The following is a 144,179-nucleotide window of genomic DNA, read 5'->3' as shown; positions in this document are numbered from 1 at the left end:
GACCGAGTTGTCTTTGTCGTTAGACTCGTTAAAATCATTAAATAGCGACAAACTTGTCTTTAGACGAGAACGAGTTTCACTATCGCTAGGCTCGTTAAAACATAGCGATGGGCTTGCCCGAAGGGCAGGTTATAGAACAAGCATATGTTATCCTCCTCAAGCTTGACAAAAATAAAGAGGTACTGGTCAGCAATGACTGGGGAAAAATTGGGAGAAAACTAAAGAAAACTTTGATGGTAGCAAGTCGCTCTTGAACATGACACTTTTCCTCCGTACTACAATCGGGTTGGGTTGTTTCATTCACCGGTCACATCACCATGGTCTCGCCATACCATCCATATTTGGGGTAATGCTACCGATCCATCGCATCAGTGTCGCCATATGTTCAAGAGAAGTCGTTCAGAAAGAGTCAACTGGGTCCCATCCACTGGCATACATTATCCTTCATCCATTCATGACCGCCACCCTGAATCATATGTCACAGATCGTTTTCACCTCCATCAAAATCATTAGCTCCGTTCCGTGTCACTGATGTGGGATTCATTAAGGCCCTCCTTTGACGGATTGCTTCTTGTCGACATCAGCTCATTATCCAAGAAGTTGATCTAGGAACAACCCCATCAGTACTTTGAAGCTTGCATGCCTCAATGGCAAGTTTCTCACTTTCGGCGACAGGTATACATCAATGACCTTCGACCGGAAGATTTTGCGTGGTGTTCGACGCCAAGTCCTTTATTCACACCACGTGAATTGTACTGCAGTACCTTGAGGGTCATTATCATTATCGGTGATTCCTCTCGCGCTTGTTAACGGTTTACATCATTGACCGGTAATCAAGCGATGTCTTTCCATGTTCGACTTCAGAAAAATTCTCACATGGATCGACTTGTACTTAGAGTGAAGATCGAACGAGTTTGAAGACCCCGGATCTAGTTTCATCCATCCGGGCTGCGATATATATTCAGGAAAGATAAAGACATTTGACATGTACATCATTGCAGCAGATGATCATCCTACTCAAAGGATGATAATTTCACCAAAATTATCAGTCTACCATCAGACGATTGTCTGTTCTATGTACAAAAATGAATTTATAAAGCTGAGCATGGGAATGCCCGCCTCAGCTAGATCATGAAAGCAGTATGAAAAATAATGTATTGTATTGTATCTTATTACAGGTCTCCTCCCAGCAAATGGATGAACTTCGGACCCTCCTCGATAAAGCATTTCACCCGATAAACAGCCTCATACTTTAGGGGGCAACTGTTATAGACATTTTTGTGCCTTACAGCATTGAGCATGAAATGTCCATAATCTAAGGGATCCAAAGTCCCTAAACATGTTGTTCCTACCCCTAGAGGAACAAGGCCAACAAACCACAACAATTCACAGAAGTTCTCCACCTGAAACTGCTCAAAAACAAGTCAATTCAGGATCATGTCAATTGCTCCACTGACCATCTGCGCTGAATGTCAATGGCTCACTGGCTACCTGCGCTGAATGTCAACTCCAACACTGGCTACCTGCGCTGAGCGAGTTTGGACATGTGGCAGACTCATTCCTCAAGGTGTCAGAACCCAGGAAGCTTCCAAAATGACACTTGCCTCAGGGAATTCGACTGGTGATGAGTAAGAGGTTCCAAACCTCCAAGTGGAAGCAAGAACCTCCAAGTGGAATCAAGAACTGACAGAGGGAGAGGACACTAGTCAGATCTCAAGCTGACTCATCCTCTCTCCAAAACATCTATATATGGATCTCTCCTCCATGAGATCTGGAAGGCTGGAATTTTGTTATTGCAAAGAATTGCTGTTGGTTTGAGACTGGAATCATTGGGTGCTTAATGCTTTGAAGGGAGGTGAAGATAGGAATTCCATTCTGCTAGGAAGGAGATGCTGGATTGGAGCCCTCTGGGTTGTATCTCTTCCTGAACCTTGTTATTTATCAATAAAGCTATCTTGGTTTTCTCCTATATACTGATGTATCTTTGATGTATGATTGCATTAGTGTATTTGATTTATTTCTAATCCTGAATCATTTATGAATATGAATATCTGCCTTTGTGTTGTGTTCTTCTCTTGTCTCAAGTAGCTGTTCTCTTGTCGCAAGTAGCTGTTCTCTTGTGATCTTGCAGGAAGGCAAGTAGTTGTTCTCTTGTGGTTTTGCGAGGAGGCAAGTAGCTGTGAACACCCAAAGAGAAGAGGATCTAGATCGAGGGACAAACGGAAGACACCGGTAAGTCCATTGATCTCTCTTCTTTCCCATTTCATAAAGGAAGAAACCAGAATAGCTGTCTCTATTTGTTGCTAAGGCATTGTCACACCTTAGGTGGATAGGATCGTCCTGCATAGGCATTTTTCCCCACAACAAATTCCATGGTCCACGGACCATGGGTAGGTCGACATGACATTCATCACATATGGCAGACAACCCTATGACTCTAACATACATTCCACACCCGCAATTCATGGGGCTTTACAATAATATTACTCAAAACTTGGGCTTTAAGCCCAAAAACATGCTGTGCGGGGATTCCATGCCCAACAAAGTGTTGAAAGAAGTAATGGTGGATAAGAAAAGTTTGAATCCTATGGGTAACTGCATGCCGATAGGTCTCTTATTACATACTCTCGTCATATTACTTTTCTCATATTAAAATTAAATTATGGGTTGCAAGATTTCTATGCGTAGTATAATCAAGGACATAGCTTAGTAGAATGAAGTTATACTTATAAGAGATCTTAAAGGAAGAAGCATTGAACTCTTTTGAGGTAAGAGGAAAGCAAAAATAGATAAAATAATAAGTGATCTTTCCATAGATCATGGTGAACACAAAAAAATATAGATGGAATCTATATACATGTCACGAAAGAAGTTCATGACATTCTATTAACAAAGCCAAAATTGATGGATAATTAATTTATTTCCATCCTAGAATAGATTCAGAAGGTTTTCTTTAATTGTATCTATTCATGAAGTTCCCATGAAATGTCATTAAGTTCATGAAATACAAGTCCCTGTCTGTTGTATGAAACTATGGATTTTATTTTAATTTTTGTTTGAATTTAATATTTTATTTTAATTGGTGCATCTACATGTAATGACGCAGTTCATTTTTTGATATGGTTTTGGCCACTAGCTGAACTGTTAACTCACCCTTATGGGGAAAATGCTTCAAATATATGCTACAGAAAGGAACTAAACCTTACCAGATTATTACTCAGATATTCAGTAGCAACATGCATATTTAATTGGACATGCATAGTTTGGAACGTACATGTTTCTTTGAGTAAAGAAATATCTCAATAATTATAACTAAGAGATATAAGAGGCATCTAAACTGAACTAAGGTCATAGTTGTGAAGTGTATGCACACATGTAATACAACTCACTATATACATGTTGAAGAAGAAATTAAACATTAATAATTGTATGATCTTCATAAGTAGGTCAATTGGAGTGGTAGACAAAAGTACATATGGTGTAAATACATAATAGGAACGTAAAAGATGCTCCTAGTGCTTCTTGATTAATAGTAGTAACACAATATTAAATACAAGCTCAAGAACAGATTCCCAAGTTCACTCAAATTTCAATGTGTAAATTTTTGCAACGCAATTATAAAACATCAAACTTTGCATTTTGAATGTTATAGTGGCATGTTGTACACTCCTTGTAGCTCGCACTCTCCATGAAAATCAATTCATTCTATTCATTCTCATGGCTCTTAATACAATATGTGATTTTCATTCTCCATGTGGAAACACTGAGCTCAAAGAAATTTCGATGTGGCTTGTCACACACACAACCACACTCAAACAAACAAATTTTATAATAACTCTTGCATGATGCATCAGTTGAAACCGAGCCTTCAGAGTGTTCATTGATCATATACACAACGTACGTTAAAAATGTGTATATATCAAGAATCAAAATAAATATGGCCAAATAAAAATATGTCTCTTTACTACAGGCACTGGCTGCTCTAATACCGAAGCATATATGGGTTGTGTTTGAAAACAATGAAATCATCCTAAATTCTCTGATTTATCGAGACCTTACTATTCAAGTGACTGATCCTTGCCTTTTTGCGGGGACGACATCTGAGAACAACTGCGTTGATACCACAAGAGAATGGATGCATTATAGTCCTTTAATACACCCTGATTTTTTCTAATGAAATATTTTAGTGCTAATATTTCAACTTGCCGCAAAAGTGTGTATGAATTGACCTGTTCCTTTGTAGTTCTTGAAACGGGGTCGTGTCAATCAACCCTATCTTGAATCATGGAGGTCACGACAAGCTAGAGAGAGACCTCCACAACATTGGTTAATTAATAGATACTTATGCCTTTTGTAGTTACTGCTTCTATATTTATTTTTTCAAAACCCCGCACCATGAAGCTCGGTGGAAACATGTGATTTAAAGCAAACAACACCTTTTCAATTTGATGGTCAAAAAAAATCTCCTTGTCAACCATTTTTTCCCTTTCAATATTGATTTCCCACTTGCTTTATCAACGGGTTTGGAGATGTATGAATTGCGCAATTGCAGAAGATATGAGATTATCCTTTGCTACGCAATCTTCTACTTTGAAAAATAATTCGGTGGATAATGGCTACCCTCATGGTCATGGTTATCCTTATTTTGGATAGTGTTTATCCTTCATCACACATAGACAAATAACACTAAATTTATCTTCTCGTTGTGATGGACACATACGTGTAAAGTTAAGACTAGATCAAAACTAAAATTAACACCACATCTTGGCCTCCTGTAGCTGTCACCATAGAGGCATGTGGGTGGAACATCATATGGAAACATCTACTGGAATTGTAGAGAGGAGCATAAAAAATTATGAACGTATGCAGCACAACCGCAATGACTTCCTTGTGTTGATGCCCAGTGGTGGTAGCAAGCGACGGTCATATGCATGGAATGCGATATCCCTCGCTTCATTGTAGTACTTTTGGATCGAGTGAGATTACGGTTATTTGTTGACAAAAAGGCAAATATATTCTGCGATGAAATTATGAGCTTCATCGCCAAGGAATATTTTCTAGTTTTTCATCACAAGATTAAGGGAATTCATGGTCAATTAATTGCTAATAGGAAGTAGCTAGCAGGAAGCGTTAGCGTGGCATTAGTTAAAGAATGGGCTGCCTAAAAGAGTGACAAAGTTGAGTAGTTAAATGGTGTGATGGTGGTTTGAATTCGCTAAGTGGTTTGACCATTGTCTAATTGGTGGCAATGCTGTGGTTAACTGTGTTCTATTTGTTAATGTTGTTATTAGTAATTGCATACCTTATGATAGGTATTTTAGCTTGAATCTATAGTTGGCGTGGCCTTAGAAAATGGAGGACAACAATTTGAATCTAAACATGACTTATTTGAGATATTTGAGTGTGACTTATATATACCCTCTTTGGTTTAAAAGTTTTGTAGAATTTTAGCACCAGAAGATTGGAAATGTTACCTGTTGATTGCAAGGACATGTTGACTTGGTTAAAAGTTGCAGACTATGCTCGCCAAGTGTTGACATTTTTCTAGTTGTTCAAAGATGTTTTCTTTGTCTCACAATCAGAAATTTGATGGCAGCTAGGATTGCAGGTCGGCTTCATGGTGAAGCACCTCCATGCAAGCCTTCACTTAATTATTGGAGGGAAATATTCTAGATGGAACCACTACCAAACAACTGGCTTATTTCTTTTAGCATCACGGTAATAATTTCCTTCCTTGATGTTGTAGGAAAAAGTTCGAGAGATATGACTGTGCATTGCTTGTTTTTTTATAAGCCACTTATGCTCACAATTTAAGAATTTTATTATTTATACACACTTCATGGTAACATTTTTACTTTATCTTTAATTTCTCAAGTCTATGTATTGTATTCATACACCATGGTGGATAGTTATAATAGCACTAAGGGAGAAGAAACCCTGTAAAGTTAGATTTGAACGAATAATTTTGCAATATTCTTATATAACATAGAACTGCACAATATTATGATGGAGTAGAGAGTAATGAAAAGAAGTGAAAACAATTACCATGTTGATTATGTTCAATAGGTAGAAGTGGTCAACTATAAAGTGGTTACAGTTTTGTTGTGCATACTTATTAAGTGTTGGGAATTATGTGCAGATTAATTTTTTATTTCATTTTATGTTGTGAAAGTTTTTTCCAAACCTAAGTTCTTGTCAAATGCTCTTGTGATGGCACAAAGTCGCTATACCATGATTTAAAATTGGTTTAAGATACTTACACATGATATATCTAGCTTTAGATGCTCATAGTCGAGCTTGATGAACGAACACATTTGAAATAATTGTAAGTTATGATTTTGGAGAGCCTTGATGATGAAACTTAGTGGTGTCATCATAATGGCTTATGAATATGAAAGCAAGTGTTGAAAGAATTAATGGTGGATAAGAAAATTTTGAATCTTATTGGTAACTAAATGCCGATAGGTCTCCTATTACATACTATCATCATATTAATTTTCTGATATTCAAATTAAATTACGGGTTGCAAGATTTCTATGAATAGTATAATCAAATACATAGCTTAATAGAATGAAGTTATACTTATAAGAGATCTTTAGCGAAGAAGCATTGAACTCTTATAAGGTAACAATCAAACAAAAATAGATAAAATAATAAGGGATATTTCCATAGATCATGGTGAACACGAAAAAAGATAGATGGAATCTATATACATCTCACGAAAGAAATTCATGACATTCTATCAATATAGCCGAAATTGATGGGTAATTAATTGATTTCCATCCTAGAACAAATTCTGAAGGTTTTCTTTAATTGTATCTATTCATCAAGTTCCCATGAAATATCGTTAAGTTCATGAAATACAAGTCCATGTGTGTGGTATTAAACTATGGATTTTTTTTAAATTGTATTTCAATTTAATATTTTGTGTTAATTGGTGCATCTACATGTAATGATGTAGTTCATTTTTTGATGTTATTTTGGCCATTGGTTGAACAGTTAACTCACCCTTATGGTGAAAATTCTTCATATATATGCCACTGAAAGGAACTAAACTTTACCAGGTCATTACTCAGATATTCAGTAGCAACATACATAGCTTGGAAACTACATGTTTCTTTGAGTAAGGAAATATCTCAATAATTATAACTAAGATACGTAAGGGGCTTCTAAACTGAACTAAGGTCAGAGTTGTGAAGTGTATGCACATATGTAATACAACTCATTGTATACATGTTGAAGAATACATTACACATCAATAATTTTATGACCTTGATAAGTAGTTCAATGGGAGTGGCACACAAAACTACATCTACTATAAATACATAATAGGAATGTAAATGAAACTCATAGAGTTTCAAGATTAATAGCAGTAACACAATAATAAATACAAGCTCAAGAGCACATTCCCAAGTTCACTCAAATTTCAATGTGTAAATTTTAATGCAACTCAAGTATGTAACCTCAAAATTCACAACCTCGATTTGTCTATCCATCCAGATAAATATGGGGGTTTGTCAATATCTTACAAATATGAACCTTTTAAATATGCAGCAAAAAGAAGATGCTTCAAGTAGAATTATTGTAGATCTTAAAAATGTACTTATTGTGGGAAGCAATAAGATAAAAGTGAACTGTGTGTTTCTACTATATATAAAAAAAGTATACATGCTTTATGAAATGAAAAAAAAATTATATATGGTGGTGTTGGATGCACTTGAAGTAGAAATAGATAAATTCAAAGCAGCCTAATGACTAACAATAATTATACACTAGATTCAGAGCATGACTGGTCTAAATTAATTATCAATTTTTTGGTAAACCTAAATGTTTTGCATTAATACAGTTTACGGTGATGTAAGGATGTTATGCCAGTAGTAAAATGATACATGCATCAAGTAAGGTGTGTCATATAAAATCAAAAACCATGCAAGATAACTCGTTGGTAAATCAATAAGATGCTTCAACCATATCGATGGAAAAGTGGTACTCGTAATAGAGATTGTTGTGCACAAATATAATTTGTTTCGATAAAATGATATCTAGCAATCTTTTCGAATAAACTGACAATCATACAATCAGAAATGCATATTTTGTACCACTATTTCCTATTACAAAATATGGGAGTAGTCTACTTGTTAGATTGCATTTATAGTGTTGTCTGGTTTTGAATATGACAACATAAAAATTATTGCACAAACAATTTATTTTAAGGAATTTAACAATTGATGAGTACACATAGTGCCATAAAAATTAGTGGGTGTGGAATTGAGAACCTTGTAACCTTAATTTATAACTCATGTATGGGAGGTGTATGTACTTTCATACTGATTGCTCAATTGGTTCTTGACATACACTACATTTATTCATGGCCAACAATGTGTTGGAAGTGTAAAAAGAGAAACAAGAAATCATATGACATAACTAGTCTATGTGTGGAGTACTTTTAAGTACTCACCAAAGATTTTCTTGGATGGAGACAAGGCTAATTTTTTTTAGTAAACTTCAAGTATAATACTTAATTCCATACTAGATTAGCTATGAAATGCTTGCTTTATGATTGGGGGAGATCATATTGCGCTATTTTTAAGACCCAGTCGAGAGAAAAAGTCAATCCCATAACTCAAAGTTAGTGTTATTATAAAATTGTATTATGCAAAGTTACCCTTATGTTATCATTTGCTCGAATTTTCCTGCAACCAAAAGATTGGATAAATAAAAGAAGTCAAATACTTGACATAACATTATTCAGTTAGGCTCTGGCTGAAAAAGTTGAACAGGTCCATGAATACCTTATTCTCCAATTGACAAATCAAGGATGATTTGATTAGACTTGACTAAAGACAGTGTGAACAAATAAAGGAAATTTTGGCATTGAGCTGATGTTATGATAATAATACTAACATGGGTTAAAAACAAATGGAACATGTATAGGTCATGCATAGGATGGTATGGACATTAAGTATTGTGTATACGTTGTACTGGTAGTACTGTGTACATGTGGTACAGATGGTACTAGTATGGATGCATGTATTGCATGATGTTGGATGATGTGTATAGCTGTATGTGTGTGATGTATACATGGTTGAGGAGAAGGAACTGGGTGATTGCCTTGTGTGGCAAGCGTGCCAGAGTGCGTACAAAAGAAAGAAAAAGGTGGAAGCTAAGGATTGATTAAAGGATAAGTACCCATATTCTATTTGAGTTTAGTATGCATGATATTTATGATTTTGGTCTATGATGATTACATGTGATCTATGATTGATCGTTACATATGATTTATGGTTTTAATGGTTATGTTTTGAGCTATCATGATGTCATATTATTATACAAGTTGACTAATATAGGGAGACTACAAGAAGCAAGTGTTCAGAAACAACACAAATGCAATGGAAGAGCATGCATTTATTCCTATTAGAATACAATGAAAATGAGGAATCATAGTTAAATTGTGGGAAACATTAACCCATATTCACTCAAATAGTAGTACGGTTATATCAAGTTATGACACTAACTGTGGTAAACAAAATCGAGTTTTTTTATGGCATCTAAATCCTGTCACAGAATTGATTGAAAAAATGTTACAGGTAGGAATTGAAGGAGAATTGTGGTAGAGCTCCTTTGTAACCTATATATCAGAAGATCTGCTTCAGATGGCAAGGCCATGGAAACCTGAAAATTCAAAAACAACTACTTGTGAACGAGGAAATAAATTGTAAGATGCAATAATACACCAAGGACGGTGTAAATTTAAGGGGGTGAGTATGTAGCACCCTCCATTGTATGTAACAGTTTGTTGACCAAATCTAACAAAATCTAGGTCTCATGTATAAAAATGAAAGTAAATACTTTATTATTAAATAAATAATAAAGATAATTTAATCACATTGAAAACGACACACAAAGAGATGAGATTCTTCCCAAATGAAATCTCAGCATTGAATGGGAATGGTAACTCTTTCATGATAACACTTCTAGATCCAATTCTAGATAATCTTAATGGATTGGGAGATAAACATCCATTAATTTACTTAGCTCGAGAAAGATGTTAATCTTAAGGAAAACATAAAACTCTTATGGGAAAGAAAGGCAATCTTTTATGAGGAAAATCCTCGTGGGAGAGAAAGGCGAGCTTTTGTGGGAAAAGCCTAGGAAAATAGATAAAAATATTCATAAAAGTTGGAAGTTGCTAAAGGAAACCATATCATGAAAGAGGGAATTAAATATCCATTGATGAGATCTGCAAGAGGAATTTGATCCATGGCAAGAACTCTCAACTCGAGGGTGAACTGGAGGAAGTCAGTTCTAGGTTAGGTGGTGGTGCTCAATTTTCCCAGTGACATTCATTCCACTACTATGATCTTATCCAATTTCATTATATGTTATGTATGTTGGCTCCTTACTCTTTATGTTATCGAACCTTTAATATTATGGGTATAATTGCATGTGTTATCTTTGTTTATGAGATAATTGAATAATTATGCATGTGACAACTACTGAAACTGAATTTAATTGAACTTAAATTTAGTAATGGGAGCATATAAGGTGATTGTTAGGTTGGGTCAAGGAGATATGTCATAGACGGACACACAATGATAGCTATTATTGAAGATATCTTACAATGGAAACATGGTTCTAATTGTATTTCTTGTTGTCACATCTAGAACGAAAGGAACACTATTATAGACACTCTCTCTAAAGTGGTGCTGAGCAGAATCTAGGCCCTTACAATATCATGAAGCAGTTATATGATACTTTATATGAGTGGTATCATAGGCCTTTCATAAGAGTCATGCAAATAGAGATCATACATGAATGAATATAACATATTCAAATTTGTTTATGTTTTTTTGTCTGAGATATAATTGTTAGATGATTGGTAGCTTATGGTATTTTGTGCTATGTATTTAGGTTTAGGATATATATTGATCGACTTGTTAGGACATGGGGAGGGATTTTAAACGGTTTGATATTTCCTCCATTTCATGGATGGTTGTACTCCAAAACAACCCATTTTTTAATTCACAATTGTGCATATCCAAAATGTAATTTTCACAACTATTTAATAAAAATTGATATTTTTCTTGAAAAATAATCTTATAGTTTTTATCCATTTAACTTCCCATCTTTTGAATTATAAGATGGTCAAGCATAATAACTAGTTTTCTTAACCATCCAATATATGGTTGTTATTACAAAATATATTACATCCATTTCATAATGCTAAATTCCAATCTATTTGGAAAATCCGAAAATAATATTAAAAAAAAAAATAGATAAAATGAAATACATTTTTTCCTAATATAATAGAAATATAATTTAATAATAATTTACTTAACTTTTTAAATAAATAAAAAATTCTTAATATATAAGATTTATTTATACAACATGAAATACAGTTACTTCATAATACTAATAAATCAAGTTCCGTTGGGTGAGGGTAAGGATAAGGATGAGATTAAATGAGAGAAAGTAAGGGTAATTTTGAGAATGCCCTGGTGTGAAGGAATGGAATGAATCCAAAATGAATAAGGAAATCACCATTATTCATCGTTGACTTTACGGATGTTATCTTACCCACACAACACAACACAATACAACATAACACAATGCAACCATGTCCCGCAAGGGCTATAAAAGGGGGACATACTCCCCAGATTGATAAGTATCGCAATAATAACGTTTTTCATCTGAAGGAATCATTATTATTATTATTTCATTTGAGGTAGCCATGAGGATCGGGTCATTTAGCTTTGGTTTAGCTCTCATATTACTACTCACAGTGGTGGCTGCGCAGGATGAAGACTGCACGAAGGATGTATCTCATAGTTGTAACGCCACGATATACCCAAACAACAATCCTTTATAGGCTTCTCTGACAACTGTGGTCACGGGTCTGGAAGAACACACGTGGTCGAAGGGTTGGGAAGATAGCAATGGTATTGGGTATAGGAAAGAGATTACAAATGTCAACGAGTTTCCCAATGCCTGTAGGCAAGGAGTCTGCGCTGCTATTATGGATAGGCCCTCATGCAAGGCCTACCATACCAACCTCATCAATTGCATCTCGAGCCTTTGCAGACCCATTTCATTATGTAATTGCATTTATAAGGTCATAGATAAAACCATTGCAAATAGTTTGAAGTTAATCTTGTCAAAAAATGTGTTAAAGGAGAAATTTTATTTTCTGGAGGTTACCATAGTCATGAGGCTAGTGGGGTAGCTCAGGAATGACTCCACAATTTAAAAAAAAAAGAAAATATAATGCTTTTTCCTTAAAATAAACCTACCCAAAGTATATGATAGGGTAAGCTGAATCCACACTAGAGTGTTAATCAGCCACTTGGACTTTGATGTAAGCTTTGTAAAGTGGGTAATGTGTTGCATCACATCAATATGTTTTGCAGTGACTATTAATGGGTCAACTAAAGCATTATTCGATTCTAAGTAAGGTTAAGAAAAGGATGTCCACTTTCTCCATTACTATTTCTATTGGTGGCTGAAGGATTAACTAGACTTTTGGCTGAAGCCAAAGGGAGGGGTGAATTAAAGAGTGCCACAATTGCTAGTGAATTAGCCATCACACATATTTTCTTTGTGGATGACATTATTTTGTCGTAATGATGGTCCAGGTGTGATTTTTCACTCACCGATAAGGCTACATGTAGGCTGATAAATATTCATAAGTCAACTTTATTTGCAGTGGGATCGTCTAGGGAAAAGCTCACAAAGTCTCATAATCCATTTCCTTTTAACACAAATATTTTTTATCATGAGATTAAATATATAGGATTTCATCTATGTTAGTTTTAGTAGCATCATGGGTGTTTAGTCTCAAAATTTTTGGAGAGAGTAAAACACAGGAGTTTTTCATAACTTATAAATCATTTATGGAAATTCCACCCAGAAATGTCTCAATTATGTTATTATCCTATTTTTAAACATTTCCCAAGTTTAATCTTAGGAAAATTTGTTAATTAATCAGTTTTAAATGAGAAAGGTGTTAATCCTCTAGAAAGTCACACGGATCGATCCAAAAATAATATCAACCATCAATTATGTTTTAATCTTTTCCATTAATAGTCCCAAGAAGAAATTATAATAGGAGCCTAATGTGTAGATGGGGAAAATTGTTGGCTATGTGGGGCTTGACCCAGGTTCAGAAGTGATTTAGCCAAGCAAATCCCGGTACTACTGGCCCTTTCGGCAATAGTCCGCGAAGTGCAGACTGAGGTCTCACTCGAAGTAGTATGGGAGGGTGTTGGAACCAGGTTTCCACACCTTAGGGATGTCTTGAAGAAGGTTTTAGAGGTTCACGGTCCGAACCTGCACGCTTGCGTTGCTCCGTGCAGCGGCCTGTGCGCACCTCTGTAAGGGGCGTGAATACAGTACTATCCTGCTCTCGATCCTTCCTGCGCTATTATATCAGTGCTTTGAATTAATTTGTGTGGGCCCAATATTCTTATTACTTATTCAACTTTCAAGTAAGTGCGTGTAATCAAAACCGATATAAAGATAAATAGAACCATAGATGCACAATATTCTGAATCAAACTTATCTTTATTAATAATCCTTTTCAAGTTTAGTTCAATTATAGACCTGACTCCGCCCTGCACACTCAGTTGTAGGAGTCTGCGAAGTCAGCTGCAGACTCGACTAGGCCTCTGCGCACTCAACTGTAGAGCCTCTTCCTACTACTACAACCCAATACACTTCAGATCCACTTCTATCCTCTAACCAAGCCTTCACATCTATCTATTACTTGCTTCCCCCAAAACTATCTTTACACTTAGAGCCTCTCGCTATTTATACAATCCCATGGTCCGCGGACCATGGGTAGGCCGACATAACTTTACATTATTTACAATTCTTAGGGCAGACAACCCTATGACTCATCCTAGAATTTCACGCTCTGCACCCATACTTCGTGGAGTCTTTACATTACATTGACCAAAACTCGGTGTTACACTAAAAAATGTCACCATGACTATTTGCAGTTAGTATGGCTCCATCAACTATCATACTATCCTCCTTGGCAAGTCTCATGCCTCTGCTTTCCATGTCAAAATCAAAGAAAGAGAGAAAAGTCATTTAAAGTCAAGTTATCTCTGGTATGCAGTTTCTCTCAGCCTTACCTGCGGGTACGCAATCCAAGTTCACAATACCTACATACTTGTACACTCTGTCTGTAAAGCAATGGGTGCGTACTCCTGTAAAGGTCAATAAGCGCAAGTTTCACTCCAAAAAAGTTACTTGTGGTTATTTCTAGAGCATTCTAGAAGCTTGTTTGACGTGTATGGAGCGCCTCCAGATGGTTCATGTATCCCTATGGAAGAGGAACTTATCCCATCAAGAGGGGAGCTAACCCACCCAAAGAGGGGCTTATCCCATTGATGGTGGACCTGATTAACTTCCTCTACAGCACTATAAATACATGCATTGGGCCAGAGGGAGGGGAGGTTGAAAGCTGAAAATTCCTAAGGGTAGATGCTGTTGAGATTAGGACTTCCTTGTAGAAGCTTGTGAGGAGAGATTGTCATCATTTCTTGTTTCATTTGGAAGTGGGTGAGCTGATCAAAGTAAAGGAAAACTCTTGCTAGACCCTGGGAGGAACTTGCACAACACCAAGGCTCAGGTTGTAATGGTTTCTTTTGTTTCCTATTAATACAAATAAGTCCATTCTTCTCAACAATTTGTTATTTATGAGTTGTTTCATATACTCCTTGGTCTGTATGTTAAATATGTTTTGTTTTATGAGATATTCAGGTGCTATTTAATCGTTTGATTGTTAGTGAATGCAGATTTCGAAGAGAAGGAGGAGCTCATCCGGATCGACGAGGCTGGACTACTACAACAGCATTGGGTTACAGGTAGGATCTAAACACTTGATTTCTTGTATGATAAATGCATATTTAGAGAAGGATTGCTCTTAATTGTCTTGTTTGTCACTAGAAAGCCTTAAGCTTCTAGGGAGGTTGGTTGTGTCTGCACTATCGACTCTTTCCGCATGACAAAATGGCAACTCCACTGGGGAACTCCATTGATGTGAATGATTTTTCCTTTGTGTGAAACTTTGATTTGAGATAAGTCGTTTTCTTTCTGGTTTTTGGCTATCTGACTGTGTATTTGGGTGGCTTAGATTAGGGTTAAATTAGATTTTAGTTTTTCTTGGTTTTGCTAGAAGTACGCAGCCTCTGCGTTAAGCACAGTGCGTACCTGTACGCACTGCAGCTTTGTGCACAGAGCGTACATGCACCTGTTCAAACAGGTTGCCTGCGTGCCCCTGTCAAAAGCCTAGAAAATTTCAATTTCTTCTTTTTTATCTTTTAGATTTTGTTTATAGCTTGTTTTTGCTGCCCAGATCCACTGTTCACCTGTCAGAAGCTTTCATCTTGGCTAATTTCATTGGAAGTCCTGCTTTAAACTTTTATCAATTGGGTGTTTTGAGTCTCTTTTTTAAGAAATTCTAAATTTGATTTCCTTTGGTCATTACTTGGAGGTTTGTCTCAGTCTTTTCACAATACCTACATACTTGTACGCTCTGTCTGTAAATCAATGGGTGCGTACTCCTGTAAAGGTCAATAAGCGCAAGTTTCACTCCAAAAAAGTTACTTGTGGTTATTTCTAGAGCATTCTAGAAGCTTGTTTGACGTGTATGGAGCGCCTCCAGATGGTTCATGTATCCCTATGGAAGAGGAACTTATCCCATCAAGAGGGGAGCTAACCCACCCAAAGAGGGGCTTATCCCATTGATGGTGGACCTGATTAACTTCCTCTACAGCACTATAAATACATGCATTGGGCCAGAGGGAGGGGAGGTTGAAAGCTGAAAATTCCTAAGGGTAGATGCTGCTGAGATTAGGACTTCCTTGTAGAAGCTTGTGAGGAGAGATTGTCATCATTTCTTGTTTCATTTGGAAGTGGGTGAGCTGATCAAAGTAAAGGAAAACTCTTGCTAGACCCTGGGAGGAACTTGCACAACACCAAGGCTCAGGTTGTAATGGTTTCTTTTGTTTCCTATTAATACAAATAAGTCCATTCTTCTCAACAATTTGTTATTTATGAGTTGTTTCATATACTCCTTGGTCTGTATGTTAAATATGTTTTGTTTTATGAGATATTCAGGTGCTATTTAATCGTTTGATTGTTAGTGAATGCAGGTTTCGAAGAGAAGGAGGAGCTCATCCGGATCGACGAGGCTGGACTACTACAACATCGTTGGGTTACAGGTAGGATCTAAACACTTGATTTCTTGTATGATAAATGCATATTTAGAGAAGGATTGCTCTTAATTGTCTTGTTTGTCACTAGAAAGCCTTAAGCTTCTAGGGAGGTTGGTTGTGTCCGCACTATCGACTCTTTCCGCATGACAAAATGGTGACTCCACTGGGGAACTCCATTGATGTGAATGATTTTTCCTTTGTGTGAAACTTTGATTTGAGATAAGTCGTTTCCTTTCTGGTTTTTGGCTATCTGATTGTGTATTTGGGTGGCTTAGCTTAGGGTTAAATTAGATTTTAGTTTTTCTTGGTTTTGCTAGAAGTATGCAGCCTCTGCGTTAAGCATAGTGCGTACCTGTACGCACTGCAGCTTTGTGCACAGAGCGTACACGCACCTGTTCAAACAGGTTGCCTGCGTGCCCCTGTCAAAAGCCTAGAAAATTTCAATTTCTTCTTTTTTATCTTTTAGATTTTGTTTATAGCTTGTTTTTGCTGCCCAGATCCACTGTTCACCTGTCAGAAGCTTTCATCTTGGCTAATTTCATTGGCAGTCCTGCTTTAAGCTTTTATCAATTGGGTGTTTTGAGTCTCTTCTTTGAGAAATTCTAAATTTGATTTCCTTTGGTCATTACTTGGAGGTTTGTCTCAGTCTTTTCACAATTTTGCATCTTTTTGCTCTTGTTTTTGCAAAAAAATCTCCCCCTCATTCGTCGAGGGGGGGGGGGGGGGCTAAATTGTGTATGAGTGTTAATCGCCTTTGAGTGTTTTTATTTTTTTTGATCTTTGGAACTCTCACCCAATTTTCTCGACTTGCACTTGATTGGTTCTTAGATTACATTAGAATCATCTTGTGTTTGAGAATTCTCTTGCATAGATCACATTTGCATAATTAGAATTCTCATTTTCAGAATATTAATGAAAAATGTGCATAGATTACATTTGCATACTTTTCAAGTGAATTGTGCATAGATTACAATTGCATAGTTTACATTCTGAAAAATCAATCGTAGATTTAGATCAGTTTTCTTTGATTTGAATTTACACAAAAATAAAAATAAAAAAACTTTTGGAATTGATTTGCATTAGTTTTTATTGATGAAATTAGTGCATTAGAGAATTTGTTATATTTTCTCTTAGTGATCAATTTTTTGCATTGTTGGAAGTGAATGGAAACTCTCTCCTTACTTTAATTAGGATTCATCGAATTGAAAAGATCACATTATCATATTCGATTGCATTCAGTTGAGTCGGGTCATAACACCATTGGTTTCATATCCATTTACCCATTTGAGTAATAACAGCCTTAATAACACAACGCTTAATTAAAATTCATCTAGTAATTTTTACATTTCTAGGGCTCTGAAACACCAACATAGATCGGGCTAGTGTCTTGGAGTAGGAGAGTAATTAACTCTCCAAGACACTAAAACCAAACAAGTAGCTCATCTCGTGGTAGGATAAATCCAACTGTTACATTTATGCTCTGGGAAAGCTCCTCTTAAAGGAGAAGCACGAGATCGTGTCCGAACCAGTGAGGGGATCAATCCTCCTTCATTGGGAAAGATGCCAGATATGCACGTACTACAAACGTTAAACCTCAGATTATTGTTGAGGAGCCTGGGGTCACTTGTCGGTAAACCTTGGATTATTGTCAAGGCGCCGGCAAGGGGATTGAGCTTGTTACTCTGCCCTTGCGTGCTATCGGGTCGTAGACTGTTCCCCCAGGTATATTTGTTGTTGTTGTTGACCTTAGTGACCATTATATTTAGGGTTCTACCCAAGGTGACGGTGGAGGGAAGATCCCACTGTACCTAGAGCAGACGTCGGCTAGACTCACTTGGATTTTCTGGGGGGTTCACTTCACTCGAGACGGTTAAAGTGGAGGAACTTGGTCCAATCTATTCATTAAGCAGGTTGTCGGGGTAACTGTTCCACCCGCCATTTCTGTACTGAATTCTGCGATGTTGGATTTCATCACCAACTAGTGTTTTCGGTCTGGAAAGTTACTGTTTGTGTGTGGTTTGACTCCTAGATTTGATAGCGCGTGTTAATTTGTTTGTTTTTACTTTTAGAGACCATAGGTGTGAATTGTGAATTTTAATTGTTAGGTGTGAATTGTGAATTGTTAATTTTAGTTATAAATTGTTAATAAAATTCACTGAAGTTGAATATAATGGCAAATGTTCCGGAATTTACCAACCTAGGAAACCCTCCTAACGAGAATCCTAGTACTTTTCCTTACTTTGGAAATGTTGGTCCTCCTTATATGGCTACTTTGTCATTACCTGGATTTACAATAGGTTTACCGATATGGTTATTTTCAACTTCGTTGGCCCAAAATACTCCAATTGTTCCACCTCAACCGAATGCTTCACCTCAACAGAGTTCACCATCTCAACATCACCAACCTTTTGTTGACCCTTTACCTTCTTCGCCTAATTTTTCTTCCTCCATTTCTTCCTCTTCGCTTGGTAAAAGTCTTGATGCTAGTAACCAGGTGTCTAAGAAGAAGAAGAAAGGGAAGAAGAAGAAGAAGAAGAAGAAGAAGCAAGATAAGAAAGAAGTCAACCAACCAACCGTGGTTGTAAGTGTTAGTTGTGTTGAGGAAAACTCCAACATGCATCGTAAACCCAAATACCCTTGCAGGCTTTGTAAGGGTGACCACTTCCTTGTCAATTGTCCTGGTATTCCAAAGGTCTTGGAAGTATGGTCAGGAAAATCTCATCAATTTTCCATTGATCCATCAACCAGTGATAGTTAGGTTCCTGGGAAAAAGGGTAAAGTTAGGTTTCCTTGTAAGTTATGCAAAGGGAGTCATCAAACTCACATTTGCCCTCACATGGATGAAGCCTCGAAATTGTTGGAAAACCTTACTGTTCCACAGCAAGAATTTCCAACTGGTTACTGTAAACTTTCTCCCAACCTACCGTCAACTGACGGAGTGATTGATTTAATTTCAAGTACAGTCAATCACACTCTTCCATTGGAGAGTGGAACTCATGTCACTCAGGTTGATGATCCATTAGTTGATCAAGTGGTCGATTCAATTTCACATTCGATCGATCCCACTTTCCCTTTAGAGAGTGAACTTCATACCGCTCAGGTTCTTCTTGTTACATCAGATTCTTCTATGCCGGGAGGCATTTCACCTATTTCTACAGAACCCCCTCCAAGTACTGAGGTCTTTTCCTTTGATTGGAATAGACTGACAGAACCTCGTCTTCCTTCCTCCATCCATTTCCAAATCATTGTCAAGGCTGGTAGTAGGGACATACATCGTACACAGGTAGATGAAGGTGCTTCTGTTAGTATTTTATCCTCAACTGTTTGGAAAGCTTTGGGTTCCCCTCAGCTTGCGCCTATTACGCAGAATCTGAAAGCTTTTAACAGAACCATTAGTGAACCTTTAGGGATCCTTCCTAAGTTTTCTATTACCTTGGAAGGTAAAACTGTCTGTATTGATCTTATGGTAGTTCGAGGTCCCTTGGATTTCAATTTACTCCTTGGGCGAGACTATGTTTATGCAATGAAAGCTGTCATATCGACACTCTTTCGCGTGATGTCTTTCCCTCACAATGGCAGTATTGTGACTATAGACCAGCTTTCGTTCCCTAGTCTTGTTTCAATTACCAACAATATGACAGCCTTAAATGTTCCTGATTCTCAAGTGGTATCTACCCCACCACGGGTTAATTATGTGGCAACTGGTCCCATGTTTTCAGTTACCGATGTAAGTGAGCCTCTCACTGTTTGCTCATCTTCCTTTGATTTAGATCCGGTAATTGACATGGAGAACTCTATGGGATTACTTGAACATGATGTTCTTATCCCTTTTGAGTCCCTTGACTTGTGTTCCTTCCAAAGAACTATTCTTCCTTCTGATGAAGACCTCTTGGAAGCCATGATCAAGGTGTGTCCATTGACAACTCTTTCTTCCAGTTGGAAGCCATGATCAGTGTAGCGAGGATAGTTTTTTCCTGTATCAACCTCGTTAAAAAAGGAAACGGGCTAGTACGAGGAAAGTTCCTTTTACTATGTCGACCTCGTTAAAAAATGAATCAGTGAGTACGAGGATAGTTTTTTCCTGTATCAACCTCGTTAAAAAATGAAACAGACTGCTATGAGGATAGTTCTTTTCCTGTGTCAACCTCGTTAAAAAATGAATCAGTTAAATGAGGAAAGTTCCTTTTACTGTGTCAACCTCGTTAAAAAATGAATCAGTTGGTCAGAGGATAGTTCTTTTTACTGAGTCAACCTCATTAAAAAATGAATCAGGTAGATTTAAGGATATGTAGGTAGATCGTAGAAAGTAGGGTTTGAGGATAGTTCTTGTTACTGAGTCAACCTCGTTAAAAAATGAATCAGGTATGAGGATAGTTCTTTTCTTGTGTCAACCTCCTTAAAAATGAAACAACTCCCTTTTCAAGTTAAATATTGAAATTAAACCTTCATTCCATCCATCTGGTTGAATGCAATGAAGCCTGGGGGGCATGTACCTCTCTTTGCATCATTATACTGGGGGCATGCGAACGTTTTGAGCATAGTTCTTTGTCTTGTGTCAAGCTCGTTAAAAAATGAAACAAGGGTAGGTTAAGTAGGTAGATTGTAGAGAGTAGTCATGAGCATAGTTCCTTGTCTTGTGTCAAGCTCATTAAAAAATGAATCAAGGATTTTAGAGCATAGTTCCTTGTCTTGTGTCAAGCTCGTTAAAAAATGAATCAAGGTTTTTATAGTAAAGTTTTTTGTTAGGTAGATTGTAGAGAGTAGTTATGAGCATAGTTCCTTATCTTGTGTCAAGCTCATTTTCAAACATGAAACAAGGGTTTTGAGGATAGTTCTTTTCTTGTGTCAACCTCACTAAAAAATGAAACAACTCCGACAAGTCTTTCCAAGATCTTGAAAGTAAAGCTTCATTCCATCCACCTAGTTGAATGCAATGAAGCTTGGGGGGCATGTACCTCGTTTTGCGTCATTATGCTAGGGGTATGTGAACTTATAACAAGCATAGTTTTTCATTTCAAGCTTGCATAAACATGAAACCGAATCCAAGCATAGTTCTTTTCCTGTGTCAAGCTCGTTAAAAAATGAAACAAATCCTCCTCTAATTGATTCAAGAGTTTGACAAGATCTCATAAATGTTAAGTTGTATATTTAGGTTAGTTATTTTAGTTTTTGTATCTTTTCTTACTGTTTTAGGTCGAATCTTTCAATGATCTCGTAACTCAACCTTCATTTCATCCAACTAGTTGAATGAAATGAAGCTGGGGGGGCATGCGCTCTAGCAGTTATGCTTAGGGGGCATCAAGCACAGTTTTTTCTCTGTTTCAAGCTTGTGAAAAAATGAAACTACTTTGAAGCATAGTTTTTCTTTGTTTCAAGCTTTTGTAAAAATGAAACCTATCTCGAGTCAATTTCGGTTATTTTCAAGACTCGTTAAACTCATGAAAATCCCGAGAATATTTTGCTATCTTTCATTCTCGTAAAACAAATGAAAATGTCGAGTTCTTTCCGTCTTTTCCTGCTCGTAAATTAAATTGAAAGTCGGCCATATGAGTACATTTTTACCCTTTTTTGAACTCATTAAAATTTACGAAAAAGTGAAAACCATGAGTACATTTTTAACATTTTTCCGAACTCGTTAAAACTTACGAAAAAATGAAACATCAGAGTCATCTTTTAAGCCATTTTCTGACTCCTAAAACATGAAAAGATTGTCGAGCGTTTCTTTTACACTCGTTAAAATGGAATTAAAAGACAGTCCTCTTATAGCCCTTTTCTGACCGTAAAAACACGAAAATATTGGCGGATTTTTGTCGTTTCAAATTCGATACTGGAAATAAAACGGCGTGCCCTTGATCACTTTTTACTTTTCAGGTCAGAGGCACTAATCATGAAAGTACTCCTTGGTCGCAAGATCAAGCGGTTCTCTCAAGCATCATTTTATACTTTTTCGGGCTTGGGAGACATAAATTTACGAAAACGTTCAACCCTGGAGTCTTCTTTATTTTTTTCAGACTCTCTAAAATTGAAAAATGCCGAGTTTCTCCTATACTGGACTCGTTAAAATTTCACAGTAAAGGACCTGTTCGATTACAAACAGGAACAGACTACTCCTTCTTAGGTTCAAATCTAAACTAAGTTGGACTCATTCGAAGGATGAGCTTATAATCAAGCATATGTTATCCTCCTCAAGCTTGTAAAAAATAAAGAGGTGCTTGCCAGAAATGGTGGGGGAAAAGAGAGAAAAAATGAGCCTATTTGATATCCTTTGTCACAGGAAAAACCTTATTACCACTCTTGAACACGACACTTTTCATTCACCTGGGTTGGGAAATCCTGTGTCTTAAAGTTGATTAAACCACTTTGAAGGTCTTCAACCATTTCTAGGTATTAGCTTTGGGTCAATCGTCGCCAAGCCATCTGTCATGTCATTATGTGTTCAATAGGTCTCTGCAAATAAACTATTCATATGCAAAATACTTGTCATCCATTTTGACCATCCCTGAGTCAGTCCTTACAGCAACATTTCTTCAACTTGAACTATGATTTCGTGTTGTGGGCTTGCCTGCAACGGGTCGCTTTCTATCGACATCAACACATTATCTAGAGAGCTGACTTAGAAATCGTCAGTACCTTCAAGTCTGCATGAATCAATGGCAGGTTTCTCGCCTTTGACGACAGTTTACATCATTGACTTTCGATCGAAGGATTCCGTGACATGTTCGACATCAACCCATTCATTCGCATCTCATGGATTGTACTGGGTACTTTGAGAACCATTGACATCACTGGTGGTCTCTCTCACACTTGTTAACAGTTTACATCATTGACTGGTAATCAAGTGGTTTCTACCATGTTTGACATCAACTCATTTATTCACATGGATAGAATCGTACCAATTTGGGAAGTAGAAATGAAGACCCTGGATCTAGTTTCCACCATCCAGGCTGCGAGGAGTTTTGTATTCATTGTATAAAGTAGACTAACTATAAACAGATGGCTGCGTCCATACTGTGTCTACATGAGTCTATGATTATGATGTACTGCGAAATCGTTCCTGTATCAGAGCAGTAGTTAGATTGTTAGTTAAAGTTTTCAATCTGAGTATGGGAATGCCTACCTCAGCGAGGATATCATCTTATATATGTATTTTGTGTTGAATATTTGCAGGTTCTAACCAGGCTCTCCGCAAGATAATCCTTGAAATGATAAAGTACTTCACCCTTCCTAGATGATTTGAAACCCTAAATCTACTTCAGGCTTTGCACTTTAGGGGGCAATCTGTTACACTAAAAAATGTCACCATGACTATTTGCAGTTAGTATGGCTCCATCAACGGTCATACTATCCTCCTTGGAAAGTCTCATGCCTCTGCTTTCCATGTCAAACTCAAAGAAAGAGAGAAAAGTCATTTAAAGTCAAGTTATCTCTGGTACGCAGCTTCTCTCATCCTTACCTGCGAGTTCGCAATCCAAGTTCACAATACCTGCGTACTTGTACGCTCTGTCTGTAAAGCAATGGGTGCGTACTCCTGTAAAGGTCAATAAGCGCAAGTTTCACTCCAAAAAAGTTACTTGTGGTTATTTCTAGAGCATTCTAGAAGCTTGTTTGACGTGTATGGAGCGCCTCCAGATGGTTCATGTATCCCTATGGAAGAGGAACTTATCCCATCAAAAGGGGAGCTAACCCACCCAAAGAGGGGCTTATCCCATTGATGGTGGACCTGATTAACTTCCTCTACAGCACTATAAATACATGCATTGGGCCAGAGGGAGGGGAGGTTGAAAGCTGAAAATTCCTAAGGGTAGATGCTGCTGAGATTAGGACTTCCTTGTAGAAGCTTGTGAGGAGAGATTGTCATCCTTTCTTGTTTCATTTGGAAGTGGGTGAGCTGATCAAAGTAAAGGAAAACTCTTGCTGGACCCTGGGAGGAACTTGCACAACACCAAGGCTCAGGTTGTAATGGTTTCTTTTGTTTCCTATTAATACAAATAAGTCCATTCTTCTCAACAATTTGTTATTTATGAGTTGTTTCATATACTCCTTGGTCTGTATGTTAAATATGTTTTGTTTTATGAGATATTCAGGTGCTATTTAATCGTTTGATTGTTAGTGAATGCAGGTTTCGAAGAGAAGGAGGAGCTCATCCGGATCGACGAGGCTGGACTACTACAACAGCGTTGGGTTACAGGTAGGATCTAAACACTTGATTTCTTGTATGATAAATGCATATTTAGAGAAGGATTGCTCTTAATTGTCTTGTTTGTCACTAGAAAGCCTTAAGCTTCTAGGGAGGTTGGTTGTGTCCGCACTATCGACTCTTGCCGCATGACACTCGGGCTTTATGCCCCAAAAAAATGCTGTTGGGGGATCTGCTACCCAATAGGCCCCCAACACAATCATCGTGACTCGTCTTGAGTCACTTTGCTGGTGTGACGATCTTTGTGTGATGTCCATCCAGCAAGTCTCGTGTAGCTTGGGTGTCCGCAACACACTGTTCCGTTGTCTGTTGTACTTGTTGCACACGTATCTTTGAACCTTCATGAGTAGGGTCACATTCCTGTCTAACCACATAAAGTTCATGCATTTGTGCCAGCTTCCCTTCAATGGAAGCTATAATTGTGAAAGCTTCATCGATCCATAGTTGGATGTGTGCTTTAAGCAAGGCATATTTTTGGCGCACGACGTCTAATTGGTCCTTCAGTGCCCTTGCCTACTGTAGTCTGGCAAGTCGTTGAGTAAGGAAAACCATCTGCACGGTGCCCTGGACACTGTCGTACTCCTGCTACAACTCGCGCACCTCTATCTCTAGGCGTTGTAGGTTCGGGTCTTCCTACAGGTGCATAAGCATGGTTAGTGCTTGCTCAAACATCCTAGTAAAATCATGTGTCGCCTGGCCAATTTTCTCCAACCCCATCTGGATAGCGTGGGCACGCTACTCTCTAACGTCTGGGGGCGTGCAGGGATGTGCCTTTAATCGTAGCTCGACGATCTGCAGGTTCAGCTCCAACTGAACCTTCATCGTTTCCTCCCTAGCCTTGCGGGCTCCGGCTGCCACTCTATGGACCTGCTCTGCTGCTGGTAGTTCTGCCAGCATGGCCAACTCCGGAACACTCCTACATACATCCTCTACTACCTGCTCTAGTTCGTGAGCCTACGCAACCAACTCATCATGTTGGAGGTTGAGCTGATCCACATATAGTTTCTGCTCGTTCAAGACCTAGATTGCGCGGCCTTCCCTAGTGCGGAGCTTAGTGATGACCCCATCCTGTAACTAGTATAGGGTTTCACATGGCAGGGCTAGCAAGTTTAAGCTGATGCCTCTCATGCTACTCATCATAGCCTTGTCAACCTCGCTTGCTGCTACTAGGATGCCTTCGGGCAACATGAAAGGGTCGTCCCTACGGGCGCACAGCATCTATTCGGTTTCTACAGTTCCTGTTGTGACATACGGAGCCATTGTACCTATTTGGAGGGATTGTACCTGTGAGCCTTGTAGCTGCACGTTGAGTGCAGCCAACATAGTGTTCTGCTCCATCCTTAGTTCCTGGAGCATGTCCTTCATGACCTCATGAATCGTTTCGCTGATGTCAAACAGATCACCTTCTATGAGCGTGATCAGATCGACGGACGTCTTTGTCACTTTTACCTTCTTCCTGGGAGCTGTTTTATCAGGGCCGTGTGGCCGCTTGAGTCGGGAAGATGCTAAATCAGGGTCTGCGCATTCTTATGTCCTGTCCACTTCCCCGTTCTGTTGCCCAGTGGAGATCTCCTGACCCTCCTCGGTCTCTCTTGATGGTGCTGTTGTGGTTTTTTCCATCTGCGCCATTGCTTCTGCATCAGCCGTCTTCTGCTGTGCGGCTGCTTCTTGTTCCTGGCACCTCTCTTCTGCTAGTTGTGTGATGCATAGCTTGGTGTCCTTCTTTCTTTGATGGGCTGTAGCCTTCTCCATTTCTGCCAAGTCTGGGGTGCACCAATCTAGAGGCCATGACTCCATTACTATGAAGATCGCGTCATCCATTACGATGAACGAAAGCTTCACCCATTTCTGCGTTGAATCCTTGTGCGCCTGGATATATAGGTTATGTATATCTGCCTTGAACTCTACCACGCTCTAAAAGCTGTTATGAACTGTAGGAGACAGGCACGGCCTTCAGTTGATCCACATTCAGATGCTCACCTCCATGAACACCCATAACACCTTCGTCTCGCGAATCCTCTTCGCATCTTTTGTAGCCCAGAGTGAGGTGTACCTCGCGGCTTCGGGAAAATCACCCTCAATATTGGGAAACTGGCTATCCTCCGATAGTCCCCCTACAACCAACAAGATGGATAAGAGCAACCACGCATAGTGGAGGGTCTTACCCTACTCTTGGGCCTCCTTGCAGTTCGTCAGAAACTCCTTGTAGAGGAACTGCGCCCAATTGAACTGTACCCCCTCTGTGCACTGCTCTGCCAATGCAATCACACACGCTGGTACTTCTTCTATGCAACATTTCCTCATTATCTTGCTGGCCAGCAGCTGGGTGGCTACGTGCACCCCTTTGTCCTTAATACTTGCTATTGCATACCCCATCTTTTTCTTCTCTAGTTTATACTTGGCCTTCATGGCTTCTGTGAGGGCCAAGTTACTGCTTTTTCCTGCTATGGTCGCAGGGACATGTCCTTGGAATGGCAGTCGAGAAATTATGTGAATTATGTCAACAATGATGGGAATAGGCTCATCCAGCCAAAGATACCCATCATGCACCAAGCACGATAGCTGCCTAATGACGAAAATGGTGATGGGTGCGTGGTGGTAGTGGGGTATCCATCACAGATGGAGTAACCCAGCCTTCTCCACACCGTGCAACCATTTTTGCTTCATTAACCTTTCCATGGCCAGGTGTGGGAACTTCTTGCTATCCGTGAGGTCCCAATCCTCGAACTTCATGGTCGGTATTCATCCCAAAGGTAGACCTTCAAACATTATAACGTCGAGGAGGAGCATGGTCTGGAGCGCACTCTTCGTGACCTCCAGGTCTTTCGGTATCTTGGCTCTCCCTTTCCACGGGGGGATGTACAGAGGTAACTTTGTTGCGGAAGCCATTAGTGAGACATCCTCTGCCTCATCATTTTGCACCTCAATTTGAGCGATTAGAGCTTGCAAGTCTTCCTCCTCCTCGTCTGATTCAACGATGACGACTTTTCCCTTTTCTGCATTGACAATTTGCCAAACTATGGGTTTCTTGGGGATACACGGACTGGGCCCATAGTCTGCTTATCATTCTATGGCTGTGGCGTTCATGGTGATTTTTGAACTTCTGGTGCAGCTGCCACCTCTCTAGGCTCCTCATGGGCCATATAGGGCTCCACGGTAACTTCGGCGAATCACACTCTTGTTCTAGCAATCGTCATTGTGTCTATAGTCAAACGTGGTAACTGCTAAATTCTCACACAACCAAGTGTTGCCTCGAGGCTAGCCCTAGGGATTTTATAGCATCTTTTGAATTTGAATTCGACCGTTCCCCCCATTTCTGAGTCCTTAATGCCTTCTTGGCGGTAGATCATCCCAAATCTAGCTCTTAATTCATGTCTTAATTGCCCGCTGCCCGCTCCTTTTTGCCTTAAATTGGACATCTTGTCATGAACAATGACACCAATGGTCACCTCCCAGCCTACCTATGCAGCAGCGCAACCCCCTATGCACGAGCACAACCCCTGTGACATACTGATCCTGCGCGCAAACTCCTTATCGCGCAACTCCCATATAGACTCTTTTTTAGTCCCACACTGTCTTTCAACTCCTTGGAGCGCTGAGACTATGCTCCCTACGGATAGTCAGGTGGTCGCACCACCTATGCGAGGCTCCAATTCACTTTCTAACCTAGTCCATGGGCACTCCTCAATTACCCTCGCAACAGCCAGCGTCGCGCATTCTTCCTTATGCGGTGCGCTCCCCTGGTTACTTTGTATGGTAAGGTGGGATCGCAGCCATGATAGAAGAGCCACAAATTCTTGGCGGAAATATTCTAATGTAGTAGTATGTTTGCCCATATATTGTCCTGTCATTCTTAGTTTATTGACACGGCATGCTTGCACGATTTCATTTTCCAGTTCGTTGATCTCTGCATCCCTTAACACGTTTTTCTTCCTCAGTTGTACCCGATCTTTGAGTTCGTGAAGCTTAAGTTCCCTCGCCGAATGACTTCCTGTAACTGCATAATTCATTCATCCGGGTCCTCACGTGCTGTCCCAACTGTGGGAGCTACTACGTGAGGATTCCTTCCTTCCAAAACTATGGCCTCGACTCTGCTCATCAACTTCAGGATCCTCTCCACACTCAGGTTTTTGTACATGGCCCTAGAGGCCCATCGGACCATTAGTACGCACAGGTCCCAATTAGTTCGTCTTGCCTGGTGAAACCTGTTTAGGATTTTGCATACCTTCTTGAATGCTTTTATGTGGAATGTTTGTGGTACACATCTCTTTTCCTACTGCTACATCCTGTTCTAATTTTTGATCCTTAGTTTGGGGTGTGCTCGTGTAGACTGCACATCACATGTCTGTACCCATCGACATAGGTGGGTGTGCAAGCTGCTTCGTCCTGGCTGCACAACTCTCGTTCGAAGCAGGGGGCTTCCAAACCACAGGTGCATCATCCTTCTATATCCATGCCAGTATTTAAAGTTTTCTTGATCTGTACCCCACCATTATATGGGTGTTGCGCACATTGCCCATTTCAACGCATCGAACCGCTGCCATTTCGGTACTGCACTTTCAAATTTTCTCAAGAATTCGCCCACCGCTGTCAATCCATCATATGTCGGCAGCTCTTGTGCCTCTGTTGTCATGCAACACAGTGATCTAACCATCATGTTGCAGTTCAGTGTTGTCACTTTGTGCAGTCAATTCTGCCATCGTTCTACATCTTCATCTAAATCCGAAGTGCAAGAGCTTTCGCGCTCCCATGAGATTCTCCCATTTGCAATTGGATTCACCCAATCCTAGTCTCATGTAGTTATCTTGTAAATACAATCTAGCTCATCATCACTTTCATTGTCGCGCACTGGTTTAGTATAGCGTGCTCCTTCGGTTGGGTCTAGCAAGACTACTACGCATAGTGACATTTTCTCGAATATCAACTTCCAATTCTTCATGTTAGTGACTCCCTTCATATCGGTGGCCCAGTCTATTCCTAACAGCACGGGACAAGGGTTGCGGTCATCGACAATCTCTATTACCTCAAAATCCGCCTGCACGCTAGTGCCTTCAATATCAACTATTACTCCTTGCAACCTCCCCATGAGCAAAATCTTCTGTTGGTTCACAGTTTGTAGTTGAATAGGGGACCATTGTAACGTGGGCCTGCCCATGCATTCCCATGTTTGCTTTGGTAACACATTCACGTGTAAACCCAGATCTAGGATTACCTGGTCCATTTCATACTCACCAATCTGTGCAGTCAATCTCATTTCCCTTCTGGTGCACAAGGTGTTAACACCCAGGTTGTTCCCTTTGACTCCCAAGGGAATACGGCTGGGGTAACCACTAACCAATCTTTGGATTACAGTTTCTAGCCAAACTATGATCAAAGAGGGCTCTCTCTTTATGATTTGTCTCTGTTTTGAAAGTATTTTAGGCTAGCTATAATTTTCAGGGTTTTGTTTTATGTTTTGGTTGAGGGATGTCTTCTGCATCTAAGGTGTAAGTTTTCAGGCAGTATTAGCCCATTGGGCAATGGAGTCCGTGGCTACAGGTTGTCTGAAATATTGAGTTGAGTTGCTGAAACTGCAGGGCCATTTAAATATCTCATGGAACAGATCTAAAATTGTGATTATGAGGTGTGTTCAACCAGTGAAAGGCAATTAAGAATTTTCCACTAAGCTGGGTGTGAGAAAGAGATATGTTGCACAGGAGCAAAATTGAATTCCTGAAACAATAATCACTGTGAAAGCATATAGTTTGAAGGTGCAGCAATTGAGAATTACACTTTATGACTATATCTGAAGAAAACACTTATAATAGCATAGATTGAGTTCAGGGTATTGTGTGAATAAATCCAGGAACTATTATTTTTCTTTGCTATTAACTATGAAACATAGAAGCATGACTGAGCTATGAAAAGATAACAAAAACACATAACGAGAGTTTGAAGAGGACTTATTGTGCCATGAAACACGCAGGAATCCTGTAACATTCAGCAAAACACCACAATAACTCAGATAATGCAGAGTTTTGGAAATTCCATCAGCTTTTGTATTAATAGTATGGAAATTTACAGCATAAGAGACTCTTGAAGAGAGATCAACAACAACCCCTGCAAGATTATGCAAGGGGGGAATATATACAATCGGTCATACAAAATATCTGGAGCGTTGAGTCATTTAGAAATGAATACGTTCACCAACTTTTCAAGATAGTAGATAAGAAAGTTATTACATCCTTGAATACAAAATAAGTGCTCTTTATGTATGTCAGAAGATATTTTGACCTTTGGAGGCCACTGAGTCGGTCTGAATGTTCTGCTTTAATTCTGGAAAAATGGGCCTTTGTGGCTGTCGTGCTGTAGTTTTTTGGCCCTGTCACCTGTAGCTATCAATCTTGCTTTATTGGCCGATTAGTTCTGCTGAGTTGGCCCAGCCTTTTCCTTTTCATGCATGCTGGTTTTGTCAAATTTTCCTGTGCATGATCACCTATGAATTTAAATGAAAAATTTGATTTACAGGCTCTGGTTTATAATATCAACTGTATCATTTTGGTCCAGTATTCCTGTGTGGGCAATTGATGTCTCAGAATTGCCTCTAATGTCTCATCTGCCTCTGTGTATTTGTAGAAGTTGGGAGGCACTTCAAACAGATGTTTGATCTCATCCATAATAAAAAATAAGTTCTCTACCCTGTTGTAGAGACTTTGTCCTGTTGCTGGCCCTGTTTCCTCTGAGGTGCTGACCTTTTCTGTGATCTGATTTGTGGAAAAGGTGTTCACCTTCTTGGCATAGTTTTCATGTGAAAGCAGTCTTCCTGAGCTGTTCAGTAAGCTTGGGAGACCTCTGTTTTGCAATGCGACAAATTTGTCCATGAATCTATTGACCTCTGTCTGCATGTCCTGGGTCCTTCTTTCTAGTGTCTACACCAGGCTTTTTAGTGTTAGGACCCTCTTTAATAACAAAATAGTCTCATTCTTGTTGGAGATTCCCATAGTTGCCAACTGAGCACTTGTTCTGTTGTTGAGCACATTGATCATTCTATTGGCAACCTCAGGCATATTGCCTAGAGATGCCCTAGCTCTTTGGATTTCCCTATGTGCTTTTGCAATGAGCTCCGTCTGCTCATGAATTGTCTCAATATATTGCCATTGATCAGTGATGGATTGGCCAATATTGGCCCATAGCACTGTCTTGAGCTCAGCCACTACTTTATCCAGTGTGAGCTCCTTCTCCAGCTCCTTTATCCTTTCTTTGAGAGCCTTTATCTCTCTTCCTTTCTCAGCCACATTTTGTTTTGATTTATCATATTTTTCATTTACCTTGGCTAAATTCTCCCTGGCCTCATTTAGTTCTGTCATTTGGGCTTCCAGGGCCTGAATTTCATTTCTCAGCTTTTGCATGTCCAGGCTTGGGGCCTGCTCTGTTGTTGGTGCTGGTGCTGAGGTAGAAGGTGCTGCCTGTTCTATTTGTTGAGTAAGGGGAGCAGTAGTTGGAGGAGCTTCCTCAAGGTTAATTATTTCTGGAGGAGGCTGAGATGTTTGACCTCGTTCCTTTTGCTGTAATGCTACTTGCAATGCTGCCTGTGCAGCCTCTGATTCTCCCAACTTCTCTTGTGTCTGGATCAGCTGTTTGTATAAAGACACCAGCAAAGCTGCCGCATCTTGATCATGTCTCAGCTGGGAAACTTCTTCCATTTGAGGGTGAATAGTTGCTGGGACTTTGATCCTTTTCCTCAATTCTGCCATGTCTACATCCCTCAATTTCAATAATGCTTGTATGCCCTTGATGTCTTTGGGATCATGCCCAATCTCTATGATTATATCTTCTAAGGCCCTGATCCTGTTGTCCTTTGCTTGAGAGGATGCTCTCTCCAACTCCAGTTGGGCAGTGGTGTTGTTTAGGATATTTTCTAGCCTGTAGTTCACCAAAGTCTTGTCTGCCAAGGAGGCATACACCATCTCACCCGTTTGCTTGTGTAGTTCAATCTGATCCATCGGGTGGATGTCCTTGGCAAGGACATCAAAATTGGTCCTCAAGTAGTCTGCAGGGGACTGTGGTTGCAATGCAGTTGGCATGAAGTGACTCATGATCATTTTGCCTTCATTGACATCATATGCAGACATTAGTCTTTGCTGGTTAGTGGGAGCCATTTTCAACAAATGATTATATAGTTGTATTTTTATTGGCTCATTCCTCTTCTTTATGTCAATGAACTGCTGTTTGATGCCCAGTTCACCTTCTCTTTGCTGGCTTGAGGAGCTCACTTCTCCTCCCACTATCCTCTCTTGTTCCTGCTGGAAGGAACTTGCTGAGGCCTCCATACTTGGTGGGCCCATGCCCAAAGATCGCCCTATAGGCATTTCCTCTTCTGAAAGGGGATTCATTCTGTGTCTTTTTTCCCCTTGAGTTGTTGTTGTTGTGAGGGGAGTCTCTCTGTCCCTCTTTCTACTTATATCCTCCTTTTGTGGGGTTTGGAGGATTGAGGCTTCAGCTTTTGTTTCCTGCCTAGGAGGCACAATTTGTGGTGGCTGCTGCTCAGTGAAAATTGGGGCCTCAGCTGCCTTTTCTTGTTGTAGTGGCTTCTCTTTCTCTTGCTACCCCTCTTGTGGCTGTTGTACCTGTTGTTGTTGCTGTTGTACCTCCTCATGAGGTGGCTATTCTGGTTCCATCTCCTTTTCCTTGCCTTTGGTAGAGGTTTGCTCAGTAGCTTTGGCTGCTTGCTGATTTGCTGTGGAGGAAGAGGCAGCTGCTCCCACTTGAGTGCTTGGAAGAGTAAACACCTGTGAACAAAGCTCTAGGTCAGCCACCTTTTTCAGATTTCTTAGTGCTCTTTGATTTAACTCTTCTTGTGTGAGAGGCTCCTCTAAGGTTCCTATCCTCCACTTTGTTTGATTTGCATATTTTTCTATATGAGGAATCCTTACGTGGTCATAACTGGCCAGCCTATATTTGACCCTTCTTAGGCTTATGAAGTGACCGGGGTCATATGGTTTCCAAAGGAAACTGGTTTGCAAGCCAAGGGATTCTAACATTCTATCCGCCTCTTGCCAACCTTCCTCCCTTTTGTTGTAGATAAAGTGGCCTAATTGGTTCCTGACCTTGAGCTGTGCTTTCTTGCCTCTGCCTGAAAAGTGTAGCACATCAACATTCCCAAATTGCCTGAAGTATTCCAGGGCAAACAATCTCATGGGCACATATTTGGGCAATCTGTATGGGGGCAACTCACACCCATATATCCTTATAACTGTGTGGTTCTGGTAGAAGTACCAGTCCCCAATGCTGTATAATTTAGACAATTGAAGTACCCTTTGCATCTCATCAGTTAGTCTTGGAGGAGGTGAGCTCATCAGCAGAGACATGGTTGGGTGGATGAAGAGATCTATGAACTCACAGTAAGTATATGGAGAGTGAGATCTGTAGTGGAAGGCAGAGGACCAATAGATCACTGACCTTGGATTGCCTTGGGCATCCACTCATTTCACAGCAAAAGAAAACTTTTCATGTTGATAATATAGGATTAAGTGGTAGATGTAAGAGGTGTATCTGAACACCTTTTCTCTTGCCAAGTTCATCAACTGCTCATGTATTTTATCAGAGATGTAGGTGGCATAATCATAGCAGATTGGAGACTTGCCAGGAGAGAACATGAGCATGATCACCAGCACAGTTTCATCAACAAATTCAATTGAATTATAGCCCAGAATGGGACTAATCATGTCTGCAAGATCTTTGCCCAATTGGTTGAGGTATACTTGGTTAAGAGGAGGATACTTCACCGTGTCAGAGTCAATGTACAGCTGATTGAGTTTGGTGACCTGAGCATCTGTCAATCTAGATCCTTGATTTATCAAATCTATTAGTGATAAAGGAACTAATTTCTTCTCAGTCTTGAAGTGCAACATCTCTTTGATAGCTTCAGGGGTGATATAGAAAACAACTGAGCCTGAAGGGTCAAGCACAGCCCTCTGAGTAGGGTCATAGCATTCGGCACATAGGTGGATTAAATCAGGAAACTGGTTGACCTGAGGGAGCTTGAAGATAGGGAGAAAAGAGTCCCATATGCCCAATACATCTGTTCCACTCTCATGTTTAGCCTTCAATTCATTTAGCAGGTGGATGTGGAACTTGGTATTCATCAGCATTTCCTCTGATATTTGATAATCCAGGTCAGCTAGAGGTTTCCATTCCAATTCTCTCTGAGGGGCATTTAAAGGGGCAACATTCAAGGCTACAGGTGCTACTGGAGTATCCATAGTTAGTTTAGGATTCTGCTTATATAAGAACTGGTGTTACTGTGCAGAGCAACACAAAGGAGTATTTCTTGGAAAAGAAAGGTGAATTACTGAGGAACAGAGGATAGAATGGTCAATTGCAGCAATTGAAATACTGCTCAAAGCTTTGATGAGACAAATTCTTGGCCTCAAACTCTTTTTCACAGCAAATTGGTGCAGTTTGGATTTCCCGTTCACGATTGCGCGAACAGAATGCAGGTTTTGTGAAAAACTCAGGTAAACAAGGCTCAGCAGGTGAATTTCGACCTTACAGTTGCAAATGGAGACTAGCTATAGGGGATTTTCCGGTAAATTATGTGTTTTTCACTCTTTTAAGCTTTGTTTCAGACAATTCTGGACACAACCGAGCACAGGGGAGGTGAATTTGATAAATACCTGGTAAATTTGCTTGGCAATGGTGACAATGCAGGTGGATTTGGCGCGCCAATGGTATCCAGGTCGAATTCAGCAGGTTGGCGACAGTTTGGACGTAAATTACATGCAGAGGAAACAACAGTTGTTTTTGCGAAAAGTGCAAAAAACACGGCTTTTTGGCCAAAATATGGATTTTTTGGAACATTGGCGCTTTTTTTGGATGACGTCAGCATGACGTCATCAGGTGGGGTCAAGGTCGGATGACGTCAGCATGACGTCATCGGGTGACGTGGCGGCCTGTAAGTGGTCCATGGGTATGGTGAGGTGGCGGACAGGTGGAGCAAATGGCTAACGGGGGCGCTGACACGGCGATGACGTAGCAGTGACGTGGTAGTGACGTTGGCAGGGCGGGTTGGCAGAAACCGGAAACAGTAAGCGGTATCATATCGCACCGCTTATTATACGGAGGCGGAATTGTCAGAGGAGGCTCCGATACAATTTGGGGGTGACGCGTGGCAGAGGCCTGACGTCACCCTCTGACAAATTTCGGAAGGTAATTCACGGACGTCGGGGCCGGTCCAAAATGCATGAGGGCCGTCGGATGAAAAGGGCCCGATCCGACGGTCGACGGATCATTGAGCTGCCAGGTGGATACGGGTACGGGCGGGGATTAAAATAATATTTTCTTTGGTAAATGCGCCCGGCGGGGACCTTAGAACATTGGCGCATTTGCTGTGTTTTTTCAATGTTTTTTATAAAATCGCGCATAGCGCCCAGACTTTGGATAAATCGGAAAAAGTGGGTTTTCATGTGTATTTTGCAATTGAGCGGGTTAAGGGTGAAAACGGGGTTTTTTACAAGGTTTTTTAGCAAATGAAGGGTTAAATGGGTTAAATGACTTCTGAAGGGGAAAGAGGGGTAAGGCTTAGGGTTCTCAAACTGACCAGATGTCAATTTAATCCCTAACAGTGAACATATGGCTATAATCCCAAGAGGAGGGATATTTATACAATGCTTGGGGTTTATACACCATAGTGTTATAATAGTAGGGAAAGGGTAACATAGGGGATTTAGATAATAGAAGTTAGGGGTTAATATGGATGGAAAAGGTGAATGAGGAGTGAAATCACTAAGTTTATGTAAAGATAACTTAGCTTAGGGAGTAGATCAAAATGAAAATATTTTTAGACAAGAAATGTGGCTTTTAAAGGAATAAGAACCACCATAAAACCTCAAATTCTTCCATGAATCTCAACTGATGAAGGGATGTTAGTAATGAATGTGAAAGGGGAAAATGTGAAGTTAGACATGCTCCTTTGCTTTGCTGCAACATGATGGAGAAGAAGACCTTCTCAATCCATTGATATTCCTTTGTGAACAGGTTAGCACACATTCAATTGTAAGGAATGACATTTCTGCAACCCCATCTGCCTACCCATCTACTTGCCTAGCATTTTTTGTTTCTTCATGGAGGGTGCACTTAGACTTGCAGACCCTTATGTGCCTTTTCTTTTCTTTGGCTTTTTTCCTTTTGATTTTCTATCCAAGGTTACCCTTATTGCTTCCAAGGTCCCAGATTAAGCAGTTGGGAACCTCAATTCTCTACCTAAGCTACTGGTCTGCCAAGATTAAACAGTTTGGACAGACTTCTTTCTCTATTCTACCACCAAAATTGAAATATGGCATGATCCAGATTAGGCTATTGGACCACCCATCAAAACTTAATCAACATGAAGCTATATACACACATTGTCTTCTCTTGGAAATATGGGATCTTTGCATCACCAAAGCAGAGCATATTTGGACCTTTCTTTGCCAATCATGAAATATGAAACCTATTGGTATAGGTAGCTAACACAAGGCATGCTTCCCTAATTTCCAGACTACGCACGGCTCTCCCCCGCGCACCTGGTGATCAGCTCCTGTAGTCCATTAACTACCTTGCTGTGGTGTAGCAGTTTCATGCATGTCTCCAGAAAGGTAGTGATCATTGAAGGATCCATTCCTAGCTCTTGTTGATGCTTACTACCTAAAGTGGAGGCCTCTGTGAAGCTCTTCTTAGCTTCCATGAATGTCTCCTTTATGCATTCTAATTCAAACTCAGGTTCCTTTGCAGGAGCCTTGCGAACCCATGTATCTTCCTCTAGCTGCTTCCCCTTATCCTCTCCTGTGGTCACACCGCTTCTGAGCATCATGTTCACATTCGAGTCTTCTTCGCGCGGTTCAAACCTCATCATTTGTATATTTTGAGTCGGAGGAGGATGGAATACCCCTTTTTCGTGCATCTTTGTGATCAACGTAGGACAATCTATTGTTTCATGATCAAACAGAGCACAATACCAACAGGATATCCTCATCGGGTGGGTGCAATAGTAGGCATAGTACCCTGTTCCTCTGCAATTGTAACAAATTAACTATCCATGGCCCCTTCCTAGTCCCATTCCTCCTCGTCCTCAAGCTTGCCCCTGGAATCCAGCATGCGCCATCCCTGCAACTAGGTTGATGGCTCGCATTTCTGTTTGCATCCTATAGGTTGGGGTTTGATCCATCATTAGCTCGTAGCTGTGACAAGTGCGCTCGTCGTGGCCTATCGACCTGCAAAAATTACAAAACCGCTGTTGGGGTGTTTGTGTATACTTCTGTAACAAATGATAATTATTCGTCGTGTGTTTTCCTACTATCTGACAGATCACACACCATAACGCAGGTGTCGCACTCGGCCCTACCTGTGCCTCTGCACTTAACGACATTGGCACTCCTCCTACCAAGTAGTTTGCAAACACTAGAAAATGATCCTTGTCATGGCCCTGGCCTTTGCATTTTATGCACCATACTTCCTCGTGCACCTCCGGCCATGGGGCCCTATCTTGCTTCAAACTTTTCATTTCTAGCCATAGATTATGTAGTTGCGCATGGATTAATTTGTTGAACTCCCAACTCAGGATATTGTATCAGGGTCTCATGCAACCTCATCGCCATTTCCAATGCTTCGGCCTGGGTGGAAATATTCTATTGTGACAACGCTGTCCTCAAGTGCGGTGTTAGAGATGCCACAAACCATGTACAATGTTGTCCATCTGTCAGTGTCATATTGGATTCACAGATCACACTCTTCAGCCGCTAATCCAGATCCCAGGGAGTCTTACCCGGGAGCATCACGATCTCTTTAAACCCGATGATTGACAGTGTCTCTAATTTCGATCGGCTCAATTCTCTATTCAACACATTCTGGATCTTTGCTATCCCTGTGTTTGGGTGGTCATTAGAGTGCTTGATATACCATGTTAATGCATAATCCTATAGCGCGCTCACCAATCTAAATTTCCTAATATTTTCATCCATGACACCTTGCGCTTCCCATACCTCTCTTACCACGAACCAGAATTGGTCCGGATCTTCATTCCCTACCCCTCTGAATACTGGTAGTTTGATCATGCTCGCCATACTGAACTGTGGAGGTGGTGGAGGTGGAGTGGGTGGAGATGGAGGTGAGGGAGGTGAAGCGGGTGGTGGCATGGGTGGAGGTGGTAAACACGGAATGTGATGCCTTATCAAACTGACCTCACTTCTTGGAGAGACCTTAGTGAGCTCTTCCTCGCTCTCTCGCAAAGGTGAAATTAAGGGACTGTTTTCTAGTTCTTCACTATTTTTGTAGATATTTCCACTCTGCGTCGTCCCAAACATTAATGTATTTGCATCACCCTCTTTTCACACAATAGCATATTAATCCAAGTATTCAAAGACTTAATATACTTACCTCGTGGTCCTCTGAAAAAGCATCATTTTGCTTCGCTATAGCTCATGGTTGTGTCTACCGCAAACTCAGTGATAAATCCCCCTATTATCTAGTCGAGCCAATGGTCCACAACTCGCGCGATCTTGTCCTCTGATGCTTCTAGTCTGCTCACTACTTCCGGAGTCCACCCTATTGGTTTGTCAAGCCTACACCTGCCCTGGCTGTCTGCTAACTTCGTGATCCACTCATACAGCTCAGATGGAAAGGATGGAAAGAAAATCTCGTGGATCTCCATATACACGTAGCGCTGCAACCACTTTTCCTCAGATACCTGCAGAGCTCTGTTTTCCTGTGTCGCGAACTCGTGAATCTTCTTGTCCAACCACTCTTCAATTTCCTTCTTTGTTAGGTTCCAATGACATGACATCAGACATCCCTTATGCAGACCCCGGTCCTAGCAACAAAACCATTTTTTGGCTATGTGGGGCCTGACCTAGGTTCAGAAGTGATTTAGCCAAGAAAATCCCGGTACTACTGGCCCTTTCGGCAACAGTCCGTGAAGTGCGGACTGAGGTCTCACCCGATGTAGTATGGGAGGGTGCTAGAACCAGGTTTCCACACCCTAGGGATGTCTTGATGAAGGTTCTGGATGTTCACAGTCTGAACCTGCATGCTTGGGCTACTCCATGCAGTAGCCTGTGCACACCTCTGTAAGGGGCGCGAATACAGTACTATCCTACTCTCGATCCTTACTGCACTATTATATCAGTGCTTTGACTTAATTTGAACGGGCCCAATATTCTTATTACTTATTCAACTTTCAAGTAAGTGCGCGTAATCAAAACTAATATAAAGATAAACAAAAGAATAGATGCACAATATTCCGAATCAAACTTATCTTTATTAATAATCCTTTTCAAGTTCAGTTCAATTATAGACCTGACTCCCCCCTGCGCACTCAGCTGCAAGGGTCCGCACACTTAGCTGCGGACTCTACTAGGCCTCTGCGCACTCAGTTGTAGAGCCTCTTCCTACTACTACTACCCAATACACTTCATATCTACTTCTATCCTCTAAACATGCCTTCGCATCTATCTATTACTTTCTTCCCCAGAAACTATCTTTACACTTACAACCTCGCTCTATTTATACAATCCCATGGTCTGCGGAGCAGGGGTAGGCCGACACAACTTTACATTATTTTACAATTCTTAGGGCGGACAACTCTATGACTCATCCTCGACTTTTGCACTCCGTGCCCATACTTCACGGAGTCTTTACATTACATTGACCAAAACTCGGGCTTTAAGCCCCAAAAACATGCTGTGTGGGGATCCGCTACCCAACAAATATACACTTGAGATTGATTTCCTTTGGCAATTCAATTTTCTAGACATCAGCAAGAGTTGCTAGAAGAGTTCGAGCTAGAGAAGGGAACCAAATGTAGAGAGGGGTTTGAATAATTATCTAAAGGAAGGTTTTTATGGGGATTTTAGTCCAAAAATAACCGTGTTAAATTTGTGTGTTTGTGTGCCATTATTTTCTTATTTTCTATTTTTCTTCCACATAATTGAATTTTGTGAAACTTGTAGCTGTGAATTATTTGTTGTTTTTGTGGGAAAATAAACTACTAATTAATTTACAGTTAGAATAATAATTTCCACTTCTTTTTGAGAAGATATTAAAGGTTTAGAGCTTTATATGGTTGTTTAGCGTGGGTGGATTAATGCTTATCCAATTCGTGCTAGAAGTTATGCCAGTCTTCTGGATGTCTTTGTGCTTGATTCCAAAATGGATTTTGAAATCTATTTGTAAGATTAGCTACATATTTCTATGGATGGGTTAGAAATATGGTAGGGTTTTTAATTTTTTCAAATGGGATAAAATAAATATTCCAAACTTGTGGAAAGGTTGAGGTCTAAAAAGGTCTTATTCTTTGTCTAAGTTGTTGGCAACTAAGGTATGATGGAGACTGTTATACACAAATAACCTATGGATAGAAGTGGTATTCATAAAGTATATTCACCCTATCTGTATTGAACATTGGATTAAGAACCTGAAAAATAAAAGGATACATTTTTTTTTGTTTCGAAGGTAATATTAGCTTCATTAAAACTGGTCGAAGAAGGACTATCCTCGAAGTTGGAAAATGGTGAAGATGTAAGAATGGGTATCGACAAATGTGTAGGGTGTGGGGAAAATTAAATTTTTCCAAAGAATTTTGTTGAATTCCTAAATGGAAATTGGAGGTCTACTCTGAACCAGGTGGTAGGTCTTGCTAGAATATCTATTTGGGTTGATGGATGGAATCATGCTAATCAACTAAATATGCCTTTTGATTTTTCACTTCAGTGGCTAAATTACACTACTGCCCTCAATATATTCGATGTTCACCTCAAGGAGAGCGAACAGACATTATGTTGGGTGCACTCCTCCCTTGCGGAATATTCTCCATAAATGTGTTGTTTGAATATCATTGTTGACAGGGGGATTCAGCTTGGTGATGTAAAATATTATGGAACCTAACTTGTTTGGAAAAATAAAGGATCCTCCAATGGTGCATATATGAAAACAAGATCCCATAGATGAAAACTTATAGAAGGGAAGCATGATCATGCCTAGTTGGTGTGCCCTATGTATAAATGTCAGCATTATGTGGACCATCTCTTCCTTATTTGTCCTTTTTCCCTGGATGTGTGGAACATTGTTTGACTTTTTCTTGCCTTAGACTCCATGCGGCAAGGTATCTCATGCAAACAAGTTGGAACAAGAAGACCCAAAAAATTTCTAACCACATATGACTTAATTTCTAAAGTTGTTCATGTGAACTAGCCATGCAACATTACTATTGAAGAATATGCCCATTCGTATCCCTAGGCATAATTTGATAAGGCATCCCTTGCTAGGGTGAGTGTGTGGGAGAGGAGATGATGTATTAACAAAAGGAGATTAAGATCCACTTAGCAAAAATCTAGTGTAAAAAGAAAAGATGATATACTCTAATTTCCAAGCTAAAAAGAATCTTACCATGTACAATTGAACAACCAATATGATGCAATTACAAATATAACTATTTAATTTATTGTGGATGCAAAACATTATTTAAATAAAAATGTTACATCAAATAACTCTTTTGAAGTACTATTCAAAGCTATAGGAAATAGCTAAAACCTTAAAAAAATCGAACAAGAATTGACTTTTCAATTCTCGTTCCAGCCATACGATATATCCAATCGATAATTGGTATAAGATTAAAAAGTATTAATTTTTCAATTTTCCCAGGTAAATCACAACACATTTTTACATCCAAGAAATGATCCAAATCAAATCAAGAATGTTCCTTTACACATATTTCCAAACGAAGGTATTTTAATTAAAACTTAACATTAAAATTTAAAATAACATCTTGCATTTTAACACGGAGAATTCAACAATGTGAGTGGTTTCAATGTAATTGAATCTAATCACAAGAAATCATGACCTAGAAACAATGTGCTACTTCATTGTTCCTTTTCCTATTTGTTCTCATAAGATCGCAAGAGAATGTCTATAAATTGCATTTGGAATGAAACTTGTCACTCACTGGGGAATGTTTATAAATCGCATCTGGAATGCAACTAGTGATTCACTTCAACAATCTAGAAATTAAGTCAAATAAATTTCCCTTCATGACCACTAACTAGTTATCAGTTCAATAACTTCAATTTCACACATAAGTGTTATTACACAGTAAAATTAGTTGCATGGATAGAAGATATATCAGTTTCAAGACACTGAAAGAGAATAAAATGTTTGTTCTTCATTCCATCTAACTCATTCCTCAAATACAATTCTACACACTCTTCCTTAATACTCTCTCCACACATTTCTTCTTTCTTAATATGTAGCCCCAAAAGGGTTACAACCAGATTTTGTTTATATCCAAAATAGTAGGATCCGGTTGAAAAAGTAGAGAGAAAAATCCTAATGAACTAGCACAATAGTTATCTTTCTACTTCTGGATAATTCCAAGCTACATTTGGCCAATAAGCCATTTATTGGAACACACCTCACCATCCACTCAAGAAACATATATTTCTAGAAATTACATCGAAAATAAATATTTTTCATGGATCTCCCGCATCATACACCAAAACATCAAATTGGTCATGGACTCTTGTCCATGAGGTCCCATTCAACTGCTTTTTTGTAACAATGTAGCAGATACCCAAGGTTTCTTCCTTGCGTGGTTCCCCCATTTAAGTAATCCTTTCATCCATTCCTTCCATCATAGTTTCAATAGATGTAGTTGTGCTTTCCACCTTTTATCTTGAGATGGCACATGATTTTCCAGAATCTGTTTCTCCTAGATTACAAAAATGTTCTTTTTACTATCTAGGCAATTGAAGACCAGAAAATTTCATGGATTAATTGGAACCATCAATGTTGGATCCGTTTTCTTATGTTGGATTTTTCCTCAAGATACCCTACCACTTTACCATTTGCAGCATTGTTCCAAAACTTCTTATGCCACTATCCTTCATAATTATTAACTACTACTCCTTCATTTGAATATCCTGCTTCAGAACCATTTTTCTATTGAAAGGCACTATTTGTTTTGCAGATTTTGCTTGAAACCATTCATTAAGAATTTTATCATCAAAATTAAATAAATTCTCATTTTTTCAAGGCAAATTAGTCAGCTTCAAATATTTTGTTACAATATTTATCGTATATTTTTTGTCATATTCCCTAATTTTTGCATCCCTAGTTGACATTTTTTTCTCATTCATCAAAAGTATGCTTGGATCCAATATCTCTCTGATCCCTTAATTTTTTATTGGTAGTAACACATTCTTTTCTCCATCTTTTTCAAAAGTGTAGGTGTTCACTTTGCCATCTTTTCTCACACTCCTGTCATACCACCAGGGTCTTTGTAGAAAGACATGACAAGTATCCATCTACAAAATATCACAAAGAACTTGTTCTTAATATTTTCCAATTTGGAGCTCCACTTGGAATTTTTCACTTACAAATATTTGTTGTCCCTTCTTCAACCATGAAACCTTATACAATGTAGGATGTGGCATCCTATCCTATTGTAATTTATCTTCCATTTTTTTGGAAAACCAGATTGTCAGAACTACCATTATCAACAATCAACTTGCAACGTTTTCCTTTTTCTTTAGACATTGTCCTGAATAATCTTATTATTTTCACTAGTTCACCTACATACTTTTATCTTCATGGTATCGCTCGATTCATCATTAAAGCTTATCCTTCTTCTCCTTGCAGCATTATCTAGACAGTCCCATGAATAATCACCCAATTGATCACAAGTATAACATCTCACTTTTTGATCTCTCCCTCTTCCTCATCCTCTTAAAGAAGACCTTCTCCCTTTGGAATTACTGACTCTTTCTGGTTTTAGCTGTTGGCCTGAGCTGCTAGCTTCTCTCTTCTTTTGTTATTATTTTCCTCCAGAACACCTTACTCTCCTTCTTTAAATATGCTTCGTCATAAAATTTTCTTCATCTTTCAATGCAACCTGATAAGCTTCTTCAATATATCTCTTTTATATTAGATCATATTCAACCTAAATGTCAAATCTCAAATCATTGATATAGCTGAAAACTCTCTTACGTCTGCCCTCTATGTATCGTGGTCTAATGTTCACTTTATAAAATTCGTCTTTACAAGATTATGCATATTCATAAACAAAATTAATTGATAATATTCAAGAAGGAATGTATGTTCCAATTGAGTAGTAAACCTACTCCCTTTCTTGAGCTCTGATTTGTTCTTCAAGGCCCTCTCTTCCTGTACCCTGTCCCACCATAAAGTTGCATGTTGTTTCACCTTTGAGATAATAAAGTTAACTTGGTTCTCTTCTGGTATATCTGCATACTCAAAATTCTTGTTCAAAGAATTTATCCTATCCACCAATTCTTATGGATCCAAACTTCCCCTATATGTAGGTACTTCTTCCTTTGACCCGAAGCCTCGACCAAAATATTCTTTAAACTTTGACCTTCAGTGTTCTACAACTATCTCATCTTCCTCCTATGTAAGTTCTTCATCACTTGTATCACATGTATGATCATAATCCCTTACAGCCTCTATGGCTTATTTCCTTCACCAAGGAGTTCTCACATCTTCCCTCAACTCTGTATTTGCCACTATTTAACCTCTTCCTTGACCTCTACTTCTTCCAACTCTAAATGCCCTCCTTTGACAAATAAATTGGTTACAGGGACAACGTACATTACTTAGATTCATGTTTTAATTACATTACTACTCTAATACCAAATGTTGCAATAGCCAAAGGAGATTAAGATCCACGAGGAAAAACTCTAATTTAAAAAAAAAAAGATGATTAACTTGTGTTTTCAAGAAAAAAAGAATCTTACCATCTACAATTGAACCACCAATATGATGAAATTACAAATATAACAATTTGATTTTATGTGGATGAAAAGCATTGTTTAAATTAAAATGTTTCATCACACAACTCTTTCTAAGTAGCTCTCCAAACCTATAGGAAACAAACTTCAACCTTAAAAAAAGACAAACAGGAGTTGGTTATTCACCTCTTACTCCAGTCATATGATGTGTTCCATCGATGATTGATATTAGACTAAAAACCAAGCAAAGTTTCACTTTTCCTAGGTAAATCATAACCATTGATTGCATCCATCCAACAATCGAAATCAAATCTAGAACACTCCTCTATAATAGTATTTCTAAAGATAGAGCTTTAAAAAAAAACTTTGCATCAAATTTTAAATGAGAAACTTGCAACTTAACACAAATAATTCAACACTATGATTGGTTTCAATGTAATTGAATCAAACCATAATAAATCATGACACCGAGACATGCGATTCTTGCCAAATGAATTTCCATTGGTGAATGGGAATGGATAACTTTTTCATGATAATACTTCTAGATCCAATTCTATATACACTTAATGGTTTGGGAGGTAAATATCCTTTAAGTAACTAGCTAGAGAAATATGCTAAGTTTAAGAAAAACATAAAAACCTTGTTGGAGAGAAAGGCCAACTTTTATGGGGAAAAGCCTTGTGGGAGAAAAAGGCGAGTTTTTAATGGGAAAAGTCTATGCAAATGTATAAAAGGATCCATAAAAGTGGGACATCTCTAAAGAAAACCATATCATGAAAGGGGGAATGAAATATCCATTGATGAGATCAACAACAAGCAGTTAATCCATGGCAAGAAATCTTGGCTCGGGCGTGATATGGAGGAAGTTAGTTCTAGGTTGGGTGGCGGTGTTCGATTTTCCCAGTGGGAATCTTTCCGCTACTCTTGTCTGATTAAATTTCATGAGATGTTAGGTATGTTGGCTCCTTACTGTTTATGTTAAATGAATCTGTAATATTATGGGTATAATTACATGTGTTATCTTTGTTTATGAGATAATTGAATAAGTATGCATGTGACAACTACTGAAACTGAATTTAATCGAACTTCAATTTAGCAATGAGAGCATAGTAGGTGATTGTTAGGTTGGGTCAAGGAGTTATGTGACAGAAAAGCACACAATGATACCTATTACTGAAGATATCTTACAATGGAAACATGGTTTTGATCGTATTTCTTGTTGTCAAATCTAGAAGGAAAGGAACACTACTAGAGACACTCTCTCTAAAGTGGCGCTGAGCATAATCTAGGCCCCTTGGAAGATCGTGGAGAAGTTATATGATACTTTATATCAATGCTATCATAGGACTTTCATATAAGTCATGAAACTAGATATCATACATGAAGGAAGGTAACATATTCAAATTTATTTATGTTTTTTTCTCCAAGATATAATTCTTGCATGATTGGTAGCATATGGTATTGTGTGCTATTTATTTAGGGTTAGGATATGTACTCATGGACTTGATTGGACATGGGGAGGGATTTTAAAAGGTTTCATATTTTTCCCCTTCTCATGGATGGTTGTACTACAAAACAAATCATTTTTCAATGCACAATTGTGCATATCCAAAATGTAGTTTTCACAAATCTTTAATAAAAATTGATATTTTTCTTGAAAAATAATCTTATAATTTTAATCCATTTATCACATTAAATTACATATAAAATATCTATACATATTTTCAACATATAAAATATACATAAAAATTTCATAATATACCCCTTTCGATATCATAAAAATAATATATTATGTTTTCTATACACATTAAAAGAAGTGCAATATGCATGATTTCTACTTACTACCTACCTCTTATGCAAAAATTAGTTGATAGCAATAATCCCCGTAAGAATAATTAAAGGGTATTATATTATAGAATTTAAATAAACTAATTATTTAAGAAAATCAAAACTTATTTATCAAAATTTTATGATAAAAATAATTGAAAATACAAGTTGTTATGGTGTATTGATTATACTTATGTCTATCAACTATTTATAATTAATTCTAAATTTTAAATCCAACATTAAAATAGAATTCATATATATTGACATTATTAATATCAAAAATAATTTTGATATAATTGATAATTTAAATATTTAATATAAATTATTTTGTTTTACTAAAAAAATAGTAAATCCACTTTAAACATAAAAAAAAGTAGTTTAAGTTTACAATTCTCAAATAAAAATAGTATTTATATTTTGATAGATTCATAATGAAATAATTTAGTTATTAGAGACATATATTTAATAAATTTAATGTATGTAATTATTTTTAAGCTAGATATAAATCATTATTTCTAATAATTGAATTATAAAAATCAAAATTGAAAAAAATAATAATAAGTCATATTTGGAGAATAAATATTATGACCTAATTATTTATAATAATAAAAAAATGGTATGTTCTTAATTTTTGTTTTCAGCATGAATATTATTGGTAATGTAAGAAAATAATATTTTTACTTTTACAGTATTAATAAAATATTAGTATTTTTTGGATCCCAATCGACGTTGGTGTAAAAATTTACTATAGTAGATATTAATAGTAGTTATATTTTTATGACCTTCATAAGTAGGTCAATGGGAGTGGCAACAAAAAGTACATCTAATGTAAATACATAATATGAATGTTAAAGCAACTCCTAGTGCTTCTTGATTAATAGTTGTAAGACAATATTAAATACAATCTCAAGAGCACATTCCCAAGTTCATTGTGTAATTTTTTGCAACTCAAGTATGCAACCTCAAAATTCACAACCTTGATGTGCATATCCATCTAGATAAAGATGGGGTTCTGTCAATATCTCACAAATAGGAACCTTTCAAATCTGCAGCAAAAAGAAGATGCTTCTAGTAGAATGATTGTAGATCTTACAAATGTACTTCTTGTGGGAAGTGATAAGATAAAAATGAACTATGTGTTTCTAGTATATATAAACAAAGTATACATGCTTTATGAAATGACAAAAAAATTAGATATGCTGGTGTTGGATGCACTTGAAGTAGAAATAGAGCAATTCAAAGCAGCCTAATGACTAATAAGAAGTATACACTAGATTCGGAGCATGATTGGTCTAAATTAATTATCAAAATTTTGGTAAACCTAAAGGTTTTGCATTAATACTGTTAATGGTGATCTAAGTATCTTATGCCAGTAGTAAAATAATACATGCATCACACAAGGTGTGTCATATAAAAGGTTATAGGTGATGAAGAGAGAGGATAACAAAAACCATGAAACAACTCATTGTTAAATCAATAAGATGCTTCAACCATATTGAAGGAAAAGTCATACTCATAATCGAGATTGTTGTGTACAAAGATAATTGGTTTCGATAAAATGATATCTAGAAATCTATTCAAATAAATTGACAATCATACAATCTGAAATGCGTATTTTGTACCACTATTTCCTTTTAAGCAATATGGGAGAATTCTACATGTTAGATTGCATTGATAGTGTTGTCTGGTTTTGAATATGACAACGTATCAATTATTCCATAAACAATTTATTTTAAGGAATATAACAATTGATGAATTATATTCTACCAAGTCATGATGTAGTGTTAAAGTGGGGTATCAAGATGCTATTGACCTAGGTTCACACCCTGGTACACATAGTGCCTAAAAACTTAGTGGGTGTGGAATTGAGAACCTTGTAACCTTAATTTATAACTCATGTATGGGAGGTGTATGTACTTGCATACTGATTTCTCAATTGCTTTTGGACATACACTAAATTTATTCATGGCCAATAAGGTGTTGGAAGAAGTGTAAGAAGAGCAACAAGAAATCATATGACATAACTAGTCTATGTGTGGAGTACTTTTGAGTCCAAACATTGATTTTCTTGGTTAAAGACAGGGCTAAAAGTTTTTAGTAAACTTCAAGTATAATACTAAAGGCAATACTAGTTTAGCTATCAAATGCTTGCTTTATGATTGGGCGGAGATCATATTGCAGTATTATTAAGACCCGGTCTAGAGACAGATTCAATCCCACAACTCAAAGTTATTGGTACTGTAAAATTGTATTATGAAAAATTACCTTTATGTTATCATTTTCTAAAATTTTCCTACAACCAAAAGATTATATAAATAAAATCACTTAAATACTTGTCGTAACATTATTCATTTCGGCTCTCATTGCAAAAGTTGAACAGATCCATGAATTCCTTATTCTCCAATCGACAAATCAAGCATGGTTTGATTAGACTTGACTAAAGATTGAGCTGATGTTATGATAATAATACTAACATGGGTTAAAAAAAATGGAACACGTATATGTCGTGCATAAGATGTTATGGATATTAAGTATTATGTACACATTGTACTAGTAGTACTGTGTACATGTGGTAAAAATGGTACTAGTATGGATGTAGGTATTGCATTATGTTGGATGATGTGTAGAGTTGTATGTGTGTGATGTATACACGGTTGAGGAGAAGGAACTAGGTGATTTTGTGGTGTGGCAACCATTCTAGAGTGCATACAAAAGAAAGAAAAAGGTGGAAGCTAAGGATTGATTAAAGGATAAGTACCCAGATTTTATTTCAGTTTAGTATGCTTGAGATTTATGATTTTGGTCTATGATGATTACATGTGATCTATGATTTATGGTAACAGATGATCTATGGTTTTCATGGTTATGTTTTTAGCTAACATGATATGATATTGTTATACATGTTGGTTGGTCAAATGTGCTAGTTTGACTTGTTGTGACTAATGCAGGGAGACTACAAGAAGCAAGTGTTCTATGTAACGCTTTGTTGACAATAGCTAAGAAAATATAGGTCTAAGGTACAACAATGAAAGTAAATAATTTATTATTAAATAAATAATAAAGATAATTTAATCACATAGATAACGAGACAACAAGAGATGAGATTCTTGATAAATGGAATCCCAATGTGAATGGGAATGAATAACTCTTTCATGATAAGACTTCTAGATCAAATTATGGATAAGCTTTATGGATTTGGAGATAAACATCCATTAACTTACTTAGCTAGAGAAAGATGTTAAGTTTAAGAAAAACATAAAAGTCTTGCGGGATAGAAAGGCAAGCTTTTATGAGGAAAAGGCTCGCGGGAGAGAAAGGTGAGATTTTCTGAGAAAAGCCTAGGCAAATGGATAAAAAGATCCATAAAAGTGGGATGCTGCTAAAGGAAACCATATCGTGAAAGAGGGCATTAAATATCCATTGATGAGATCAGCAAGAGGTAGTTGATCCATGGCAAGAACTCTCGACTAGGGGGTGAACTAGAGGAAGTAAGTTCTAGGTTAGGTGGTGGTGCTCGATTTTCCCAGTGACATTCTTTCTTCTACTATGTTCTGATTCAATTTCATGAGATGTTATGTATGTTGGCTTCTTACTCTTTATGTTGTCGAATCTTTAAGATTGTGGGTATAACTGCATGTCTTATCTTTGTTTATAAGATAATTGAATAATTATGCATGTGACAACTACTGAAACTAAATTTAATCGAACTTAAATTTAGTAATGGGAGCATAGTAGTTGATTGTTAGGTTGGGTCAAGTTGGTATATAACCGACAGACACACAATAATACCTATTATTGAAGATATCTTACAACAGAAACATGGTTTTGATCATATTTATTGTTGTCGCGTCTAGAAGGAAAAGAACACTACTATAGACACTCTCTCTAAAGTGGTGCTAAGTAGAATCTAGGCCCTTCGAAGATGAAGGAGCAGTTATTTGTTACTTTATATGAGTGCTGTCATAGGCCTTTCATAGAAGTCATGCAACTAGAGATCATACAAGAATTAAGATAACATATTCAAATTTGTTTATGTTTTTTTCTCTGAGATATAATTCTTGGATGACTGGTAGCTTATGGTATTTTGTTCTATGTATTTAGGCTTAGGATATGTATTGATGGAGTTGATAGGACATGGGGAGGGATTTTAGAAGGTTGGATATTTTTCTCCTTTTCATGGATGGTTGTAGTACAAAACAACCCATTTTTTAATGCACAATTTTCCATATCCAAACTATAATTTTCACAATTATTTAATAAAAATTGATTACTTTTTGTTGAAAAATAATCTTATAGTTTTTATACATTTATCTCATTAACTTACATATAAAATATCTATAGACATTTTCATGATATAAAATATACATAAAAAAATTTCATAATATACCCCTTTAGATATCATTAAAATAATATACTATGTTTTCTATACACATTAAAACAAGTGCAATATGCATGATTGCTACTTGGTACCTACCTCTTATGCAAAAACTAGTTGATAGCAATAATCCCCTTAAGAAGAATATTTAAAGGGTGGTACAATATAGAATTTAAATAAACTAATTATTTAAGAAAATCAAAACTTATTTATGAAAATTTTATGATAAAAATAATTACAAATACAAGTGGTTATGATGTTTTGACTATACTTATGTCTACAAATTATTAATGCAAAAAAATAAGTTACTAAATATATAATTAATTCTAATTTTTAAATCCAACATTAAAATAGAATTTATATAGATTGACATTATTAATATAAAAAATAATTGTGATATAATTGATAATTTAAATATTTAAGAACATGGTTGGAGGCGACTAGTATTATATGATCCCTCTACCTACGGGCAAAGAATCTGTGATTATGGTATCAATTCATCTCAGTGCACAGGCTTCCTTACTAGCCTCTTCAATTGCATCTCAAGACTTTAAGGCCCTACCATCGGTGCTCGAGCTCAATCTCATAGTGATAGTGTTGCTTGTTGGATGGTGTAGGTCCAACGTATCTATCTATTTCTTCAATGTTCTAAATCATGTTGCAAAATGTGTGGTGTTTCAACGTAAATGTTGTAGAATGTTTAATGTTTACCATCAATGTCAATTAAATTAATTAACGTGAATTTTTTAGCTCCTAATGTATATAGTATACAATTTAGTGGAATTGACTTTATTTTAAATTCCAAAGAAAATTGTTTATTATTTATTTTAGTAATATTTGATTTCTTTTTAATTTTGAATCTATATATTACTGGCTACAACATAATTTAATTGAGTAAATAAACATCGCTTCATAATCCACATCACTATAAATGGGTACATTAAGGTAATAGGAGAATCTTTACATATCTTACATTAGAGTTATTATAAGACTTTACCTTAAAATATGCGATTAAAATTATTATTAAAACATGTAATAAAGAGTTCTAGCGAGAGAAGGGAAGCAAATATAGAGAAGGGTATGGACAGTTATCCAAAGAAAGGTTTTTATGGGGACTTTAGTCTAAAAATAACTATGTGAAATTTATTGTGTGTGTGTGTGTGCCATTATTTTCTCATTTTCTAGTTTATCTTCCACATAATTTAATTTTGTGAAACTTGTAGTTGCGAATTATTCGTTGTTTTTGTAGGAAAATAAACTACTAATTAATTTACAGTTAGAAGAATAATTTCGAGTTCCTCCAACGGTTGAAAATTTCCCAATCTGAATCCCAATTATTATAAAGTCACCTTTTCAATATATTAAAGGTTTGGAGCTTTAGATGGTTGTCTAGGTTGGGTAGACTAATGCTTCTCAATTTTGCTCTAGAGGTTATGCCATTCTTCAGGATGTCTTTGTGCTTGATTCCAAAATGGATTTTCAAATCTATTTGTAGGATTAGCTGCAGATTTGTATGGATGGGTTAGAAATATGGTTAGGTTTTTCATTTTGTCAAATGGGATAAAATAAATTTTCCAAAGATGTTGGAAGGTTGGGGTCTAAAAATCTCTTATTCTTTCTCTAAGTTGTTGGCAGCTAAGGTTTGATGGAGATTGTTATACACAAATAACCTATGGATAGAAGTGGTATTCATAAATTATATTCACCCTATCTCTATTGAAGATTGGATTAGGAACCCAAAAAATAAAAGGATTTATTTTTTGTTGTTGTTTCGAAGGTAGTATTAGCTTCATTCAACGTCGTCGAAGAAGGACTATCCTGGAAGTTGGAAAATGGTGAACAAGTAAGAATGGGTATCGAAAATTGTGTAGGGTGTGTGGAGAATTATATTTTTCCATAGAAGTTTTTTGAATTCCTAAATGCAAATAGGAGGTCTACTCTCAACGAGGTGGCAGATCCTGCTAGAATACCTATTTGGGCTGAGGGATGGCATGATGCTACTCAGCTAAATATCCCTTTTGATTTTTCAATTTAGTGGCTAAATTACACTATTATCCTCAATATATTACATGTTCACCTCAGGGAGAGGCAACATACATTATGTTGGGTGCACTCCTCTCTTGGGGAATATTCTCCATAAATGTGTTATTTGTATATCATTGTTGACTAGGGGATTTAGCTTGGTGATGGAAAAAATTATGGAATCTAAGTTGTTTGGCAAAAGAAAGGATCGTCCAATGGTTCGTATAGGAAAATAAGATCCCATAGATGAAAAATTATAGAAGGGAAGCATGATCATGCCTAGCTGGTGTGCCTTATGTATAAATGTCAAGGGTTATGTGGACCATCTCTTCCTTATGTATCCTTTTGTCTTAGATGTGTGGTACATTGTTTGGATTTTTTTTCCTTAGACTCCATGTGGCAGGGTATCTCATGCAAAGAACTTTGAACAAGAAGGCCCAAAAAAGCTCATAAATCTCCTGCATATCATCAGTTGGTTCATACAGATTGTAAGGAACAATGACATCATCCAAGCAAAGACAAAATACTCCTAAATGGCTAACAACACGAGTTCTAACCACATATGACTTAATTTCTAAAGTTGTTCATGTGCACTAGCCATGGAACATTACTATTGATGAAGATGGCCATTCTTATCCCTAGGCATACTTTCATAAGGCATCCCTTTCTAGGGTGAGTGTGCGGGGACAGATATGATGTAGTAACAAAAGGAGATTAATAACCACTTAACAAAACTCTAGTTTAAAAAAAAAAAGATCTACTCTTATTTCCAAGCTCAAAAGAATCCTACCGTCTACAATTGAACCACCAATCTCATGCAATTACAAATATAACTATTTGATTTTTTGTGCATGTAAAACATTATTTAAATAAAAATGTTACATAAAACAACTCTTTTGAATTGCTATTCAAAGCTATATGAAATAGCTAAAAACTTAAGAAAATAAAACAAGAGTTGACTAATCAAATCTGATTTCAGCCTTACAATGTATCCAATCGATGATTGATATAAGATTGAAAAGCAAGTAAATTTTCAATTTTCCTAGGTAAATCGTAGCAATTTCGTACATCCAACCAACAATCCAAATCAAATTGAGAATGTTCCTTTACACTAGTATTTCCAAAGGAAGCTATTTTAGAGTAAAACTGAACATTAAATTTTAAATCAGTGTCTTGCAACTTAACACAAAGAATTCAGTAGCATGAGTGGTTTCAATGTAATTGTGTCTAATCACAAGAAATCATGACCTCGAAACAATGTGCTACTTCATTGTCCCTTTTCCTATGTGTTCTCATGAGACCATTGGAGAATTCTATAAATCACATTTGGAATGCAACTTGTGTTTTCCTTAATTCGCTCTCCACAGGTTTCCTCTTTCTTAATGTCTAGCCACAAAATTGTTAGAACCGGTTTTTTTGGTTGCAACTTAACCAGGGAAAATTTTAGGGGCTAATATTCGCAAGTGGGCTAACTTTCCATGCTTTTTTCTAAAAAAATGATTTGCCAATTTCCATCTTTTCTAAAAATAATTCACCCACATTTTATAGTATAAAATTATTTAACCCTAAAAATCACCAAAATTTATATAGACTAATATAAAATCATTAGAAATCTAAATATTTTTACAAAAATATTTGCAAACATTTTACAATTTGCATATTAGGGACTTGTAAGATTCGCCAAGGTTTTGAAACTTTAAGATAAATTTACATCCTTAAAATTTTCCTTGAACTTAACACAGATAATTTAGTAACATTAGTGGTTTCAATTTAATTGAATCTAATCACAAGAAATCATGACAAGGAAACAATGTGCTACTTCATTTTCCCTTTTCCTATGTGTTCTTAAAAGCTCACTGGAGAATTTCTATAAATCACATGTGGAATGAAACTTGTGACTCACTCCAGTAATCTAGAAATTAAGCCAAATAAATTTCCCTTCATGAATGTTGAGTATTTATCACTTCAATAACTTAAATTCCACACATAATTATTATTACATATTAAAATTAGTTGCATCGATAGAAGATATATGAGTTTCAAGACACTTAAAGAGAATAAAATGTTCATTCTTCATTCCATCTAACACATTCCTCGAATACAATTCTACACACTATGCCTTAATACGCTCTCCACAAGTTTCTTCTTTGTTAATATGTAGCCACAAAATGGTTACAAACATATGTTGTTTATATCCAAGATAGTAGGATCTAGTTGAACAAATAGGGAGAAAAATCCTAATGAGCTAATACAATTCCAACACCCAATAGGTAGCCTTCTACTTCTCGATAATTGCAAGATAGATTGGCCAATAAGCCATTTATCGGAACACACCTCGTCATCCACTCAACAAACTTAGATTTTCTAGAAATTACATGGAAAATAAAAATTTTCATGATTCTCCTGCATCATACAACAAAACATTAAATTGGGCATGGACTCTTGTCCATGAGGTCCCATTTGACTGCCTTTTTGTAACAATTCAACATATACCCAAGGTTTCTTCCTTGGGTGGTTCCCCCATTTAGGTAATCCTTTCATCCATTCCTTCCATGATAGTTTCATTAGATGTGGTTGAGCTTTCCACCTTTTATCTTGATACAACACATGATTTTCCTGAATTTGTTTCTCCTGGATTAGGAAAATCGTTCTTTTTAATATCTAGGCAATTGAAAACCACAAAATAGCATGGATTAATTGGAACCATCAATGTTGGATCTGTTGTCTTGTGGTAGATTTTTGCTCAAGATACCTTGCTACTTTACCATTTACAACATTATTCCCAAGCTTCTTATGCCCACTATCCTTCATATGAACTACTACTCATTCATTTGAATCTCCTATTTCATAAACATTTTTTCCACTAAAAAGCACTATTTGTTTTGTAATTTTTATTGCAACCCATTCATTAAGCATTTTATTTTCAAAATTAAATAAATTTTGGTTTGCTTAAGGCAGATTAGTCACCTTCGAAACTTTTTTTGCAATCTTTGTCTTATATTTTTGCTGATATTCCCTAATTTTTCCATCCCTAGTCGGCATTTTTTTCTCACACATCAAAAGTATGTTGGGATCCACTATCTCTGTGATCTCTTCATTTTTATTGGTAGTAACACATGCTTCTATCCATGTTTTTCAAAAGTGTAGTTGTTCCATTTTCCATCTTAACTCACTCTCCTGTCATACTACCAAGGTCATCCAAGCAAGACATGACAAGTATACATCTACAAAATATCACAAAGAACTTGTTCTTAATGTTTTCCAATTTGTAACTCCAATTGGAATTGCTCAATTACCACTATTTCTTCCCCCTTTTGCAACCATGAAACCTTATAAAATGTAGGATGTGGAATCTTATCCAGCTGTAATTTCTCTTCCATTTTTGTGGAAACAAGATTGTGAGAACTACCATTATCAACAATAAACTTGGAATGCTTATCTTTTTCTTTAGAAGTTGTCTTGAATAAGATTCTTATTTGCACTAGTTCATCATTAAACCTTATCCTTCTCTATAACATTCACACATTATTCTTCCCCATTTAGAGTTTCAACCTTAGGTTGTATTACTTTCTCCTGTCTTCTCCTTGCATCATTTTCTAGACAATCCCATTAATAATCACCCAATTGACCATAAGTATAACATCTCACTTGTTGATCTCTCCATCTTCCTCAACCTCTTAAAGAAGACCTTCTCTCCCTCTGGCATCAATGATTCTTTTTGGTTTTAGTTGTTGGCCTGAGCTATTAGCTTCCCTATTCTTTTGTTATCATTTTCCTCCAGAACGCCTTACTCTCCTTCTTTGACTATGCTTCCCCATCAAATTTTCTTCATCTTTCAATGCAACCTAATAATATTCTTCAATAGATCTCAATTACATTAGACCTAATTCATCCTACATGTCAAATCTCAAATCATTGATATTGCTGACAATCCTCTCACATGTGCCCTCTATGTATCGTGGTCTAATGTTCACATTATAAAATCCACCTATATGCTCCCTTACAATCATCACCTTTTTCTTAAGATTGTGCATCTTCATAACCAAAATTAATTGATAATATTCATGAAGGAATTTATGTTCCAATTGAGCAGTCACCCTACCGAATCTCTTGAGCTCTACTTTGATCTTCAAGGCACATTCTTCTTGTACCCTATCCCACCACAAGGCTACATCTCCTCTCATCTTTGCAATAATAAACTTAACTTGGTTCTCTTCTGGTATATCTACATATTGAAAATGTGTGTTCAAAGCATTTATCCTATATTTGACTGATTCTTATGGACACAAACTTTCACTATATGTAGGTATTTCTTCCTTTGACCTGAAGCCTAGACCAAAATATACCTTAAAATTAGACCTTTAGGGTTCTACAACTATCTCATCTTCCTTCGCTACAAGTTCATCATCACCTGTATCACATGTTTGATCATAATGTCCGACAACCTCTATGGCTTCTAGCCTTCACTGAAGAGTTGTCATATCTTCCCTCAATTCTGTATTTGCAACTACTCAACCATTTCCTTGACCTCTATCTCTTCCAACTCTAAATGCCATCCTTTGAAAAATAGATCAGTCAGAGGGACAACTTACATTACTTAGTTTCCTATTTTAAAGATCTTACTACTCTAAGACTGAATGATGCAAGAATCAAAGGAGATTAAGATCCACCTAGAAAAACTCTAGATCAAAAAAAATATGATTAACTCGTGTTTTCAAGCCAAAAAGAACCTTACCATCTACAATTGAACCACTAATATGAGCCAATTATAAATATAAACAATTTTATTTTTTGTGGATGTAAAACATTCTTTAAATAAAAATGTGTCATCACACAACTCTTTGTAAGTATCTCTCTAAACCTATATGAACTAACTTCAACGTTAAAAAAAAGACAAACATGAGTTGGTTATTCACCTTTTACTCCGGCGATACGATGTATCCAATCGATGATTAATATTAGATTAAAAACCAAGGAAAGTTTCAATTTTCCTTAGTAAGTCATATTTATTGATTACATCCATCCAACAATCGAAACTACATCTAGATCATTCCTCTATAATAGTATATCCAAAGATAGAGATTTAAAAAAAAAACTTAGCATCAAATTTTAAATGGGAAACATGCAACTTAAAGCAGAGAATTCAATGCCATGATTGGTTTCAATGTAATCGAATCAAATCATAATAAATCATGACTTGGAAACAATGTTTGATGTCACTTTCCTTTTGCTTATGAATTCTCATAAGCTCACTGGAGAATTCATGTAACTTCATAATGCAACTTGTCGCTCACTCCAATAATCTAGGAATTAAGTCAAATAAATTTCCATTCACGAATGCTGAGTAATTATCGCTACAACATCTTCAATTCCATAAATTTAATTATTATTAGGTAGCAAAAATGGTTTTCTAGACAAAAAAAGATATATGAATTTTAATAAATTGACAAAGAATAAAAGCTTTACCCTTCATTCCATCCAACACATTCTTTGAATACAATTCTAGACACTTTTCCCTCATTCTCTTTGCATAAGTGTCTTTGCTTTTAATATGTGGCCAAAAAATGGTTACAATGAGATTTTGTTTAGATCCAAAAAAGTAGGATCTAGTCAACGTAATAGGGAGAAAAATCCTAATGAACTAATACCATTCCAATGCACATCAGGTAGTTCCCAACTTCTAGATAATTGCAAGCTACATTTTTCCAATAAGCTATTATTTAAAACAAAACTCACCATCTATTCAAGAAAATTAGTTCTTTTATAAATTACATGGAAAATAACAATCTCACATGATTCTCAATATCCATGTTTTATTTCTACAGGAAAAACACTACTACAAACGTCAAAGTGGTCTAGGCAGGGGTAATAATAACTATGTAGAATTACTTAGGCTCAAGATTTCGATCTTATACATTAATGAAGAGTGATGAAGGTAGTTATAAATTTTCGAGGACTATTTGATTATTATATATTGGTTAAATGAGATCATCAAATGTCACAGTGTAACACCCCTCCGTTCTATGTAACACTTTATTGATCAAATCCAAGAAACGCTAGGTCTAAGGTATAACAATGAAATTAAATGCATAAAAAGATCCATAAAAGTGGGATGCCGCTAAAGGAACCATATCATGAAAGAGGTAAATAAATATATATTGATGAGATCAACAAGAGGCATTTGATCCATGGAAAGAACTCTCGGCTTGGGGGTGAACTAGAGGGAGTCAGTTCTAGGTTGGGTGGCGGTGTTCGATTTTCCTAGTGACGTTCTTTGTGCTACTCTGGTTTGATTCAATTTCATGATATGTTCTATATGTTGTCTCCTTACTCTTTATGTTATCAAATCTTTAATCTTATGTGTATAATTTCATGTGCTATTTGTGTTCATGATATAATTGAATAATTATGCATGTGATGACTACTAAAACAAAATTTAATCGAAGTTAAGTTTAGTAATGGGGGAATACGAGGTGATTGTTAGGTTGGGTCAAGGAGGTATGTGGCAAATGATATTGGAGCTCTAAGTTCAAACATTGCGGCCTATTAGCGAATCCACCTCTGTAAGATATGACAGAGTTGTAGGTCCTAAACTAGGTCCTAAACAAATAAGAGGTTACTGAAGGGGTTCGTTATAAAATTGCTATAAGAAAAATATTCCAATGCATTCTAAAGTAGTGCATAAGGACTTAGAAGCCATAAAGGTTGCAAAAAAATCTTAAAATGAATTATTTGGGAAGGAATCTTAAATTGAAGGTAATTTTCAACTGAGGTTGCTTTAAAATCTATGACTTTCTTTATATCTTTAAGGTTTTCCCCATGTCATCTATGCCCCAGGTTATCTTTGCTATGAATTATGCATCGTGATTTGAATTGCATCTGGTGAGTCTCTCATTTTAGTTATGATACATATTATTCACTATGTTTCAGATTGCATAAAACATATGTCATTAATGCCTTCGACTAGGAGAGTAGGACTATGATTATGTTGTATGGCAATACTAGCTATTTTTGACAACGTAAGCATAGGGGTGACAACTTACCCATTTAGTAGGAAGTTTTGATTTGTATGGAATGCATTAGTGCTTGTTTTGGTCACCAAAGGAATGAAATCAAAATGCCTAATTTTATCATGTTGAATGCCCATGTTGAGTGTGTTTTATAACAATTAAAGGATTACTATGTGCATGGATCACTAAAGAATAGTGAGGGTCGAAGTGTTATGAGAATTATGTGCAGGGTTAATATTAAAGGTCGATTGATATCTTTTTTTCAAATATCAACATAAAAGATGTATGTATATACAATGGTCTATAGCAGAAACAGGGTTCATAGAATAAAAGATGACGAGGAAAAATTTAACACTCCTTTTAGTCAATGAAAATTAATTCGAATCCTATATTTATTGGCTTATATCAATAAATTTAATGAACATTCAACTTTCCTCGGGTAGGTACCTTACCCAGCAAGGTTCAACTTATTTTCAATGACTGGTTGACCTACTCTATGACATGAATATTATATTTTGTTTGGTGTCATTGAATATTTTCATATATATGGCTGAGGGCTCACAATGTGTCTCCACATATCAAATTTTGAATGTTACAGTGGCATGTTGTCCACTCCTCGTATCCCGCACACTCCATGAACAGTAGCTCATTCTATTCATTCCCATGGCCCGCAATACAATCTGTGATTTGTATTCTCCATGTGCCAATGTTGTTCTAAAAGAAATTTTGGTGTGCTTGTCACACACTAACCACAATCAAACAAACAAATTCTAGAATAACTCGTGCATGATGCATCAGTTGAAATGGATGCCTTTGGAGTGTTCACTGACCATATACACAACGTATAATAAAAATGTGTATAAGTCAAGAATCAAAATAAGTTTGGCCAAAGATCAGATTTACAATAAAAATGTTACGTAAATTAAGTAGGCTGAAAATTTAATGAGTATATTAAATATAAATCTATATGAAATGTTAAGAGATGAATCCCTAAAGTATTAACTTGGTTGAAAATTATGTCTCTTGACTGCAGGCACTGGGTGCCATAATACTGAAGTGTATATGGGTTCTCTGAAAACAAAGACGTAATCCTAAAGGCTCTGGTTTATCCATACCTTTCTATTCAAGTGATTCCCCCCCCCCACCCCCCTTTTTTGGGGATTACATCCGAGAACAAGCTCATTGATACAGCAATAGAATGAATGAATTATAGCCTTGTATTACGTCTTATTTTTTTCTAATAAAATCTTTGAGTACTAATCTTTCAACTTGTAGAAAGAATGTGTATGAATTGACCTCTCCCTACATGACATTTGAAATGGGGTGGTCTCAATCAACCCCAACCCGAATAATGTAGGTCATGAGAAGCTAGAGAAAGAACTCCATGGTACTGGTTAATTAATAGATACTTGCACCTTTTCCAGTTACTACTTCGAGATTTTTTTTTTCAAAATCCCAATCCATTAAGCTCAGTGGTGTGGAGTACTGAAGAAGGTATGTTTTTATTGATTATTTTTCCTTCTTTTCATTAAAACTCATAACCTCTTTGCATCATGAACTAGGTAGATAATGAGAAATCATGACAAAATCTATAGGATTTATATGCAACACAAAACTACTAATAATTTCCATTTCTTATGCAGAAAAAGGGAAAAATGAAAGATTGTCGTTCCAAACAAAAAGATAGGGCCAAGTTAACTGTTGTCCCTCTGGCAGGGAACCACATGCAAACAAGGCGATCCAAATTAAAGCATATCGGCCAAGGAAAGGAAAAGGAGATATCGACTCAGCGCAAAAGAAAAAATGGATAACGGGGAAATTAACAGTTTGGTGAATCCCTCAAGATCCTTTGATCCTCAAGGGTCACTGCCTTAACTATTTTTGCATCATTGATATCTCCACTGTAGCTGTTAGAAAAAGGGGGCAGCACTGCTAGCCCAGGGAGGATCTGCTATTAATTTCTATGTAACTTTTCTCTGCATTTGAAACTTTTATCATCGACTCTTGTTGAGAAGTGATCCGCTGTAACTCTGTTTTAATGCTTTAATACAAATCTAGTTGTTGTTCCATCTTTGATCCTAGAATAATTTCAAGTGATGTGTCCCTGGAGGCTAAGGGCCCAGCCCTAGTGGAACACTTGCTCTTGTACCATTATCTTTAGTTCATGCGTCGTTTTCATTGTCAGCTTTGTCCGGTAATCTGATGTGTTTTGCTATTTTACATCACAGTTCTATTATATTTGATCTATGATTCGGCTAGGTAATACCGTTCTTCATGACAGGAATGTTGTAGTGTTCATTCTGACTCTATAACATATTACTGTTCCTTTAATCATTACTATAATATTGCTGGTCTTTACAGAATACTATCACTGTTCAATTACAGAGTAACCGTGTTGTAACACTCCTAAATTGGTATCACTGTATTCATCCATGGTTTATGTTTAATTGCGATTGTTGATTCAACTAATATTGTTGTTCCATTATGAATTACAATTGTCGTTCTTATAACTAAGATTGATATCTATGGTATCAAGGTCAGATTACTATTTTTTCTCAATACTAAGGTGTGCCGTGTGTATTATTCATCTTGGAGTATTGTGCATTTACATTTGGCTCTAAGTGTTGTTCTATATTTCATCTCTAATCAGTTGTTGTTCTATTTCCGTGTGCTGTCCGATTTATTCTTAGGGTAAAGATTGCTATCTAATTTCTATAGGATACGATTGCTACACGTATTTCTATAGATTAAGGTGTTCTTGTTTATAAGAATTAGTTGTTGTTCCATTTCTTAATTGCTGTTCCATTTCTTAGTTGTTGTTCCATTTCCTGTTACTTGCGTTATCATTGCTTTGGTGTGCAGAACGATCTGAAACTATAGTGGGGGTTGACATTTGTTGTCTAGTTCTCAGGTTGATGATCTGTTCCTTGATTATCTTTAGTTATATCAGTTTACAGAGGGATGAGTTATTGTTACTGGACCCTTGACTGATAAGTTGCTTAGTTTTCTGAATACATGATTTAGATTTTAAAGTGCTTTGTTGTAAGTAGATCTTGTTTTAAGCATCCATTTACTCTTGTATTTTGAGCACTATACTACTAGCATTACTCTGACAAATGACAACCTCAAATTGAGTACGCTCTTTGAAAAAACAAATCGTTCCTAGATTGACAAGTTAATGTGAGGTAATTAGAGGTGAAAAAGACCCTTTTTACGGCTCGACATTTTGGCGCCGTTGCCGGGGAAGAGTGTAGCCATTTGTCTCTTTTCAGAGTAGTGTAAGAGCCTGCTAGGAAAGAATTGGGTCTTAGAAACGGAAGGTAAGAACCTGCATGTGGAGTATGTAATAGCCCTGCTCCCCTGCCCGCTTTCCTGCAGAATTGTTGTTGTTTTGTTTGGGTAGAACTTAGCAGTTGATTTGTGTGCATGACTAAGCAGAAAAAGCCAGAAAAGAATCCCAAACACCTACCCAAGCCTAATAAAGCTAAGGGGCCGATGACCCTTGGCCGATCGACCTTTATAAACGAAATCCTTAAGAAAGTAGAATCTCAGCCCTCAGTAGGACCTAGAAAAGTTACTTATAGATAGCCTACTAGTTCCCTTCAGGCCACAGGATCACCATCTGTAGCCTTTTCTGAGGTGCATAGTCAAACTAAAGAGCAAGATTTTCAAGAAATTGAAAATTCTAGCCCAAAATCACTGCAAGAAGGGAATCTTAGCAACCTCTGTGAAGGAAGAGGAGAGACAGGAGAGACTGAAGAACCAAGATCTCCTCTTGGGGTAATTCAGCCATTAAGCAGCCCAGATAAGGGAAGTGCTGCAAAAATCATTTATAACGAAGTTGAAGAAATTCAAGAACCTGAATCCCCCCAGACATTAGGCACTCTCATTATCCCAGATAAAGGAAGTGTTGTTAAGGCCATTCCTGTTAGAGCCATTCCCCCTCGACAACCTAGGAATACCCTCCTAGATATCCCGGAAGATTATTGGCATATATTTGACCAAATGGCCCAAAACCAGCCAAACACCCAAACCTCTACACTGCAATACCCCATTGTGGATACTGCAGCTAATGCACCTATGAAAGCAATTCCTCTTCAGCATATCCCTACATTCCATGGCCTTACATCAAAAGATCTGGATGCATTCCTGTTTGAATTCAATGTGCTATGTAGAGGATATGACTGTTGAGTCTTGAAAATGTCATTCATTTCCATTACACTTTCACTATTATGTCCATTATATCACCTCCATTTCACTACTATGTCACCACATTCATCCCACTTTCATTATCATTGGGCCACCTTTATGTTTTTCCAATCTTTATTATTTCTAAGCCTTTTAAGTGAATTTGTGGTTAAACATTAGAAAATAATGTGCATATGCTTATACCTAACAAATGGGTTGAGGTTGTTGACATGTGTAGGTTGAAAGGAGGCTTCTAGAAGTCCCTTATGTGGCACCCCAAGGCCAAATTCGAATTTGAGTGGAAAGAATCATGGGATCATGAGGATATGTGTCACATCTCCTAAATGTATTGTAACTCTAAGAAGACATGTGTCTTATCAGTTCCTATTTTGATTAGGACTCTAGAGGTAGAGGGAGAGATTCATGGATTCTCATTAATGAGATGGCTCTCATCATTTTGTATAAATATGAGATCTCTCTCCTTCATTTGTTAGTCTTTTTAGTTCCTAGTTCTTAAGTTTGTAGTTCTTCCTTGATGGCTTTTGAAAGCTTTGGAAAACTTTGTTGTACTTTGTACTTTTGAAGAATTTGAATAAAGCTTTGATGTTCTCAACATGGAAGGAGATGTGAAGTAGATGTCATGGAGCATATTAGGATGTAAGGTAGAGTAGATTTCATTTTGTAAATATTGCTTTGATTTGATTATGTTATTTGATTGCTTTCAAGTTTGATAGATTAGATTTTTCATTCATGCAAGTGTGTTCAATTTTTCTTTGATTTCATAGGTGGCAGAGGGCCCCTGCCTTGTATAGTTGTCATTTAATTTTGCATTTTATTTCACCATGTATATTAGCTGTACATAACAAAGCTTTTTGATTACTGTTGTTTTACATTTTTCTCATGTATATTAGCTGTACATAACAAGTTGTTTTGATTACTGTTGTTTTACATTTTTCTCATGTATATTAGCTGTACATAAATTGCTTTCAAGTTGATTGTAGATTAGTGATGCACATAGCCTTTTAATGAACTAATGACGTGATAGAATCATCTTGTCCTTTTGCTGAAGCAGCAAGGATACTGGGTCTCATAGTCATTAGCTCATTATTTGGTTATTGCATTTTATTTTGATTGAACTAGTTGTATATTTACACTTTTGTTTAAATACTAACTCCATCAATAACATGTTTTAAGTTCTTTTGAAGTGCTAAGTTTTGGAAATTATAATTAGGGACATAGGCCTTGTCTTGAAATCTTTATCCATACTTGTCCTTTAAAAGTATTCTTAAGACCTTAGAATAGGATTTCCATTTGCATTAAACACTTTAGAAAACCAACAAGAACAAAACCCCAAAAACAACATAAACTATAAAACAACGAAGTAAGAGAAAGGTTAACTAAGCACATATGGTGCACCACACTTCATCAGTTTACGATACCCGGATTGATAATTTATGTAGAGCAATTTAAGACGTTAAATTGACTAGACATTTTGGCGACGTTGTCGGGGAAGTGTAATTAGGAGACCTTATTTCTTACATCTAAAAAAAAATAAAATTAACAATTATTGAGTATGCTCTCCTCCTGCACTTTGTGTGATCTGGAGGATCAGAAAAATGATTGTTATGTAAAAAAAAAAAGAAGTTAATGATTCTTGAGTATGCTCTCCTCTTGCACTTTGTGTGATCTGGAGGATCAGAAAAAGAATTATTATGTAAAAAAAAAAGAAAAAAAAAATAGGAGACAAAATAAACTTCATCACTTCAATTGATTCAAAAAAAAGAAAGAGACAAAATAAACTTCATTTCATTTCCATTTTCACTCCATGCCATCCATTTCATCAATAAAAGTTATTTCCCCATGATCATTTCCATTAAGATTGCCTAACTATCTCTATTTAGCTAAGTGGTTGCTGTGCCAAGTTTCCGCAGCTGGAATCAGTTTCCGCAGCTGGAATCAGTTTCCGCAGCCAGAAACAGTTTCCGCAGCCACCACTCTGTTTTTCAAATTTACAGTCAAGATGTTAGTGCAATAAAATGAAAATGCAGGTATGACTAAGCATATGCTATGAAGACATGTACATGGAGCATCTACAAACATCAATAAGGAGCAATTGAGTAAGGGCTAATGGACAAACAAAGACAAGGATTCTAAAGGTTCAACTTATAGATGTCTGCACTCCCACTTTTCTTTATGAAATGGCTTCACGATTCTTCAAAAAAATGTATCCTTCATTAGTGTGTGTTTCCTATGGTTGGATTGGAAATTTCTGTACCTACCCTCCCTCTTCAATGAATGCCTTCAAATCAGCAACTACATTCATCTCAGAAGGATTTCATTATTCATATACCAATTGTGAGGGTAAGTGATCTGGTGACCTGTGACGGTTGCAGAGATAAAGCCTGTTCCTGCTCCTCCTATCAGTCGCCCCAATTCTTCAACTCTATCCCTCTGTCTAAAGATCACAAGCCTAACAGGGTTGATGAACGGGAACGTATTGAGCAAGCCGGGGGCAATGTTATGTGGGCTGGAACATGGAGAGTAGGAGGTGTTCTTGCTGTATCTCGGGCATCTGGCAATCGGTTATTGAAACAATATGTTGTGGCTGAACCTGAGATTCAGGAAGCAATAATTGATGATGATTCTTGTAATTGTTGAACCTGTGTAATACACCTGCAGAACAGTAGATCAAACAAGAAAAACGAATGCAGCAATAAAAAAATCAACTCAGAAAGAATGCAGAACAGAGAATTGTTAACTCAGAAAAATGTAAACAGCAGAAAAACGTCATATTTTAAACGTTCGATTTGCCCAAATGGAGACAAATTTTAAAAAACTAAAACATGGTTTTTTTTGCCAGGTGGGTTAATTAGATAACCCAGAAACCGTTTGAAGAAATTTGTGGCGGTCTGGGAGAAATCTTCGGTTCTTTGGAGCCTCTTTTTTGCCGCCGCGTGAAAAAAAAAAACTGGATTTGAATTGATTAACTGATAGTTTGAATGCGTGATTCAATTCCGCGTGCCTGAGGAAAGGAATTCTAATTGGGAATCAACTGCATGCTGGCATCTAAAACCTGATTACACGCCTTCCATCTTATTAAACTCAAAACCTGTTTAGAGACGTATTCCAATTGAACACGACTCTCTGTCATTAAATCCCATGAAGTCGCTGCCACCCATCTGTACATGTTTCGATACTTCCGGTTAAATGTTGGGAGGAAATGGAACAGAAGTGGAGCAACTTATAAATTGAATCTTTCTGATCAGCGAAGAGCCAAAACACAGTTCATCAAAAGCAGTGAACCGAAGGAACATGTTACCAACAGTCCGTTTACCAATAGCCCCATGTGACCAACAGTTAGTACACTGTGTTTACTTAGTTTCACCCGGCATCCCAAGCGATTTCATCCATCAAAACACTGAATGAGATATCGATGTTGACAAAGTTTCCACCAAACGATAGATAAGTCCGCACTGCCAGTCAACGAAATAAATAAGTCCGCCAGACGAGATGAGACTAGCGATACCATCACAACAAGAAAGATTTACAACAGTTGTTTGCTTGTTACATATGTCGATATACATTTTGAGGATCATATGCAAAGATATCCAGGGAGGGGCTAGAGCCTATAGCCAGAAGACAATGTTTATACGCATGCTGAAACCAGATCTTGTAGACAATGCAGATGTAGAAAATCCTGAAACCAATGTGTCATACAAACCGTTCTAGTGGAAAATTACAGCGGGCTACAATTACATACTTGGATTCAAAACAACGTATTATTGCAACATAAAGCTGCACAAATAGTCCAATCCCTGCTCAGGCCAAACAATTATGTTATTATTGAGCACGACCTTAGTATCATTGACTATTCATCAGATTTTATCTGTTGTCTGTATGAGAAGCCTGGGGCTTATTGTGTAGTAACACTGGCATTTTCAATTAGAGAAGGGATCAATATCTTTTTGGTTGGTTTTGTTTCGACTAAAAACCTCTGTTTTAAAGATGAATCACTCACTTTTAAGGTTACAGAAACTCCACAGGAAAGTGTGGAAGAGATAAAAAGCTATGCATGAAAAAAAAAGTATCCAAAATATGCGTAAAACTGATGGTTGACTGTTTCAGCCACTTTCCGCAGCTAGCCCAACTTTCCGCAGCTGATTTGTTAAACTCTAGGTTGCAGGTGTCATCAAGCAAAACAAGTCACATGGGTAGCTGGGGGAATGTCAGTACATGGATGGTGTCCTATTCATTTGGTCAAATTTGATGAAAAAGACCCTGGTCAAAAGGAAGTCAAATTGTGTGTTATCACTAAGTCGCCACACTGAGTCGCCACACTAAGTCGCTGCATGTCAAGAAAAAATAATAATTTTGAATCAATGAAATGAATAAGTTATTTGCTCACTTTTCTGAAGGTATTGATTAATTTTGGATTGATGATGAAAGATGAATGGCTAACTTTTTATTCAAGATTTTTAGCTACAGAAACTGTGCACATTCCATAGCTAAAGTCCAATTCCGCAGCTGTTCTCCAATTCCGCAGCCAGGAAAACCTCATTGTTCAAATCAGCCTAACTTTTTCATACAAAATCAGATTTTGATGATTTAAGTACCATTGGAAAGATCTCAACAAGATCTACACAATGAGAAATCCATCATTTGAGTTTGAAATGGCAAATAATGAAATAAATTGCTGAAAAGAAGCAACATCAACTTGAGGCACTAATTCCAAATCAGGTATAAATTCTTTTGAGCTTTCCTTTAAGAACTTGTTTCACTAATACAAATTCTTAGTTTTTGTGTGTAAATATCATAACTAGAGAGATTGGCCATCTCTCTCCTTTGATAATCTTACATTCCATTGCAGAAGAAGTATTAGTTTTTTTTGCAGGTTCCAGGAGGAAGGACAAATGACTACAAGAGAATGGTGTCTCTCTAAGAGACCAATTTGTTTCATAAGAGGATGATCAACAACAAAGAGGAAATATGCTGATGCAAAATCAGATCCAAACACTTGAAAAACTTTCAGATACTATTGTCTCCATCACATCCATACTTCATAATAAACTATTCACCTCATTCCGCTCCATACTTTCCACTTACATTCACATATACTTTCCATCTCTTTTTGTCCATTCATAACCCACAAATAAAAGCAAGAGGCTCATTCATATGCTTATTGCCCATTACCATTTCTACTCTCCATTACCATTTTCCATTTTCATCTTCCATTTCCTGTGATTTTCATTCCGCAAATAAGCCCTGCTTCAATGCAAATTATTGAGTCCATAGTCCTTTGAGTCTAAGTTCTTTGTAAAAACACCTTGAGGGTTGCATGCCTTAATGGCAAGTCCTCATGCTGATAAACAATGGGAATACATTAATGTCCTTTGTTCGTTAGATCTTCTAGGTGACTCGACATCAGCAAATTCATTCGTACCTAGCAAGATGTGTTTGGGCATCTTGACTCTCATTGTCATCAATGGTGAGAGTTCTCGTGTTGACTAGTGGCATCCATTAATGGCCACTAAGCCAACAATTTCCTATTATGTTCGACATCAGAACATCTTTTCACATAGTAGGAATTGTGCCAATGAGTTTTGAAGACATGAAGACTATTATTTTCAGCATTTTGGAGCAGATTCAACAAGTTTTAGTAGAAGCAATAAAAAGTCATCTTATCTCTCTATCCATGACTCCTCTTGTTCAGCCACTTGAAGAAGAATATGATCAGAAATTTTCAGCCACTACACATACAACTCATCCATTCCAAAGGGTAAGTCAAGGTACGTCATTTTCTAACTTTTGACCATAAAATTCCATAAAAAGCTAGAATGATGATTGTTGGAAAAACATTTCTCTTCCACATTTCATAAAATTGCTAATACCATCAGTTGGGGGGAGGGGAATACATTCATATTCATATCTTGCCATGTCCATATCATATTCAGGAGCTCACATACTTCCAACATATATTAATTATTACATTGATATTATGAGCATACAATGGCTTTTGAAAAAAAAAGTGCTTAAAGGATAAATTGGATACAAACAAAATCATGGTTGTCACACAAGAACCAACCATCATGCAATCCAATAAAGATATACTTTGCAACAATAATCAAAATATCATTATGCAAAGTTCAAAGATCAAAATAGAAGGCAACAAAAAAAAAAAAGGGTTGTAACACAAGAACCAACCATGTTGCAATTCAAGTGAAACACTTTGCAGAAATATGAAGTTATCAAATGATATCATGCAAAGTTAAGCCAAATCTCAAGGATCAAAAGAGTTAATGTAATATATATTGCATGAGGACATGCAATAGCTTCAGTTGGGAGGTATGTTGAGTCTTGAAAATGTCATTCATTTCCATTACACTTTCACTATTATGTCCATTATATCACCTCCATTTCACCTCCATTTCACTACTATGTCACCACATTCATCCCACTTTCATTATCATTGGGCCACCTTTATGTTTTTCCAATCTTTATTATTTCTAAGCCTTTTAAGTGAATTTGTGGTTAAACATTAGAAAATAATGTGCATATGCTTATACCTAACAAATGGGTTGAGGTTGTTGACATGTGTAGGTTGAAAGGAGGCTTCTAGAAGTCCCTTATGTGGCACCCCAAGGCCAAATTCGAATTTGAGTGGAAAGAATCATGGGATCATGAGGATATGTGTCACATCTCTTAATTGTATTGTAACTCTAAGAAGACATGCGTCTTATCAGTTCCTATTTTGATTAGGACTCTAGAGGTAGAGGGAGAGATTCATGGATTCTCATTAATGAGATGGCTCTCATCTTTTTGTATAAATAGGAGATCTCTCTCCTTCATTTGTTAGTCTTTTTAGTTCCTAGTTCTTAAGTTTGTAGTTCTTCCTTGATGGCTTTTGAAAGCTTTGGAAAACTTTGTTGTACTTTGTACTTTTGAAGAATTTGAATAAAGCTTTGATGTTCTCAACATGGAAGGAGATGTGAAGTAGATGTCATGGAGCATATTAGGATGTAAGGTAGAGTAGATTTCATTTTGTAAATATTGCTTTGATTTGATTATGTTATTTGATTGCTTTCAAGTTTGATAGATTAGATTTTTCATTCATGCAAGTGTGTTCAATTTTGCTTTGATTTCATAGGTGGCAGAGGGCCCCTGCCTTGTATAGTTGTCATTTAATTTTGCATTTTATTTCACCATGTATATTAGCTGTACATAACAAAGCTTTTTGATTACTGTTGTTTTACATTTTTCTCATGTATATTAGCTGTACATAACAAGTTGTTTTGATTACTATTGTTTTACATTTTTCTCATGTATATTAACTGTACATAACAAGTTGTTTTGATTACTATTGTTTTACATTTTTCTCATGTATATTAGCTGTACATAAATTGCTTTCAAGTTGATTGTAGATTAGTGATGCACATAGCCTTTTAATGAACTAATGACGTGATAGAATCATCTTGTCCTTTTGCTGAAGCAGCAAGGATACTGGGTCTCATAGTCATTAGCTCATTATTTGGTTATTGCATTTTATTTTGATTGAACTAGTTGTATATTTACACTTTTGTTTAAATACTAACTCCATCAATAACATGTTTTAAGTTCTTTTGAAGTGCTAAGTTTTGGAAATTACCATCAGGGACATAGGCCTTGTCTTGAAATCTTTATCCATACTTGTCCTTTAAAAGTATTCTTAAGACCTTAGAATAGGATTTCCATTTGCATTAAACACTTTAGAAAACCAACAAGAACAAAACCCCAAAAACAACATAAACTATAAAACAACGAAGTAAGAGAAAGGTTAACTAAGCACATATGGTGCACCACACTTCATCAGTTTACGATACCCAGATTGATAATTTATGTAGAGCAATTTAAGACGTTAAATTGACTAGACAATGACTATACCACCGATCCCCAGAAACTGAAATTATTCCCCTCTACATTAAAAGGGGCTGCTTTAAGATGGTTTATGGGATTAGGTGGTGGTGTTATAAGTAACTGGGATCAAATGAAAGAATATTTTCTAAAAAAATATCAGGATTATTGCAGGTCTAGAGAGTTAAAAGATGAAATATTTCAAATGGTAGCTAGACCAAATGAAACATTAGAAGAGTATGTTGAACGTTTCCAGTATAATCTTCAAAGATCTCCTTATGCATCATTACCCTTACCTGATAATGTATTAAAAACAACATTAATTAGGGGAATGAAGGAACAATGGATTGAAACATTAAATATTATGGGAAAAGGAGATATTGATCAGGAAAATTTTGTTGACATTATTAATCTATGTATCAAGAGCTCGAGAGGCAGCACAAGATTAAAACCAGCAGAACATGATCGGTTTGCAAGAGATAACAAAATTTTGGCAGAAGGAGTAACTCGTGTAGAAATTGGAAATTTATTAGAAAATTTTAAAAATGATATATTGGGGAAACTGACAACACAACTTGATATTATGCAGGCCAAACAAAAGCAAATAGAAGCGGAACAGAATTTGGCAATTTTCTATCCCAAATGTAGAAGAAACACAACCATAAGGAGTGTCCATTAGATGCAGTCCAAGTTTGCACCATTTGTACAAAAGACCACTCTACAGAGAGTTGTCCCTCACTTCTTGGATTGAAAGCAGTATACAAGGAATCAGAAGAAGAGCCAGAATCGGTGTATCTACTCAATCAGCGTCGTCAATGAAAGCCGCGACAATCAGGTACGTTTTCAGACCTAGCTTCTTCTTTTCAGCCTCCACAATATCATGCTCAACAATATAATACAATGTGGTAAAATCAACCTCCCTTCCCGAACTGGCCACAACAGTCATTTCCTTCATCATCTCCATGGCCGAATCAACCAAGTCAACCCAATTGGCCAAATTTTCCCTATACCCCACCATATTGGCAAAACAATGTTTATCCAACACAATGGACCCCTCCTACTTCATAGAGTCAATCCTGGCAAACAAACTGGAAAAGACTAATGAATCAGCCAGTAGGAACCATCCCGCTTCCTCAACCTACACTGCTAGCCCTACAACAAAACCCCCAGTCTAACTTAAGACCGCAGCTCCTAGCCCAACCCAACCCTAATCTAAATAACAGACCGGTCCAATCTATTCAAATAGTGGAAACACCAGAAATAGGAACCGATCTAAGGGAATGTAATGACCTTCAATTAAGATCTGGGCGTATCATCGAAACAGAGGGATATAAAACAACTCAAGTTGAAAATCAGTTACCTATAGAACAACCACCACAAAAATAGGACGTGACCAGACAACAAATTCATAATCAAGAAACGACATCCTCTCCCCCATTCCCAGAATGATTAATTATACCTCGACCTATACAATATCTTGATTTTGATATTCTGGGCGAATTAAAAAATTTGTACATAAAAATCCCACTCCTCCAAGCCATTCAAGACATCCCAATATATGCAAAAACTATTAAAGAGCTATGTATAAAGAAACCAAGGAGGAAAATAACAAATAACCCAAAAGTCCAAGTAGTTGGCACTCTATCTGACTTATTATCAGGATAAGAAACACCCGTTAAATACGAAGACCTAGGAAATCCAATAGTAACCGTACAAATCTATGGTCAAACCTTCTCAAATGCCTTAGTTGATCTAGGAGCTGTAATTAATATCTTAACAACCACCACTTGCCAAAAATTGGGCATTACATCAGTAGAACCAACCTCTACTTTACTAGAATTGGCTGACTGATCTGTGGTTAGGACAGAAGGCACACTACATGATGTCATGGTATCCGTTGACTCCTGGGAGTATCCGGTCGATTTTCTGATAATAAACCCCAAAAACTGACTTGATGGACATCCATTGATCTTAGGCAGACCTTGGCTTGCAACTGTCGATGGTTATATTGGTTGCCGACAAGGAAATATGACCATAACTAGAGGGGCAAATATCAAGAACCCAGCTTTATATCCCCCAGCACAGCCAAGTGTCATAATAATAAAAACTAACAAGCATCCTGTATCATACCTTACCGAAAATATTAGATCTCCATTAACTATAGAAGAGGAACTTGATTTCAAAGACCAAACAGAAGATGATGCCATTAATAATTTTATTAGCCAAGCTGAACCCAGATCCCACATACAATGTCACATGATAGAAGCAGCATTTGATAATGAATTAGAAGAAGATCCTCTTAAAGATACACACGATCAAATAATACCTACTACCTCTGTTTCAAATAGCAAAATTGTAGAAATTGAGCCAGGAAAGACTTTAAACATTAATGCCAACCTGACTTCCGAACAAGAAAAGAAGCTCATCCAACTATTGAGGAAATATAAAGAAGCTTTTGCATGGGACTACCCTGATATGAAAGGAATTGATCCCCAATTATGTATACACCACATTTACATAGAAAAGGATGTGAGACTTGTTCACCAACCACAAAGGAGACTTAATCCTCATCTAAAAGATGTTGTAAAAGCTGAACTTCAAAAACTTTTAGATGTCAACTTTATCTACCCTATCTCCGATAGTAAATGGGTCTCTCCACTTGTTGTGGTACCAAAGAAGAATGGAAAGTGGAGGATTTGTGTAGATTATAGAGAGCTAAATAAAGCAACACAAAAAGACCACTTTCCCCTTCCATTCATTGACCAAGTATTAGACACTTTGGCAGGAAAGAAATTCTTTTCTTTCTTAGATGGCTTCAATGGATACAATCAAATTCAGATTGCCCCTGAAGACCAAGACAAAACCACTTTTACTTGTCCTTGGGGAACATTTGCCTATAGAGTTCTACCTTTTGGCTTATGCAATCCTCCCGCCACATTTCAAAGGGCTATCCTCAGCATCTTTTCAGACTTAATAAATGAAGGGCTAGAAGTATACATGGATGACTTTACACCATACGGAGACAATTTTGACCCAACATTGGACACACTGGAAAAAGTCTTGCAGCGCTGCATTGCCACCAGGCTTTGTTTGAGCCATGAAAAATGCTATATGATGATGACTGAAGGACTTATTCTAGGCCATTATATCTCAGCAGCTGGCATACAGGTAGACCCAGCCAAAATTCAAATAATTTTGCTAATCCCCACTCCTACCACTCAAACAGAGGTACGGAATTTCCTTGGATTTTTTGGTTATTACAGAAGGTTTATAGAACATTTTTCGCATATTGTTGCACCTCTATATACACTAACAGGTAATGTTGACTTTCTTTGGACAGAAAAATGTGACCGTGCTTTCCAGGATCTGAAGAAGCTTGTGTCCACAGCCCCAATCCTTCAAGGACCAAATTGGGACCTGCCATTTCAAATTTCATCAGATGCCTCAGATACAGCTATTGGAGTAGCCCTTGGGTAGGAAGAAGATAAAAAACCATATGCAAATTATTATATTAGCAAGAATTTATCTCCTGCTGAATTAAATTATACTGTTACTGAAAAGGAATTTCTAGCTGTAATACATGTTGTCAATAAGTTCAGGCATTACATTATTGGATATCCTGTTATCTTGTATACAGATCACTCTGCCATAAAATATTTAGCAAATAAACCAATCACAAATGGTAGAATAACTAGATGGCTGATTTTATTGCAGGAATTTGATATTACAATCAAGGATGGACCTGGAAAAGAAAATCCTATAGCTGACTTTCTTTCGCGAATGCCAAAACCAGGGGACGCAACAATAGTTGAAGATCAATTTCTAGATGAGCATTTGTTTGTTGTCACTGTTAAAACACCCTGGTATGCTGATGTTGCAAATTACTTAGCAGTAGGTAAATTACCGAAACATCTGACCCCCAATGAAAGAAAACAGATTGTCCAGCGAAGTGCTTGATTTTCTTGGATTGGAGGCCACCTGTTCCATACAGGGGCAGATATGGACATCAGGAGATGCGTTCGCAGAGATGAAATTTTTGACATTTTGAAAGCTTGTCATGACGGACCATGTGGCAGACATTTTTCCGATCGCCAAACTAGACATAAGGTGCTGCAAATAGGGTATTATTGGCCCATGATCTTCAAAGATGCAAAGAAGTTCGTTCAAGCTTGTGACAGTTTCCAAAGATCAAGACGCCCTGGTCAGTCTGACGAAATGCCCCTAAATCCACAGCTAGTTATTGAACCATTCGAGTGATGGGCCCTCGATTTCATTGGTCTAATTAACCCATCCTCGAACCAAAAAACATATATTTTGGTAGCAACAGAATATGTCACCAAATGGGTTGAAGCAGAGGCATTGCCGAGAGCTACAGAGGATTCTGTCATACAGTTCTTGTTCCATATATTTGTGCGATATGGGCTTCCAAGAGATATAATTACAGATGGTGGACCACAGTTTGCTGGCAACAAGATTGCTGCAACACTCAAAAACTATCATATCCAGCACAAAATCAGCTCTCCATACCACCCACAGGCAAATGGTCAAGTAGAAAGGAGCAATAAAATAATAGAACCAATCTTAACAAAAACCATTGCATCACATAGATGCAATTGGGCTGTAAGACTACCAGAAGCCTTGTGGGCCTACAGAACAACGTGGAGAAGCACTACTGGCTATTCACCATACCATTGGTATTTGGAAAGCAACCCATTTTTCCCATAGAATTCAAAATCCAAACACTGCGAACAGCATAAGAAGTCGGCCTAGATCTAAACGAGGCACAGATTAATAGATTACAACAGATCAATGAGCTCGATGAAATCAGGCTCTCTGCCCTCCAAAACACTGCATTAATCCAACAACAGCGAGCTAAATGGCATGATGCTCTCATTAAAAATAAATTCATCCGTGAAGGAGAGTGGGCGCTCTTATACGATTCCAGGTTTCAGGATTTTCCCGGGAAGCTTCAGACTCATTCGCTGGGGCCATATGAGATCCAGAAGGTACATGATAATGGTACCCTTACTCCAATCACCATAGACGGATCTGGACATACCTTCAAGGCAAATGGCCACCGAGTTCGACTTTACCGCAAACCACTTACTCGAGAGTCCTTCTACCAGCAACTACGCGAAGACTCTAACATGCAAATTTTGGAGGAGGAAGAGAAATCTTCCTCACCTATGATTCATTAAGTGATTCAATTGTTTTTACATTTTGTACATAATTCCTTTTTTTGTTAGCATAAATTACTCTCTGTACATATTGCACTTTACTGTTCCTTTTCAAAGAATCAACGATTCTATCATTTTTGCTATTCCTTTTAGAAGGAACAGCACCTTCACCATTTTGCTGTTCTTTTTTTCAGCACTTGCATTTTTCTGTTGTTCCTTTTTTTCATGAGGAACAACACTATCGTTTTTGTTGTTCCTTTTCTGAAGGGATAGCATTTGTGTGCACTTTTGTTGCTTCTGTTGTTCCTTTTCCAAAGGGATAGCATTTTCGCTTTGTTGTTCCTTTTTCAAAGGAAAAACACCTTTTGTGTCAGCCGTTCCTTTTTTACTTTCATTTTGCTGTTCCTTTTTCAAAGGAACGACACTTGCATTTTTGCTGTTCCTTTTCCAAAGGAACGGCACTTTTGATTTTGGCTGTTCCTTTTCCAAAGGAACAGCACTTGTGTTTTTGCTATTCCTTTTCCAAAGGAATGACACTTTTGATTTTTGTTGTTCCTTTTCCAAAGGAACGACACTTGCGTTTTTGCTGTTCCTTTTCCAAAGGAATGGCACTTTTGATTTTTGTTGTTCCTTTTCCAAAGGAAAGGCACTTGCGTTTTCGCTGTTCCTTTTCCAAAGGAACGGCATTTCTTTTTTTGCTATTCCTTTTCCAAAGGAACGACACTTTTTGTTTTTTGTTGTTCCTCTTCCAAAGGAACGATATTTGCGTTTTCTGCTGTTCCTCTTCCAAAGGAACGACACTTTCGGTTTCTTTCCCTTCCTTTTTCAAACGACAACATTCTCGTATTCCTTTTACTTATGCTTGTTCTCCTTGTTGTTCCAATTTAAAGATACCTGTTGTTCCTCCTATTTCAAGTCTTTTGGAGCACAGCGATACACTTATGCAATGGATACAAAGCTAGAGCATACTGAAATCAGCAAATTATATAAAATCGCTACTTTTACAAGAAATTGTTGTGAATTGATAGGAGGAAAGAGGTCAGGACACAATTATTCATCACTTTTGCTATCATTACCCTACTAATACTGATATGATTGGTTATCTTTATCATGCTGGTTCTTTTTAAATTCCCATAATCTTCTTTGATCATTATTGAGGAATAAGAACAAAGGGTCTATATTTTTCTATTGAGATGTTAAGACTTCTTCCACCATTCCTACTCTTAAGGAGGGCTGAACCACCCTTTGTGTATAGATAGGAAAGAACTTTATAAAAGAAGAAAAAAAAAAGAGAAAAATGTTTTGTTTATATGAGTTGTCAAATGCAGGATAGGGGGTCTCATCAAGAGCCAGCCTACCATGATCATAAGGAAGAAAGTGAAGTGGCATTCCCACTATGGCCACCACACCAAGGATATGATCCAAGAGGCACATCAGAAAAAATAAATGAGTCCTTGGAACAGGAGGTCTCATCACGAGCCGGCCTGCCCACTTTTCACTCATTCCTAGTGAATGACATTATGGTTTAACTGGTTACCAAGCCAGCATAATGACCTCCATTTTGACATTGCACAGCACTTCCTAAGAATACACAAAGGATCATGGTTCCATGGGTGAAACGAACAACTCTGTCAAGGTTATGGACACCTGTCGGCAGCAGAGCTCTGTTAATGGTATTGAAGTCACATTCCTTATACACCAATAGCAATCATCAACACCCTTCCCTGTCTTATACCTCTATAATACGTCAAATAATATTATACATATCACTTCCCCGAACCATTAAACACATGAAAATCTATCATAACCAATCATGACGGAAAAGTCGATAATGACCGCATTAGACTGGTTGTGCACATTAGTTGTCCTATCCTCCCAGCCTCGCATCATATCATAGCATTCTCTTATTTGTTAAGCGATCCTATTATACACCTCGATTTCGGAAACCTGCTCCTTTGGTAAACATGGCATGTTCGCATACGCTGTTCCTTTATGACTCTGTACCATGGTAGTTCGGCACGCCGCTTCCTCATTTGATGGCCGAGGACGACCTATCACATTGCAGGGGGGAGGCTGACCTCATAATTTGCTGGCATACGTGTCAAACTATTATTCGGCAAACTTTTACTTGGGAATAGCAAGGCTTAACAGTATCTCGTTTTTGAATTTGCATGCCTTACTGTTCCTAAGCTATTTCCGTATTATACTCTACAGCAATTAGTAAGATTTGAACGAGCCTTGCTGTTTCGTTATTTTCTTTGTGTTATAACAGTTTGAATAGCCTGTTGTTCCATTGCCGTCTCTGCGATTTTACAGTAAGCTAAAAGCATGGGAGGAAGATCAATTTGGAGAGAACCACAGGTATTGACAGTCTCCGATGCTGCACGGGAAATCTTGCAAGGGAAGGTTGTTTAGTTTATCTCAATCATTTACAGGAATCCAATGAGACCGTAGCAATAGAATTCTTGCAGAACTTGCAAGAATATCACTCCACAGTAAGGGGGAGACACATAGAAGTCACCGATGACATAATTGCAGAGGTTTCGAGACTGTCGGCCACTGGACCTGTGTGGATGCTAAAGAAGGAGAGACTGCAAAAGATCATAAAAATCTTCCAGGATGAAGGCCAGAACCTGACAGTCAAAGGAAAGGGAGTTATACTAGCAGCATTAGGAGAGCCATGGGCAGAATTGGTGAAGATCATCCAGAGCTACATCACCTGTGAAGGCAGGAAAGACGTGGTAAGACCACGACACCTTAAAATTTTAGCCATATTAAAACAGAAATGCTCTGTGAACTTACCTGCATTTTTAAATTCATTACTTCATGATGTTGCCCGAAGCATGAAAAAGTCACAACATGTAGAATCGGTAGTAAGTCACCATGGGCTGATACGACTGATAATTAGCCACAGTCTTTCTCAGCAACAGAGCAGCTGGGAAGAGCTAATTGCTACGATAAATGGGGGACTGACTCTGCCAGCCCCAAAATGCAAACATGTTATTAGTACACCAAATAGACCATTAAAATGGAGAAAATCAGTTAGATTGGCATGGATTAGAGGGAGGTTGGAAAATCCCCAAGGGAATACCAGCCAACCTGTGGAGATAGATGATTCAGGGGACGAGCAACCCCCGCGATTGGAAGGAAATGAGGAAGGAGAAACAAAGGAAGAGACTAAGCAGCCTAGGCAGGTGGAGGCAGAGACAGAGCAATGCGGAGAAAGCCCACTGCAAAATCCATTGCAAGAGGATGAATTGGCCCAAATTCTGGCCAATATGGGTGAATATGCCCAACCTCTCAGCCCGCTAGGCCTCCATATTGAGGAAGAACCAAAAGAGCATTCTGCTCAGGACAAAAATGCACCCAAAGAATTGTGCGACGAGGAATAAAAAGAAGAGAATCATTTCGTTCATGGTGTAAGTATGACAGGAGAGAAAAGTGATGAAGATGCAGAAGGGGAACAATCCGCTCCCAGCCAGACTATACCGGAAGAATTACATGGAGAAGAAGGGGTGGAAAAAGAAGTTACCCAGGAAATAACAGAGCCAGCTAGGGTTTTTACCCCTGAGCAACCCGAACAGAACAACGAAGGAGCAACCCAAGAAGAAAACCAGGGAATTGGCCAAGATAACAGTCCAGGCCCGAATAAACAGATAGTTGTTCCTTCTAAGAAAACAGAAGAAATTAGAAGATTACGAAAAGAATAGCAAAGATTACTAAATGTGATAGCTCGACTTCGACAACAAATCAGGGCTTTGAAAATGGGAAAGAGAGTAAAAAGGACTTCGGGGGTAAGACATGCAACCACTCCGGCAAGACCCTTCAAGAAAAAGGTAACGAGGACTTAAGTCCAGCCTGCCATTCAAAACCAAAAGGAACAGCATTCAGCTGTTACCCATGTTGAAGTGAAAACATATGATATATCGGCCTGTGACAAATAAGTTCAGATAGAGGCACAACCCTCTGGAGAAACGTGAATCATAAACATGAGATGACGCAATAAGAAGATTCAAGTGAACCTTTCGCTCGCCATTACCATGTGGGATAGTGATCCAAGGACAGTAACCCTACGAGAGGGTTTGATGCAAGCTCTGCAAGCAATAGAAAAACTCACAGAACAAACGGTTTCTCGAGAAAAGTATGAAGAATTACAACAACAGCTAAGGAATGTCAATTTATCTGAAAGCCAGGCCTTTGAAGGATGGCAAAAGGAAGAAGAAAAAGTCGCAAAGGTAACTCATAGGTTAGATATAGTTATCAAGCAGATGGATACCTTATGCTATTTATACACTGATGTCCTAGCATGTAGAGCCCCTGCTAAGAATTATGCCTTGTTTTTAATGGAACGATATTTGCAATTGAAAATAAAGGCTGTCAAAGCAGGAGCCCCTATACAAATTAATACTATTGATGATTTTATAAATTGTTGTAAGCACTATGGAGTAAAGGTTCAAATATTATTGTGTGAATTCTATCTACATAACCTTGTGTTAGACCAAGAGACAGAGCAGAACCCCAGCCCTTTCATTGGGGATATCCAACGGCAAGCATTTATTTCATTTGGAGTTAATCAAATCAAATGGCTTAAAGCCTATAATGCCTTCCAAAGATAAGAAAACGGATTAGACTTATGGGTAAGAGCTGAGCCTAGAAATCCAATACAGTTATGGAAGGAACATAGGAACCTCATGAGGACTCCAGGTGTGATTGAAGCATTAAAACCCATTCATACAACAATCAATCGCCAAGGAATAGAATACCTTTTTACTATTAAAGACCTTGCCATTGGTGTTGCCAAATTTCGATATCAGATTTCTAATCCGAATATCCAACTCAGGGAACCATTTAATTATGAGAACTTTAAGTTAGTCGCCGATCGCTTGAACCTCTATGGTGAACTTATCCTCAAGGCAGGGCCATCTTGGTTAGGATATAGGTTCCGGAGTCCGATTATTTGGCACCCTGCACCTAGATACCAAGCCCTGTATGAGATGCCTGAGGGTCAGACAAGCCATCTTTTTGAATACCTAGTTAGGCATCATGGTTGTAGACCACCACATGACATCCCATCTCCAACCTACTCTCTCACTGCCTTACATGTCAACTACAATGTTTTCATGAGGGCATGAAAAAGGGTAAGCAGGGGGGTGTGTGGAGTACTGAAGAAGGTATGTTTTTATTGATTATTTTGCCTTATTTTCATTAAAACTCATAACCTCTTTGCATCATGAACTAGGTAGATAATAAGAAATTGTTGGACACCTAATCCTAAATGGTTAGTGTGGAAGTTGAATGGACAAAAGCAGTCCAAGAGACCTTGGGATCTGAAACCCAAGAGTCACATAATGTATTATAAATGTAAATCATTTGTCAATAAAAATTGAACTCACTGATTTATCTTTCACATTGTCTTGTTATCCATGTGTGTTTAACATGGTATCAGAGCGGGAGAATTCTGGCCCTGCTCATTTTTGAACCACTTGTTTTGTGGTCTCTACCTACATGTCTACCTACATGTCAGTTCTGTCTTTCTACTAATTAGAATTGATCAGAATTGCCATCTTATTGAGCGTTTTATTCCTCATTCTGCGCCATATTCTTTCCTGCGCTCTGGGCCTGACACTGACACGGTATCTCTGCCCTTCCTGCGCTTTGGGCCTGACACTGACACGGTATCTCTGCCCTTGTCAGCTCATACTTGAGCGACTTGTTTTGTTTTGTGGCCTTTCTACATAAAACGCTTCTGCGCCACTGTGTAGTAACGCCTATTCTCTTCAGTTTTTGATACCATTGTGTGCGTTATTCTTTGCATTTCTCTGTATTCTCCCATGCATAAATGCAAAAACGCTTCTTCCATTATTCTGTCCTCAAACGTCTCTATCGTTCATTTGCAACGCGTCGTTTACTGTTCTGCTCTGCCTCTGTCGTTCTGTCCACTGACATGTTAGATAGAAGAAGTGTAGGGTTGATACTAGGCCTTGTGTGAAGTCGTGAACAGCGATCCCCATGCCTGCAAACCCCAATTTTGAAGTAGAAAGGGCAATTTACTCTATCTTTCTCAGTACCAAAGATTGAAGCTAAATGTTCTGCCATGGCTTCAAATAGCTACTAGATTCAGACTTTCACAGATTATCAGCACTTCCACAACCTGTGATTGAGCCGATTACAGTTGGAATTCCTTCCAACTTGTGGAGTGAGCGGACGGCTTCACAATCTGTGGACTCAAACTTTGTACTGTGTAACCTCCAGTGCCTTCCTTTTTTCTTATTGTCACTCGGACACCCGACGTTCGATTGCGCCAGAAACATAAAGGCGAGATCTCAATAGAGGAAGTATGCGGTGATGGTTTGAAAGACTTATCTGGAGGAAGAAATTTGTGAAAATATACATCTCCACCAACTTCAGACATATGCTCAAATAATAAACTCTGAACACCCATGTGATTTGTAGTTGATGCAAGCTTCAAGTTCATATTCTCTTTGGTTAGTTCACTTGCATCCTTTGTATTCTTCTCTAAATACCTTGGATTTGCAGATCCGGGCATAAGCGCATTCTCCGAAATGTACGTATTCTTGGCGAGCACAGGCAACAGCATAAGGGTGAGAAACCCTGCCAAGCAACACACAACGCTGATGGGAACGGCGTAGCGGATGAGCAGAGCTCCCAAACGCACTATTAATCGACGGTTGTTCTTCTTTTCTTCCATTGCCATATCTTTGCCTTCACAGAACAGTGTTGTGGATGGCCTCTTTGATTTATGTAGTTCTGATATTCAGCATTGTCGATGACAGACTCCGACCGCACTCTCACTTGATCTTGTATATGATCTGGACCAAGTGGCCCTTGTCAGTCACGCATTTTAAAAGTTGCCCACCGTTCTGCACGAATCAATCCAAAGATATTATAATTTATCCAAGCATTCGATTTGCCTGTTAATAACATGCAACTGTGTTAATACGACCAATTATTGTGCTCTCTTAATCATAAGTGTAGAGTGAATTTGACAGTGTGCACCATCCTCAGCGTACGTGTTGTCAGCTCCATTGAAGCGGAAGTGTGGTGGCTTGAAACCGCCATTTGTGGCTCCCCAAACCGCCACTTCATGGTTGATTGAAAGCAAAATGTGGTTTGTTTTTGCAGTGTAAAGTTGATGTAGAGTGTGTATCATATCATGACTGTGCTGTACGTCTCTTCATTCCAATGGAAGAGCAGGATCAGGCTGAGTGAGAAGCCGAAAGCCGTATTTTGGTACCAAGTGGCTGCTTGTCTTCCAGAGCACGGCTATGCTGTAGTTTTTAATGAATAAGCTTTTGAAATTAGCAGAGATTTTATGTTTACCTAACCGCGGCTCTGTTATGTAATCCAGCCAGAAGGTATTGAATTTAGTTTTTTTTTGCGTAATGAAAATGGCGGCACAAAGCAACAGCAATAATCCGGTGGCCATGGATCATCAATATACTATGTATGTCAAGTCAGATCTCAACCAATAATTGTAAATAATCTGGCAGCAGAAAGCTTTGTGTGTCGCATATTTACCCGAAAATGCCACGGACTTCTCACAAATCCGAACATGACAACACCAAGAATATTTCTTGCATTATTTGATTAATTTCCACCTATTCTATATGAAAAGTTTGCCATGATATGAATTTCTAATTGCATCAAATGGAAAGTTCCTATAGCAGGTTGTTAGCATAATTCAGTGATCGAGATTGGTCATATGGTTGCTGAACTTCAAAAATAGTATAGTCCCATAAACATTGAGAGAACCGCGTATATATATATATATATATATATATATATATATATATATATATATATATATATAACCTGACTTCACTGTGCCAGGATTTTTGAGATCAGTATACATCCACTCAGGGCTCGATGAATTCTATAACGTATATAATGCTCAAAAGATGCGCAATCTAATCTGGGGTTCCTTGTTTACCACTGATTGTTGTTTCCCTTATAGCATTGATGTTTCCCTTATAGTATTGTTGTTTGCCATTACTAGAAGGTGCCACTTTGCATTATTTTTCAAAATAACCAGCATCTCCATCTGTGTCATGTCCATTGGTATTTCGAAGATTTCCATCCTCATCCATTCCATCAAAGAACTGAGACATTTCTATTAATGTGGTCTGAGCTGTTAAAAGGGCATCCTCATCAATTGGAGGATTAATTGGAACGACAGAGTTCAAAGTTCATAAGCATTGGGGGCTATTTATATTCTTTAAAGTTGCGGTTATTTGGAATTGTACGAGATATTTGTGCAACATTGTCATTAAATGGAGCAAATTGATGATGCATTACAGTTACTAAATAGTCTAATCTTTTCCACTGTTGATGGGACAGTCAGAATCAGTAAGGATTTTCTCTCAGAAATTCAGACATGCTTATATAATGCCCAGGAAAAGATTGATTTTTTGCAGCTTGAATCACAGCTACAGCAAGAAGAGCTACATCAAAATAGACACCATTCTGAACCTGTTTTTGTTCAGAACATTGATACAACCACCCATCAGCAGCATGTTAATAATGTTACAGTTTATTCAAATAAAGCAGCAGCTGAACATGCAGATGCAGAAACTCAATCTGCACTTCCCAAGCCCATCATCAGACCTTGGGAACAGCTTGTCCACAACAAGCACAAAACTGGTCTTGGATATGACAAGGACTTGTCCTTTCATATTCCAGACTATGCCAAGCCCATTCAGTTTCAGAGTGCTGGATTCATTTATGACAGTTCACCTGCTCCTTATGACAGTTCAGTTTCAGCTGTTCCAGATTCTACTCCTCTTCCACCGCAGCAACAACAACAACAGATTGTAAAATGCCAACACTGTGACCAAGTTGGCCATCTGAAAGATCACTGTTTTGATCTTCATCCATGTAAGCACTGTCATAAAACCAGCCATTCTTCACACAGATGCTTCAAAAACAAACGTCCTGCAAGAACAAAGATTCATCTTGGATGGATCGCTTCTTGGCAATGGGCATCAACAGCCAAGAAGATATTCCAAACACATGTCAGAACTTGTTCCAGAGTATTGAACAGTCTTGCAGTTGAGTTTTCTCCATCATCTCACCTTGTATCTGACAGGGGGGGAAATGATGGTCATCTACAAGCTTCAAAGCCACATCAAGCGAGCCTGAGCCACAACCTGCCACACCAGTTTCAGAGTTGTAGCCAGAGACAAAGATGCCTGAACATGCCTTCAGTTGGCAATCTGGGACACTTCCTCTAGCAGAAGACTCCAGCTTCTTGCCAGTTTTGGAAGAGTTCCAGGAATCGCAGAGTTGTTGGTTATCCTTAAACCATCACAGGTTGAGACTTCCCTTTTCAGGTTGAGACTTCCCTTTTCAGGTTGAAGTTTTACCTTTTATGCGGGGTGAGACCTCCCTTTTATGGTTGAAGGTTTCCCTCTTTAAAACAATAGGATCACTTCCTCTAGCAGAAAACTTCAGTTTCTTGCCAGTTTTGGAAGAGTTCTGGGAACTGCACTAAGCGTTCCAGTGTTGGTGGTCATCCTTAAACCACCGCCCTTTTTTACCAACATTTCATAGAGCACATTCAGCCTAGTGCTGCCATGTATTTTTTGCACATTTTGTATTACAGCTCTTTTCTTGGACTCATACATAACCCTTTGGATTAAGGGGGGGAATTTTGGACACCTAATCCTAAATGGTTAGTGTGGAAGTTGAATGGACAAAAGCAGTCCAAGAGACCTTGGGATCTGAAACCCAAGAGTCACATAATGTATTATAAATGTAAATCATTTGTCAATAAAAATTGAACTCACTGATTTATCTTTCACATTGTCTTGTTATCCATGTGTGTTTAACAGAAATCGTGACAAAATCTATAGGATTTATACACAACACAAAACTACTAATAATTGCCATTTCTTATGCAGAAAAAGGAAAAAAATGAAAGATTGTCGTTCCAAAGAAAGAGACAGGGCCAAGTTAACTGTTGTCCCTCTGGCGAGGAACCACATGCAAACAAGGTGATCCAAATTAAAGTGTGTCAGCCAAGGAAAGGAAAAGGAGATATCGACTCAGCGGAAAAGAACAAATGGATAACGAGGAAATTAACAGTTTGGCAAATCCCTCAGGATCCTTTGATCCTGAGGGGTCACTACCTTAACTATTTTTGCATCATTGATATCTCCATTGTAGCTGTTATAAAAAGGGGGCACTGCTAGCCCGGGGAGGATCTGCTGTTAATTTCTATGTAACTTTTATCTGTATTTGAAACTTTGATCATCGACTCTCGTTGAGAAGTGATCCTCTGTAACTCTGTTTTAATGCTTTAATACAAATCTGGTTGCTATTCCATCTTTGATCCTAGAATAATTTCAAGCGGTGTGTCCCTGGAGGCTAAGGGCCCGACCCTAGTGGAACACTTGCTCTTGTACCATTATCTTTAGTTCGTGCATGGTTTTCATTGTCATCTTTGTCCGGTAATCTGATGTGTTTTGCTATTTTACATCACGGTTCTATTATATTTGATCTATGATTCGGCTGAGTAATATCATTCTCTGTGTCAGGAATGTTGTAGTGTTCATTCTGACTCTGTAACGTATTGTTGTTCCTTTAATCATTACTATAATATTGTTGGTCTTTACAGAATACTATCTCTATTCAATTACAGAGTAACCATGTTTTAACACTCATAAATTGGTATTACTGTATTCATCCATGGTTTACATTTAATTGCGATTACTGATTCAACTAATATTGTTGTTCCATAATGAATTGTCGTTCTTATAACTAAGATTGATATCTATGGTATCAAGGTCAGATTACTATTTTTTCTCAATACTAAGGCGTGCCGTGTGTATTATTCATCTTGGAGTATTGTGCATTTACATTTGGCTCTAAGTGTTGTTCTATATTTCATCGCTAATCAGTTGTCGTTCTATTTCTGTGTGTTGTCCAATTTATTCTTAGGGTAAAGATTGCTATCTGATTTCTGTAGGATACGATTGTTGCACTTATTTCTGTAGATTAAGGTGTTGTTGTTTATAAGAATTAGTTGCTGTTCCATTTCTTAATTTCTGTTCCATTTCCTAGTTGTTGTTCCATTTCCTGTTACTTGCGTTATCATTCCTTTGGTGTGCAGAACGATCTGAAACTGTAGTGGGGGTTGACATTTGTTGTCTAGTTCCCAGGTTGATGATCTGTTCCTTGATTATCTTTAGTTATATCAGTTTACAAAGGGATGAGTTACTGTTACTAGACCCTTTACTGATAAGTTGCTTAGTTTTCTGAATACATGATTTAGATTTTAAAGTGCTTTGCTGTAAGTAGATCTTGTTTTAAGCATCCATTTACTCTTGTATTTTGAGCACTATACTACTAGCATTACTCTGACAAATGATAGCCTCAAACTAAGTACACTCTTTGAAAAAACAAATCGTTCCTGGATTGACAAGTTAATGTGAGGTAATTAGAGGTGAAAAAGACCCTTTTTACGGTTTGACAGGTGGAAACGTGTGATTTAAAGAAAACGACACATTTCAAATTAAAGGTCTGAGAATATCTCCTTGTCAATTGTTGGTTCCCTTTCAATACAACTTTTGCACTTGATTTATCCATAGATCTAGAGATGTACGAACTGCACAACTATACAAAATATGAGCTTATTGTTTGTTGTAAAATCTTCTACTCTGCAAAAGAGTTCAGTGGATAATGGCTATCATCATGGTAATGGTTATCCTTAGCTTGGATAATGTTTATCCTTCATCACACATATACAAATCACACTAACTTTATCTTCTCCTTCTAATGGACACATACGTTTAAGGTTAAGAGAAGATCAAGACTAACATTAATACCACATCTTGGGCTCCTACGGCTCTTGCCATAGAGTCGTGTGGGTGGTAGATCATATGGAAACATCTACTAGGATTTTGGAGGCGAGAAGAAAGAAAAATGGAAGTATGGAGCAAAACCACGATGACTTCCTTCTCTCAACACGCAGTGGTGATAGCAGGTGACCGTCACATGCATGGATTTCAACATCCCTCACTTCACTATAGTACTCTAGGATCGAGCTCAGTTACGGCTGTGTGTTGAGAGAAGAGCCAATATCCTTTATGATGAAATTATGAACTTCATCCTCGAGGAAGATTTTCTTCCTATTCATCAAAGGATTAAGGGAATTCATGGTCAATTAATTACAAACAAGAAGTAGCTAGTAGGAAGCGTTAGTGTGGATTTATTTAAAGAATGAAATACCTAGCAGAGCGACAAAATTGAGTGGTTAAATGTCACAATGGTGGTCTGAATTGGCTACAATAGTGGTTTGACCACTGTCAAATTGGTGGAAATGTTGCGTTTAACTTTGTTCTGTTGGTCAATGTTCTTATTAGTAAATATGTGCCTTATGATGCGTCTTTTACCATGAATCTATAGTTGGCGTAGCATTAGAAAATGGAGGACAACAATTTGAATCTAGGCATGACCTATTTGAGATATTTAAGTGCAACTTATACCCTCTTTGGTTTAAATTATTTGTATAATTTTACCACCAGAAGATTTCAAATGTTACCTTTTGAGTAGAGGAACATGTCGATTTTGCTCAAAGTTGCGGAGTATGCTCACCAATTTTTGACATTTTTCTAATTGTTCAAATATGTCTTATTTGTCTCGCAATCAGAAATTTGATGGTAGCTGGGATTACAGGCCGCCTTCGTAATGAAGTACCTCCATGCAAGCCTTCACTTAATGATTGGAGGGGAATATTCTCGATGTCATCACTACCAAACCACTGACTTAGTGATTTTAGCATCATGTTAATAATTTCCTTCCCTAATGTTGCAAGTGAAATATTGAGAGATACAACTATGCATTGCTTGTTTTTTTATAAGCCACCTATGCTCACAATTTAAGAAGTTTATTCTTTATACACACTTCATAGTAATCTTTTTACTTTATCTTGAATTTCTAAAGTCTATATATTATATTCATATATCATGGTGGATAGCTATAATAGCACTATTGGAGAAGAAACCCTGTAAATTTAGATTTGAACAAATAATTTTGCAATATTTCTATATAACATAGAACCTTGCAGTATTTTGATGTAGTAGAGAGTAATGCAAAGAAGTGAAAACAATTAACCTCTTGATTATGTTCAATAGGTAGAAGTGGTCAACCATAAATTTGTTACAATTTTATTGTGCCTACTTATTAAGTGATGGGAATTATGTGCAGATTAATTTTTTATTTCATTATATGTTGTGGAAGTTTTTTCCAAACTTAAGTTCTTGTTAAATGCTCTTGTGATGGCACAAAGTCTCTATACCATGATTTAAAAATAGTTTACTATACTTACACATGATAGGCCTAGATTTAGATGCTCATAATCGAGCTTGATGAATGAACACATTTGAAATAATTGTAAGGTATGATTATGGAGAGTCTAGATGATGAAATTTACTGGTGTGGTCATCATGGCTTATGCATATGAAAGCAAGTGTTGAAAGAAGTAATGGTGGATAAGGAATGTTTGAATCCTATGGGTAGCTACATGCCAATAGGTCTCCCCTTACGTAATGTCATCATATTACTTTGCTTGTATTAAAATTAGGTTATGGATTGCATGATTTCTATGCGTAGTATAATTAAATACATAGCTGAATAGAATGAAGTTATACTTATAACAGATCTTAAGGGAATGTTATAGACATTTTTGTGCCTTACAACATTGAGCATGAAATGTCCATAATCCAAGGGATCCAAAGTCCCTAAATGAGTTGTTCCTACCCCTAAAGGAACAAGGTCAACAAAAGACAGCTTCTCCCAGAAGTTCTCCACCAAAAACAACTCAGAAACAGTCAATTCAGGATCAATTCAGAGGCTCCACTAGCTGTCTGCGCTGAAATGTAGAGATTACACTGGCTAGGTGCACTGCAATGCAGGTAGAAGCACTACCAAGGTGCGCTGAGCGGGAAATGACAAATGGCAAGTTCATTTAATGAGGTGGAAAGACCCTGGAAGCTTCCAGAATCTTCCTCAATGACACTTGCCTCAATGAATTCGACTAGTGATGAGTAAGAGGTTCTCAACCTCCAAGTGGAAGCAAGAATTGACAGAGAGAAGCCACAAGTCAAAACATAAGCTGACTCATCCTCTCTGCTTACATCTATATATGGATCTCTCACCCAGAGGTTCAGGAGGCTGGAATTTTGTACTTTGCAGAGAATTGCTATTGGTTTGAGATTGAGATTAGTACATTGGGTGATTTATGCTTTGTTGGAGGAGAGGAAGGGATTCTTTTGCTGGGAGGTAGATGCTGGATCAGGACTCACTTGGTTGTATCTCCTCTTGAACCTTGTTATCATATCAATAAAGCTATTTTGGTTTCTCCTATATGCTTGTATTTCAATGATGTTTTGTTATATTTGCATATTTAGTTTATATCTGATCCTAAACTAGTTATGAATGTGAATCTATATCTTTCGTGTAGTTTTCCTCTCTTGTGATCTTGCAGGAACTTGGTGTAGCTGGACCAGTGAAAGAGCAGGAAGCGAGAAGCGAACGAAAGAGAGAGTGATTGGATCGACAAAGTAGCGGAAGACACCGGTTAGTTACATCCTTCTTTCTCTATTTGCATCTCATAAAGAAGAATACTCAGATAGTTTTCCTTGTTTGTTGCTAAGGCACTATCACCTCTTAGAGTGGGATAGGGGCATTCCGAATTGGATACTTTTCCCAACAACAAATTGGCGACTCCGCTGGGGAAAGTATCTTGTTAGTTTATTTGTGTTTCTATTGCTATTCATTTCATAAACTCAAGAGTGCCGAATCGAACTGCATTTGCTATTTACAAATGCAAAGTAGAGATCAACTACTCTAGTCCACTCACTGGGCTTGTTTGTGATCTGAACAGCTGATCCACAAGTGCTCTAACAGCCCTTTGTGATAGATCTTAGTCCTCCTATAAATCATCCTCCTAATTGTACCTAATTGATAGCTTTTATCCGGCCAAAAACTGTAGATCAAACTGCAAACCGTAACCCACAACCCAGAAAAAACTCTCGTTTCTGCTTCAGCGCAGACTCTGTGAAGAGGTTCTGCATTTCAACGTAGGTCCCGTGAAGGCTACCTGCGCTGAATGTCAAATCCTCTGTGTTGGGAGTGCGTTGATCAGTCTTTGCCTTGTGCAGCTGTGGTTCCCTGCTTCCTTTTGCTCAGTTTTATCTCTGTTTTTTGCAGCCTGTTATCAGTCAGTGTACCTATCTGAAACCCCTTTTCTTTGCCTCAATTCCGCCTCGGTTGTATGAAGAAAATGTATTTGTTCTTTGTGTATTTGTTACATCATTTGCAGTTTCCCATTACAAAAGTAAACTAGTCATACTGCCGCCCCTAGATCTAGACCTGTCGTAAGTGTCATTTTGATCTTAGGAGTGAGTTTGTTTGCTGTTCACAGTTGATTTAGCTTTTACTTTTTTCTTTTGGTTTGAATTTATGCATTTCAAGTGTCGAAACAAGTAAATCATAAAGTGTCGTAATCGTCTTTTTTATTTCGAAAAATGAACTTGTTTGTGTTTTCACTTGAAATCGAATTCAAATTTATATAACAGCTTTCTTTTTAGGCATCAATATTAAGAAAGCGAAAACAAATACATGCATATGTGCATTTGCATTTTGACAGTTTGTATGTTGATTTAGGGAAAAGTGCATTACTGTGTGCTCTATGCTCTTTGAGAAAAGATGGTGTCTTTCTTTTCCCTTTGTAGCTAGGATTTTCATTGTTGAAAAGATATAAAAGCTTGCTTATCATCTTTAGACTGCATTTAGGAATTGTATCATACATCTCGTGGTGATCCAAAAAGGCAAACTCCTAAGAAAGATCAACTTAAAATAAATTGAATGAACTTAACAACGCTTTGTAACATAACGCACAACATAGAGGTCTAGGCTAGAGACGTGTTCCGGCGTCGTAAAACCTGGTCACTGGTCACCTCGCTAATGGTTGGGTGATTCCTCCTGAGAGACGATAAGTGCCAGTACGGATTGTGCTCCCACGTACCGTCGCGTATATATTGGGAGACCCCTATAGGAATAAAACCTTTATCCATAGGAAGCCGTGTCGGCCGCCCTACTGATCGCAATGCACTGAACACAGCATTCAGGACGATTGACCGCCCGTACCCTAAAAAGTATTCTGCGGTTTTGCGAAAAGTTTGGCACACCCTCTACCTAGAACTCCAGAGCAGTTCCTTTTGGCCTTTTTCAGACTTTATAACAGAAAAAGTCCATCCGAGCATTTGTCACTTCGGGCTCGTTAAAACATCGAAGGAGACTAGAGTCATCTTTAGCTTTTTCTCGACTCTTTAAAAGTGAAAAAGCAAGTTGTGTCTAAGCGTCGTTAAAATTTATTTTAAACGGAACAATCACCCCTTTTTCCTGTGTTGATCTTTAGGTTGAGAAGATGGAGCCCACCAACCAAGGAATTCCCCTTGGTGGAAATCCTAGTCCTTTCTCCTCTTGGGGAGATGTTGGTGCGCCCCATATGGCCACATTGTCGCTTCCAGGACTGACAATTGGTCTGCCGGTCTGGCTTTTCTCAACGAATGTCGTTCAGAACACCACTATTCCTGAACAGTCGAATCAACAATTAGACGAGTCTAGAATTTCCCACCAACCTTCTACTTCCTATAATTCCTCCTCTCTTCCTTCCTCTTCGCGTGACGGAACTGGTAAGACTAAAAACCAAGTTCCTAAGGAGAAGAAGGAAAAGAAGAAGAAAGAGAAAAAGAAGAAGGAGCTAAAGGCAAATAAGGGAAAACAAGTGTCGTCTGATGAAAATCCACACACAGCACTGACCAGGCCTAAATCGCCATGTGTCATCTGCAAGGGAGACCACTTTCATAGAGATTTTCCCTGCATCCCTCGGATACTAAGGGACTGGTCTCCTCGTTTGCACAATCCGGTGTCATCAACCTCTGATAGCCATGTTGAAAGTACACCATCAACTAGCAAAAGTGAAGTCCCTGGACAAAAAGGGAGGGCTAGACCTCCCTGTAGACTGTGCGAAGGCAACCATGCCCTCCACCGTTGTCCCTTCTTAGACGAGGCTAAAAGAGTCTTGGAAGATCGTCCAGTTTCACCATTACGACTTCCTCCTGGATATCAAAAACTCTTTCCAAGTCCTTCGTTAGTTGAGAATCCAGCTGGCCCGCTCAAGTGGTCAGCTGAAGCGTCTATCATTGAGGATAAACCGACTGAATCCATACCAGACAAAAGTCAAAAGGTCGAGGCGGCAGTTGACCCGGTCTTGCCTTCAGAGGATTTATTTTCTAATGATACAGTCACTGAAGAGGATAAGGATGACACCATCCAGATTCTTTTCATCAACACAGACTCCGACGAACACGGGGGCAATGCACCCACTCCTTTATCGCAGGAAGGAAGTTCGTCAGAGCGATATCCGGCCGTCTACTCGGTCCCACCACCAAGCAACCTAGTTGTATCCTTCGACTGGAACCAACTAGGCAGACCCCGGTTGCCAGCCAGCATACCATTCAGAATTATCGTTCAAATATATAGAATGGTAATGGCTGGCACCATCATTGATGAGGGGGCATCTGTGAGTATCCTTTCCTCTATTGCTTGGAAAGTGCTTGGTTCGCCAACGCTTTTGCCTGAAATGAGAAATCTGACAGGCTTTGATAAAGGAACCAGTCGACCTTTAGGGATCCTCCCCAATGTGCCTATCACATTGAAAGGGAAGATCGTTCAAATGAACGTGATGGTCGTTCAAGGACCCTTGGATTATAACCTACTCCTTGGACGAGACTATATATATTGCATGGGAGCCATCGTCTCCTCACTCTTTAGAGTAATGTGTTTTCCGCACGAAGGAAGAGTGGTCAAGCTCGTGGACCAGCTTTCATTTCCCGGATCACGCATCGCAAATAGTCACATACCATCCCTAAACGGTCTCTTCACGCAAGAAATGTCTCAACCCACGGTCCGTCCTCCCGATGAGCGCGAGTGATTCGGAAGGATATGACTGGAACCCAGGGGGCATGCGTCCTGGTCTGCTTCGGCAGGAAAACTTTGGGTATAGGGTAGGTTTCCGCGGGAGAATATGACTAGTCCGTACCCCATCCGTCATGGAAGAGGGGTTGTTCTAGAATAAGATTCTTTTGTCAAAGTTATGTGTTTGGTGCTCGTTGTCACTCACCTTTGTCTATCTCGGTAGACATCGCCAAAGAAGTGTTTTGTTCGCTGCATTGATAAAACAATCTTTGGGTAACCTGAAAGAGGTAGGCCCTTCCTGATAGAACAAATGTTTTATCTGTAAATTGAGGGGTAACCTTGAAATCGTACTTTATACCTGGGGGCATGCAAACCTTTTGGAGTGCAAGCAAGGGGCGGCTATTTATTTTTTAAATTTTTAGGTCCTCCCTTTAAACCTGTAGGTCTAACCCTTTAAACTCGTAGGATTAGTCGTTTCCGAACTTGCACAAAGAAAGGATTCCGGAGCAAAGCTTTGTAAGGCGCAAGCTCCATAAAAAATGGCATCTTAAATGAGACATTCTTATCATATGACTGGATAATCGAGCAGTTTTAGCACATAGTTCATGCTCGTTAAAAAATAAACATAAGATTGAGCAGTTTTAACACATAGTTCATGCTCGTTAAAAAATAAACATAAGATCGAGCAAGTGTTTCAATCCGTGTTTAAGCTCGTTAAAAAATGAACTACCCAGTAAATAACCACTGTGAATGTAGATTTATCAGCCATTAAAGCCTTGGTCGTGTTTGCACCGTCACCTCCACTTTTCCATTGGCCGATCATTCACCTCCATTTGATTGTTTACCCATTTTGAGGAACAGCTGCGAAGAGTGATTTCACTTAGCCATCCTTGTGACACTGCCGTGATTGGAAAGTTCCAAAGCTTACCTGGAATCAGCTGCTAACCCGTTTCATCACTCGTTCCTCAAAAGACGAGTCTTCTTTAAGCTCTTTTCATCTGACTCGTAAAATATGAAAATATTGCCGAGTTTTGGCCTTCCAGCTCGTTAAAACAACCGGAAGTGCTATCCCTCCTCTAGATTTTAATCTTTTTGGACCTGAGGGATTATTGCACAAAAAGATCGAGCGCTTGTTTTGTTCGGCTCGTTAAAACTATCAAAAACTCATCCCTTTTGTATTGTTTTATACTTTTTCGGACTTAAGGGATTAGATGACGAAAAAGGAACTTTGGAGTTATCTTTACGTACCTTTTTAGACTCTCTAAAAATGAAAAGGGACCGAGTTATCTTTGTCGTTAAACTCGTTAAAAAGCATTAATAGCGACAAGCTTGTCTTTAGACGAGAACGAGTTTCACTATCGCTAGGCTCGTTAAAACATAGCGATGGGTTTGCCCAAAGGGCAAATTATAGAACAAGCATATGTTATCCTCCTCAATCTTGAAAAAAATAAAGAGGTACTGGTCAGAAATGACTGGGGAAAAATTGGGAAGAAACTCAAAGAAATTTTATTGGTAGCAAGTCGCTCTTGAACATGACACTTCCACTCCGTGCCTGAGTCGGGTTGGTTTGTTTCATTCACCGGTCACATCACCATGGTCTCGCCATACCATCCATCTTTGGGGTAAATGCTACCAATCCATCACACAAGTGTCGCCGATATGTTCAAGAGAAGTCATCCAGAGAAGTCAACCGTGTCCCATCCACTACCATACATTATCCTTCATCCTTTCATGACCGCCACCCTGAACCATATATCATCAGGTCGTTTTCACCTCCATCAAAATCATTTGCTCCGTTCCGTGTCACTGATGTGGGATACATCAAGGCCCTCCTTTGACGGGTCGCTTCTTGTCGACATCAGCTCATTATCCAAGAAGTTGATCTAGGAACACCCCCTTCAGTACTTTGAAGCTTGTATGCCTCAATGGCAAGTTTCTCACTTCTGGTGACAGGTATACATCAATGGCCTTCGACCGAAAGATTTTGCATGGTGTTCGACGCCAAGTCCTTTATTCACACCACGTGGATTGTACTGCAGTACCTTGAGGGTCATTATCATTATCGGTGATTCCTCTCGTGCTTGTTAACAGTTTACATCATTGACTGGTAATCAAGCGATGTCTTTCCATGTTCGACTTCAGAACATTTCTCACATGGATCGACTTGTACTTAGAGTGAAGATCGAACGAGATTGAAGACCCCGGATCTAGTTTCATCCATCCGGGCTGCGATATATATTCAGGAAAAATAAAGACATTGACGTGTACAGCATTGCAGCAGATAATCATCCTACCAAAAGGATGATGATTTCATCAGGATCATCAGTCTACCATCAGACGATTGTCTGTTCTATGTACAGAAAAGTGAATTTATAAAGTTGAGCATGGGAATGCCCGCCTCAGCTAGATCATGAAAGCAGCATGAAAAATAATGTATTGTATTGTATCTTATTACAGGTCTCCTCCCAGCATTGGAAGAACTTCGGATCCTCCTAATAAAGCATTTCACCCGATAAACGGCCTCATACTTTAGGGGGCAACTGTTATAGACATTTTTGTGCCTTACAACATTGAGCATGAAATGTCCATAATCCAAGGGATCCAAAGTCCCTAAATGAGTTGTTCCTACCCCTAAAGGAACAAGGTCAACAAAAGACAGCTTCTCCCAGAAGTTCTCCACCAAAAACAACTCAGAAACAGTCAATTCAGGATCAATTCAGAGGCTCCACTAGCTGTCTGCGCTGAAATGCAGAGATTACACTGGCTAGGTGCACTGCAACGCAGGTAGAAGCACTACCAGGGTGCGCTGAGCGGGAAATGACAAATGGCAAGTTCATTCAACGAGGTGGAAAGACCCTGGAAGCTTCCAGAATCTTCCTCAATGACACTTGCCTCAATGAATTCGACTAGTGATGAGTAAGAGGTTCTCAACCTCCAAGTGGAAGCAAGAACTGACAGAGAGAAGCCACAAGTCAAAACATAAGCTGACTCATCCTCTCTGCTTACATCTATATATGGATCTCTCACCCAGAGGTTCATGAGGCTGGAATTTTGTACTTTGCAGAGAATTGCTGTTGGTTTGAGATTGAGATTAGTACATTGGGTGATTTATGCTTTGTTGGAGGAGAGGAAGGGATTCTTTTGCTAGGAGGTAGATGCTGGATCGGGACTCACTTGGTTGTATCTCCTCTTGAACCTTGTTATCATATCAATAAAGCTATTTGAGTTTCTCCTATATGCTTGTATTTCAATGATGTTTTGTTATATTTGCATATTTAGTTTATATCTGATCCTAAACTAGTTATGAATGTGAATCTATATCTTTCGTGTAGTTTTCCTCTCTTGTGATCTTGCAGGAACTTGGTGTAGCTGGACCAGTGAAAGAGCAGGCAGCGGGAAGCGAACAAAAGAGAGAGTGATTGGATCGACAAACTAGCGGAAGACACCGGTTAGTTACATCCTTCTTTCTCTATTTGCATCTCATAAAGAAGAATACTCAGATAGTTTTCCTTGTTTGTTGCTAAGGCACTATCACCTCTTAGAGTGGGATAGGGGCATTCCGAATTGGATACTTTTCCCAACAACAGGGAAGAAGCGTTGAACTTTTATGAGGTAACGGGAAAACAAAAATAGATAACATAATACGTGCTCTTTCCATAGATCATGGTGAACATGAAAAAAGATAGATGGAATCTATATACATATCAGGAAAGAAGTTCATGACATTCTATCAACATAGCCAAAATTCATGGGTAATTAATTGATTTCCATCATAAAACAAATTTTCAGGATTTTCTTTAATTGTGCTATTCATGAAGCTCCCATGAAATATTGTTAATTTCATGAAATGCAAGTCCCTGTGTGTGGTATGAGACAATGGATTTTTTTTTAAATTCTCTTTCAATTTAATATTTTGTGCTAATTGGTGCATCTACATGTAATGATGCAGTTAATTTTTTGATGTGATTATGGCAATTGGTTGAACCGTTAACACACCCTTATGGGGAAAATTATTCAAATATATGCTAGTGAAAGGAAATAAACCTTACCATGCCATTACTATGATATTGAGTAGCAACATACATATTTAATTGGAAATGGATAGTTTGGAACCTACATGTTTCTTTTAGTAAAGAAATATGTCAATAATTATAACTAAGAGATGTAAGAGGCATCTAACCTGAACTAAGGTTAGATCTATGAAGTGTATGCACACATGTAATACAAGTAACTATATGCATGTTGAATGAGACATTACACATTAATAATTTTATGACCTTCATAAGTAGGTCGATAGGAGAGGCTCCCAAAAGTACATATGGTGTAAATACATAATAGGGATGTAAAATCAACCCCTATTGCTTCTTGATTAATAGCAGTAAGCCAATATAAAATAAAATCTCAAGAGCAGATCCCCGAGTTCACTCAAATTTCAATGTGTAATTTTTTTCAACTCAAGTATGCAACCTCAAAATTCACAACCTTGATGTGGATATCCATCTAGATAAAATATGGGGTTCTGTCAATATGTCACAAATAGGAGCCTTTCAAATCTGTGGCAAAAATAAGATGCTTCCAGTATAATGATTGTAGATCTTACAAATGTACTTTTTGTGGGAAGTGATCAGATAAAAATGAAATATGTGTCACTAATATATATAAACAAAGTATACATGCTTTATGAAATGAAAAACATATTATATATGGTGGTGTTAGATGCACTTGAAGTAGAAATAAAGCAATTCAAGGTAGCCTAATGACTAACATGAAGTATACACTAGATTCATAGCATGACTGGTCTGAATTAATTACAAAATTTTGGTAAACCTAAAGGTTTTGCATTAATAATGTTTATGGTGATCTAAGGATCTTATGCCAGTAGTAAAATAATACATGCATCAAGTAAGGTGTGTCATATAAAAGGTTATACGTGATGAAGGGAGAGGATAACGAAAACCATGCAACAGCTTATTGTTAAATCAATAAGATGCTTAAACCATATTGATTGCAAAGTGGTACTCGTAATCGAGATTGTTGTGTACAAAGATAATTGGTTTTGATAAAATGATATCTAGCAATCTATTAAAATAAATTGAGAATCGTACAATCTGAAATGTATACTTTGTACCAAAATTTCCTATTAAGCAATATGGGAGAAGTCTACATGTTATATTACATTGATAGTGTTGTTTGGCTTTGACTATGACAACATAACAATTATTTCATAAACAATTTATTTTAAGGAATTTAACAATTGATGAATTATATTCTACCAGGTCATGATCTAGTGTTAAACTCAGGTATGAACATGCTATTGACCTAGGTTCACACACTAGTACACAAGTGCCTAAAAACTTAGTGGGTGTGGAATTGAGAACCTTGTAACATTAATTTATAGCTCATGTATGGGAGGTGTATATACTTGCATACTGATTGCTCAATTGGTTTTGGACATACACTAAATTTATTCATGACCAACAAGGTGTTGGAATAATTGTAGAAAGAGCAACAAGAAATCATATGACATAACTAGTCTATGTGTGGAGTACTTTGAGTACCAAACAATGATTTTCTTGGCTAAAGAAAAGGCTAAAAGTTGTTAGTAAACTTGAAGAATAATATTGAAGGCCATACTACATTAGCTATCATATTCTTTCTTTATTAATTGGGGAAGATCATATTGCGCTATTATTAAGATTGGGTCTAGAGACAAATCATATCCCGTAACTCAAAGTTATTGATATTGTAAAATTGTATTACATAAAGTTACATTTATGTTATCATTTTCTTAAATTTTCCTACAACCAAAAGATTAGCTAAATAAAAGGACTTGAATACTTGTCGTAAGATTATTCATTTAGGCTCTAGTTGCAAAATTTGAATAGGTCCATGAATTCCTTATTCTCCAGTCGACAAATCAAGCATGGTTTGATTTGACTTGACTAAGGATAGTGTGAACAAACAAAGAAAATTTTGGCATTGAACTGATGTTATGATAATAACACTAACATGGGTTAAAAACAAATGGAATTGATATATGTGATGCATAGGATGCTATGGACATTAAGTATTGTTTACATGTTGTACTGGTAGTATTTTGTACATGTGGTACAACTGGTACTAGTATGGATGCGGGTATTGCATAATGTTGGATGATGTGTATAACTGTATCTGTGTGATGTATACATGGTTTAGGAGAAGGAATTGGGTGATTGTCTGGTGTGGAAATTGTTCCGGAGTGCATACAAAAGAGAGAAAAAGGTGGAAGCTAAGGATTGATTAAAGGCTAAGTACCTGTATTTTATTTTAGTTTAGTATGCATGATATTTATGATTTTGGTGTATGATGATTACATGTGATATATGATTGGTGGTTACATTTGATTTATGGTTTTTATCGTTATGTTTTGAGCTAGCATGATGTAATATTATTACACATGTTGATTTGTGAAATGTGCTAGTCTGACTTGTTGTGACTAATGCAGGGAGACTGCAAGAAGCAAGTCTTCAACAACAAGACAAATGCATTGGAGGTGCATGCATTTCTTCATATTATAATAAAATGAAAATGAGGAATAATAGTTAAATGGAACGCAACATTAACCCATATTTACTCAGATAGTAGTACGATTATATCAAGTTATGACATTAAATGTGGTAACTAATATCCAGTTTTGTTTTATGGCATCTAAAGCCTCTCACATAATTGATTGAACAAATGTTACAGGTAGAAATTGAAGGAGAATTGTGGTAGAACTCCTTTGTAACCTATATACCGGAAGATATGTTTTAGATGGCAAGGTCATGGAAACCTGAAAATTAAAAATAACTACCTATGAACAAGGAAATAAATTGTAATATGCTATAATACACCAAGGATGGTGTAAATTTAACGGGGAGTATGTAACACCCCTCCATTGTATGTAACACTCTGTTGAACAACGCTAAGAAAATATAGGTGTCAGGTATAACAATGAAAGTAAATACTTTATTATTAAATAAATAATAAAGATAATTTAATCACATTGAAAACGAGACACCAAGAGATGAGATTCTTGCCAAATGAAATCCCAGTGGTGAATGGGAATGGATAACTCTTTCATGATAAGGCTTCTAGATCCAATTCTAGATAAGCTTAATGAATTGGGAGATAAAAATCCATTAAGTTACTTTGCTGGAGAAAGATCTTAAGTTTAAGAAAAACATAACTGTCTTGTGGGAGAAAAAGGCAAGCTTTTATGATGAAAAGCCTCACGAGAGAGAAAGGCGAGCTTTTTTGGGAAAAGCCTAGCAAAATGGATAAAAAGATCCATAAAAATGGGGTGCTGCTAAAGGAAACCATATCATCAAAGAGGGAAATAAATATCCATTGATGAGATTAGAAAGAGGCAGTTGATCCATGGGAAGAACTCTTGGCTCGACAGTTAACTGGAGGAAGTCAGTTCTAGGTTAGGTGGTAGTGCTTGATTTTACCAATGACATTCTTTATGCTACTCTGGTTTGATTCAATTTCATGAGATATTATGTATGTTGGCTCCTTACACTTTATGTTGTTGAATCTTTAAGATTATGGGTATAATTGCATGTGTTATCTTTGTTTACGAGATAATTGAATAATTATGCATGTGACAACTATTGAAATTCAATTTAATCGAACTTAAATTTAGTAGTGGGAGCATAGTAGGTGATTGTTAGGTTGGTTCAAGGAAGAATGCGATAGACAGGCACACAATGATAACTATTATTGAAGATATCTTACAACCGAAGCATGGTTTTGATCGTATTTCTTGTTGTCAAATCTAGAAGGAAAGGAACACTACTATAGACACTCTCTCTAAAGTGGCGCTGAGCATAATCTAGGCCCTTGGAAGATCATGGAGAAATTATATGATATTTTATATGAGTGCTATCATAGGACTTTCATAGAATTCGTGCAACTAGAGATCATACATGAATGAAGATTACATATTCAAATTTATTTATGTTTTTTTTTTTTTTTTTCCGAGATATAATTCTTGGATGATTGGTAGCTTATGGTATTTTGTGCTATGTATTTAGGCTTAGGATATGTATTGATGGACTTGATTGGACATGGGGAGGGATTTTAAAAGTTTTGACGTTTTGCCCCTTTTCATGGATGGTTGTACTGCAAAACAACCCATTTTTTAATGCATAATTATGCACATCCGAAATGTAATTTTCATAATTCTTTAATAAAAATTAATATTTTTCTTGAAAAATAATCTTATAGTTTTTATCCATATATCTCATTAACTTAGATATAAAATATCTATACATATTTTCAAGATATAAAATATACAACAAAAATTTTCATAATAAACCCCTTTAGATATTATAAAAATACTATATTATGTTTTCTATACACATTAAAACAAGTGCAATATGCATAATTTCTACTTAGTACCTACGTCTTAATATTCTTAATTCATTTTTTTTTTCAATATTAATATTATTAATAATGTAAAAAAAGTAATATTTTTACCTTTACAATATTAATAAAATATTAGTATTTAAAAAAAATTATTTTAACGATATTAATAGTAGTTATATTCTTGTGTTTTTCTTTAAGTTCAACAATGTGATATTACGGATTAAGTGTTTTCATGCTTATTATGGATTGATGTTTATTGATAGTGATATCATTCCACCAATTTGATCATTTATTTTCAATCATAGATCGTGAAATAATGAATTAAATAATGAATTTATAAATTGTGAAGTGTGAGAAACGCATAGTTTTTTGAATTATAAAATGGTCGCATATGAGAAATATATAATTTTTTTAAATATTTTGAAATGTTTGTGAGAAATGCATAGTTTTTTGAATTATAAAATGGTAAGGTATGAGAAATACATATTTTTTTTATATTTTTTGAAATAAGTGTGGCAACGCATTGTTTTTTGAATTATAAAATGGTCTGGTATAAGAAATACATAATGTTTTTAAATATTTTTAATGGTCATGTGTAAGAAATACATTTTTTTTAAATATTTTGAAGTGGACCTACTTACACATGTGTCATGATTTCATATCCTCAAGTGTCATATTAAGTGAGTTATGGTAGGCATGGTATTGTAACAAGCCCTATTTATAAACTAAAGATATTCATGGTAAAATTGTGATAAATCTCCATGGATCCATATTTTTTTGAAATGTATACATGTTTCATATGTTTTTAAATGTTTGAAACATATAGTAGTTTTTTGTATTTAATAATAAAATATTACTAATTTAAAATAAAGTTTTAATTTAGTTAGTTTATGTTTTAAATAAGAGGTCTAATCTAAGCCAGGTAGAAGATCATGCTAGAACATCTTTTTGGGATGAGGGATGGCATGATGCTAATCATCTAAATATGCCTTTCGATTTTTCAATTGAGTGGCTAAATTACACTTCTGCTCTTAATATATTGGATGTTCACCTCAGGGAGAGGGAAGAGAAATTATGTTGGGTGCACTCCTTTTTTGGGGAATATTCGCCATAAATGTGTTGTTTTTATATAATTTTTTACAGGCCGATTTAGCTTGGTGATGGAAAAAATTATGGAATCTAAGCTGTTTGGCAAAAGAAATGCTCCTCCAATGCTTCTTATAAGAAGATAAGATCCCACAAATGAAAACTTATAGAAGGGAAGCATGATCAGGTCTAGTTGGTGTGCCCCATGTATAAATATCAAGGATTATGTGGACCATTTCTTCGTTATGTGTCCTTTTTCTTTGGATGTGTGGAACAGAGTTTGAAATTCTTTTGCCTTAGACTCCATGTTGCATGGTATCTCATGCAAAGAAGTTGGAAGAAGAAGACCCAAAAAATCTCATAAATCTTATGCATATCATCAGTTGGTGCATACATATTGCAAGGAACAAGTACATCATCCAAGGAAAGAGTAAAAACTAAGAATATGACCATTCTTATCCCTAGGCATACTTTGATAAGGCATCCCTTGTTAGGGTGAGTGTGTGGGGGGGCAGTATGATGTAGTAACAAAAGGAGATTATGAACCACATAGCAAAACTCTAGTTTAAAAAAAAGGAAATATGATTTACTCTTGTTTCCAAGCTAAAAGGAATCTTACCATCTACAATTGAACCATCAATATGATGAAATTACAAATATAACTATTTGATTTATTGTGTATGTAGAACATTATTTAGATAAAATCATTACATCAAACAACTCTTTTGAATTGCTATTGAAACCTATATGAAATAGCTTCAACCTTAAAAAAAAAACAAATAGGAGTTGAGTATTCAACTCTCACTCCAGCCATATGATGTATCAAATCAATGATATATATAAGGTTGCAAAGCAAGCAAATTTTCAATTTTCCTAGGTAAATCGAAGCAATTTCTTACATCCAACCAACGATCCAAACCAAATCAGGAATGCTCCATTATATTGCTATTTCCAAAGGAAGATCCTTTAATTAAAACTTGACATTAAATTTTAAATGATCATCTTGCAACTTAACACAAATAATTAAGTAGCATTAGTGGTTTCAATGTAATTGAATCTAATCACAAGAAATCATCACATGGAAACAATGTGCTACTTCATTTTCCCTTTTCCTATGTGTTCTTAGAAGTTCACTAGAGAATTTCTATAAATCGCATGTGGAATGCAACTTGTGACTCACTCCAGCAATCTAGAAATTAAGTCAAATAAATTTCCCTTCATTACCGTTGAGTATTTATCACTTCAATAACTTCAATTCCACACATAAGTATTATTACATATTAAAATTAGTTGCATCGATAGAAGATATATGAGTTTCAAGACACTTAAAGAGAATAAAATGTTTGTTCTTCATTCCGTCTAACACATTCCTCGAATACAATTCTATACACTCTCCCTTAATTCGTTGTCCATAGGTTTCTTGTTTCCTAACATGTAGCCACAAAATGGTTACAAACATATTTTGTTTATATCCAAAATAGTATGATCTAGTTGAAAATATAGGGAGAAAAATCCTAATGAACTAATACAATTCCAACACACAATAGGTAACTTTCTACTTTTGGATAATTGTAAGCTACATTTTCCCAATAAGCGATTTATTGGTACACACCTCACCATCCACTCAAAAAACTTATATTTTCTATAAATTTCATGGAAAATCAAGATCTTTCCTGATGGTTCTGCATCATACACTCAAACTTCAAATTTGTCATGGACTCTTCTCCATGAGGTCCCAGTCGACTATTTTTTCAACAATGCAGTAGATACCCAAGGTTTCTTCCTTAAGTGGTTCCCCCATTTAAGTAATCCTTTCATCCATTACTTCCATCATAGTTTCATTGGATGTAGTTGAGCTTTCAGCCTTTTATCTTGAGATGGTGCATGATTTTCTTGAATTTATTTCTTCTAGATTAGGAAAATCGTTTTTTTACTATCTAGGCAATTGAAAACCACAAAATTGCAAGGATTAATTGGAACCATCAACGTTGGATTCATTTTCATATGTTCACTTTTTTCTTAAGAAACCTTCCTACATTACCATTTGCAACATTGTTCCCAAGCTCCTTACGCCCAATCTCCTTTAGAATTATCAACTACTACTCATTCATTTGAAAATCTTGTTTCATAACCATGTTTGTTGCTCAAAGTCACTATTTGTTTTGCAATTTTTGGTTGAATCCATTCATTAATAATTCCATTTACAAAATTAAGTAAATTATGGTTATTTCAAGGTAGATTAGTTACCTTCAAATGTTTTGTTTCAATCTATGTCTTACATTTTTTCTCATATTCCCTAATTTTTTCATCCCTAGTTATTAATTTTTTCTCACTCGTCAAAAGTATGCTTGGATTCACTATCTCTCTTATCCCTTCATTTTTTATTGGTAGTAACTCATGATTTTTTCCATCTTTTTCAAAAGTGTAGGTGTTCATTCTTCCATCTTAACTCACTCTCTTGTCATACTACGAGGATTTTCTAAGCAAGACATGACAAGTATCCATCTACAAAATATCACAAAGAACTTGTTCTTATTATTTTCGAATTTCGAACTCCACTTGGCATTGCTCACTTACTAATAATTTTTTTCCCTTCTGCAACCATGAAACCTTATACAATGTAGGATGCGGCATCCTATACACCTATAATTTCTCTTCCATTTTTGTGGAAACCATATTGTGATAACTACCATTATATACTACCAACCTACAATATTTACCTTTTTCTTTAGAAGTTGTCCTAAATAAGATTCTTCTTTGCACTAGTTGACATACATCCTTGTCTCTTCCTGGTATCACTTGCTTCATTATTAAAGATTCTCCTTCTTATAGAACATTCATACATTATTCTTCCCCCTTTGGAGTTTCAACCTCAGATTATATTACTTTTGCCTATCTTCTCCTTGCACCATTTTCTTCACAATCCCATGAATAATCACTCAATTGACTACAAGTATAACATCTCATTTGTTGATCTCTCCATATTCCTCATCCTCTTAAATAATACCTTCTCCCTCTTGCATTACTAATTCTTTTTGGTTTTAAATGTTGGACTGAGCTACTAGCTTCTCTCCTCTTCTGTTATTATTTTCCTCCATAATGCCTTACTTTGCTTCTTTGACTCCGCTTCCTCATCAACTTTTTTTCATCTTTAAATGCAACCTGATAAGGTTATTCAATAGATCTCAATTACATTAGACCTAATTCATCCTAAATATTAAACCTCAAACAACTGATATATCTAGAAACTCACTCACGTTTTCCCTCTATGTATTGTGATCTAATGTTCACTTTATAAAATTTGTCTGTATGATCCCTAAGAATCATCACCTTTTTCTTAAGATTATGCACCTTCATAAACAAAATTAAAACATAATACTCAAGAAGGAATTGACATTTCAATTGAGAAATCATCCTACTCCATCTCCTTAGCTCTACTTTGTTCTTCAAGGTCATTTCGTCCTGCACCCTGTCCCACCATAAGATTGAATGTCCTCTCATCTTTGTGATACTAAACTTAACTTGGTTATCTTTAGGTATATCTGAATATTCAAAATGTTTTTTCAAAGAATTTATCTGATCCAAAAATTCTTATGGATCCAAACTTCCACTCTATGTAGGTACTTCTTCCTATGAACCAAAGCCTCGACCAAAAATATACTTTAAAATTTGACCTTTTAGGCTCTATAACTATCTCATCTTCCTCCTCTGCAAATTCTTTATCGCTTGTATCACATGTATGATCATAATGTCTGACATCCTCTATGGCTTCTAGCCTTCACCGACGAGTGCTCATATCTTCCCTCAAATCATTATTTGCAACTATTCAACCTCTTCCTTCACCTCTAGCTCTTCCAACTCTAAATTCCATCCTTTGACAAATATATCAGTCATAGGGACAACTTACATTACTTAGTTTCCTCTTGTAAAGATCTTACTACTCTAATACCAGATGATGTAATAGCTAAAGGAGATTAAGATCTATCTGCAAAAACTCTTGTTCAAAAAAAAAAGATGATTAACTTGTGTTTTTAAGCCAAAAAGAATCTTACCATCTACAATTTGAACCACCAATATGAGACAACTACGAATATAACAATTTGATTTTTTGTGGATGTTATACATTATCTAAAGAAAAATGTTGCATAAAAAAGGTCTTTCTAATTAGCTCTAGAAACCTATATGAACTAACCTCAACCTTAAAAAAAAGACAAACAAGAGTTGGCTATTCACCTCTTACTCCAACCATACGATGTATCCAATCGATGATTGATATTAGATTAAACACGAAGAAAAATTTCACTTTTCTTAGGTAAATCATAGGGATTGATTACATCCATCCAACAATCAAAAACAATTCTGGAGCGTTCCTCTATAATTGTATTTCCAAATATAGAGCTTTAAAAAAAGCTTAGCATCAAATTTTGAATGAGCAACTTGCAACATAACACAGAGAATTTAGCGCCATTATTGGTTTCATTGTAATTGAATCAAATCATAATAAATCATGACTTGGGATCAATGTTTTACATCGCTTTCCTTTTGATTATGCATTCTCATAAGCTCATTAGAGAACTCATGTAAAGCACATTCATAATGCAACCGATGGATCACTCTAACAATATAGGAATTAAGTCAAATAAATTTCCATACATGAATGTTGAGTAATTATCACTACAACATCTTCAATTCCACAAACTTAAGTATTATACACAGTAAAAATGTTTTTCTGGACAAAAATATATGAATTTCAATAAACTTACAAAGAATAAAACTTTGTTCTTCATTGCATCCAACACATTTTTTGAATACAATTCTACACACTTTTCCCTCATTCTCTTTGTGTAGGTGTCTTCTTTTTTAATATGTGACCAAAAAATGGTTACAACCAGATTTTGTGTAGATCCACAAAAGTGGGATCTAGTCAACATAATTGAAAGAAAAATGCTAATGAACTAATACAATTCTAACACACATCAGGTAGTTCCCAACTTTGATATAATTGCAAGCTACATTTGTCCAATAAAGTATTTATTAAAACACACATCACCATCTATTCAAAAAACATAGTTTTTCTATAAATTACACGGAAAATAAAAATTTTGCATGATGCTCAGGACCATTTTTATTTCTACATGAAAAACACTACTACAAACTTTAAAGTGGTCTAGGAAAGGGTAATAATAACTATGTAGAGTTACTTCGCCTCAAGATTATGATCTTGTTTTCTAATGAAGAGGGATGAATGTAGTTATAAAATTTTGAGGACTATTTGATTATTATAAATTGGTTCAATGAGATCATCAAATGTCACAATGTAACAACCCTCCATTGTATGTAACACTTTGTTGACCAAAGCTAAGAAAATCTAGGTGTGAGATATAACAATGAAAAAAATGTTCTATTATTAAATAAAAAATAAATATAATTTAATCACTTGGAAAATGAGACACCAAGAGATGAGATTATTTCCAAATGAAATCCCTTTCCTGAATGGGAATGGATAACTCTTTCATGATAATACTTCTAGATCAAATTCTAGATAAGCTTAACGGATTGGTAGATAAACATACATTAAGCTACTTAGCTATTGAAGGATGCTAAGTTTAAGAAAAACATAAAAACCTTGCGGGAGAGAAAGGATATCATCAAAGAGGGCATTAAATATCTGTTGATGATATCAACAAGAGGCAGTTTCTTGATGGAAAGAACTCTCGTCTCGAGGGTGAACTGGAGGACTTCAGGTATAGGTTGGGTGGCGGTGCTCGAATTTCCAAGTGACATTCTTTCAGCTGCTTTTTTTGATTCAATTTCATGAGATGTTCTGTATGTTGGCTCCTTACTCTTTATATTGTTGAATATTTAAGCTTATGGGTATAATTGCATGTGTTATATTTGTTTATGATATAATCAAACAATTATGCATGTGTAAATTACTGAAACTAAATTTAATCAATGGTAAACTTAGTAATGGGAGCATAGTAGGTGATTGTTAGGTTGGGTCAAGGAGGTATGTGAAAAATGGTATCGAAACTCTAGATTCAAACATTGTGGCCTATGGGCCAATCCACCTAGGTGGCGATGCTCGAATTTCCAAGTGACATTCTTTCAGCTGCTTTGGTCTGATTCAATTTCATGAGATGTTCTATATGTTGGCTCCTTAATCTTTATATTGTTGAATATTTAAGCTTATGGGTATAATTGCATGTGTTATATTTGTTTATGATATAATTAAATAATTATGCATGTGTAAATTACTGAAACTAAATTTAATCAATGTTAAACTTAGTAATGGGAGCATAGTAGGTGATTGTTAGGTTGGGTCAAGGAGGTATGTGAAAAATGGTATTGAAACTATAGATTCAAACATTGTGGCCTATGGGCCAATCTGCCTATGTAAGATATGATTGAGTTTTAGGTCCTAAACTAGGTCCTAACCAAATAATAGGTTACTGAATGGTATGGTTATAAAAATGCTATAAGAAAATTATTCCAATGAATTTTAAAGCAGTGCCTAATGCCTCAGAACTAATAAAGGTTGCAACAAAATCTTAAAACGATTTATTCAGTAAGGACTTTGAAATCAAAGGTAATTTCGAACTAAGGTTGCTTTAAAATCTGTGACATGATTTATATCTTTAAGGTTTGCAATGATATAACCTGTGTCCTTAGGTTAGCTATGCCCCAGGTTATCTTTGTTATGCATTATGAATTGTGATTTGAATTACATCCATTGAGGCTCAATTTAGTTATGATACATATTATTCACTATGTTTCGTATTGCATAAAACATGTCATTAATGCCTTCGACTATGACAATAGGACTACAATCATGTTGTATGACAATACTAGCTATTTTTTAGAACGTTAGCATGGGGGTGACAACTTACCCATTGAATATGAATTTGTGATTTGTATGAAATCCATTAGTGCTTATTTTGATCATCAAATTAATGAAATAAAAGTGCCTAATTTTATCACGTTCGATTCCGATGTTGATTCTTTCCTTTGGGGTATAATGTATGCATAGTAAATGTGAAGTGTTGCTTTGGAACGTGGTAAATAAGTCTATTAATTTAGACCTAAAATTCCACTTTGGTGGATGTAGTGTAGACACTATATACATGGAGTTAAAATACATATCTTAGTGACCATTGTAGGGATCGATGGAGGGAGTTTTAGAACAAGTAAAGGATTATTGTGTGCATGGATCACTAAAGAACAGTGAGGGTCGAAGTTTTATGAGCATTATGTGCGGGGTTAAGATTGAAGGTCAATTGATATCTTTTTCTTTCAAATATCAACATAAATAATGTATGTATATGTAATGACTGATACTTGAATGATGGTGCATAGAATAAAATATGGGGAGGACAAATTGAATGCTCCATTTATTTAGTGAAAGTTAATTCAAATATTATATTTATCGGTTTGTATCAATAAATGTAGTGAACATTTAACTTTCCCCGGGTAGGTACCTTGCCCAGTAAGGTTCAACTTATTTTCCATGAATTGTTGACCTTCTGTCCAACTTGAATATTATATTTTATTTTGATTCATTGACTATTTTCGTATATATGGTTGAGGGCTCAGAACATGTCTCCACGTCTCACATTTTGAATGTTGCAGTGGCATGTTGTCCACTCCTTCTAGCTCACACTCTCCATGAACAATAGTTCATTCTATTCATTCTCGTGGATCACAATACAATTTACGGTTTGCATTCTTCATTTGGCAACATTGTGCCCAAATACATTTTGATGTGGCTTGTCACATGCACAGACAAACCCAAACAAAAAAAAATCTAGAATAACTCATGCATGATGCATTAATTGAAATTGATACCTTTGGAGTGTTCATCGACCATATATGCAACGTACATTAAAAACCTGTATAAGTAAAGAACCAAAATAAATATGGCCAAAGAGCGGATTTACAATAACAATGTTATGTAAATTACTTAAGCTAAAATTTTAACTAATATATTAAATATAGATCTATATTAAATGTTAAGAGAGGAATCCCTAAAGTATTAACTTGGTTGAAAATTATGTCTCTTGACTGCACGCACTAGCTTCTCTAATATCGAAGCATATATGGGCTATGTCTGAAAAAAAAGAAGTAATCCTAATGGCTCTAAGTTATCTAGACCTTACTATTCAAGTGACTGCTTGACACATTTTTTGGGGATTACAACCGAGAACAACCTCATTGATACTGCAAGAGAATAAATACATTATAGCCTTGTATTACATCCAGATTGTTTCTAATGAAATCTTTGAGTACTACTATTTCAACTTGCAGCAAGAGTGTGTAAGAATTGAGTTGTCCCTCTTTGGTGCTCGAAACGGGGCAGTGTAAATCAACCCAACATAAATCATGCTTCCACCTTTTGGAGTTAATGCTTCTACTTTTTTTTTTCAAAACCCCATGTCATTAGGCTCAGTGGAAACATGTGATTTAAATCAAGTGACACCTTTTCAATTTGATGGTCAGATAAAATATCCTTGTCGACCATTGTTTCGCTTTCAATACCTCTTTTCCACTTGTGTTATCCACAAATCTGGAGATGTATGAATTGCACAACTGTACAAAATATGAGCTTACCCTTTGCTGCGGAATATTCTACTCTGCAAAAGCATTTGGTGGATAATGGTTATCCTCTTGGTCATGGTTATCCTTAGTTTGGATAATGTTTATCCTTCATTACACATAGACAAATCACACTAACCTTATCTTCTCCTTGCGATGGACACAAATGTGTAAGGCGAAGAGCAAGTCAAGACTAACATTAATACCACATCTTGGGCTCCTGCAACTCTCGCCATAAAGGCGTGTGGGCAAAGCATCGTATGGAAACATCTACTAAGATTGTGGAGAGGAGCAGAAAAAAAATGGAAGTATGGAGCAATATCGTGTCAACTTCCTTCTCTCGACGCCTAGTGGTGGTAGCAAGGGAAGGTCATATGCACATATTACTGATGAGCCCCAGAAATGGGCAATTATATGGGTTCATTTTGCCTCTAATTTCAACTTAATCCACCATTCTCATTCGTTTATTACATGTTTTTGAATATATTGAATTGGGTTAGTCATTTTTCCATGTAGTCTAATATGTGCTTTATGCAGATTTTTTGGCCAATTTTGGATAAAGTCAAGGGATTTATGAGCAAATGGCAGCCAAAACTCGAGGAAAACAGGGAAGAGGATTTGTAAGGGGGTGTCTCCTTCATTTATGACCCCTTTCCTTGAATCCTCCATTAGCAACTCGGAGCACAAAGGTCCACATTGATGATTCCAAGGGGCAGCCGAGCAAGTAAAGAAGGACTGTTGTTTATCTCCACTTCTAGGAAGCAGAGCTCCTTGATTTTAGGAGGACTGTTAGAGGACTCCATTTGTATAAATAAGGAGGCTTAGAGCCTTAGTAGTTTAGCCAGTAATTAGTAGAATTTTTGCACTTTTGTGCAGCACTTGTTCAGCTTATTTTCGGGTTCATTTTTTAGAACAGTTCATGTAATGTGACTATTATTTTTTATAGTGAAGATGAAACAGTTTTTGAGCCAGCACTGATCTCTTTCAGAGGGCTGAAGCTCTTGGGTTAGGGCCCAACCCAAGCTGCCCAGTACCTCTTGTTGTGTACTTATATGTTTTTACTTCAATTCATAAGTTAATTTTTGTTACATAGATTCATTTTACTTTGTTGGATTAGATTGCTATTGATGGTTTGCATAGCTGTTTTGTGTTTCAGTTGCTCAAGTAGGTTACTGTAGTGACAGAATAAGATTCAAAAAGGCCAACAGCAAGCCCTAATCTCCCTTCTCCCTTCCTGGGACTATGATTTGAGATCAAGGCACTTCTGTTGCCACCAAAAACATAGTTTTTTGTTCTTCCATGCAACTGGTAGTGTGATAACTTGATTTGGAAAGATTGATATTGGTTCAGATTTAGTTGCTTAGATCATTTCCTGTTCTTTTACCATAGATCTCTCTGCATTCTTTTCTATTTGCAGGTTACTGTTCATCATTTTCTATTTCTAGGTTAGGAATTAGGTTAACGAGTGATATTTCTATTTTCATAGTACGACTAGTTTTTTCCCGCTCAGTTTTGATAAGTAAATGTGTAGATCTCTTGCAGGACACCTCAGCTCACCATACATCCATAAGACAACTAGCACCAACCCACTTCTCATAGATTTCCCAAGTCATTCGCAACATTTCGCCAATCTGCCCTAATTTCTGCGTTTTTCTCCATAAGCTTCTTTCTTGCCATTTGAACAAATCCAACCATCATGTTATTTCTTGATCTCCCTTGACAAGCTCCAGACACCTCAACACCTTCATCTAGCCTTTAGTTACCCTTTTCCATCATTTTTCCACCTTCAAAACTCTAAACATAGCTCTCGGCCTCCTCCTGTAGATCCCCTGCAGCCTCCTATAGAATTTCCCGTGAGTGATTTTTCGAAGTCCGATCACTATGAAAGTCTTCAGAGGGGTACTAGGGGCTCTTAGGACCTCTCCACACCTTCCTCCACCTCTACAAAAGCCAACTCCATCTCCCTTCACCACCAAACCTCTACACAAACACAACCAGATAAATCATAGGTATAATAATTTCACATAAAAACACTCAAAATCACAAAAAGATGTTTTCTTCTTATTTCTTTTCAAAAGTAGCTTGAATAAATGCAATTTACCTTTTCAGTAGTCAATGGCACTCCTTTCATCGATTTTCATCTCTTTTCCTGCAAAAGTAGGTTTAGTGGGTAAATTAGGGTTTGCGTTACATTTCAATTTCCTTCTCTTTCTGCAAGTAGAATAGTCCTTGTAGAGTTAGCTTTCTTTCATCACAGTTAAAAGCTTCTTCTGAGAATCCATAGAGGTTGGCTTAAGCTCCTAGTGACCTTGCGCTAGCTGACCAAGTGACAGCCTGTAGTAAGAGCTAGTACTTGTGCATACAGCACCGTCGCTTCCAAATTTGTTACGAACTACCGGGTTGATAAAAGTAAAGTAGGGAGCCCCATGAGTTGCAGCATTATTGCTGCAATACTGGTGCTCACCATCTTTTTGGCGCTATTGCTGGGGAAGCATCAGATTATTTTGTGATTACTGCTTTTTTTCTATTTTCTACTGCAAAATTCTGCTAAGTAGTTTATTTCAGAAAAAGTAGAGTAGTTGTTTCATTTCAATTATGCAATTTCAATTCTGCAAAAGTAGATTAGTCATTTTCTGCTTTCATTTCAATTTTGCAATTTCCATTTCAGCAACGTAGATTAGTCATTTCCTACTCTCATTTCAATTCTGCAATTTCTATTTCAGCAAACGTAGATTAGTCATTTCCTGCTTTCATTTCAATTCTGCAATTTCCATTTCAGCAAAAGTAGATTAGTCATTTCCTGCTTTCATTTCAATTCTGAAATTTCCATTTTAGCAAAGTAGATTAGTCATTTCCTTGCTTTCATTTCAATTCTGCAATTTCATTTCAGCAAGTTCGTTTCAGATTAGTTGCAATTTGTTGTTCAATCAATTTCAGTTTTGCAGGTACAAGTAGAAAAAAACAAAAATCAACCAAAAAGAGATTTCCTTTCATGCCTCATAGGAACAGAGATAATTCAGCAAAATTCCTACCCAACACCCCCACCACATCTTTTAGTCACCCTTCTCTCTTCTTGGGTGGCAGTGATCGAGAATAACCTATAGGCGAACTACTAGAGATATACGAAGATCCTATAGTAGAAGAAGAGCAAGAAACCATTCCTCCTGAGACCATGGCTGAAAATAGAAATGTTAGAGGAAATGGGGAAAGAGTAGAGGGTACCTTTCCCATCTGAGACACCAATGGAGACACTAAAATGAAAAACATAAGTCCTTCAGCCTTACCTCACTTCCATGGGTTGAATACCGAAGATCCTGATACCTTCTTGTTTGAATTTTTATTATCCATCAAACCTATGACTATGCAGAAGACGAGCAGAAGTTGAAACTGTTTCCTTCTACCCTCAAGGATGCAGCATTGTGTTGGTTCATGGGGTTACCTGGCAACAACATCACAACTTTGGCTTAGATGCAGCAAGCCTTTAACAACAAATGTCAGGACTACTTTAGGTCAAAGGACACCAAGGAAGAAATCTTCCGAATGACCATGGGAAGCGATGAATCCTTAGAAGACTATGAAGAGAGGTTTCAGCTCAGTTATAAAAGGGCCAAGTGCACACTCGACCCTGAATCCCTGAAGTTGGTCTTGCTCAAATGGGTCTCAGAAGACCTTCTAGATACCCTCCATTTGCTGGCTGGGGCGGACATCTACCAACTACCTTATGATGATGTAAAGACTGTGTTTAGAAACCATTCTAGGGCAACCAGAAAGAGAGGTAGGGGGAGTCAACCCTTAGCCAGTACATCCTCATCCAGGTCATCCCTTAGAGGCGAATTTGAAAATCTACTGGAAGATTTCAAGAGCGAGATGAGGCAAACACTTGCCATGAAATGGATACCTTTCATATCAAAAGAAAGCAAGAGGAAGCAGAGAGGGCTTTAGCCATATTTTGTCTGAGGTGCACTAGAAGGCATCCTAGGAACGAATGTTCATTGAACTCTATAGAAGTGTGTTCAGTCTGTGAAGAAGACCATCCTACAAATCAGTGCCCTTCCTTGCTTGGACTTAAAGCTGCATACTAAGGGACCGAAGGAGCCACTGAACCACTTTATTTCATGAACCAAAGCAGGCCACATGGGCCTAGACCTTACCAGCAGGGAATGTAAGGGACATTCCAGACATATTACAACCCTAATCAAGCCACTTCCATGCCTTCTTAGGGCCCCCCTGCTCATCATTCCTAGTCCACACCCCCTCCTTGGTCATATCCATCTCAATACCATGCTCAACCAGCTGCTCATTCGTTTCACTCTTATGCTCAGCCACAGCCTCAGTGGAATGCACCTCAGTAGGGGTGGAGGCCCTATTACAACTCTCCTCCCGCTCATTTGCCTCCTTCACCTACTCAACCGTAACCATTACCTCCTGCTCCACCAAGGCAACCCCAAATACCTGCTCAATCGAACCCGAACCCGAATAACAGACAGGCCCAACAGGTATATAGTGGGGAAACATCATGCCCAACCTATGCTGCGGAGATTTAGGAGATTAACCTATGATCTAGGAAGGTCCTCCCAGATAACCAACCTCCCCCTAAGGAGGATGTGGAAGAAAAAGAGGAAAGTGAACCAAAAGCCATTCCACCCTTTCCTGAGAGATTATCTGGAACAACACAGCCTACCGCAGAAGAAACTAAACTTTTGGGAGAATTGAAACAATTATGTGTAAAGATACCACTTCTCCAAGCCATAAAGGATGTGCCTATATACAATAAGATGATCAAGGAGAAGTTCTTCAGGCACCCAGGTAGGTGCAGGAGAGATGCTCCAACTATCAATGTCACAGGACAACTGTCCGACCTGATGTTGGGGCAAGTAATTTGTCTAAAATATCTAGACCCTGGAAGTCCTCTAGTCGATGTCCACATCAATGGCACCATAATCCCCCATACACTGATTGATCTAGGGGCTGCCATTAATGTGATGAACAAGGACACTATGCTCAAGCTCAACCTTCAGGGCTCCCTGAAAAAGACCACAACAGTACTATAGTTAGCAGACCGCTCCACCGTGACCCCTGAGGGGATTGTGGAAGATGTAATGGTCTCCATTGATTCTTGGGAGTACCCTGCTGATTTGCTGGTTCTTCAACCGAAGGAAAAACTCACCGGGTATCCTCTCATCTTGGGAAGACCCTGGTTGGCTACTACAGATGCCTAAATTAGTTGTTGAGCTGGGAACATGACAATCAAGAATGGGCATATGTCCAAGCAGCTAGTCCTATATTCTCCTGCCCAACCTTTGTTAGAACATGATTTACCTCTCTGGTTGGAGGAGGAAGATGAGGATGAAGTCTATTCCGCACCACTGTGTGCAGTAGAAACTACCATGGGGGGGACCCACAAATCGAGGATGATCTTATTGAAAACTTGATTTAGAATCCACCCCCCAGTGTGTTGCCATTAGAAGAGCTGGTGGAAGAAAACCAAGCCAATCCTTTGTTTGATCTTTGTGTGGCTGATCCAACCTCTCTCCAAGTTAAGAATGTGGAATTTGGCATAGAAATAACCTTGAAGATCAACTCATCCCTATCCACCTCTCAGGAGAAAGAACTGTGTAGCTTATTGAGAAACCACTTGGATGCTTTTGCTTGGAGCTATAAGGAGATGAAGGGAGTGCACCCTTCAGTCTATACTCATCACATTTACATTAAGGAAAATTGCAAACCAGTCAGGCAGCCTTAGAGGAGGATGAATCCATCCCTTAAGGACATTGTCAAAGAAGAATTGCAAAAGTTACTGGATGTAGGATTCATCTACCCTGTCTCTGATAGCGAATGGGTCTCTCCTTTGGTGTAGTGCCAAAGAAAAATGGGAAGTGGAGAATTTGTGTCGATTATCGGGAACTAAACAAGGCCACCAAGAAGGACCATTTTCCTTTGCCTTTCATAGATCAAGTGTTAGATGGCCTGGCAGGGAAGAAGTTCTTCCCCTTCCTAGATGGGTTTAACGAGTACAACCAGATCCAAATCAGCCCAAAAGACCAAGATAAGACCACTTTCACCTGCCCTTGGGGTACCTTTGCATATCGGGTCCTTCCTTTTGGATTGTGCAATGCTCCCGCTACTTTCCAGAGAGCAGTATTGAGTATATTTACTGAACTGGTTCATGATGCATTGGAAATCTATATGGATGACTTTACCCCTTATGGTTTTAACTTCTAGGAAGCTTTATCTAACCTGGGAGAAGTTTTGGACAAGTGTATTGAAATGGACCTATCGCTTAGTCCTGAAAAATCTGAATTCCTGATGACTGAAGGGACCGTGCTAGGTCATGCAATCTCTCAGCAAGGATTACAGGTGGACCCCAACAAAATTGCTATTATCCAAAGGGTCCCACCTCCTCAAAAGGTAAGAGATGTTTGAAGTTTCCTAGGTTTAGTAGGGTATTATAGAAGATTCATTAAGGATTTCAGTAAGCTAGCCTCTCCATTGTTTGGTCTTTTGGGAAAATATGTTGAGTTCATATGGACTGACAACTGTCAAGAGGCTCTGGATACCTTGAAAAATAAACTGGTGACTGCCCCAATTTTGAGAGGTCCAAACTGGGCCCTACCTTTCCACATTCATACAGATGCCTCGAACAAAGCGATAGGAGTAGCCTTAGGGAAAATTGATGAGAAGTTGCCTTATGCCATATATTTTGTAAGTAAAAACTTGTCGAAGGCAGAATTAAACTACACTGTAATCAAAAAGGAGCTCCTAGCTGTAGTCCATTCCCTAAATAAGACACTACATCACTGGCTATCAAACATTCGTACACATTGATCATGCTACAAATAGGTATTTAATGAACAAAGCAGATGTAAATGCTCGTATTATTAAATGGTTGCTTTTATTGCAGCAATTTGATTTAACCATTGTTGATAAGCCGGGTAAGGAAAATCTTGTTGCTGATTTTTTGTCTAGAATAGATCTGCCTACAGGTGAAGAAGGAATGGTGGATGATCAAATGCCAGATGAACACCTATTTGCTATCTCAGTACTCTCTCCATGGTTTGCTGATATAGCAAATTACTTGGTTTCAGCACAGTTCCTGCCACACCTGTCCTCAAAAGAGAAGAGCAAGATTGTCAGAAAAAATGCCCCTTTCACCTAGATTGGGGGCAATCTCTTCAAACTTGGCCCAGATCAGGTTTTGAGGAGATGTGTCAGGGAGGAGGAAGTTTTTGACATTCTCCTAACCTGTCATGATGGGCCCTGTGGGGGCCATTTTGCAGCAAAGAGGACTGCCTTCAAAATCCTGCAAACGGGTTACTATTGGCCCACTCTTAATCAAGATGTAAGGAGATATATTAGCCAATGTGACCGATGTCAAAGGATGGGGAAGCCTACTCCCAGGGGTGAGATGCCCCTGCAACCTCAAGTGACTTTCGAGCCATTTGAGAAGTGGGGCATGGACTTTGTGGGTTCAGTCAATCCTCCTTCCAAGCAAAAATCTTACATCATTGTGTGCACTGATTATCTGACAAAATGGGCAGAAACAAAGGCGATCAGGGCAACAACAAAAGAAAAAGTAGTTGAGTTTTTGAGAGAGAATATCTTCTACAAGTTTGGATATCCAAGAGAATTAATCACAGATCAAGAGAGTTAGTTTACCTCCAATCTGATTGAAGACCTACTCACACATCACAAAATTAAGCACAGAACTTCCACCCCTTATCATCCGCAAGCAAATGGACAGGTGGAAGTCACTAATAGAGCTTTGGAAGGGATTTTGACCAACGTAGTGAGCAGCAGCAGGAAATATTGGGCAGATCAACTATAACACTACTTGGAAGACCACAACAGGGTTCACACCCTATGAGCTGGTCTATGGGAAGAAGGCTTTGCTGTCAATAAAATTTGAATATAACACACTAAGGATGGCAGCTCAGCTGGAACTAGATCTCAGCCATGCACAAAAGGAAAGGTTACTTCAGCTAAATGGATTGGATGAACAGAGATTGCAGGCCCTTCTCCACTCAGAGGTAGTCCAGCTTCAAAGGAAAAAATGGCATGACAGACACCTCAAAGAGAAACAATTCCAGGAAGGAGATTGGGCATTATTGTATGATTCAAGGTATAAAGACACCAAATTGATGAAGATTCATGCTCATTAATGCTTGTAAAGTCAAAGTGAATCAACTAAGTCTAAACATGGAATTAGTTTCTAACTTCCCTAGTTTTAGGTTTGGTTAGAGAGATTGATGTAATAAGTTCCTAAGTTGATGGATTCGACCCCTGAGAGGGGGAATGTGGTTTTTGGTCTATATGCAGCCTAATCTAAGTCATAGAGAGGGTTGGATGCTTGTGATTCAAAAGCTTTGAAGCTAGTGTAACCATCACTTTTGCAGGAGTAAAACATGCAGTTTGCAGCTATTATCTTGGGATTCCTATGGTACGATTTTGTGACAATGTTTCTTCTTTGTTATATCATTAGTATGAATTTTATGTCTCCTTACTTCCATCTTAATGCTTTCATGTGATCATCTCAATAGTCTTCAAGCAGAATTCATATGTTTATGCTTTGTTTTGATGAGATTTTCGTGTTTATGTTTAATTTCCTCTGATAAATGAATTCATAACTCATATGTTCATTTTAATACTTCACTTTTTCAACCCTACACCACCATGACAACTCAAAAATGTCACTGAACATACCTACCTTGCCCCATTATATCTCTGCAACTGATCTTTTGAAACCCTGACCTAGTTTCCTAGACCTATTGACCTTGCTCCAGCAAACCCTAAATTCAGACCTACTGAGATTTGAATATCTAGCTTAAGATATATCTTCCTCTCTAGTTAGTCATTGGTTGTGAGATCACAGAGAGATCCCTCTCTGATTTGGTAGGGCTAGCTACTAGATCTAAAGTTGGTTTGAGGTTACCTCTGTTGGTCTCCTTTCTCAGCATTGGGACACTAAGGAGTGTTAACAAGTAAAAATATGCATTTGGAATGATATTGGATCATTTTTTACAGTCAAAGGTGGACTAATATTTCATTGACCTATTCCTGCACTAAAGAGAATCATTCCTGCACTAGAGAGCAACCAATTTGAGGCTTCGACATCTCGACACACTTTCAGGGAAAATTAAAGATGGTTATTGTCCATAATGATGTTCTAACACCTTTCCATGAGTTGGATTGCACCCAAGTCACACGTGTGGGTCTCTAGAAGCAAATCAACAAATCTGCTCAAAATTCACACAGTTTCCAAACTACCAAGTTTGACCTCGATTTGTGTGAATATGGAGGAGACTACTGGAAATATGAGAATATGGGTTTTTATCAGTATAACAAATTATCTATAACCAAAACCGTTTCCCAAGATTCACATTTTTCTAAAAGTTACACGAGGGTCTTTGAGGCAGTTTTATAAAAAAGACTGTTTTTTCCAGAATTCTAGGATCTTGCCCATATTTGCCAAAAAAATGGAAAATTCGTATCAGATCTAATTTTTCTTGATGGGAAAATTATTGCAATAGTATCATATTTATGGAAATTAGTTTGGATTCAATTCCTCATCTCAATTTGCAAAGGATTGGCTATCTAAAGCCAAATTTTTAATGTAAAAAGAGTATTAAAAAAACAGATCTATGGCTCCAGGGGGGATAGCAAACCACTTTTTGTATTCTCATGCTATTGAGCTGAGTGTTGGGGGTCTTCCCCTACCTCAGATAGATTTGGAGCTAGACTATTGAGCTCTAGATGTATAAGGACTGAGATTTCAATTAATAACAAGCATCAATGCCAGGTTTCATTTTCATTTTTGTTACATTTTGTTAATGCTTCTCTTTGATCTGTAATTTAATATTTATTTAAAGAGGGTGCAAACTGGTTGGTTTGGGCCCAACCAATCCAGCTTGTGACACCTCTATTAGATTGTAGTGTGTGGTTTGATTTTGAAATAGATCACGTGGTGTGCATGTTTATTGGTTGAATATTACATTCTTGTGTAACCTGCTCAAAACTCTTTCATTTATTTTCAAATACTCTGTTTTCACTTGAAAGATATGAACTGTGTGATTGATGGATGCTTACAACCTATATCTGAGCATTTCATATATTTGCAAACACTAAGCTTCATTTTCTGAGTTTTATTGATTTAGATTTGGAGTTTATATGTTCGCTTTGCAACCCTTGCAATGAAAGAGTATGCAATGACTTTTCACTAGCTCAGATTTGAGAAGTTACGTTTGTATCTTGAAGAATTACAACCTTTTTATGTTTATATCTTTCTTCAATGGTTAATGATAACATAGATGTGAATATTTCTCGATTTCATATCATTCTATGATGACATTGTTAAGAGTTAAAAACATTTTAAGGTTTAAATTTACTGTCAAGTGGGTTCATTAAGTTAAGGTTGTGATTCAAGCTTGTATGTTGCATAGACACTGGAGTGAGTTTATTTCATGATACTGTGTTTTGATTAACTTATTACCATGAATCTATGAGGTTCTCAATCCAGGAATGTAATCGGTGGAGTGCAGGAACACAACAGTGAAGTACAGGAACATAGTCTCCTGCATACTCATTCTCTGTTGAATATTTCGAATAAGCTGATGATCCTTTCTTCGATTTTAAAACCAATAGTATTCATCATAAAGTGAGTTATGCACTGAGACTTGGTTATGGCTACTCTCTTATATCATTATGAATGCAGAATAGAAGGATACAAAGTATTTTTGCACTTAAATCATTTGGTTACACCTGAGTTAGGACAAATCATTTATGATACCTTGAGTGCAGTTGTGAGAAGCCTTGAAGTTTGCAGTAGCTATCTTCATAGCATAAGAGCTTATTGACTCTTAAGATTTTCCAAGTTTTGTCATATACTTTCTTTAAGATTAATTTAAAAGGGCTTGAATGATTTATTTGCTTGGTTTGGGATTGAGCAAGGTTCTCTTACTTTCATGTTTCATGAATGATTTGAAGCACATTAGAACAATGATATTTTCATCATATAGAGAATAGAAAGTGAGGTAAAGTAGACCACAATACAAAGTGTGTTCAATACAGTAACAAGGTTGATTGGGATGTGAAGATTTATTTAGTGCAAGAATGATTGGATATTTGTTTGGTTAATTTTAACCACTCTTTTGAATTAAATGGATTGAGACTTGTGTTCTTTTCAATCATTTATCTAGTTTGAAATACCAATTTGCTTGATACGTTAATGAGTGAAGTAGCTAGTGTTCATATTGATCAAGTTTCTTTTCGTTTAATGAAATTTTCAAATCTAGTGTAGGAATTGAATTGAGAATTTATGCACTGTTTTCTAGAACTTAGAAGTTTGTTAACGGTTTTGCAGGATTGGTGTTCATGTTTTCTTAAGTTTACTTCGAGTGCAGGTTTCAAATTAATTGTTGTGTGCAGAAATATATAAAGGGATTGATTCCCAAGTTAGACTAGAATTTGATTTGCAACTTGCTAGAGTCTCTCTAGCATTTCCAATGTTGCGCTTTGAAGTTCATAACTCCCGAATTGACAATTAAATGTTGGTCCATTAGTCAAACATATACTACACCCGACAAATACATCTGCCCACTATAATGCTTAGCATGATCCACATCGCTATCAGGTAGAAACTGTCCTTTGTCTGTGTATTAGAGCATTTGTCAATTCTGAATCTTAACGTTTGTCCTCTACCCCGCTACCTTCAACACTATGCCTACGAACATATAAAATATATCAGAATGGTAAGATTTGCTTCCTTGTCTACAAGCAACTGATGAAGCTGTGCCCATCTTGGCGATGAGAAGAACATTGTCAATAGATAGATTGCGTTCAGATCCAACAAAATAAATCAGACATTTAAAAAACATTTCGATATTGCTAAGGAAAGGATAGTGTAGCACATCCCTCAGACAAATGTGTTGCACTGCTCGATAATATCTTACTACATTTTTGGAAACGGAGATTTGGGTATATATGAGGAGTTTCTTCATCAATTTTTTTTATTCATTTCAAAGGATCATTGATATCTGTAAGCGAGATATTGATAACCGATCGAGTCCAGTTAAAATAACGGAATACATATGAATTGTTCGAAAATATTAAGTGCAATACATTGATCAAGCCTTTTAAAAGTTTGGAATTCAAGATTGTCGTCAAAGGATTGTCCTCACATCCGTTGGTTGTTTGTTGCGTTGGTTATGCTGAATAGTTATATGCTATGCCTTGGAATGAACACCTGTATTGTTGGGATTGTTTGAGTGCCACCACAGAAGCTAACTAAATAAGAGGTCCAAAATAAGTTTAAAAATGAAAGCATTAGGGAATATCAGCCAAAAATAGACGTACGAGTAGATTTTCAAAAAAAAAAAAAAAACCAAAAAATAGATCCGTGAGCACCTTAAAGGTCGTCCAATCGACATTCTCAACCGTTTCTGGTTGTATTCCTCATTTCTAGAAGCACAAAAACAAGATTTTCTGAGTCGGTTTTGTCTAGAATGTTGAGCAGGTCACTGTTTTCAATAAAATATGTTTAGTCATTTCCTCTAAGAGCCAGTTCCTGTTGGGGCTAAAGCATAGTGCATGAACAATATCCCTGGCATCAAACGACAACAATAGTGTACGAGAAACAAACTGCAAAGTTATCATCTGAAATTGAGATCACTCTTGTTCGCTACTTTCCACAACCTAACAAAGACTTGATTCTAAGTGTATGAGCGACTTTAACACAAAGCATTGAATTTTGAAACAAAACAATTGATGTTCAACCCATGTAGTGGCAACAAAGATAGATTGTTACTCTTATGAGTAATGCTCGAAACTTGGATAATAGTGATCTTGGTCCAATTCAGTTTGGTAGCGCATTAGACTCTAAGCACCATTTGTATTCTTTTGAGTTGCAACTATATGGAATTATGGAAGCTATCTATATGTTTATAAACCATAATGTTTCATCTTTTCATCAAGTGACCACCAAAAGTCCATTGGCATTCTTTGATCGTTGGAATCTAGAGATGGTTTGAAATTCCTTCTTATCAAGTGCATTTCTGGTTAAACAGGCTCCCTTTTATTTGTTGAGCCTTTATTTTTGCTGAGAAAATGGTGAGACTTGATTTGTGAGAGTTATTAAGCACTCTAATGTTGTCTATTGTTGAAGACATAGTGAAAATTAGAAAAGCCTCTTTTCCTCACATTTAGACATGTCTACAATATGCACAAGAAAAAAATGAACTTTTGCAGTTTGAGTCACAAATACAACAAGACGAACTACAACAATGTAGACATTGTTCCAAACTGGTCTTCATTAAGAACAATCCCCCTTTTTAATTTGAAGTTGACTCATCAGCAACCATAAATTGTTCAAATCTTTGAGTCCATTTTAGGAGCATATGTGCACAAAGATGCAAAAATTCAACTTGCACTTCCCAAGCCCATCATAAGACCTTGGTAAGAGCTTGTCAATAACAAACACATAACCAATCTGGATATGACAAGGATGTGTCCTTTCATACCCTGGACTATTCCAAGGCAATCAAATTTCAGAGTGCTTGATTTCTTCAGGATGGTTCATCTTTGCCTGTTTATGCTCCTTCTCCACATTCACAACAAATTGTCAAATGCCAACATTGTGACTAAGTTGGCCATATGAAATATCACTATTTTGATGTTCACCCATGAAAGCATTGTGGTCAGCACACTCATTCTTCAAACATATGCTTCAAAAACAAGCCTCTTGCAAGACCACAGATTCACCTTGGATGGATTGTTTCTTAGCAATGAACTTCGACAACTAAGAAAATATTTCACTCATATAACAAAATTTGCTCACGAGTACTGAAAAGTCTTATAATTGAGTTTTCTTCATCTTATCACCTTATATCTAACAAGGGTAAATTGATGGTCTTCTACAAGTTTCAAAGAAAAATCAAGTGAGCCTAAGCCACAACCTGAACTTACTGCCTGAGCCTACAACCAAAAAAAACCATACCCAGATTCAAAGTTGTAGCCAGAGATAAAGAAGCTTCTCAGCATGCCTTTGGTTGGTGGCCTTCCTTAAACCACTGCAGGTTGAGACCTCCCTTTTCAAGTTGAGGTTCTCCCTTTTTTTTTGTGCAGGTTAAAGACCTCCCTTTTCTAGGTTGATGGTCTCCCTCTTCAAAGCATGAGGGACACTTCCTCTAGCATAAGAATTTAGCTTATTCTCAAATTTGGAAGAGTTTCAGGAACAATAGTAAGCATTCCAGGTTGAGACCCCAATCGTCTCCCTTTTCAAAACAATAGGGAGCACTTCCTCTAGTAGAAGACTTCAACTTCCTGCCAAATTTGGAAGAGTTCCAGAAACTACACTAAGCATTCTAGTGTTGGTGGTCATCCTTAGACCACTTTTGATTGAGACCTCGAGTTATTCCACCTTATACCTTCATTTGAGAGAGAAAATCAACATATTGTTGTCATGCATTGTTGTATTTTGTAGTATAGCTCTCTTCTTGGACTCGTATATACCCCTTCAAATTAAGGGGGGGGTGATTTTGGACACCTAATCCGCTAAGGGTTATGGTGTGGAGGTTGAACAGTCAAAGGGAGTCCAAGAGATCTTGGAATACAAAGCCAAGGGTCATAACAATGTATTATAAATGTATACCTTAGTGAATATAAATGTGTTTAACAATTCATCTTAATCTATCATGTATTATTTTCTGTTGTTTAACAATGGTCAACAAGCCAATTAAATTCTGTAGTTTTTCTTTGGCATGAATTGATAAATTGAAATGTGAAGTGGATAAATTAATTGCTTACTCAACTATGAGGGTTAGCTCAAGTGGTCTAGAGATAAATGTGAAGTTCTTTGATATTGTTGCTAGTTGTTGGTAATCATTGGTTCAACTCTCTTTGTTTCCCTTTATATATATCTTATTTCTATCCATTTTTATGCAAATACTTGCTTAAATTATGGTGGAAATAATTGGTGGTAAATATGATGATTTACCTACTATTTTTAAGGATTTTATTTTTGGATGGTTTCCCCTAAAACCAATAATATGTAAAAATCGTGCATGAATATGTTAACCATATTCATAAATTATAGCATAAAATATGTGAGGTAGTTATCCACGTGACATTATATTGTGCAAAGGTTATAATAAGACCTTCATGTTATGGTTAAATAAAATGCTTGAAAAACATATTTTTATATAATAGTGAAAATAAATACTTATTTTGAAAATTAAACATTATAAGTTGCATTGGTTAATGCTAAACTAATAATGGTCGATTGCTAGAGTGCCTTGGTAGGGATTAATACTTGTAACTCACACAAGAACTTTATCAAAATAAAAATAAAATTTACTATCATCAATAAAATAAAATTTACTAATTTAGTGCTTTCCCCAAAAAATATTACCATTAACATAGTTGTAAATATATAATATATAAGCCCCGAGGGCTAGTTTGCTCTTTGATATTGTTGTTGGTAGTTTGATATTGTTGTTGGTAGTTGCTAATCACGAGTTCTCTTCGATTCCCTTGGAGCAAAGCCTCAGGGCATCGATTTAGGAGCTATGAAATATGGAGAAGTACTCTCAAATTTCATATACTTTCATTCCAAATAAAAAAATAAATAGATACAATACATAGATATACACATATCCAATAAAATGGCGTCGTCTAACTTACAAACGTAATAACCTTTTTTATATTGTTGTTGGTTGTTGATAATCACGAGTTCTCTTTGATTCCCTTGGAGCAAAGCCTTAGGGCACCGATTTACGAGCCACAAAATATGGAGAAGTACTCTCAAATTTCATATACTTTCATTCCAAATAAAAAAATAAATAGATACAATACACAAGTATACAAATATCCAATAAAATGGCCTAGTCTAACTTAGAGACGGAATAACATTTTTTCACCGAAATTCACGAAAATAAGGCAATACAATTTCAAGATTTTTATCTTTTAAAATACATTTTTTGAATGCATAAAACCCCCAAAACACTCAAATTATACAGATTAAACAATTTAAACTCAAACTTTAAAAAATCTATGTCGAATTTTAATTAAAATTAACCAAAAAAACCCATCGTGAAAAAAAACCATTTTATTTATAAGTTAGACTATACCCAATAAAATAATATCATAAACACATGAAAATCTTCAACTAAATAAAATATTAAACGTTTGCTTTCATTCATATTGATACCATGTTTAAAAAAATAATAAATAAAAGTAAACAAGTTGTTTATATTTGTGTCCTTTAAGCTGCAGCGCGTACGCCTCAATGTATCAAAATTAAAGTATGATTTTATTTTTATGATATGACGTGTGGGCACTTAATATTTGTATAATGATGTCTATTAAATAAATAATAATATTAATAACAAATAAATAAATTATTATTAAATAAATAAAGAAACATTATAAATAAATAATTCATTTTATTTATATAATAGGTTGGGTGATAATGGAAGCTGGAGTAGCGCAGGTGGGTGGGAGAGACCAAGCACTTAGCAAGGGAGTGGAGGGAAATATTGTGAAGATTTTTTAAGATTTTGTCAAGATTTTTTAAAGACATTATATACATTAATGTGTGTATGTGTATAACTTTTTACTATTTATAATATATTTATTTATTTTTTTTTTTTTTATTTTTTTTACTATGTGGTTCACAGATTCTGAATATCAGTGACCTCTATGTCCATGTAATATTTATACTAGGTTCATCCACATAAAGGGATCACTTCCTGTCATTTCAATCATGGAGCCTGACTCAAAGAGTGTGAAGAGAATTGAACCCGTTACCTCTCAATAACAAAGGTGCTTTAACGGTGAGGACTCGACCTATTGAGCTAACCCTTGGTGCTACTAGTTGCAAAATATTAATAACTAATATATATAATACACAATGAGATCGCTACAATGTCTGACCCTAAGGAATTCATGGATATGTTTGTTGTAGTTGGTGTTGCTGCCATGTAGCTAACCCTAGTCCTCTTTTTGTTGGAAAATCAGAAAGGCATAAATATTTTCTTTATGTTGATAATTACGTGTGATATTCTTATGTTCTTCTTTTAACTTAGTTCATCAAGCAATTACCAAAACCATAACACAAATATCAAAGACACCAGACATAGGAGGATAGCCAAGGAAAAACCCCTATCTACGGGAAAACCTAGTCAACAACTCTTCCTTTATTAGTTTCACGAGATGATCCAAGACTCCTTGACCTAGACACAAACTTCCTCCAATCACCAAGTCAACCCTTCCTTACTTCTGCAGATGATGACCTTCCAACAACAACTTCGACCTAGCACTTTGATCTTGCAACAACAAAATTTCGACCTCCACAACAACAAAATCTAGAATTTCAACCCTAGTAGTAGCCCAGTGAATTCATGTGTGAGAGAGAGATAACCCAAAAACTTGATTTTGTCTTTCCGAACAATTCTCCTTCTTCTTCTGCATTTTCACACTTTTTCTACTCCTCCTTCTATATCGAACTTGTGTGATTAATCCTCCAAATGAATCAAACTGTATTGTATATATACCCTTTTCTGGAGTTCAAATTACCCTCATGTAGGTTACTTGATTAGGTAAGGTCCGACTTGGTGTGGAGGTGACTAATGACTTATTTTACTCAATAATACTTCTTTTTACATTATTCAAAATCCCAAGAAGGGTCTCATTAAATGGACAATGACTCTAATGACTCAAGATAAAAACCTAGAAGTCCTTAGTGGGGACTTTGACCTAAAATATGATGACCCAAGCATGAAACCCATGCTTTATTAAGTCATAATAATAATAATAATAATAATAATAATATATTTTTCTTTCTTTTGATAAATACATTTCACTATGACTCAAATACAATTATTAAGACCAGACCTAGTTACGTTCTTCAACACTTTTAACCATTGTTGAGATGGTCTTTGTTAATGTTTCTACTATCGCCACTGATGCCGACCTTTTCTATTTTGTCATGACCTTGGATCCATCTTCTGTTGCTAGTGTTGTCATTGTTTCCGCAGCAAAAGTCCCTCTCTTAGACGATCTAGTGTAGGCTCAATCTCCATTCAATTCTCATGAGTGGAAGATAGTTGTGGATAATTTTTTTTAGTTGGGTTCCTCCGTCCCCGAAGCAAAGGCCTATGATTCAGATTTACTAACCTTCTTGGTATTTGTGAGTCCCCTCTCAGGGGTAAGTTTTTGTTTGTAGGTGAAAGTCGTCGATCTGGATTTTTCCCTGCAGTTAAGATTCAAGAAAAGACAAGAGTCCCCTCTGCCTTTATGCATCTCTTTTATGAGGGCCAATAACTTCGGGACAAGAATATGCTCAATGATCACGAATAGTAATGGACACATCGATACTTCTAGTTTCAATGTTAGAGGTGGAGCTAAAGGAGGGAGTGTACCCTCTTCCTCTCAGACTATATCTTTTAAAGAAATCCTAAAACTAGGGATCTTGCACAAGTGTCCCAAAGAGCTCTTAGGGTCAACCTTCATCATGGATTAGGTAAAAAATATCCCATATATTAAAGTGGAAAATGATCAACCTAACTTTCTCAGTGATGACCATATGTGACATCCTTTTATTTGTTGATTCAATTGGTTTTGGCCATCAATATATGCGCTTCAGGATTGGGTGCATAAGACTTGTCCTTGAATATGGACATGTTCCTCTACTCAATAAGTTTATGTATAGTATATTTAAAAATTTGGAGGATCGACGAAAGGTATTTGATCTTGACCATAGATTTGGAGTTGATTAGGGCTTTTCGTTAAACCATTGTTTCTAGAATTTAACCCCCTACTTATGCTAGCTTTGTCCACTCCTATTTGGGTTTGACTCCCAAAATATCCTCTTCATTTGTTACACTTGAATGTCCTAGCTGATGTTGGTAATGCCCAGGGACAATTCATTAATATTGACACATACAAGATTGCAAACGAGTATTGTAACCTTTGTGTGTATATGTGTTGAAATTTATCTTAGAAAGGGACTACCTAATAAAATCCTCTTGAATTGGAGGGTCTTTTTTTATTCACACCAATGGACTATGAGAAAAAAAAAATTCCATTGTAGGATCTAACAACAACCTGGTTGTCTCCAAAATACTTGCTCTTCTTCTCAAGTGATCTTTGCCCCATCGAATGACATGAAAAAACCCAAGGGTGGAAAAATACAAAAGCTACAAAGGGTTCTAAGCAACCTTTAGTTCCCAAGAAAGACATCAAGTAGCAACAGAAACCATCCATAGATAACATGAGGCCTCCAACCTTAGTGTATCCATAGGCAACTCCATCTCATTCCTATGATGTTGGGGTTCACCCCATGAATTGGAAAGAATGAAACATGACAATAATCCCGACCTTGCTAATGATAAGGCACAAGTGCTTCCATGAATTGGATCACTCAAATAGTGATAAGGAAGCAAATAACACTGAAGACCCTTCAAAAATGGATGTATCTAAAGGAAATGCAGCTATTGTCTCCTCTACAATTGTTCTAGACAACTCCTCAGAATGGCCCAATGTATGAAATGAAAAAAGGAACTTTGAAAACACCCATGATAATTATTGGGTTCCAAGACAAGATTTGTTGTAAATGTACCAACTTTGTTAATTAGACTAGCTTTATATATTGAATCATTCCATCTAAGTTTCCTTAGTCTTCATGTAATTCGTTGATCAAAAGGTAATAAAAATTTTCAATTCACAAAAAAATAAAAATAAAAAAATATAATATATGGAATGCTATGAATAGACCTAAATATTACAATGGTTTCAACACCTAATTTATAATTGATATTTATTCACTTGAACTTGTTTTCAAGAAGATTTAAATCTCCTTTTATTTAAGAAATAAATCATTTAATCCTCCTTCATAATAATTATGATTAAATAATTTGAAAAAGTGTACTTAATGATATTAAGTTTGACCATTCATTATATTTTTTTCTAACTTCTAAGCAGGGATGTGGTGATGGCCAAAATTGACCTCATCAACATTTAGGAGACCACCTGGTTAGAGCCCCAAATTAGACTCTTTTTCGTTTGGATTGGGGATTCTAACCGGTTTTGAATTGGGTCCAATTACTCATACAAATGTTGCTCCAACAGATGGAGACTCAGAAAGGGTGGGAGGTATAGAGAAGGAATACAAATGAATTGGTGATAACTAATGAAAAATAAATAAATTAAAATTAAAATTAAACTAATAACTCGGGTGTTGATACTTTATGTGTGAAAAATAAGTATAATAATAACTGAAAATATACATCTTCAAGCTATTTTGTTAATTAAAGCAACAAAAAGATAAATTATTTCAATTAAATAGTTAATTGAATTAATTTCATAAAACATTCACATATAATTCTTCGTTCTCTTATACTTATAATCAACAAATAACAATATATCAAAAGTGATAATATTTCAATCAACTAATCATAAGCATAAGTAACAAAGCATAAGATAAGATTCCAATTATAAATCAAAAGAAAACAAAGTTGATAAAGTACCAATTCTATTTTTTTCTTCATAGACATGGAATCAACAAGTGGTTCAATTTATATTAAAGAAAAGGCATATTACAATAGTGTAACAAAACTATTCTTAAGAAATTTCATAACCCCTAAGCCTAAGCCTAAGAGGCCTATAAATATTTTTTCCTAGAAAACAAGAGAGAGAATAATTAACAATACGTTATTCTCTCATTTAAAGTGAAACAACCTAGAATAAAACATACATTAGTTACAATTTGAAATAAAATAATTAATTTGGATGAATCGTTGTAGATGTAAAAATAGTGGGAATTTTCCATTTCCAATAAACTTTTTGAAGTGATGTTAGCTTAGGATGAGAATGAGGTCTAATGCTCATTTGATAGCTAAAGACATGAGCTTGCAAATGTGGCAATAGTTGAGTTTCCCATTCAATAATAAACTTGGTTACTTGAAGGTAACTATGTGGTTTGATTAAAAACTCTCATGTCAATTCAAAATCTATCTTGGACAATTGCTCGATCCTTTTATTGCATTCTTCTCTGTTACTTTTCCACTTTTGTTTTAGCACATCTGTGTCTCAGAAGTCCTCTTCATCACTTGATATCAAATTGGTTTTTTTGAGTGACTTGGTGATAGATTGGACAAATGAATTGGAAAGGCTCTCAACATCATTTACTAATCCCTTAACCAAGCGTATCTTATCCTTCCAAGTATGGAGTGCTGTAGAATTTTTCATTTCATTATTCTTTGGTAAGTTTGTTAGAATCTTATAGGGTTGTTACATGTCAATTTGTCACCATGACACTTGATCAGTTTATGGGTCTTTTTACCACACGTGAACATGTTTGATTGAACTCCCTTAGAAGTCAAACAACCAAAAATATCTTGAAGGAGATGAAAAATTTGGGGAAAATAACCGTCACATCTTGTAAGTTTCACATGCACTGATTTTCCTAGCTTTTCTCGTACATTCGCTCGAATTAACTCTGAGAACAGTGCAGAGTTGAGCTCTGTCTACCACTATAAACCTGCACAAGTGAATTCAAGAAAGTAAAAATAAAAAGTACATTCTAGAAACATAGTTGGTTGAATATTTCCCAACTGAAAGCTTCCAAGTGGTGACTATTCAAACTATAACCTTTAGATTATGCATCTTAATCCCTTTCCTCATGCAAACCTAATCCCTCAATTAAGGGATCTCACCCTCCTCTTTTGGATCTGAAACTTCTTCCTCTTAGCCTATAAAATGACTAGAGGGTAGAGGGTTAGAGGAGGTCATAACTCAAACAACATAAACTTATGTTGTTAGTTTGAGATTGGAAAGCTTTTCATCTAAGGAGGAGATTGAAGGCATTTGGGAGGAACCTCATGACATCAAGGTGAAGGTTGTAAAGCTCCACTTTATCTTTGATTAATACAAATGAACACTTTCTCCCGATGATTTGTTTTATTAGAATGACGAATGGTTTATAATTGTTTACAATGTTTACTAAGGAAAATTCAATTCCTAATTTCCTTGATCATTAGGTTAAGTTTTGTTTGGATTATTATATCGAATATGCTTTTGATCCTTTTATGGTCTATGGTTGTAGGGCTTGTCAAGCATTGAGGAGTTGCATCAAATCACAAGAAGGGATCTTCATCGAGCAATTCGTGAAATAAGTAAGAGGCTCAACCATTAGCCTTAATTTTATAATTCAAACAAGTCCAACTTAGGGAAAGAGTTAGTTCAATTGTCTTGCTTGTTTCTAGTTTCCATCAAGGATCTAGGGAGATCACTATTGTCCGCAAGAAGGATTTGTCTGATGTAACAAATTGACGACTCCACTAGAGAACGTATCTATTCTCTTCCTTTTCCTTAGTTTTTCTTTATGATCCTACTGATTTATCTTAACCTAAGTCTTTATGAACTAATGACCTTTCAAATATGTGTGGTTGATTTCTTGAATTTTTATTTTTTCTTGGTTTTATGATATTTGTGTTGTTTTCATTCACCAAAAAAGTGTAGTTCTGAGCCAGTTTTTCCTTAGCAATTGGGAACATGCGCTCTGTTTTGTATTTTTGACCTGTGCGAGCCTTAGGAATTTTTGAAAATATGGATTTTTCTTCAACTCCTAATTGAGTTTGATTTTCTGGAATTGTCATTATCTATGTTTAGACTGTTTTATGTCTCTTTTGAACTCGTTTGAGTGCTTTGTTAATATTTTTTTTAAATTAGGTCTCTTTGAAGAAACTTGTTAGGGTTTTGCATGTTTGGTTTGTCGATTGATCAAAACAAGATAGGTTGTCCTTCTGCTTGTGATATCCTTATTTTGTTCTATCAAATACACCAATTAACCTTAATTTTTTGCTTATTTTTTATCAAACTCATATTGAATTGCAAATTAGGGTTTCTTGAGATTTTGTAATATATCTGACCTGCAAATTATGAAAATAGAAAATATGCCCATAAATAACAAGATCTAAATATATAAATGCTTCTCTTTATTAATCAATACTCTTAAGGTATGGTAACACCATACAATCACTCCTTAGGGAAGGAGAACACTCCATAAGTCATCTGCTTGCCAATACAATAATCTTTGACATCTCTCAATGGGGAGTCTCTAGCCTCTATATAGGCTTCATACATACAATACCATGGGTCTCTCAATACCATATATATAATACAATGGGCTTATCACATTATTGCTAACTACTTGTGGTCCCTTACATGATGCAAGTTAATCATTTTATTTATTAACAATGGCCCATCACATTATTACATTATTCCCATAATATCCCCCCTACATATACTACATTCCAACCCCCTTAAACATGTTTTGTCCCCAAAACATAAGAAGAACACAAATAATAAGATCTACTCAAAATAGTAGTCCACTGGTACCATGCACGTGCATCTAGCCATCCCAGAGATAGGTGATTACTCAATCTAGTGGTGCCTCACTCGCTTGAGATGGGAGTTGATCTTGGTAGTTCCTCTATGTTGATGTGATGTGGGTGGATCGCCGGACCTCAGGGGTTGTTGTCCTTGTTGCTAATGCATTGCCATCTTGTTGGTTGTTTTATTGCTAGGTGATGTGGGTGGTGATATGCTGAAGTTTTAACCAATGGTGTATCTTTCTTTAATTCACCACCTAATGAAGCCTGATTGGTATCTGGTACATGTTGTGGTGCCTACGTTTGTTGCTTATCTTCTAGTATTACTTCAACCACAGATTCTTCATCTGGTGTGTCAGTACCTGCAACATCTTATTCTTCAGCCTCTTTGGACTCCACCTATTTATTGATGGAAATATCTTGTAATGTAATTTTCTTCTTTTTATACCAGAGCTTCAAGAATTTCTTCTATACATTAATATTGATAGTACTAATAGATTTCATCCAAGGGTATCCCAAAATAACATCCACATTAGCCATATCTGAAGCATAAAATTATGAATGCAATAAATACTTGTCCATAACAATCTTCAAATCTTTATAAACTTGAACATCCTCATTATCAATCTGTGTGTTTTCAATGTGTTTTGTTGTAACTTGCAATTTTTTTGCCAAATTAACATTAATAAAATCATACTTGCAACTAGGATTGATAGACACAATGATCTTCTCCTTCTGAATACATCCATGAACCTGTAATGAGGAGATATCATCATAAAGTAACTCTTTTCATGTTTCATTCTCCTGTTGTGTAGCATGATACCATTTGTCCAAAAGGAGTTTTTCCAATTCTTCATCTGAAAGTTTGGACAACTTGCTTTCAAGTGAGCTCCACCATATGGCAGCCTCATCTTTCACACGAAGCCACACTAAACCTTTCCAATGTTTTGGAGAGGTTTTCTTAAGATCTTTTATGAATTCTTCAATAGCAGGACCATTATGTTTCCCTGTAAAAAAATAAATCCCCGCTAAAAGCCATGAAGAGGGTTTTGGAAAAACCACTTACTTTGGCAAAAAATTAAAATGGCCACAGTTCATTCAATATTGCTCAGAATCCTTATTATGACCTGTTTTTGGAAATTGAACGACCATTCTACATCTTCACGTGTGATAGAAATTCCGATCTAATCACTCCATAATTTCAAATTCGCGTTGCAATTGTCCAGCTGTAAAAAAATTTCTAAAAAATTAGTTGATTTTAAATCAGCAATATCTCCCTCATCTGGACGCTAATTTGACTGAATTTTATTTTCAAATTGAGTAATTTTCAAGAGGATCTCACATCTGCAATTAGTTTCTCAGAATTCCCCACAAAAACTGCAAAAATTGATTAGAGATCCGCCATCCACAAATTTTCATGAGAAGAATTTCTGCAACATAGCTAATTTTTAAATCAACAATATCTCCCTCATTCGGACTCTGATTCAGTTGATTGTTTTTTTGAATTTTGGTATTTTTTCGCAAAAAATCCAGATCTGCAATTTTTTTCTACAAATTTTGCACCAGAAGTTTCAGATCTGATCTGTAAACTCGCCACCCAAAAAAATCCTACAAAAAATGAAAAAAATGTTCGCCCTCTTCGCCCAAGAAAGTGCTTTGATACCACTTGTAATGGATCTGAACTGAAAATATATGAAAATAGAAAATATACCCAATACTACAATTAAACCCAAGAGCCAATACAATAAAAAAATAGATAAACTCCAAATCTTTATTAATATCAAACCCTTGAGGTAGGGTAACACCATACAATCACTCCTTAAGGAAGGAGAACACTCCACAAGCCATATTCTTGCCAATACAATAATCCATATCTGCAATTTGTTTTTGCAATTTTTTCACGAGAAATTTCAGATCTGATCTGCAAACTCATTGCCCCAAAAAATTCCGGAAAAAAAAAATATCTTCCTGCTTGGCCCAAGAAAGTGCTCTGATACAACTTGTAATATATCTGACCTGCAAATATATGAGAATAGAAATATTCCCAAAAATAACAAGATCTGAAAATAGAAATTCTTCTCTTTATTAATCAAAACCCTTGAGGTAGGGCAACACCATACAATCACTCCTTAAGGAAGGAGAACACTCCAGAAGCCATATTCTTTCCAATACAATAATCCTTGACATATCTCAATGGGGAGTCTCTAGCCTCTATATAGGCTTCATACATATAATAACATGGGTCATTACCATGGGTCTCTCAATAACATATATCTAATACAGTGGGCTTATCACATTATTGCTAACTACTTGTGGTCCCTTACATGGTGTAGGTTAACCACTTTATTTATCAACTATGGCCCATCGTATTATTAGATTATTCCCTTGGGTACCTCCCTCTGTACCCCATAATATCCACCCTAGGTATACTACAGATTTGGTGCTTTTGTGAAGAAATTTTTGCTTTCAATTTTGGGAATTTCTCACAATTACATTGTTGTTATCATTAAATCAAAACATTCATAGGGAAAATATTTTTTTCCTCCAACCCTCTTGATTGATTTCTGTGTACTTGATTGTTTTGAGTGATAAAAGATAAAGAGTATTTTTGGTTTATTTGATATTTAGGGAAATTTTAAGATGAAATTGGTTGTTTTAGGAAAGTTGGAAAAGTTGTGAGTTTTGCACTTCATTTCAGAAAAATCAAAGAAACTCTTTCTTTCCTCTAAATAATATTTCATTGAATTTGAAAGTTTCCAATTGAAGTTTTGAGTGCATTAAGATTTTGAGTCATGTTATAACATCATGAATTTCACCTTCATTACCTATTGAGTAATGAACAACTTAATAATACAACGTTAATTAAAATTCATCTAGAATTTTACATTTTTTAGGGCTCTTGCCACCTACAGTAGCTTAAGTGTAGGTCTTTGGAATAAGGAAGGAAGTAACCTTTCCAAAGCTACAAACAAACAATAGAATCTTGAGTTAGGAAGATAAAATCCAATTATTTCAGTTTTGCTCTGGGAAGCTTTTCTTGTACATCAGTTAAGCACAAGATCATGTCGAATCTAATGAAGTGATCATACCCACTTCATCAGCCAAGATATAGTAATTTTCATGTATTACAACGGTACTAAAAGATACTTCAGATCACTTGAAAGTAAACCTTTGATTAATCATGTGGAGGAGCCTTCAAAGGGATTGAACTTGTTAATCTGCCCTTGCGTGTACGTCCGATCTAGGACTGTCCCCAAGGTAAAATTGTTGTATTTGGTAGAATTAGTGAATATAATCCTAGGGCTCTACCTGACAGCAGAGGGAAGGTCCTGTTAAATTTGGAACATATGTTGACTAGATTCACTTGGACTTTTTGGAGGGTAATCTTTGCTCTAAATGGTTTATAGCAAAGTTACTTGCACCAAACTATTTCGTTAAGCAGATTGTCAAGGTAATTGGTTACAAACGCTCATTTCTATAAAGCTTTTCAGCTTGATCATTGCAACATTGGATTTCATCACCAACTAGTAATTATTGATCTTTGTGAAGAGTAAGTTTGTATGGTTTGAACTCCTAGATTTTTATCACGCGTTACTTTCTGTGTTGTTTTTACTTTTTAGAGACTTTAGGTGTAATTTATATATTGTGTGATTTATTAATTGAAATTTTTTCATTGTGGCCGAATTACTAAGACAATCATGTAGGATACTCAGGGACCCCCTTGAGTATACACCAAGTCAGTTAGAAAAGGTAAAAGCCAAAAATTCTAAATCATCAGGATCTAGAACTACAACAAAAAATGAAACTTCTACTATTATAGACTCTGATGTAAAAGGAACTGAAGTTAATCAACCAGAAACATCTATTATCTTAGGCCTTGAAGTGACAGAAACATAACTTGATCAAATTCAGAAATTAGTAGTATTACACTCAGGAGGAACTGATTTAAAAATTACTGAACTCATTCAAACTGAATTAGATACTAGAGACTTTTCAGATACAAATCCCATTTCTGAACTAGATATTGACGAACCTGAGTCTGATATTTCTGAAACTAAATCTTATATGCCTTCTATAATGCATATTCCAGATCCTCCGCATTCACCACGTGTGAAACTCATTATTACCGATAGTCTCCCTCCTGGTTTCATTAGCATCAAAGAAATTGTTTCAGACAAAGAGGAAGAACCAATAATTTCTACCAGTGAACCATCATATATTTCAGATCTTTTGTTTAGATCTCTTCACCTTGACCCTTGATATTTCACGCCCTTGAACTTTTTAGGACAAGGGATTCCACGATACATGACTCCTTACTTTACTGTACCATGTTTTGACTGCTCTATGATGGCTTCTATAAGTACCTCATCAAACACATCTATGTTTTATACTTCTCTGAAGTCAACATTATATGGTGGTTTTCTACCACATGGATATCACTCTCTTGTTGGAGCTTATTTAGGAGCTTCTTCCTCAAATCAATCTTCAAACATGTTAACTGGTGTAATTAATCCTACTAATTAATGTTTGACATCCAAACAATTTATTAATATGATTTTCGGTAATGTTGGTAATCCTCAAATCAACCCAACAGAATGGTATTACCCTCCTAGGGGGCAACCATCATATCCTCGACCTGGAGGACAACCTTTAGGTGGATCCTACCCTATAGCTAGGGGGAAAACCCTACTAGAAATTATCTTAATTATGCTCAAATGCCTCAAACTGGTTTTGGTCAACCTGTTATGCCTCAACCCACCATTGGAATGCCTTACCCTAGAATGAATACAATCTGGAACCCTTCATTAAATCAACAGTCAATTCTAATTTCTTCTCAAGTGCATGTGTATCAACTTGTTCAACCTATTGGACAACCTACACAATAATTACATTTTCAATGTATTCCTTTTCAAGTCCAACCAACTGCCCAAGTTAATCCATCGACACCTACTCAGCAACCACTCCAACATCCTATCCCGAGTACTCCTCAAACATTGGTTCAGTCTGCTGTACTAATAATTTTTCAGAATCTAGGTTCAATTTCACCTCAAACTCCCATTCCAGGATTATCACAGGTAACTGTCCCACTTACATCACAAGTAACGGTGAAATCCCTTATTCAATCTTCCTTAGGTATCTAGTGTTCAATCTATTCCTACAGTTCCAACCATACCCCAAATACCTATCATACAACCTAATTTTCCATATATGCAAGTGGCGTTTCAAGGGAAACCTTTCCAAGGTCAACCCCAGAGTCAGTTTGTTCAAGGTCTAACTTTTCAAACTCAATTTCTCCAAGGTAAACCTTTGCAAAATCAACCCTTTCAAGGACAATTCATTCAAGGTCAAATGGGTCAGAGTCTTTTGTTTCAAAATCAACTCTACCTAGGTCATACACTTCAAGTACCTATGCATCTGCAATACGGTATGGCCCATCCTGGATATCCAGGAGGTATGCAGATTCCAACTGCTTAGGACTTCCCAGGATATCCTAGGTATCCTCCTCCCATTACAGGACTTATCCCTCAGGGTTATCAGTATGCACCTCAGGATCCTAACCGCCAGTTGCCTTTTATTGCAACTTTGGATTTTCTTGACCTCTCTTGGTTAACCAATGATCCTCTTCTTTATTTACCATTTTGGCCAACCATTCCTACTAATTTTCCTAGTGAAATCCTAAATTTGAAGGTAAGTCAAGCGAAGACCCATCAAACCATGTTATGACCTATCATATTTGGTACACATCCAACTCATTAATCGACAATTCTATTAGATTACGACTTTTTCAACAAAATTTAACTGGTTCGGTAGCCAAATGGTATGTAGAATTATCGTGAGCTTCCTTCACTACATTTAATGCCCTTGCTACAACTTTTTGACCCATTTTCAATTTCCCATTCGATATGATAATTGAACTGAACTTTTAACCTCTTTAAAACAGTCAACAACCCATATCTCAGATCACATTCATGAACAAAGACGAAGACGTCATTTGGTTAAAGTTTACATTCCAGACCAAATTTTGGCCAAATGGTTCATAAAATATCTCTTACTAGTAATGACTGAAGATGTTGCTAAAGAAGGTGTTGTAACTGAGGAGCAAGTAATTGCTCGTGCTCAATACCTTGATCTTGTTTATACTCAATCTGGTACTTTGTATGAAAATATCCTAGATTTACGCCGCCCTGGTGAAACTAATCCGACCCTTACAATATCACATGTTGTTGATGGTATGATTGGTTTTGTGATAAAATAATCTAAGAATAAATAGAAAAATTCTAAGAAAACTCAGATTTAGGCTCTATCTGATTCACCTAAAGAAGATCCCTCTCCTGAAATTACTTCGGAGATTAATGTCATAGAATCATCTACTAGAAAAGGTAACCAATCCGAAAATAATAAAAAGGGAAAATGGAAATCTAAACAAGACACTCATTCTAAGGAAAAATCGAACAAGAATGAACAGTCTGATGAAAATAAGAAACCTCATTATCCTTTCTTAATTTGTGATGAAGATAATTACACCAAGGAGTGCCCACATCGTGCCGAAGTTTCTAAATTTATCAAATGTTCACCCACTCATACTATTTTGAAGAACCTCTTTCCTCCTCAAAATAGAAAAATGGTTTCTCATGACTAATCCTCCTCATCCACATTGGCATATATCATGATGATGTCTTCCAAAATTATGGTACCAACGAGATCCAAAGATTATACATTAAGGAGATGAATCCAGTCTAGCTGGTCAAACTTCCACATCTACTCCTCCTTCTTCTAAACCATTACATATTAAAAAACCAAACCCTGATATGATAATTCGTTTGCCTCCTAAGGGTATGCTTCAAAAGTTAGTGTTTAACCCTCATGGTAAGGCTTCTCAGAACTATAACATCATTGAAGATTTGGCTATGTCACCTTGGGCAATGTCAACTATTGAAGTGTTGTAGAATTTTCCAACATAAAGAAAGTTATTATTATCAGCCATTGGAGCAATAGATCCTCATGACCCCAATTTGATTGTTTTTTATCTCAAGAATCATGTCCCATGCCTCCCACATCAACTGGCT

The sequence above is a fragment of the Pinus tabuliformis genome, chromosome 6 (assembly GCF_031772625.1).
Source record: "Pinus tabuliformis cultivar Carrire ecotype Pingquan chromosome 6, CPIR1, whole genome shotgun sequence".
NCBI lineage: Eukaryota > Viridiplantae > Streptophyta > Pinopsida > Pinales > Pinaceae > Pinus > Pinus tabuliformis.
This window is presented reverse-complemented; position numbering follows the sequence as displayed.